Source organism: Podarcis bocagei, assembly GCF_964188305.1.
Source record: "Podarcis bocagei genome assembly, chromosome: 17".
Lineage (NCBI taxonomy): Eukaryota > Metazoa > Chordata > Lepidosauria > Squamata > Lacertidae > Podarcis > Podarcis bocagei.
This window is the reverse complement of record NC_138143.1, coordinates 40,738,627-40,881,897: the sequence shown is the minus strand read 5'-3', so window position 1 is coordinate 40,881,897 and position 143,271 is coordinate 40,738,627. Positions and strand designations below refer to the sequence as shown.

At 44.0% G+C, this 143,271-nt stretch overlaps 5 protein-coding genes and 1 long non-coding RNA gene across 12 annotated transcripts; 4 read left to right on the top strand and 2 right to left on the bottom strand.

Annotated features, from left to right (window-relative positions):
- The first annotated feature begins 40,936 nt into the window (after positions 1 to 40,936).
- Positions 40,937 to 62,774, top strand: HAO2 (hydroxyacid oxidase 2). 5 transcript variants are annotated; one of them, XM_081176754.1, is made up of 9 exons: positions 40,982 to 41,024; positions 41,489 to 41,580; positions 41,703 to 41,845; positions 44,873 to 45,024; positions 46,665 to 46,948; positions 50,981 to 51,196; positions 54,366 to 54,524; positions 60,291 to 60,360; positions 61,617 to 62,156. In XM_081176754.1, exons 3-9 carry the CDS (start codon positions 41,715 to 41,717, stop codon positions 61,811 to 61,813), a joined length of 1,209 nt encoding a protein of 402 aa, XP_081032880.1. In that variant the 5' UTR covers positions 40,982 to 41,024; positions 41,489 to 41,580; positions 41,703 to 41,714; the 3' UTR covers positions 61,814 to 62,156. The 5 variants fall into 5 exon arrangements, with proteins under 5 accessions (XP_081032882.1, XP_081032878.1, XP_081032880.1 ...); XM_081176755.1 differs by having other exon boundaries at positions 41,006 to 41,024; positions 41,439 to 41,580; positions 41,683 to 41,845; XM_081176753.1 differs by having other exon boundaries at positions 41,006 to 41,024; positions 41,439 to 41,580; positions 61,617 to 62,155.
- A 7,229-nt stretch (positions 62,775 to 70,003) lies between these two features.
- On the top strand, positions 70,004 to 79,449 carry HSD3B2 (hydroxy-delta-5-steroid dehydrogenase, 3 beta- and steroid delta-isomerase 2). Its single transcript, XM_081176791.1, has 3 exons — positions 70,004 to 70,407; positions 75,208 to 75,372; positions 78,302 to 79,449. The coding sequence occupies exons 1-3, from the start codon at positions 70,254 to 70,256 to the stop codon at positions 79,114 to 79,116; spliced, it is 1,134 nt and encodes a 377-aa protein (XP_081032917.1). The 5' UTR covers positions 70,004 to 70,253; the 3' UTR covers positions 79,117 to 79,449.
- A 127-nt stretch (positions 79,450 to 79,576) lies between these two features.
- On the bottom strand, positions 79,577 to 94,971 carry ZNF697 (zinc finger protein 697). Of its 2 annotated transcripts, XM_081176893.1 has the most exons (6): positions 94,952 to 94,971; positions 89,462 to 89,548; positions 87,226 to 87,291; positions 82,774 to 82,856; positions 82,323 to 82,410; positions 79,577 to 81,491 (listed from the first exon to the last, which is right to left on the bottom strand). In XM_081176893.1, the coding sequence occupies exons 5-6, from the start codon at positions 82,384 to 82,386 to the stop codon at positions 80,650 to 80,652; spliced, it is 906 nt and encodes a 301-aa protein (XP_081033019.1). In that variant the 5' UTR covers positions 82,387 to 82,410; positions 82,774 to 82,856; positions 87,226 to 87,291; positions 89,462 to 89,548; positions 94,952 to 94,971; the 3' UTR covers positions 79,577 to 80,649. The 2 variants fall into 2 exon arrangements, with proteins under 2 accessions (XP_081033019.1, XP_081033018.1); XM_081176892.1 differs by lacking the exon at positions 94,952 to 94,971 and having other exon boundaries at positions 89,462 to 90,776.
- Positions 94,972 to 104,247: 9,276 nt separating this feature from the next.
- Positions 104,248 to 140,955, bottom strand: MAN1A2 (mannosidase alpha class 1A member 2). The gene is made up of 13 exons (XM_081176493.1): positions 140,483 to 140,955; positions 131,971 to 132,226; positions 130,227 to 130,323; positions 122,903 to 123,021; positions 119,080 to 119,160; positions 117,978 to 118,072; positions 117,138 to 117,261; positions 116,670 to 116,763; positions 113,814 to 113,929; positions 111,606 to 111,825; positions 109,917 to 110,089; positions 107,766 to 107,881; positions 104,248 to 105,017 (listed from the first exon to the last, which is right to left on the bottom strand). Exons 1-13 carry the CDS (start codon positions 140,803 to 140,805, stop codon positions 104,885 to 104,887), a joined length of 1,947 nt encoding a protein of 648 aa, XP_081032619.1. The 5' UTR covers positions 140,806 to 140,955; the 3' UTR covers positions 104,248 to 104,884.
- Positions 125,621 to 128,772, top strand: LOC308576716 (signal peptide peptidase-like 2B). Of its 2 annotated transcripts, none has more exons than XM_081176560.1 (2): positions 125,621 to 125,729; positions 127,002 to 128,772. In XM_081176560.1, the coding sequence occupies exons 1-2, from the start codon at positions 125,715 to 125,717 to the stop codon at positions 128,613 to 128,615; spliced, it is 1,629 nt and encodes a 542-aa protein (XP_081032686.1). In that variant the 5' UTR covers positions 125,621 to 125,714; the 3' UTR covers positions 128,616 to 128,772. The 2 variants fall into 2 exon arrangements, with proteins under 2 accessions (XP_081032686.1, XP_081032687.1); XM_081176561.1 differs by lacking the exon at positions 125,621 to 125,729 and having other exon boundaries at positions 126,707 to 127,506; positions 128,095 to 128,772.
- LOC308577041 lies at positions 128,830 to 130,065 on the top strand. The gene is made up of 2 exons (XR_014003377.1): positions 128,830 to 128,952; positions 129,578 to 130,065. It is a non-coding gene; the product is annotated as an uncharacterized lncRNA (long non-coding RNA).
- Positions 140,956 to 143,271: the final 2,316 nt, after the last annotated feature.

The following is a 143,271-nucleotide window of genomic DNA, read 5'->3' as shown; positions in this document are numbered from 1 at the left end:
GAGGGGGTGGCTCCCATCATTCTTCCTCAGTACAGCCTCCTCTGCACAGTCCCTGACACTTAGGAGATGGAGCCCCTGCTTCTTAGGTTTTCATGAAGCTGCGTTTGACTGAGTCAGATCACTGGGTCTTCTAGTTCAGTATTATCTATAATGGTTGCCAGGGTCTCACCTCCCTATCTGGGTTCTGTTTCAGTCACAGTTGTTGTGCCTTTGACGGCCAGCAGCAAAATTTGTGTACTAATTCTTAAAAAGCTTATAGTATTACGAGAAAGGGAGGAAAACTTCCTTCTGACCACTTGTCCTCACCATGCAAAATATTATCCTTAAGCATTGTATGTGAATTGTTGTATAATAACAAAGAAAAATGTTTCTGTGCTGCTCTGGGTTTTCACCATTTAATCTGAAGCAGTGCCCTTGTTATTTAGGTAGGGTATCATATTTATTTCACCCTGCCTTTTGCAGGGAAACAAAAATAAAAAATAGGTAAGCAATAATACTGTTTAAACAAGCTATAAAAAAGCAGCAGCTACAGTATCAAGCCTGTAAAATATCAATGAAAAGGTGTATGAAATAAAAAAAAATCTGAACCAATGAAGTCGTGCCTTGATGGGATATTCACAATCAATTGCCCAAACACTGCGTAATATACCTTGAATGTCCTGGCAGCACAAATAATACAGAGAGGCATAATCCCTCATGTGTTTCAGTGTACCTCAAAATGCCACACATGCGCTGGAATGTCATGCAGAAATACATCTATACACAGAAACAAAAAAAAAGGGAAAGAAAGAAGGAAAGGCACCAGGCAACATGTGGTTAACACATGTTAGTGCTACGACGTGAAAATGAAGTTGTGTTCATTTGTACATTCATTTTTTAAAAGCCAGATGCAGTTTGGGAGCTGAATTATTTTTGCTTTGTGCTTAATGCTTGTAGGTGATACACATAGCTGGGTAATAGCTGGGTTTTGAGCGAAAGGAGATAAGTACAGTGGTACCTCGGGTTACGTACTTAATTCGTTCCGGAGGACCGTTCTTAACCTGAAAGTGTTCTTAACCTGAAGCACCACTTTAGCTAATGGGGCCTCCTGCTGCTGCCGCGCGATTTCTGTTCTCATCCTGAAGCAAAGTTCTTAACCCGAGGTAATATTTCTGGGTTAGCAGAGTCTGTAACCTGAAGCGTATGTAACCTGAAGCGTCTGTAACCCGAGGCACCACTGTAACTGTGTTTTACAACCTTTAGAAGGTATCTGAAGGCAGCCCTATATAGTTTTATTGTTTTTATATGTGTTGGAAGCCACCCAGAGTATGATGATGATGATGATGATGATGATGATGATGATGGAATAGGGCATCCCTCTTTTCATCAGAGAAATGTTGAAGGGTATGGAAATTTGGAGGGTATGGAGTTGAGAGACCCTGAGCCAAGGATATAAGTAACTATACAACCTTTAGAAGACATCTGAAGGCAGCCCTGTATGGGGAAGTTTTTTAATGTTTAATTATGTTTTATATGTGTTTGGAAGCTGCCCAGAGTGGCTGGGGCAACCCTGTCAGATGGACAGGATGTTGTTGTTGTTGTTAGAATAAGGTAAAGGTAAAGGGACCCCTGACCATTAGATCCAGTTGTGACCGACTCTGGGGTTGCGGCGCTCATCTCGCTTTACTGGCTGAGGGAGCCGGCGTACAGCTTCCGGGTCATGTGGCCAGTATGACTAAGCCTTCTGGTAAAACCAGAGCAGCACACAGAAACGCCGTTTACCTTCCCGCCGGAGCGGTACCTATTTATCTACTTGCACTTTGACGTGCCTTTGAACTGCTAGGTTGGCAGGAGTAGGGACCAAGTAAAGGGAGCTCATCCCGTCGCGGGGATTCGAACCGCCGACCTTCTGATCGGCAAGCCCTAGGCTCTGTGGTTTAACCCACAGCGCCACCCGCGTCCCAGTTGTTAGAATAGGACATCCCTATTTTCATCGGAGAAATGTTGGACGGTATGTGGCTGGTTTTTTGGGGGAAAGGGGGCCATTTCAGAAGGGAGAGGAGAAAAGAGGCAGGGAGGCAGGGGGAGACAATGAATAGGAAGGAGATTGGGAGAGAGGGAGGTACCAAAAAGCTGGAACAGACGTCTTAAGCAAAATCAGGAGAACAAGCAGTCAGGGCACCCACAGGGTCTTCAGGGGTCCTGGAAGTCTGACGGCGGGTGTAGCTGCAGAGCAGCTGCCTGGCCAAAGATGTCAGATGAAAGCAGGTCCCACACAGACCCTTCTGGCTGCATATCTCAACTTCCTGTCAAACTGCTGCAAACAATTGCTCAGTCCAGCTCCTAAAAGCACTTACTATGGTGTAAACCCCTTTAAACACAGAGGGGCTTACTTCTAAGGAATCATAGACACATATCCTCCAACATTTCTCCGATGAAAATAGGGATGTCCCGTTCCATCATGATAATTTTACTATTTATACCCCACACATCTTACTGGGTTGACCCAGCAAATCTGGGGCAGCTTCCATCATATACAATCACATAATAAAATGTTAAATGTTTTTTAAAAAACAAAAAACCCTTCCCTATTCAGGATTGCCTTCAGACGGCTCAGGGGGTCAGATAACTCCATACCCTCCAACATTTCTCCAGTGAAAATAGGAACGTCCTAAGGGAAAGCGGAGCATTCGGGGGTCAATTCAGAAACCAGGACAGTTTCTCTGAATCAGGGACATCCTTGGAAATCAGGGACACTTGGAGGGTTTGTAGACAAGACTGCGAACCGCACACATTTAAATATTTTCTTCTTCCAAGGTGGTTTAAGCAGCGACCAGTAAAACCCTAATACAATATGACTGCAGCGTATTAAAACAATAAAATACCCAACCATATTAAGTAGAATTAAAGTAACCGCTGTTAATATAATGGTAATAATCACTTTAACAATGTACCGTATTTTTCGCCCTATAGGACGCACTTTTTCCCCTCCAAAAATGAAGGGGAAATGTGGGTGCCTCCTATGGGGCGAACGCAGGCTTTCACTGAAGCCTGGAGAGCGAGAGGGGTTGGTGCGCACTGCGTCTCCCTGCTGTCCCCGGACCTGATCTGAAGGTGGGAGACGGGGAGAAGAGCGCTTCTCCCCACTGCCTGCCCCACAAGCGCCTGGGGGGGAAATAATTTTTTTCCCTTTATTTCCCCCCCAAAAAAACTTGATTCGTCCTATGGGCCGGTGCGTCCTATGGGGCGAAAAATACGGTACATATGCGTTTAGGCTTACAACATTTTATTTTACATTTTTCAGTAATTTCAGCATAAAAAAAGATAGGGGAGAAGTGCAGCAGCCTTTTCATCGTAACTGTAGAATTAGATATACAGCGAACATCTTTAACAGCCTTGTATGGTCCCACCTCTCTCTTTTTGAGCACTGAAGCCCACCTCTCATGCTATGCAATATGGGTCCAATAGCATCCCTTTCCGGTGCAAAATATGGCTGCAAAGGTGTTAACTGGGACCATGAATCATAAGCAGATCTTACAGGTCTCTTCTCACTTGTGAAGCCTTCTGGTTTGTTTTCAGGCCTCATTTCAGGTGCTTTTGAAACAATCCCTGAAGCACAGCCTTGAAGGAGGTACATCCTAGAGGCACGACTGCAACATCCACCTAGCAACGAGAATTCTCCCCAGCAACAGGGACTTTCTGGAGGGGATGCGGCGGACTGTGAAGTAGTCAGTGTGGCTGCGAGAATATGTGAAAGTCTCTCAGCCTGTCTTACTGGCCGGAAAGCCGAAGGGAGCAGAGATCTGTGTATAATTATGTTTCTTATTTATATGTAGACCAGTAGTGTTAGGGATGTGGGTGGTGCTGTGGTCTAAACCACTGAGCCTCTTGGGCTTGCCGATCAGAAGGTCGGCGGTTCAAATCTGGCAATGGGGTGAGCTCCCATCACTCTGTCCCTACTGCTGCCAACCTGGCGGTTTGAAAGCACGCCTGTGCAAGTAGATAAATAGGTACCGCTCCAGCGGGAAGGTAAATGGCGTTTCCATGCGCTGCTCCGGTTCACCAGAAGCAGCTTAGTCATGCTGGCCACATGACCCAGAAGCTGTCTGCAGACAAACGCTGGCTCCCTCGGCCTATAGAGCAAGATGCGTGCGCAACCCCAGAGTCATCCGCGACTGGACTTAACTGTCAGGGGTCCTTTACCTTTACCTTTTTTTTTTAGTGTTATACAACCTGTATCGCAAATAATAAAGAATAACTGGATGGGTGAGGTTGTTATGCCTGTCACGGGAATTCACCAAGAGAGGGCTGGACTGCTACTGCTGCTGCTGCTGCTGCTGTGAAGACGCAGGAAGACTTTTTGAGTAACTGCTGAAACGAAGAAAGGAACCCCAAGGGTTGGAGTTCACGCACCAACACGATTTACACCCCCAACAGGGCACTGGTCTGAGCAGAGACCCTCTCTGCTTACTTCTTGTCTTTTGTCTATTTACTGCCACCCAAATCTGTGCAGTTGTGGGGGTAAGAAAAATTTTGCTTGGGGGACTAGATGAGGGCCCATGACTGGGGGTTATTCACTCTCGCCTTAGATGGTACTTCTTAATTATCAGATACATTCCTGATGTTGCAAATTCCATTCCCTGGTATAAGGTGAGTTGTTGTTTTTTGCTTCTGAAAGCTTGATTAAGTAAATAGAGAAAACCTTCTGAAAGCTGATACAGCTCCTTTCTAGGCTGACATTTTAGTCTGTATTTTCGTTTGCCTGATTTAACTCACTTTGCCTACCAGTTCTGTCCTCCGAACACCTCTTTACTGACCTTAGTTTAGAGGGAAAGCAGGAGGGGCGCATTCAAGCAAAATGCCCCCTAAAGCACAAAAGGTGTGTTGTAGGGATTTTTAACTATTTGGCCACCACAAAGTTATGTTCAAAGAGAAAGCAACCTTAATTCTGCCCCCTGCACTTGTTTGCATTTGGTAACCTCATTAGATGAACACCTCCTGAGCCTTTCTTGTATGTATTTTGGATTCCACTGAATTTGGGGGAAATAAAAGCTTGATGCCCAGATTCCTCCTTTATTCTTCTCCGTTATTGCTACTATTTTGTTGTTGTTGTTTTAAATTTCATCTCACATTTCCAGCACGGGGGAGCAAAGCAATATAGCCTGCAGGGCTCTGCTTTGAATTTCACACATGCTGTAGGTGGCAGGAAATTTAATTCAGATTTAGGATCTGAAAAATATGCAGGCGGGAGCTGCTAAGCTATATTTTTCTAGTATCATGTTTGGAAAGGGAGCTTTCACAGCACAAGGCTCTTCAGAGCACAATCTTGAGATGGCCAATACCAGCCTGGGGAAGTGTGGCGGGAATAGGATGTCCCTTCAGGGAGACATCACTTTTCAATCATGTTCGCCCCTTTGAAGAGCAGAATAGTCTGCCACCTGATTACAGAACTGCAGACAAAGAAATCACACAAACTCATTGTCTATTGTATTATAAAGGCAAGAATAAATGTTCATGTTCATTAGAGATGGAAGGATTTCCCCACTTGAGTCCTCTCGGTTTCTCATTTTTCCAATCTCAGATTTGGTTCTCCACATTTCTGCTGCAATTTGTGGGTTTTCTTTTTTTAAAAAAACAAAACCTCATGAAAATTCTCCAGCATTTTACTGTGAAGTTCTCTCAATAAACACATTTTTAATGCAGTTTTGAGTAACCTACATATTTTTGAAGCAATTTCTCCTAAAACAATGCATTTTATATTTTATATCCAGTAATATATCCATTTTATGCACACTTTTACCTAATATTTGCATTTCTTTAAGCATTCTTTGGCTGAAGAACAGCATTGCAAAATTCAGATAAGGGTGAATTTCAAAGGATGGTTATGTTTTAGTTCTCAGATTGTTTGGGAGAGTGAAAAATGGATCAATTCAGCTTTAAAGGTAACCTGAATCAAGCTGTTTCCCCATCTCTAATGCTAACCTAAGGTTGTCCATGCAGTTAAGCCTTCAAATCCAAATAAATACCAGCATTGCTTGTGATCTCATTTTCCCACACTGAAAATAAAACAGGAGGTGTCACTGTACAAAAACGGTGTTCATGCTTACAATGCTGAAAGTTGTTCTGCTCCTCAAAATAATAATAATAATAATAATAATAATAATAATAAGAAGAAGAAGAAGAAGAAGAAGAAGAAGAAGAAGAAGAAGAAGAATGCATCCTTCAGTTCTTTTCACCTGGAATATCTCCCCACTTGAAATGGCTCCTTTAGATAAAGGTATTAACCACACACCCTGTGAACTTATATTACCTGTTTTGAAGAAATACTATGAAAGTCATCTTCAGAGTTATGCACACCCGCACAGAAAGTTGGACAGTCCATGATGCTGATTTTAAACATTCTTAAAGTATCACTTATTCTCTCCCCATTCACCTGCCAAACTCTGGTCCCTGACAAGGTTGAATTGGTTGCACTGTCACGAGTAACTGCAATGTAGTCTTTGCACTGTGATTTCTGCAGAGGGTGCGTGCTCAGGGCTGGTTTCAGAACATGTGGGAACAGCTCGCCCACATAGAAATATACTTTGCCCCTTCTGGGACCACCTCCATTATCTTCTGTTGCAGCCACTGGTCTCTGGCTGAATCCCATCTCTCTGAGACAGCAGTATTAACTTCCAGTTCACAACTCAGACCACTTCCCTGTGTAGGAGCTTTCAGCCCAGCCATTGTGTAAATTTTATTTATAAAATTTTATCCTGCACCTTCAGCACATAACATTTTCAGAGCATCTTGCAATTAAAAGATAAAAATCCAGCAACAGAGTATGACAGTAGGTAAAACACTGTAGATAAAATAGAGCGGATAATATGTTGTTGTTGTTTAGTCGTGTCTGACTCTTCGTGACCCCCTGGACCAGAGCACGCCAGGCACTCCTGTCTTCCACTGCCTCCCGCAGTTTGGTCAAACTCATGCTGGTAGCTTCGAGAACACTGTCCCACCATCTCGTCCTCCGTCGTCCCCTTCTCCTTGTGCCCTCCATCTTTCCCAACATCAGGGTCTTTTCTTTGGCGATCAGCCTTCTTTATGGTCCAGCTCTCACTGCCTTGCCGTGGCGAAGGGGCTTGAATAACTCAGAGAAGCTATGAACTATGCCGAGCAGGGAACCCAAAATGAACAGGTCATAGTGGAGAGTTTTGACCAAACGTGATCCACCTGGAGGAGGAACCGGCAAGCCGCTCCAGTATCCCTGCCAAGAAAACTCCATAGACAAAGACAACAGCGGATAATATACTGCCTTGTAAAAAGCTAAAGGTAAAGGACCCCTGGACAGTTAAGTCCAGTCAAAGAACGACGATGAGGTTGCGGCGATCATCTCACTTTCAGGCCAAGGGAGCCGGCGTTTGTCCACAGACAGGTCATGTGGCCAGCATGATTAAACCGCTTCTGCGATCTACCAGTAGATCACGATCTACCTGTTGGACATGCCTGGATTAGAGCATGATGCTGATGATGCCAAAGTTGAAGATTCAATCCCCGTATATTCCTGCCTTGCGGGGGGTTGGACTAGATGATCCTCAGGGTCCCTTCCGACTCCACAATTCTATGATTCTATGATAAGTGTCTCTGCTTAGAAAAATGATGCGGGTATTACTCATTCATATACAACATTCCAGTTGTATTTCTGAAAAGGACCTGACAGAAATGTTCGCGCTCTTCAAGTTATCAGTTTAGAAACACAGTGGTACTTTGGGTTACATACGCTTCAGGTTACATACACTTCAGGTTACAGACTCCACTAACCCAGAAATATTAACTTGGGTTAAGAACTTTGCTTCAGAATGAGAACAGAAATCTTGTGGTGGCAGCAGGAGGCCCCATTAGCTAAAGTGGTGCTTCAGGTTAAGAACAGTTTCAAGTTAAGAACGGACCTCCGGAACGAATTAAGTACTTAACCCGAGGTACCACTGTATATGGTGCAGAAAATACCCTGTAGCACACTGTTCAAGTTTCATGCTATCTGAAATCCCTGAGCATATTTCGTGAGAATTCAGTTGTTACATCAGTCATCATGTTATATGTGAGTTTAATATTTATCATTAAGGAATTACTTTATTTGTTTTAAAATAATTATGCCCTGTCCTATCAGCTTACCAAAAAATGAGATAATCCATATATGTTAGAAGAACATACAAAGCAGCATTGCAAAACAAGAAAGAGACAATTTCAACCACAAAATAATCAAGAGTCACTTGACATTTTTAAAAGCCTGGGGGGGGGGGACTTCGCTGGGAGAGCAGACCACTGCTGGAAAGACCCTCACTCCTGTTGTACCCAACTAACTTCAGCGTTAATATCATACTTTACTAAAATGAGTCCAGCGTTGGTACTCTAGAAGCAGGAATCCTGCATTTTAAAATAATACCTTTACACATACACTTATCCCTAACAAACCAGATCCAATATACTTTCTATTTTCTAGAACAAACAGAACTATGCATATTGTGGCCCCAGATAATAAGAATTTGGGGACAGGATAATCACTTAATTCGGGGAGATTTATACAAATGGCACTGGGTTGTTTTTGCTTCTCATTTGTGTACATTTTTATAAACTGCAGACAGCAATCTTGGAAAAGTTGCTTGTTCCTTATCGGTCAACTGGCATGTGCTCTGAATGATTTGAAAACTGCAGTGGACACAGACCACAAGCCCACTTTGTTGACATGCCAGCTGAAGTAAGTTCTGGATGCAGGTTTTTCATGGGGAAGAACAATTTTGTGTGTGTGACAACTCAACATCTGGAAATTCTCCTGTGCTAGCTCCACCGACTAAGAAATGCTTTGGAAAATGGTGGTGGGAGAGAGAGGGGCTGCGTCAGCCTCACTTTGGGTAGGAAAATGATCAGCATCATGTCTACACCACCTTTTTTGTGTTGTGACACAAGACCTACCCATAACATCACGTCACATTTCCTTCAAAATACTATAAGGCAAGTTTATTCTAGGACAAAGGGTCTACAGTGGGAGAATGATAAACAGTAGTACAGGTGCCCTTTATTCAACTGCGGCTGTTTGCCAGCTACTTGTACAATGGTACCTTGGTTCCCGAACGGCTTAGTTGACGAACAAATCGGCTCCCGAACACAGCAAACCTGAAGGAGGTCTCAGTGGCGTAGCGTGGGGGGTGCAGGGGGGGCCGGCCGCACCGGGCGCAACATCTGGGGGTTAGGGTTAGGGGGCGCAAATCACGGGTTAGGGGGCGCAAATCCACTGGTTAGGGGGTGCAAATTACTTGCCTTGCCCCGGGTGCTGACAACCCACGCTACGCCACTGGGAGGTCTTCCGGTTTGTGAACGTTTTTTGGAAGCCAAACATCTGTTTCGGCTGTCAGCATTGTTTCCAGGGCCAATCAGCCAATCAGAAGCCGTGCCTTGCTTTTCAAACATTTTGGACGTCGAACCGACTTCCAGAATGGATTGAGTTCGAGTATACCGTGGTACCTCGTGTAACAAACACCTCGGGTTACAAACACTTCAGGTTACAGACTGCTAACCCGGAAGTAGTACCTCGGGCTGAGAACTTTACCTCAGGATGAGAACAGAAATCGAGCGCTGGCAGCGGGATGGCAGAGGGAGACCCTATTAGCTAAAGTGGTACCTCAGGTTAAGAACAGTTTCAGGTGAAGAACAGACCTCCGGAACGAATTAAGTTTGTAACCAGAGGTACCACTGTATATGATATAACCCATCACTGTGAAATACTGTTTTGGGTATTTCAGCCCCACAGATCATTTTAAAACACCAAACTTGGCATGGATGTCTTTCTGTGTACAGTGGTACCTCAGGTTACATACGCTTCAGGTTACATACGCTTCAGGTTACATACAGACTCCACTAACCCAGAAATAGTACCCCAGGTTAAGAACTTTGCTTCAGGATGAGAACAGAAATCGCGCGGTGGCAGTGCAGCGGCAGCGGGAGGCCCCATGAGCTAAAGTGGTGCTTCAGGTTAAGAACAGTTTCAGGTTAAGTACGGACCTCCGGAATGAATTAAATACTTAACCTGAGGTAACACTGTATATGTATTCATATAAATAAAGCCCTCCATTTTTTAAAATCCTGACAAATCAGTTTAATCCAAATTTTAAAAACAGGCCATGATCTAGACAAAGTTCAGTAAGGTCCCATTCACTTCAGAAACCTCACAAACTGGAGAGAGTCTCTTTATGCTGACAATAAAGGGGATGAACTATCAAGGTTTAAATGCTGGCCTCTGGTACCCAACTCAATCCATGAAGTAAACCTACCAAATTGCCCACCTAGTGTTGTTAAGACCGCAAGGTCAGCCTCCAGATCAAAACTAATCAAGTGATGGACAGTGAAGGCAAGACACCATTGCCTGGGAAACCAAATAAATAGAAGCACAAAGCCATCCATCAGTGCCATCTGGAAGAGATTGGCCGGGATGTCTTTCTGTCAGGCTCTGCTACAGTATTTATTTGTGTAGCTGTGCTTTGGCTTTAGGGATTTCAGCAAAATATTTTTGTCAGCGATGATTTAGCGAGAACATCATCCAAGTTGATTGTCAAGCTACAATTAAATAGCCTGTTCCTATATACTCACAATTACAAGTGAAGCTCACTTTCCATTTTAGACATACCTGGGGGACAACACATGTGGGATGATCTCACTTCGGACTCTGTACACACACTTTTTCCAAAAAAAAGAGGGGTAAAAAACATGGATGATCATTAGCTGGTGATATGGACACATGTAAAGACCTTATGATGGATGATTATTATGAATGATGTATATGTGAAGTTTAGCAAAAGTTGTTGTTTCTGCTTAAGACAAATAATCATGCATGTGGTAGAAAAGGGGAGTTATTTCTGGGCAGAAAAGGGGAATGGGGAAAATAAGGAAAGAATTATCATATGAAAATCATCTGTGGGCACAAGCAAGAAGGCCAAAGAACAAACAAAGAGGGTTAAAAAGCATGTCATAATAAATGATGCATGCGATGATGTCATGGATACGAATTACACCAAGTGAGACAATCCTCGTAAGTTGAATGAGTGAGTTGTGCGAGGCACTTCATATGGGGAGGGAAAGCGAGGGATAGGAGATGTGTCAATATGGTGCACTGCAGCGATCCGGGATACATGTGGCAAAATCCTGTGAGCAGATGAGGAAAGGCAAGGAAGTGAATTTGCCCCATTGGATCACCAGAAAAAGGAAAAAGGAATATTATGAAATGGGCCACAATCACTAAAGTTGGGAAGAAATGGGGCAATATTTTCTTTTTTATATAATATTTTTTATTAATTTTAACATATAAATTATAATACATGCCACAAAACTTCACCACTTATACAATCTTTTTTTTGGGGGGGGACTTCCACCGTTTTAACCACTTCTTATGCATTTCTTAGATTCATATTGCCTTTAATTATCTTAACTAACCATCCTCCCCTTTATCCATTTTTGCAATAGTTCCAATAGTTCACCTCACAGAACTTCTTGCAAACCTACAAACGTAGTCTGATCATCACAATTACTTTTCAAATAGTCTGTAAATTTACACCAGTCTTCTGTGAATTTCTGGTCCCGCAGATTTCGAATCCTTCCTGATAGTTTATCTAGTTCTGCATAGTCAAAATAAAAAAAATTCCTTCCAGTAGCACCTTAAAGACCAACTTAGTTCTTGGTATGAGCTGTGTATCTGAAGAAGTGTGCTTGCACACGAAAGCTCATATCAAGAACTAACTTAGTTGGTCTTTAAGGTGCTACTGGAAGGATTTTTTTTTATTTTGACTATGGCAGACCAACATGGCTACCTATCTGTAACTAGTTCTGCATAGTCCATTACTTTCATCCTCCATTCTTCTTTCTTCAGTAATTCTTCTTGCTTCCATTTTTGTGCAAATAATATTCTTGCTGCCGAAATGGGCCAACATTTTCACCCAGCAGACACAACATCTCTCCCCAACCTGCACCACACAGTTCCGAACCCTCTCCGTTATACAGTGGTACCTCCGGTTACCAACTTAATTGGTTCCAGAGGCCCGTTCGTAACCGGAAACTGCTCGTAACATGAGGTACGCTTTCACTAATGGCGCTTCCCACTGCTGCCGCGCCGCTAGAGCACGACTTCCGCTCGTATCCTGGGGCAAAGTTCGCAACAAGGGGCATCTACTTCCAGGTTAGCGGAGCGCATAACCCAAAGCATTCGTAAGGGGGATTGTACGTAACACGAGGTACCGCTGTACATTTGTGCCTACTGTGGAAATTAGCCATTATAAGCCTCCTGAAAGGTACGCCCTAGTAGACCCCTAGGGGGAAAGACATGGCATCTTGGCCCTTTACTTGTCAGCCAATGACCTATTATTGACATTATTATTTTTATGATTTTTTAAATATATATATATATATATATATATATATATATATATATATATATATATATATATGCAGGTTTTGGTGTCTTCGGGTGTCTTCCCGTGTAAGAGTTGGGGTGTCTAGGCGACGTTTCGACGAGGTCTCACTCGTCATCTTCAGGCTGGTGCTTTCGGCTTCTTGTTACTAGAACAGAGCAGGGTCTCAGTGTTTGAGTTCCTATAAATACTGTTGAGGGGGTGTGGTGTATAGCCTCCAACGTTCTGGGCAGAGAGGAAGTTCCCAGGTTAATGTGCCTATTCTTCTATTGTTCATTATTTACTTGAGGGATATCTTGAGTGATTACTTGAGTGATATTCTGAGTACCACTTAGGAGGGTCATTAGGTGTGGATTAGTTGCTAAAGCTTTCGTGTCTTGACCTCTTGAGCTTGTGAAGAGTTTTTCTGAGAAGATGGCTGTACTGCACTTAGTTGTGCTCTGGCTTGGCTTCGTGTATAGGGGCGAGCTGTGGTTTTGTGCCCTGTGCCAGCCAGATCTGTGTAGGGATTGCAGGGGGGTGCAGCATCCGGAGGTGCCACTATGGATTGGCTACTGGATGGTGTCTGTAATTTATCTGTGGAGAGGGTCTGGGTTTGGGTCTGGTGTGGTTGATTGGAGATGGCGTTCTGTGTGCCTCTGGTTCTGGTGTCGGTTTTTGTGGGGAGGGCTAATTTCCAGATGTCTGGCAGGCGGGACGTGTCGTCACGCTTGTTCATGTTGTGAGGGTGTTTCTCTATCTCGATGGCTTCCATGATTATTCTCTTGTGGTGATGTTCCATGTTAAAGAGCAATTTGGAATCTGCAAAATTAATTTCGTGTCCTGTTTCTTTCATGTGTTGGTAAAGAGAGGAAGGCACATTAACCTGGGAACTTCCTCTCTGCCCAGAACGTTGGAGGCTATACACCACACCCCCTCAACAGTATTTATAGGAACTCAAACACTGAGACCCTGCTCTGTTCTAGTAACAAGAAGCCGAAAGCACCAGCCTGAAGATGACGAGTGAGACCTCGTCGAAACGTCGCCTAGACACCCCAACTCTTACACGGGAAGACACCCGAAGACACCAAAACCTGCATATATATATATATATATATATATGCTTTCGTAGATTTTCACGGGTACAGGAATGTAGGTTTTGGTGTCTTCGGGTGTCTTCCCGTGTAAGAGTTGGGGTGTCTAGGCGACGTTTCGACGAGGTCTCACTCGTCATCTTCAGGCTGGTGCTTTCGGCTTCTTGTTACTAGAACAGAGCAGGATCTCAGTGTTTGAGTTCCTATAAATACTGTTGAGGGGGTGTGGTGTATAGCCTCCAACGTTCTGGGCAGAGAGGAAGTTCCTAGGTTAATGTGCCTTTTCTTCTTTTGTTCATTAATTACTTGAGGGATATCTTGAGTGATTACTTGAGTGATATTCTGGGTACCACTTAGGAGGGTCATTAGGTGTGGATTAGTTGCTAAAGCTTTCGTGTCTTGACCTCTTGACCTTGTAAAGAGTTTTTCTGAGAAGATGGCTGTACTGCACTTAGTTACTGCACTTACTACACAGATCTGGCTGGCACAGGGCACAAAACCACAGCTCGCCCCTATACACGAAGCCAAGCCAGAGCACAACTAAGTGCAGTACAGCCATCTTCTCAGAAAAACTCTTTACAAGGTCAAGAGGTCAAGACACGAAAGCTTTAGCAACTAATCCACACCTAATGACCCTCCTAAGTGGTACCCAGAATATCACTCAAGTAATCACTCAAGATATCCCTCAAGTAATTAATGAACAAAAGAAGAAAAGGCACATTAACCTAGGAACTTCCTCTCTGCCCAGAACGTTGGAGGCTATACACCACACCCCCTCAACAGTATTTATAGGAACTCAAACACTGAGATCCTGCTCTGTTCTAGTAACAAGAAGCCGAAAGCACCAGCCTGAAGATGACGAGTGAGACCTCGTCGAAACGTCGCCTAGACACCCCAACTCTTACACGGGAAGACACCCGAAGACACCAAAACCTACATATATATATATATATATATATAGATTTTAATATAAGACTCTCAAGACGGCTTTTAGCAAGCAAATATATAATAAACTATCTATTTATAACCATAAAACACCAACCGTAGCAATGTTCTATTGCTGGCAGGGTGCTCTCTACTCCACCCTGATATTTTATGAGAGGGCGGTATATAAATGCTTGTATGTATAAATAGATAAAAGCGCAAGACCCAACAATGACACTAGCCACTAACAGAATCCAGACTCTTAAGAACAGTAAGCTCTATAAAATTATTATAAGCTCAGCAGCACCATATAAAACACCAAACCAATACAACCATACAGTGGTAAACAAACGGGTCTTCAGGCCTCATTGAAAGGCTTGATAGGCTGGTGTGAATTCCACAGGCATGGGGCCACCACCCAGAAAGCCCTGTCCCGTGTCCACGCTGCCAAGCTCATCGGCCTCACATAAGGCAACTTAGATAATCGGTTCCATAATATACACAAGTTAGTAATTTTAAGAAATTAATGATGTCATTATTTCTGCAAATTTCATTTCAATGTAAACATCAAAGCAAGAGTTGATAATTTATTTTTTTAATCATTTACACCTGGCTCATCCAGACTTGCCCTTGTGCTATGTTCTAGGCTCAGGTCTGCACTTTAAAGCTCCCTCTCTGAACCCTTTATTTTTTTTGCCCTGGCAGGTTCCCTGCTCTTTACCACTGGAAAACTCGAATTGCCATTTGTTCCAATTCAGCATTAGAGAGCAGGTTTTCCTGGGGAAAGTGGCAGGGTGAAACAAAAGTGGAGGTGGGGAGCATCTGACGCAAACCAGGAAAGCCAGGAGCTGTGCCCAGAAAGCGCAGGCCAAAAGGTAGGTGTGGTTGAGCCCCATTTGCTGCTTTTTCAAAGGAATACATGTTGTGCGCAAATGCCGATCATTTTCACTTGATTTGTTTTCATTGAAGACCTGGGATGAAAACATGAACAATGGCAGTTTCCATTTCCACTGCCAGTGGAAGAAGCAGCAGATCTCGCCCCATCCATCTGAGACACAAGAGTATGTAAACATTATATTTTGTGGTATTGTAAAGATTCAGCAGCTTTTATAACCAATACAAAACTTAGAATCAGGTCTTAATTTACCAAGAAAAGAGCATCATACCCTATGCTGTTCCTCTGGAGGGTCCATAGCTCAGTGCCAAAGTTTGTGCTTTTGTCTACAGAAGATCCAAGGTTTAATCGGCAGTATCTCTGGTTGAAATAATCAGGTAGCAGCAGGTGATGTGAAAGAATCACTCCCACCTGAGATAACAGAGAATGATGCCAGTCATATATAGCAGCCCCCTCTGGTGGAGTACAGAGAGCCATCACATGTGATCATAAGATATATTTGGAATATAGATAGGGTCTATCTACACAAGGGGGTGCGGGTGGGGCTGTGGATTAAACCACAGAGCCTAGGACTTGCCGATCAGAAGGTCGGCGGTTCGAATCCCCATGACGTGGTGAGCTCCCGTTGCTCGGTCCCTGCTCCTGCCAACCTAGCAGTTAAAAAGCACGTCAAAGTGCAAGTAGATAAATAGGTACTGCTCTGGTGGGAAGGTAAATGGCATTTCCGTGCGCTGCTCTGGTTCGCCAGAAGCAGCTTAGTCATGCTGGCCACATGACCCAGAAGCTGCACGCTGGCTCCCTCGGCCAATAAAGCGAGATGAGCGCCGCAACCCCAGAGTCAGTCACAACTGGACCTAATGGTCAGGGGTCCCTTTACCTTTACCTATCTACACAAGGGGTTGCCAATCTTTTTGGCCTATTGACACATTTGCAGACCAGAGGAACAGTCTTGGGTACCACACACACACTCTCTCACACACACATGGCAACAAACACACAACACAACCTATTTGATTGGGCTACAATGAAGCACTTCTCCCAAGCCTATTTTCAGTAGTGGGAGGAGTGTTAAATATAATAATTTAATTCACTGAAATTGTAAATGCTTGTATGCGTTTTTCATGTGATCGGCTAACGTTGGTCACAAGGGAGGCATCTAATGAAGAAGAGACTCCATTTTATGTGAAACGAGGTGACTGTCTTTCAGAATCCACTGTGAACACTGCTAAGTTGAATAGAGCGTTGGAGTGCTTCTTCTCTGCATGAAAGAAAGAGAGCAAAGCTGGAGGAAATGGTAAAAGTAGAAATCTCTCATAGAAGCTGCAAGGCATGGCCTAATTGAGATACAAAAGGCTGAGTGCTGAGCTCTGGAAAGAGATGAAAATACAGTTGCTTGGAAGTTAGAAGAAAAGACAGCAAGCCTATGCTTGGAGAAGCATGTGACTGTAAAAATTATGCTTTAATTCATCTATACGTTTCTACAAGTAAAGTTTTTGAATGTTAAAATCTGGATATTGATTTACCGTAATTTCCAACGAAGGGTGTCAGTCATACATATGATTTGAGCTTCTTAGCTGTGATTTCTCTACTATAACTTCACCAAGGAGACCCTGTGCATTTTATTTTAATCTACACTCCACTCTTTGGCCCAAAGGTTTTCAGATGTGGCAAGCACAATGCCGCAATGGTTGCCTCTATCTTATCTGTGGAACTTTGGCCATTGAAAGGTATGTAACTAAGGGTAGACTCTGGTCTGCTCTAAGAAAGTCAGAGTATTCTAAGTTGAAATGTGGGTGGGTGGAAACTTTTTAGAAAGCTTCTTCCATCTTCTGGCTATTTTGGGGAATATACAAACAGGGGTGAAAGTATTTCACATGAGATGAGTCATTGCCATTCCCAGTGCAGGAGAAAATGGAACATTTCCCAATTGCATCACAACAGTGTAGGGATAGGATCCCTCCCCATCCCAGTGAGGGCACTGACCACAGTTTTTAAAGCATGTAACTAAATTTGATGAACTGTTCAAGGTTGTGACTAGGGATAGAAGGATTTGTCAGTTTCAGTCCTCTCATTTTCTCATCCCCCTGTCTTCAATTTAGCTCTCCACATCTCTGCAGCAAACTGCGATTTTCTTTTAAATCTTCATGAAAATTCTTCAAAGTTTTAGTGCAGATTTCTCCCAATAAATATGCAGTTTTGAGTGACATACATTTTTGCAAGCAATTTCTTCATAAACAATGCACTTGTGCACGATATTTTTGCTAATATACTCATTGCCCCCAATATATGCTTTTTTGTAAACATTATTGGATTGGAGAACCATATCGCAAGTGTCGGGTACATACAGATGTTGAATTATGGCTGTGTTTCGCTTCTTGAATGGTTTTGAAAGTGTGAATTTGATAGAGTTTCATTTAAATGTGAACAGAATTGGATTTCTTTCCTAATCCTCATTTGCTCGCACATTGAATCTGATAGGTTGGGATTATGCTATGGGGAAGGAAGGAGAGTTGGACTCACCATTAAGTGTTCTAGTCAGTGAAAACTAGATAGCACTAACTCCTCACTTGAAAGAATCCCTATGTCCTACCAGTAGAGAAAGGGGACATCCCAGTGAAGGCCATGACTTTTAGCAGTAGTCTTGAACTTTCCAATATTGTCCAGGGAAAAAGCAGTGACTACATAACTTTATGACCACTGCTCCATAGCAATTGTTGTTATACTTTCCCATTCACCATACTGATGGGTTTATGAAGTATTTCTGTATCCTTCTGGCTGTGCTGAAGAAGAATTCCACAAAACAGTGGGTATATGCGGAATCACTGTTCACGTCTGTTTGCGAACTACTTCGGCAGCGCTGGATGCCACAAACAAAGCTTTGCAGCCTGTTTTTACCAGATAAGAATCTGATACATTGCTTCTTTCAGAGACTTGCATAATCTTCAAAGACTTTCAGAGACTTATGTTTATTCGGTTTTATGTTTTCAAGAAAATCCATTAAGAGTGCATATTTTGTGACTTTCAGAGATTCATAAGTTTTCTGTTTATGTGATTTCATATATTTCATATGATATATTTCATTGTATATTGATATCGTATCATTGTATTTGGTCATCGTGTTGCCTTGGATATTACTGACTACTGTTTGCAACACGGGGGTTAAATTGTTTGGGTATTTACTTACTTACTTACTTACTTACTTACTTACTTACTTACTTACAGGGGGAAAGCAGAGCAGATGGTGAGGGCATGTCCAAAAGCAATTTGTGTTGAAGAATCCTCCTTCTAAATGATGCTTTAGCCGAAGCAAACCTATCTTTCCTGTAGTGTTTCTCAAACGTGGTGGAATTTGCTCATATGGGTTTCCCTAAAGATGTCCGCAGTCATCTATGGGGGCTGAGGGTGGGACCAAGTAAGACAGGTGACTGTGATGCATTCCCTCACTTGTCTGTTGATGGTACACTTGGGGACTTTTCTTGCTTGGGTCCTTTCCTTGTAGGAGATGGGTAAGGATAGGGAGTTTAGTGTCCATCATATGCCTGTGGCAGATTCAGAAAGATGAGGCACTATTCAGAAAGGTGCCATTTGAAGAAGTATTGTAACATTTTCTTGTTGGAATTCCTTGTGAGCAGGTAGGCTCCAGCCTTCCTCAGCATGTCACAATTTCCTTCAAGGTCTCCGGACTTTGTGTACATTCCCCCAGGTATATGTTTCCTCTGCTCAGATGGGCCACATGGCTATTTGGGGTGGGCATTTTGGGTCCGCTGGACATACTTGTCTAAGACTGAAACTGTGTTCTCCTCTTCCCCGGTTACCACGCCTGGGCTGAGTTACAGATGATACCTTTCATGTTTTGAAGTAGTAGAGCATGTTTAACTTTGAGAAGAAAGAAAGCACTGCATATATTTCATTTTCCTCAAAACATTTTTTCTTACTGTATGTGTGTATATATATATATATATATATATCAAAATTTACCTCACTAACTTCGAGCAACTTTTAAAATTCTTTGAAATAGTCTGCTAAAGGAAAATGCCACGCACTTCAGGAGAGGAGAAGGGCTTATCAAATATTGCACATTCCAGTTTTCTGTGGTGAAATTTTATATGAGGAACATTCAGTCATTGGCGCCTCCACTTGCAGTTTGAACTGATACAACCGGCATATAAAGTTTTACTCCCTCGGTGAGAACTAGGTGCAGTAACCCACCACAAGGGAGCTTCGGTCATAGCCACCTTCTCCTTTGACCTCATCTTTCTAATTTTGTATGTACAACACTCAGCACAATGCCCTCAGGATGCTTCTAGGGCAGGGGTCGGGGGGAAAAATAGCCGCGGGCCGGTCCAGGGTCCCTCAGACCTTGTGGCGGGCCGGAGAAGCAGCACCAGGAAGGGAGCTGGAAGAAGAGGCGAGGGGGGCACGTAGTCCTCCTCCCCAGCCCCAGCTGCTGCGCTTACCTTCCCTGGGGCTGCCTTGTGGGTAGGCAGAGTGAGCTCATCCACTCCGCTCTCTGGCCCACGGGAGCACAAGGGTAGTGGCGGCAGCGAAGGGAAGATGAGCAGCACTAAAGGGCTGCCTCCGGAGAGGGGCTGCTTAAAATGGCGCTCAGCCCAGCCCCCTTCCTCCTCTAGGCAGGGCAGGGAAAAGCCAGGAGGGAGGGAGGGAGGAGGCGCCACCACGGTGTATGTGAGGAAGAGGGGGGGAATGGAATGGCGTAAGGAAAAAATGTTGCAGCCCGAACAAACAGAATCCCCACACCAATCCACGGACAGTCCGCGGGCCTGATCCTGAAGGCAATTGGGCCTGATCCGGCCCTCAGACCTTAGTTTGCCGACCCCTGTTCTACGGCCTCCATCTCCCGTAAAGCGCCTACCAGTGCATGCATGTGTGAGAAAAAAGAAAAGAAAATGACCTGTGTCATAATTTTCTTAAAAATAATAATAATAATCTGGCAACTGCCCCCAAGTCACTCTCCTACATCTCTCCCCTCCCACACACACACACATCAAGCAATTCAGTTTTGTAGAAGTGAGCAAGGTTTGGCTCTGCATTACATTTTTGGTAAGTCATAAGGCATGGTAGAGACACTGAGCTCGCATTGCATTCACAGACTTCTTCCTCAGCTTGCCATGGTGTTTGCATGTGGGCTGTCAGTGCAAATAACAATACGATTCTTGTGTCTCTGTTAGGAGCAGCTGTGGTTTGGAAAGGGAGCATTTAGTCACGGAAATTGCCGTCAGTGAGAAGAGGCACTGGGCGATCTGAAAATTCATACTGAATTGTCTGAATACTTTCCTAGACTTTTAAAATGAGCATCTGGCCTGTATTCAACACAAAACAATACAATGTCATTAAACAGCCACAAGGCTCTCTCTTTTTCATGCACTGCACATCATTAGATGTTGAGGAGGTTAAGGGGTGATATGATAGCCATGTTCAAATATATAAAAGGATGTCACATAGAGGAGGGAGAAAGGTTGTTTTCTGCTGCTCCAGAGAAGCGGACACGGAGCAATGGATCCAAACTACAAGAAAGAAGATTCCACCTAAACATTAGGAAGAACTTCCTGACAGTAAGAGCTGTTTGACAGTGGAATTTGCTGCCAAGGAGTGTGGTGGAGTCTCCTACTTTGGAGGTCTTTAAGCAGAGGCTTGACAACCATATGTCAGGAGTGCTCTGATGGTGTTTCCTGCTTGGCAGGGGGTTGGACTCGATGGCCCTTGTGGTCTCTTCCAACTCTATGATTCTATGATTCTATGATTACATATTATTTTATATTAGAATTATTAATATATGATTTATAGACACTCATTGGCCTTACACATGATAAGCAATCATGTGTAAGCTTCCCCAGACTTCTTTTTAAATAAACAGTGGCCACAGAAGGCTGAAGCCTTGAGCTTTGGACCAGTGGCGGTGAGGAACCGCTTTACCTATTTACCTCTGGCCATTTTTTGACTTGGAATCCCCCAGCTGCTCTGCTCCTCAAGGGGGTATTCATATCTCTTCAATGTGGAAAAGCAGATTGGAGTGGGACAACATTCTTGAATGGGGAAATACCTGAAGGAGAAGGTGCAGCTCTTCCTCACCCAGATCTCCTACCCAGTTTAGAGCCTCTTAGAAAAAAAGCTTCGGGGGGGGGGGGATTATGCAACAGCGTATTACATGTAACTTCTGTCTTAGCCTGCCTGCTAACCAGCAGAAGTAACTGCATTGTGTTATCATGGCAGTTCTGTTCTGCAGATTAAAGGTAAAGGTAAAGGGACCCCTGACCATTAGGTCCAGTCATGGCCGACTCTGGGGTTGCGGCGCTCATCTCGCTTTACTGGCCGAGGGAGCCAGCGTACAGCTTCTGGGTCATGTGGCCAGCATGACTAAGCCGCTTCTGGAGAACCAGAGCAGTGCACGGAAACGCCATTTACCTTCCCACCAGAGCGGTACATATTTATCTACTTGCAGTGATGTGCTTTCGAACTGCTAGGTTTGGCAGGAGCAGGGACCGAGCAACAGGAGCTCACCCCGTCGTGGGGATTCGAACCGCCAACCTTCTGATCAGCAACTCCTAGGCTCTGTGGTTTAACCCACAGCACCACCCACGTCCCGTTCTGCAGATTACCTTTGAGCATTTAGAAGAATGGGGAGAGGTAAGATGTTAACTGCAACATCATCATGTAGTTAGGAAAAAGTAAACCAATAACAACAACAACAACAACAACAACAACAACAACAACAACAATAATAATAAGCGTGAATAACAATCAGCCTCTGAGATTCTGAAAAGGATGTGAGCATGCGCACGCACATGTGCCCATGCGCATAAAATGCTGTATCTGGAAATGACTATGAATTAAAGCTTCATTTGAACTGGCCCGTCTATGGCTGTGGGCTCACCACAAGCGTGTTAAGGCAGCATTTACCCTCTCTGTAAAACATTTGCTGGTCCACAGGAAGAGTTTGTTGCATTAAGTAATTTATAGAGTGCTAAGAAGTTCCTTAAGCTATTATTAAAAACATACAAAATCTTCTCTGGTTAGGCTTCTAGTAACTCAGACTTCTAACTAAGCAGAACTGATAGAGCCGCCTTTTGATGTTTAATGAGTTCTGAGGCAGATGTGAGATGTGATAGACAGGGGAGCGGTGGTGATTTAGTGCTCATGAAAAGAAACCAGTCCCGCCTCCACCCCCTCCTGAAAAAGGAAAATGTAGCTAAAAAGGACACCCCCTTTTTCCTCCTCCTCCTCCTCCTTCTTCTTCTTTCTTTTGCAGCCCATGTGGTTTTGATTTCCTCATCTAGTGCCTCTCAGTGCTGGCTCGTTTCCATTCAAACACACACAGAACACTGAAAACTAATTAGCCCTGGATGCCGCCACAGGAAGTTAGGCTGCCAAGATCCTTTTCCCCCACAATTCCTCAACTTTCTCAGCTTCCCTCAGGCCAAGGGGCTTGCGCTGGGCCTCTCTGTGAAGGTTGCCAGGTCTAATTTTACAATTTCCCTTCACCTTATCAAGTATGCCCCGGGCCCAACCAGGGAGAAAGGATCAGAGCCAGCTTGCGTTGCGAGCTTTTCATCCCCACACCCAATCCCCTCCCTCTTTCTTTTCTTTTCTGCCTCAGTCGGAGGAATCTTGCTCATCTCCAGTTTCAGTGTTGACTTGTTAATCTGACCTTTGCTAATACTTTTTAGAAGAACCAAAGGGAACTCCACCGTCCTGTAAAACATGAAAGTCTTCCCCTCTCCCAGACTTCTCTTCAAGGTTAACCATTTTTCCCCAAGAGCCAAAGCACCACAGGTGTCAACCACTCTCAGGCATCTGATTTCAAAGTAGGGTCCGTTGCAATGCTAACCGGCAGGAACCCAGCCTTGATTACCAGGAGGAAAAAGTTGGGTATAATAGAATAGAATAGAAAGATGGCAGCAAAAGTACAGTGTAGCTGTTTGGAGGACTGTCTTCTCAGTGAGCAACGAATGGAATGAACCCGTGTCTGACTTTGCTGGCGCATTGCCAATACTGAACATAAAATATCTCAGGTAGCATCTAGACCAGGGCTTGTCTGGTCTACTTTGTCTTTTGTTGTTGTTGTTTAGTCGTTTAGTCGTGTCCGACTCTTCGTGGCCCCCTGGACCAGAGCACACCAGGCATTCCTGTCTTCCACTACTTCCCGCAGTTTGGTCAGACTCATGTTTGTAGCTTCAAGAACACTGTCCAACCTTCTCGTCCTCTATCTTCCCTTCTCCTTGTGCCCTCCATCTTTCACAACATCAGGGTCTTTTCCAGGGAGTCTTCTCTTCTCATGAGGCGGCCAAAGTCTTGGAGCCTCAGCTTCACGATCTGACCTTCCAGTGAGCACTCAGGGCTGATTTCCTTAAGAATGGATACGTTTGATCTTCTTGCAGCCCATTGGACTCTCAAGAGTCTCCTCCAGCATCATAATTCAAAAGCATCAATTCTTCGGCGATTGTTGGTGATTGTTGGCGATTGTTCTATTGATCCACCAACAATAGAACTGGGTGCAAAAGACATACAGTTCAAAATAAATAATGGGGCACCTCTGTGAACTTTCTGAGCCTAGGAACTGGTTTCAGAACTACAACTGACCTGAGTTCATAGGCCTGTCATGCAAAAGCCCGCTCCCAGCCAGCTTTCTTTATTTTAGCAGCCTAATTTCAACAGAAAAAGTCATTTGGTTGTTCAGCAATTGGGAGTCAGAAAGATCTGCTACAAATTACCCAGAGATCACCAGTACATCCTGATATAGATTCTGTTTTCTCTTAATCTAGAACAAGGACAACCAACTTTCATAATCTCAAAGCCTACTATATTATCCAGACACTACCTGGGGACAGGGGACAACCCAACCACTTCATGGACTATCTATTTGTCTGTCTGTCTGTCTACTTGTCACCCGTCTCACTGGGTTGCCGCAGCCACTCTGGGCTGCTCCCAACAGAATATTAAAAACACAATAAAACACCAAATATTAATAATAATAATATGTCTTCTAAAAGTCAGATAGTTGTTTATTTCTTTGACATCTTATGGGAGGGCGTTCCACAAGGCGGGCACCACTACCGAGAAGGCCCTCTGCCTGGTTCCCTGTAGCTTCACTTCTCACAGTGAGGGACCCACCAGAAGGCCCTTGGAGCTGGACCTCAGTGTCCGGGCAGAATGATGGGGGGTGGAGATGGTATAAAGTTGGCACCACCTAGAAGTAAGATATGGAGCATATGTGATCAGATGACGGGAGATAATTGGCTGAGGAAATAATATACTTTTTTCTGAAAGACCTCTTCAAGAGGCAGATTTGTAGCGGCCTGTTGCTTTTCCAAACTACTGGCGAGAAAACAGTACAAGCCACATGAAGTACACTTGTAGACTAATTTACATTTCATTGGCAGATCTTTACTAAAATTTTCTGGGGATACTACTGGTCCCCTAAAAGTGCTTCGGGTGCCAGGACTGTGCTACCTCTGATCTAAACAAGCAAACTTGTATTCTGTGACTGTTTCCTCATCTGGAGTTAGAATACAGAGAGCAACTCTATTTAGATAATGCCCCACCAGCTGCTGCACACCTATTAAAATGGCGTGCGCATGCACACACATTTGATGCAGCACCACATGTAGCAATGCTGTTTTGAATTTAAGAGCATCTGGAAAACCTGCTTGTGGAACTCCCAGATGTCAGCCACCCCCATTCTGGAGGTGGCAGTTCTAGCAGTGAACCAGAAGGCATCATCTCATAGGAAATTCATTTTAAACTTTCCCTGGCCTGGGCCCACACTTCAGTGTAACATGGTACCCACATTGAATTACGTATTTTTATTTTTAATTATTTTTAATGTATTCAATTAGCTCTCTCTCCTCCCCCTCTGATAAATATCAAAATGTATGTTCTTTCAGTTCTTTAAATGCACAACATGAAAACTCTTAGAAACTTACAAAAAACAATTAAGTTATTTTGAAAACAACAACCAAAGGAAGGGGGAAACTTCGTATAGTCATTCAAATGTTTTCTGAGTATACCAAATTTCTCCCTAAGATTAATTACATCCTACGACATGCAATCAATCCATATATTTAGTTCTTTTTATGTATTGAACTGTAGATTTCATTCATTCATTCATTCCACCTCATGTTGTTTTAGAAGCTTGTAACATACCAGTCAACTTAATGACTCTCAAATTCCAAGTCTTTGCAAATAATATTCTTGCAAAAGTCATTATAATAAATTTTAGCACTTGATATATTTCAATGTTTCTATTACCCAGTGTATAATTTAATAATACCTAGTAATGGATTCATGCATATTTCTACCTGGAACATTTCTTTACTGGAGGAAATAACCATTTGTCAGTAAATCTCTTGACGTCCTGCGTGACTGCCACATATGGACAAATCCAGCATTTGCCATTCACTATTTTATTAATCATTTTGCATTTCTAGGTGGTCCAGTGCCATTGAACTGCCATTTCAAAGCAGATCTTTTTTTACAGATACATATACATAGTAGTTCCTTCTCAATACTATGACTCCTACTCAAATTGGCTTGAAGTAGTCGTAGTCCCATCGCAAACATCTGTTGCAACAATTGCAGCACCGAGCCAGTTATCTGCAGCACATAGATTGCCAGGTATTCTAGTTCTGACGATGGGTCTGCATTTACGTCAGCTGAGTTTAAGAAATTTGTGGACGACCGAAACTTCACCCAAGCTGTCACCATTGCACCTCATCATCTCAAGCATATGATATGCTGCAGACAGCAAATGATGCCCCGAAGCCGATTATTGGAGCAGGCTTTCCAGCTTCCTCGTAACTCAACATTTCACTCCATGTTCAGTAACAGGAGCCAGTCCTGCTGAGCTACTAATGGGACAACATCCCAAGACTTGCCTTGACTGTCTTCATCCAGACATAGCTGAGAACTTACAAGGCAAACAAAAGCAGACTCTGGATGCTACTGTCAGCACCTATGCTTTGCTCTTTTGCACAAGAAAGAGAGGCTCATCCAAATAGCCTTTTGTGCTGCATTCCTAGACACAGGTCTGGGCTTTCATAGAATCAGAGTTGGAAGGGACCTCAAGGGTCATCTATTCCAACCCCCTGCAATTCAGGAATCTCAGCTGAAGCCTCCAGGACAGATGGTCCTCCAACCTCTGCTAAAGAACCTCCAAGGAAGGGCATCCGCAATCTCCCGAGGGAGACTGTTCCACTGTCGTACAGCTCTTACTGTAATAAAGTTCTTCCTGATGTTTAGTCAAAATCTCATTTCTTGCCTAAATGAATACCTTAAAAGCCAAGGTTCGAGGACAGAAATCAGGCTGAGTCTGGAATAACCTTGTGAAGTGAAAGGATAAGAAAGAGGGGTTTATATCTAGATGCTAGGATAGAGATGATAAGGAAAACAGGACGATACAATGAGAGGTAAAAGAGGTGCTGTGGAAGTCAATGTTTGTTTTTCTTTTTAGTGTTTATATTATTAACTTGTAAGATATGGATTTGTGGTTTTTCGGTATGCTGGTTTTTGTGTTTTGTGTTTTGTGTATTGTTATTTTTTGATATTTTTCGTGTTGTTGTTGTTGTGTGGAAAATACTAATAAAATTTATTATTTAAAAACCAAAACAAAAAAACAAAATCTCATTTCTTGTACCTTGAAGCCATTGGTTCAATTCCTACCCTCCAGAGCGAGAGAAAACACGCTTGCTCCATCTTCCATGTGATGGCCCTTGAGATATTTGAAGATGGTTATTATATCTCCTCTCAGTCTCCTCTTTTCCAGCTCCCTCAACCATTCCTCATAAGGCTTAGATTCCAGACCTTTGGTCACTTTGGCCTCTCTCCTCTGCACATGTTCCAGCTTCTCAATATCCTTAACAACACACTGCACCCAAGCACATGTGGGGGTTTTTTTGGGGGGGGGATCCTAGCGCTTTCGCCAGGAAAACCTGTATTTTACCACTGACTGCAATTGGGTTCTCCACGTTGCCATTTGCTCCAATTCAGTGGTAAAACAAGATTATTAGTTTTCTAGGAAAAGTGCCAGGACAAGAGAAAAACACTACTTGAACAAGAAACTTTAAAGCGCAGGCCTGTGTCTGCAAAACATGGTGAAAAATAAAATCTGGAGGAGTCTCAGCTTTAGTTAGGAACTGTGGATCAGGACCGCTTTTATGGAAGCCGCTGGGCCTACTTTATAAGATCCAGAGTGCAGATTGGCCAGCATGGCTTTGCCATGGTCAGTTGAGAAGACATTTCTCCCAGAGTGATTTGATAACAGCAGAAGCATCAGAAACGCCTCCCCTTGAATGGTCTGGAGCTTAACAGGGAGAAATGTAAAGTATTGCACTTGGGCAAAAAAAATGAGAGGCACAAATACAAGATGGGTGACACCTGGCTTGAGAGCAGTACATGTGAAAAGGATCTAGGAGTCTTGGTTGACCACAAACTTGACATGAGCCAACAGTGTGACGCGGCAGCTAAAAAAGCCAATGCAATTCTGGGCTGCATCAATAGGAGTATAGCATCTAGATCAAGGGAAGTAATAGTGCCACTGTATTCTGCTCTGGTCAGACCTCACCTGGAGTACTGTGTCCAGTTCTGGGCACCACAGTTCAAGAAGGACACTGACAAACTGGAACGTGTCCAGAGGAGGGCAACCAAAATGGTCAAAGGCCTGGAAACGATGCCTTATGAGGAACGGCTAAGGGAGCTGGGCATGTTTAGCCTGGAGAAGAGGAGGTTAAGGGGTGATATGATAGCCATGTTCAAATATATAAAAGGATGTCACATAGAGGAGGGAGAAAGGTTGTTTTCTGCTGCTCCAGAGAAGCGGACACGGAGCAATGGATCCAAACTACAAGAAAGAAGATTCCACCTAAACATTAGGAAGAACTTCCTGACAGTAAGAGCTGTTTGACAGTGGAATTTGCTGCCAAGGAGTGTGGTGGAGTCTCCTACTTTGGAGGTCTTTAAGCAGAGGCTTGACAACCATATGTCAGGAGTGCTCTGATGGTGTTTCCTGCTTGGCAGGGGGTTGGACTCGATGGCCCTTGTGGTCTCTTCCAACTCTAGGATTCTATGATTCTATGATTCTGTTCTTGATACACCTCCTACTGAGTTACCAGAGCAACTAAGGGTTGGTCCACACTTCTGCAGTTTTCTGCTCGACCTGCCTTTTCTAGGCATGGGTCCAAGAGGTTTCCCCCTTGCCCAGCTGCTTTCCAAAGGAAAGCCTGCTCTTTGGTGATAAATGGGAACAAAGGGCAATCTGGGGCCGACCTGCATTGTTGTTTGCTCTGGTTGAGCACTAAAGAGTGGTTTTCCCCAAGTGAAAGCTGTGGGACAAGAGCATACATGCCAGCTCTATACCCTGCAAAGTATGTGGGCACGGGGCTGAGGCCCCCCCATTCTTGAGGGGCCGGGCCCGGCTGGGCCTCCTCATAGTAGTGGAGGGCCTCGTTGGGCCTCTCACTCTCCTCATGACATATGTGACATCACATGTGTGTGTTGCACGTGTGATGTCACGCGTACATGACGAGCCTCCCCAGTGTCGCACGGAACTCGGACAAGGGGAAGTGTGGGTTATGCTCTAAGTGAAAGAAGCCATCGTTCTTCCTAGGTGCCCTCACCAGCAAGTGAAGTGGAGTCATACGCACAAGTAAACCATAGAGGCAGCCTCATGAAAAGGTACCCCTCTGTTAATACACAATGCTAGCTAAGAGAGTTTTTGGGACCTCTTGAGCTCCTGTAGTTTACCTACTTCAGTGACACAGTGGTGGAGTGTTATGTAGCACCAGTGAAAAGTTGTCTGCCTGCTCCTTGACTATTTCCTTGCTACACAAACACAACACATTTTTCACAGCACCTCATGAGGCTAGAAAACACTTCATCTCTAGTGGGCCATGTTGCTGCTGCTTACCAGGAGGTAGAGGAGGAGGGGCAAAGTTGGCACGATGCAAATGTGCCAATAGAGAAAATCTGGTGCTCCTATCGGTGTGCTAGCACTGTGTTGACCTCACTGATGCCTTGCCTGTAAGCAGCAGGAGCACAACTGACTGGAGGTCAGGTGAGCACTGCCACCCTACCATGCCATATGATCTTGAAATTTAACATGCATTATTAAAACCAGTGACCAGTTTTATCTATTCCTCTATCCAATAATCAATATCTCATTTTTTTTAAAAAAAAAAAAGCAACGAAAGATAACTGTTATGCACACATGGGTCCTGCTTCTTCCTGGAGCATCAATGCCTGAAAGGGAAGTTACTAAACTGGAGTCCTATTTTCCTCGAACATAAGCTCATCTTTGGTTCCTGGCTTATTCCCTGCCTCCCCCTTCCCTTTGCCACTTTCTTTCATGGGGATCAAGGGTTGGAAGATGACAAACCAATTGATTAATAGACACAAAATGTCTCCTGTAATTTATTTGCTTTCTGCACCTGACTAGAATCACTAGGTCTATTTGGAAAAGAAAATATATTGTCCTTCCTGACTCCAAGTGGCAGCAGAGAGAGCCGAGCATGTGATATCAAGCTGTGTATGGAAAGCAAACAAAACGCCGTTTCTGTATATTGTAAGCATCTCAGGTCGTAAAAGTGTCAGCACGCTATATTTCTTGCCAGAATCCTCTCCATTTTATTATTTGAGCCCTTTCCCATTGTGTTCAATATTCAAGGAGAGTCTCCAATGTGCTCTACATCTGTTTCCCAATCATGTTTTTGATTATCAGTGCCAGATTGTTCACGATCCTCTTGCTCAGATAATCTGATCACATTTGGGCCAGGCTGCAACAGTCAGAATATACTCTCTCCTGCTCAACTAACCAAACCCCTATCCATTATTTTCACATGCCCAACTCACGATATTCCTCACAGGAACTCTGGCAATGACTAGGTGTTTTTAATATTTATGCAAAATTACAATGCATGCACCAGCTACAGTACATGTAGCTACAGTACATGTTTACATGTCACCAATTCAGCTTCAAATTGGCCCAGTATGGAAGTTTGTGGAGGAAACACAGAGCAACATCGTGGTCATCAGGTGGTAAACAGATGGCTGGGTGCTATCGCTACATACTAGGCTGAATTTAGAACTTATACTACAAATCAGTCAGCCCTTTTGTGCTGAGTTTCATGACTCAAAATGGCTCCCAGAGGCTTGAGACTGCTTTGATACAGGAGTCCCGCTGTAACCTGTATTTCAATACACATCCTTCTCCGTTTTCCCTCCCCTGGAATTCATATGGAGAAGGGTGAAAAATCTTATCCCATCATAGGAGAGAGTTACAATGGATACCTCTCATGTTTCTCACTGTTCTGAATCCTAGAAGCCAGAACAGCAAGAGGGATTGATGCTTTCACTGCACAGCGATCCCTCTTGCTGTTCTGGCTTCTGAGATTCAGAATATTTTTTTCTTGTTTTCCTCCTCCAAAAACTAGGTGCGTCTTGTGGTCTAGTGCGTCTTATAGAGCCAAAAATACGGTATATTTCTAAGTGGCTGTGTTCCAAGTGTTAAGATCTCTGAAAGAAAAATAACAGTATATGTTTATTACAGGAGTCCAGCAAGTTTGAGGTTGGGGGGTGGGGGCAAATTTCTCCCAATCCATGCTAGTCTGTCTTAAATATGGACATTTCCCTTTAATTTCAAAGAGGTTTAACTTCAAAGAAGGGATGCATATCTTTAGAAAGTAGTTAAGGAAACATAGCCCCTTGGAAACATTTTTTTTTAAAAAAATAATCACACATAGATTAAAGCTTCACTCTATAGACAGTTACTTGGAAGTAAAGCTTCCCTGAATAAGCAAGAGTTACTTCCAAGTAGGTGGGACGTGGGTGGCACTGTGGGTTAAACCACAGAGCCTAGGACTTGCCGATCAGAAGGTGGGCGGTTCGAATCCCCGCGATGGGGTGAGCTCCCGTTGCTCGGTTCCTGCTCCTGCCAACCTAGCAGTTCGAAAGCACATCAAAGTGCAAGTAGATAAATAGGTACCGCTCCAGCAGGAAGGTAAACGGCGTTTCTGTGCGCTGCTCTGGTTCGCCAGAAGCAGCTAAGTCATGCTGGCCACATAACCTAGAAGCTGTACGCCGGCTCCCTCGGCCAATAAAGCGAGATGAGCGCCGCAACCCCAGAGTTGGCCACGACTGGACCTAATGGTCAGGGGTCCCTTTACCTTTACCTTACTTCCAAGTAAGCATACACAGGATCGGTTTGCTATATAATTTGCGAAACGTCTCCTCTTTTAAAGAACGGGAAGAAATTGGAAATAAAAGCCACAGCAATCAAACATATGGGTAGGTGTAGCCAGAAATATTTTGCCTAGGTAAAAGCTAAATGGCAAGTTTCAGACTACATCATGCATCAACTCTGGCAAACAGAGTCAAGTAGGAGAAAAAAGGAAAGCCGTTACAGGAAGGCACTTAGAAGAAAGAGATACGTACACACACCAAAGAAAAATGCTTTGATATTTAAAATATTTATGACTTTAAAAGGCATGAAAAATGATACCGGCTATTAACTAATAGACATTCTGCCTTTGTGATGCAGCTTAAAACTTTTAACTAGAAACACATCTTTGCTTGACATTGTCTCAAGCCAGATGTAAACATGATTAATTTCAAGGTGCAACAGAGGAGAGTTCCTACCTCCCGTCCTTGACTGTATGTTGTTAATTCATAGGAGACCACTTGCAAGCCGGACGGGATGCTATTTGCATTTTCTCCTGAGCCTCCTGTTGAGAAAGCTGGTCCATGACATAATTCCTTGAAATGCATAAGAAAGAATAAATGGATAGTACAGTGGTACTTCGGGTTAAGAACTTAATTTGTTCCGGAGGTCCGTTCCTCACCTGAAACCGTTCTTAACCTGAAGCACCACTTTAGCTAATGGGGCCTCCTGCTGCCGCTGCGCCGCTGGAGCACGATTTCTGTTCTCATCCTGAAGCAAAGTTCTTCACCCGAGGTACTATTTCTGGGTTAGCAGAGTCTGTAACCTGAAGCGCCTGTAACCCGAGGTACCACTGTACTGGAAAGGGCTTCTTCCAGCCCGATCCTTTTATTTACAACAAACAGACTACGCAGATACAGCCCTGGAATGTAAGATACAAAGCTAAGGGAGCTTCCATGTGGAACACCAAATGTGCTTTTCCCTCCAGAGGGAAAATGGCTTAATGCGTCCTTTCTCTGTTGGTGGATGGTTCTCTGGGCAAGCATGAAGCAATTTCTCTTTGATGAAGCCATTCTTGGTTTATTTATTTAAAATATTTTTATGTTACTATTTAGGCAGCCGTTTCATAAAATTATCAGGGTGGCATACAAAGGAAAATAAAAACTTAACACTACCATTGCAATCTTGCACAGAGTAGTCCTGCCTCCTGTCCAATCCTGCTAATTTCTGTGGGCTACCAACAATTGGAATGGATATTTTATTTTTTAAAAATTTATTTAGCTACTTAGCTATTTTTCTATCAAGATTTATAAACTGCTTAATCAACAAAAACCTCAACAGTTTACATAATAGGGGAATCACCCACTTTGTGTGCCTTTATGGGATGTATGCCAGTTACGTGTAAACCTGTTCATTCAGAGTTCCCTTTGCTTCTGTTTTTTAAACTGAGATCCAAAACATGAATGTAAATGGACACATTGGATTGAAACAAAATGTTGAACAATTTTCAGTCCAAGCCAAGCCCCCACCCCAAGTTATTAATAAAATGACAATAATAACATTACACTCCTTGCAAATAAATGAAAGTTAAAATTGAAAAATTGGACAGTTCTTTCATGGAAATTGGACAGGGGAAGGGACTAAAAGAAAATTTAAAATCAGTTCCACAGCTGTTACTCAACACTTTAGGCATCTCTCCTTTTTCTTTTTCTAATAAATGTATAACAATCAAGACTAACAAAGTATTCCAAAAATCCTTTCAACCCCAGTCCCACCAAACTATGAGATTATTTGGGTGGAATAGGTGTGGAAGTGCTTTCTCAGGATAACAAATATTTTCTGAATAGCCCTTTTGCATTAAAGGAATTACAATCAGTTGTAAAACATTTTAAAATTGTTATAATTTCTGGGAAAGACAGTTATACTAGGGGATTTTGCAAAATATTTGGCACGTTACTAAACCCTTTCCTCGGGGCCAGATTTAGATGAAGAGAGGCCCTCGGCTACTCCACTTGTGAGGCCCCTCCCCACCCCCCACCCTCATGACTAGAAGGAAATGGAAGAGGGTTATAAACAAAATTGAGTGAAGCCTGGGATGATGACGGGTATTTAAAATTCTACAATTCACAATTTCTCATCTAAAGGACATAAGATATTATTGCCTCGCCTTGCCAGAGTGGTGCATGCTCTGGTTATCTCCCGCTTGGACTACTGCAATGCGCTCTACGTGGGGCTACCTTTGAAGGTGACCTGGAAACTACAACTAATCCAGAATGCAGCAGCCAGACTGGTGACTGGGACTGGCCGCCGAGACCACATAACACCGGTCTTGAAAGACCTACATTGGCTCCCAGTACGTTTCTGATAACAATTCAAAGTGTTGGTGCTGACCTTTAAAGCCCTAAACGGCCTTGGTCCAGTATACCTGAAGGAGCGTCTCCACCCCCATCATTCAGACCGGACACTGAGGTCCAGCACCGAGGGCCTTCTGGCGGTTCCCTCACTGCGAGAAGACAAGTTACAGGGAACCAGGCAGAGGGCCTTCTCGGTAGTGGCGCCTGCCCTGTGGAACACCCTCCCACCAGATGTCAAAGAGAACAACAACTACCAGACTTTTAGAAGACATCTGAAGGCAGCCCTGTTTAGGGAAGCTTTTAATGTTTGATGTATCACAGTATTTTAATATTCTTTTGGAAGCCGCCCAGAGTGGCTGGGGAAACCCAGCCAGATGGGTGGGGTATAAATAATAAATTGTTGTTGTTGTTGTTGTTAAATACCATGGTGATTTTTTTAAAAAATGCATAAAACGAACACTGAAAAACTTTTGCAATAACTGAACTTGGTAAACCTTTTGTGGCCTGGGCAGGCCTGGAACTAGTTCCCATGTCTTATTCCTCTCTAAGGAATCAAGTTCAGCCTTCATGGCATTTTAACCATGGCTCAGCATCCTCTGAGGTTAAACTTTGGACTTTGGACCTCTTGGAAGCTTCTCTGAGCTACTAACAACAGCTGTACCTGCTATGACTGTTTTAGCAAACTCTTCAGCATACCTTTTGGGTGGTTTACCCTTTGTGGCCCTTTCAGATCTGCGTACTATACACAAGTCTTCCATGCTAGGCTTCTCCTCTTTAGGAGAATGGTGAGCAGGCTGGGTCGTCCTCTTATATACCTGCTGGGATTGACAAGGCATCTGACCCGCACCTGAATCTCATAGCTCTCCTGTAGCTGCCTCTGATTAGTTATCATTTAATTCTTGGGGGAAATAATTAGCATCACACGTTATGTGCATGGAAGCTGCAGAACCAATTAACCCACCCTGGAACTTTTCTTTATTAGTGCCACTTTGTTTTGTACGATTCCTTGCAAATGGAGGAAAACAACTTTTCTGCTTGTATATGTTGATAATATAATTTTGGTTACTGAGGACAAACAAGATTGTACAAAAACAAGATTGAGTGCAGGCCTGGCCAGGACATAGGCATCCTGACTGTGACAAAGGTGACCTGTGTGCTTGCTTGCTTGATTAACAGCTGTTGGGAACTTCAAGGTCCTTCCTCTCCCTTTTTATGGTCTTTATATTGGACCTGGAGACTCCAATAGAGAGCATTACATGTCAAGAAGGAGGGCAAGTGGGCACTCTATCAAATGACAGGGCAGGAGTTACATGGAACAGGGTCTTTTCACTGGTGGTGCCCATTGTATGCCTCTCTCTTCCCAGACCTGCTCTCTTTTGGCCTGTATTTTGGAGCTTTATAATTTAGGAAGACTTTGGAAGAACTGGTTGACAAGTCTTATCAGTTGCTGACGTATGAGCAGATTTTATTTGCTGCTATTCTGTGCTTCTGGTGCACCAGGGTTTACACCAGCGTAATAGAGTTGGCCAGGATGCCAGAAGGGATACAGTTTACGAGCTTTCTCCATTATCTGCACAGCAGGGGGTGTTCAGTCAACAGTGCAAAGGCTGAGCTGAAGCATTCCCTGCTGGTTACCTGCTTTCAGCAATAGGGGTCGCTGTTTGGTTAGCTGTCAGATTCTAGAGCTCCCTATTGGTGGCTCTTAGGTAATTCACAAAATACAGAGTCCATTCATAAAGCACAGTGTTCATTCATAAAGCAGTAACATAAATCTCCATTGCTACATATTGGGTGTATGTTTCAGTGGTTGACTGTACAGGTTTATGGCCAGGCTGTAGTGTAGTGCTTATGTGACTGTGAATAAAAGGTGGCTGGGCTCATTGTCTCGGGGTTTGGGGGGGAAGAGGTGACAAAACTGATTTCCAATAAGTGCCCCCCTTTATTTCCATAACAAGTCCTTGAGTCTGCACTCTGAATGGTGACACCAGGGACCTAGAAGGTGCAGGGCTTGTCAGTCCAACCCCTGCACACTCTCATCAGGGCTGACCTGAAGGCAATTGGAGCAACTGGGCCAAATTGGGCCCCACGGGCTGCTCCTAAGGGGGCGCCTGCACCAGGGAAATCTAGATGGATTTTATTTATATCTATAAGATTTTGCAGACTTTGGCTGTGAACTGGGGCTCTACAAAAAAATTAAAAATCAAGTTGCGCCCCACTGGCTAGCCCTGAGTCTCATAGTTGCTGGGCCTGAGTTGCCCTGCCCTTGCATGAAGTCTTTGGTTTACAATTTTGGGAGAGGGAAGACTGCAGCACTGGGGAGCGGGCAGGCTGGCGAGGCCACCTAGACTTAGAGGCCCCAGTTGCCCTGCCCTCGCATGAAGTCTTGGGTTTGCAATTTTGGGTGGGGGGAGACTGCCTGCTGGGGAGAGGAAGGGCTGGCAAGGCCCCCTAGATTTAGAGGCCCTAGGCTTCAGTCTACTTAGCCTATACATAAATCCAGCACTGCCTTTCCTGCTATGGCTGGGGGAAATGCAGGAAACCAGATGGACATCATCTGTGAATGCTCCAGAGCAGACTCCATATGCGGAGTAGTAAACGTAATGCATTTGGGAGTTAAAACCAGAACAACGATTGTGGTATTTTCACTTGATGCAACAAAAGCATTTGACAAACTTGAATGGTCTTTCCTTTCACCAGCTTTTGGGGAAAAAAATGTGAATGTAGAATACATTTCAAAGCATGTGGCATAGACTGGCTTAATGCAGGGGAGAGGCAGGAGGCAGCAGCTGGGGAACCCCCAAGGGAACCCCAGGGGAAGAAGATTCAGAGCCAGGGGGTTGGTGGTAGGATGAAGATGAATGGTCAGAGGGAGAACAGGGAGCAGACTGGGAGGAGGAAGTGTCAGAAGCAGAAGAGGCAACAGAGTCTAGTGAGCAGGAAGAGGCTGTGGCACACGGTAGTTCAGACTCAGAGGCAGGAGAAGACAGAGATTAGGTAGGCTGCTGAAGAATCTAGGGAGGATCCCCCAATTGCTGTGACCAGTTCCCCTTCTCCCTGGTCTCCCAGAACACACAGAGGAAGAAGAGGGCAGAGGGAAATTGTAGGCTGAATTAGTCTCTGAATGAAAATAATGCACCATGGAAGTATTCTGAGGTAAAAAAAACCTGCCAAATTACAGAAAAATAAGTTCAAGGAGACGGGTATGTGAAGCACATTCAAAGCTGATTTTGCAGGTGGCAGGAGAGAATTCATAGGGATTCACTTCTTCCCTGTGGGTTTGTGGGTAATGTTTTTATTATGAAAACGGCATACATCAAAGAGGTACTTGAGCTAAGCGCAGGTGCTGGGGAAGTATGGTGAATTAGGGGTGGGGTCTTCAGATTTCTTTTCTGCTTAGTTGGCACCAAAAGTCAGAAAATAAATGCAAAACTGATTTGACAGGAATGGATGCACAGAGGCTGAAGAACTAGAATGTCCAGCATTTTCCACTAGCAGAAGGAGCAAAGGGAACAGAGCAAACAAGAACAATGTGATTGGTGAGCCCTGATCAATTCATTCCCTCTGGTTAGAAGATAGACCTATCAATAACAACAGTGTCTCCCCTGTCTCCACCCTGGCATTTCCCTTGATGAGAAATATTTACAGACGCACTGTCTGCACACTTTTCTTAACATCTGAATCTCCCCAAATTACTTTGGAGGTCCCCACTCTGGACTGATCCTTCTGCGACTAAGACAAGTGACACCCCTAGTATTTAATTGTGTATAGGGACTGAGTATTAAAATAAGCGTTTTCTTTGTCCTTTTCTTCCCCAAATCTTTGATAAAATTAAAGCCAGAGTGTCCCAACTGGAAAGTGAGACACTTAAATGAGAGACAGTGGACTCTCCTTCCTTTTAAGCAGAGGTTGGGTGGCCATCTGTCTTGTGTGATTTATTTGAGATTTCTGCATTGCAGGAGGTTGGACTTGATGACTCTCAGGGTTCTTTCCACCTCTACAGTTCTACGATTCTATGACCAACACCCCTGTCTGTCTAGATTTGTCATTACTTTTTAAGACAGCATCTTAAAAAGTAGAGACATCACCTTGCCGACAAAGGTCCGTATAATAAAAGCTCTGGTTTTCCCAGTAGTGATGTATGGAAGTGAAAGCTGGACCATAAAGAAGGCTGATCGCCGAAGAATGGATGCTTTTGAGTTATGGTGCTGGAGGAGACTCTTGAGAGTCCCATGGACTGTAAGAAGATCCAACCTCTCCATTCTGAAGGAAATCAGCCCTGAGTGCTCACTGGAAGGACAGATCCTGAAGCTGAGGCTCCAAGACTTTGGCCACTTCATGAGAAGAGAAGACTCCCTGGAAAAGACCCTGATGTTGGGAAAGATGGAGGGCACAAGGAGAAGGGGACGACAGAGGACGAGATGGTGGGACAGTGTTCTCGAAGCTACCAGCATGAGTTTGACCAAACTGCGGGAGGCAGTGGAAGACAGGAGTGCCTGGCGTGTTCTGGTCCAGGGGGTCAAAAGAGGCGGACACGACTAGACGACTAAACAACAACAACAACAACAACAACAACAACAACAAATGACCTACTCCCCACTCCAGCCATTTTATTTTATTTTATTTTTTAAAAAAGATATTTATTGCGAATTTTGAACACAAAATCACCAAACATACAGAATACCACCACCACAATACAACAAACAAGAAAAAACAAAACAAATCAAGAAGATAAACATAGAACAAAAGAAAATTACAACAAAATCACAGTTCAAAAGTCATATTTCCATAAGCTTTGGACTTCCTCACATCTCCCTTTCCTACGTTCTCAATAATAAAATTACTAGCAGCAATTTATTACCTTATTTCAAATTCTTACTTTGTAATTCTCAGATAGTATGTCCCTAATTTTAGATATTTTTATCAAAGTACTGAAAAGCTTAGTTTAAACATAATATTACTTCAAATTTCATTTCTCTTAACCATCACTTATTCATATATATCATTTCACAAGGTTTACTGATGCCATGTTGTTTTCTATCGTGCATTTCTCAACATTCATACAGCTTGTAGTGTTTTTGTAAATAGTCTTTAAACTTTTTCCAGTCCTCTTCCACTGCCTCTTCTCCCAGATCTCGGATTCTGCCAGTCATTTCAGCCAACTCCATATAGTCTATCAGTTGCGTCTGCCATTCTTCCAATGTGGGTAAATCTTGGGTCTTCCAATGCTTTGCGATGAGTATTCTTGCTGCTGTTGTTGCATACATAAAGAAAATTCGATCCTTCTTTAACACCTTCTGGCCGACAATGCCCAAGAGGAAGGCCTCTGGTTTCTTGGGGAAGGTATACTTAAATACCTTTTTTAACTCATTGTAGATCATTTCCCAAAAGGCCTTAACCCTCGGGCAAGTCCACCAAAGGTGAAAGAATGTTCCTTCAGTCTCCTTACATTTCCAACATTTATTGTCATGCAAATGATATATTTTTGCAAGCTTGACTGGGGTCATGTACCACCTATATATCATTTTCATAATGTTTTCTTTCAAGGCATTACATGCCGTGAACCTCACACCGGTGGTCCATAACTTTTCCCAGTCAGCAAACATAATGTTGTACCCAATGTCCTGTGCCCATTTTATCATGGCTGATTTAACTGTTTCATCTTGAGTGTTCCATTTTAACAGCAAGTTATACATTTTTGAAAGTACCTTAGTCTTTGGTTCTAACAGTTCTGTTTCTAGTTTTGATTTTTCCACCTGGAAACCTATTTTTTTATCCGAGTTAAAGATCTCCCTAATCTGAGCATAGTGTAACCAGTCTCGCACTTTATCCTTTAGTTTCTCAAAACTCTGCAACCTCCAAGTATCTTCAACCTTTTCTAGTATTTCCCAATATTTCGGCCATTTGGCCTCCATATTGAGTCTTTTCCGAGCCTTAGCTTCCATTGGTGATAACCACCTTGGGGTCTTGTTTTCTAGTAAGTCTTTGTATTTTATCCAGACATTAAATATTGCTTTCCTGACAATCCCACTCCAGCCATTTTAAGAACTAAACTAGAGGTTCGTGATGATGATTTCCCTGGGTGTAAGCAGACTCTGAGGTTAAGGTCACCCTGTTAACTTCCCCATGTGCTTACCAGAATAAGGAACATGGTCATGCCAGTTTCATGAAAGGATTTATAGAGCTATACTGGCATCTAGTGGGGGCAGCATGCAAGACCCGGATTTTCCTAATAATTCCCTCTTTAATGACGCAGGAAATTAAACGAAGCTGCATGGCAGGCAAATGACACAGACCACAAGCCAGAGGAAGAATGAAAATGTAGTGGAGAAATGAAAACTTAGTTCAGATGCACCAGCAGTTGTATAAACCGTTAGATTTACATACACCAGACTAGCAATGGGGGAGAAATTTGATTCATTTCCCATTTATAGGCAAACCTACTTTACAAAACAATATGAGAACCGAAACACAACCATCCTTCGAAATCTGCCCTTCTCTGAATTTTGCAAGTCGAGTGATGTGTACAAAATTGTGTATGCTGGAATGAAATGCAGATATTCCTGAAAATAACATGCAAAAGTGCATTATCATAGGGGAATTATGCTCCTATTCTTATGCTGATGCTTGTGTTTAAATAAATTGGTGTGCTTTGCACTGCATTCCAGTGTTGGTGCAGTGGTTAGAGTGTCTGACTAGGCCCCGGGAGACCTGGGTTCATATCCCCACATGGCCATGAAGATCACTGGGTGACCTTGGGACTAATCACTTCCTCTCAGCCTAACCTACCTCACAGGGCTGTTGTTGGCATTAAATGATATGGGGGGAACCATATGAGCCACCTCAAGCTCCTTGGAGAATAAGGAAGGACATATCTGTGGTAAATAATTTTGTTACAGCCTGAATTATTTTGACAATTTACCATCTGGGAAGGATTCCAGAACTATGGAATGTGAGGCTGGTGTGTGGCGTGGCAGAACTGTTTTGTTATGAGAGCACATTCAGACCAGCACAAACAGTCCAAAGTTTACTAGAAAGTTAAGCTTTAATCTTTTGCGGTGATGTATCCAATTTGAAATGTCCCCATCTCCCCTCAGCCAAACACAAATCAAGGCGTGGCTGTGTTCACAAAAGGACAGAACAACATTCAGTTGGAAATCCGCACTGAAGCAATGGTCTAGCTGGCTGGTGTTGCTCACACTAAAGGCAAGTAATTTTTTACCTGAGGTTGTTTGTGGGCAGTGGGCGGTGGATAAAGGTTGTTACTGAAAAATCTGTGGCTGGATTCAGCACTTGCTTTCTCCCGATAATTATTTGATTTGCAGTGGAAGGAGACATTTTGGGTGTGAATTGATGTGCAATGTGACTCATTCACACATGCAAATTATTCCCTTACCGTTGCCACCATATGTGATTTGTTCCAAGGCTGTAATTTAAATTATTTCAGTGTTTTATTAGAGAAAGACCATTTGGTTCAGGTGGGTTTTAATTTTGGTATTCTAAGTGGACTCTGTTCTAATTATATTATATGACTTTTGGGAGACATGTGAAGGCAACTCTTCATAGAGAAGTTTTTTAATGTTTGATGTTTTGTTATGTTTTAATATTTTGCTGGAATAGATGATTTGTTATTCCATTCACTGCCCTGATATAAATAATGTTCTCTGAAGGTACGCTGCCTTCGGCTCCCTGTAACCTGGCAGCACCTCTGGGCAGAAAGCACATAGAATCCTGTCTCTTCCAGCTAATCTGCACAGATCAGGTGAGAAGAGGGGCGGGGACTGTGAGACTGCACATGTTTGTAAGAACATTTCCCCATCAAGCCAACTTCATGACTCTCATTTATAGCCTGTACTTGTCATAGTTGTCTTCTCTCCACTGCAGCTTTGATTTAAGATGGCCCTGGTCTGTTTGTCAGACTTTGAGGCATACGCTAAGCAGCATCTCCCCAAAGATGCCTGGGATTTTGTTGCCGCTGGCGCTGATGAATGTAGTACCCTGGAGGAAAACCTCAAGGCATTCAAAAGGTATGATAAAGGCTCACCTTTGGCGAGTGGAAGGTTAGCACTCGCGTTAAGATGGTCGCTCACGTGAGGCATCGTGGACTGGCCAGATTGCGCTGCGCTGAAATCTTACGGCAGACATTGGCGGTGGAAGCAGATCTGGATTTAGATTTGATGAGGCCCTAAGCTACTGACGCGGGTGGCGCTGTGGGTTAAACCACAGAGCCTAGGACTTGCCGATCAGAAGGTCGGCGGTTCAAATCCCCGCGATGGGGTGAGCTCCCATTGCTCGGTCCCTGCTCCTGCCAACCTTGCAGTTCGAAAGCACGTCAAAGTGCAAGTAGATAAATAGGTACCACTCCAGTGGGAAGGTAAACAGCGTTTCCGTGCGCTGCTCTGGTTCGCCAGAAGCGGCTTAGTCATGCTGGCCACATGACCAGGAAGCTGTATGCCGGCTCCCTCGGCCAATAAAGCAAGATGAGCGCCGCAACCCCAGAGTTGTTACAGATACCCCCCCCCCCACACACACACAATTGCTATCAAGACTGCAATGTGCAAGTCAGAGTCTCCATGAATTCTCCCTAAAAAAAAACACACACACACATATAGTGGAGTAATAAGCATTAATGGCTAATTCTTATTTTTTCTTATTTTTTCTAATGCTTATTGCCACACTGATACTTATCACACCATTTTCCAAGTGGAGCAGAACATGTAAGAATGGTTTGTTGCTGGTTTTTCAATAGAAAAATAAAATAAAATGTCCATTATTTAATCAGCCATGCGTTTTGTGCATTTGCTAATGTGGAAATCTTCATGAACGTATCCTGAATAATACATTTCCCCCCGTTTTTGTTATTTATTATACTTGTTACCCAAAGATCTCCACAAAGTTATCTAATTTATATTACTCTTAATAATAATTATAATGAGGATTTTATAATTGAATGCAAAACAGGGAGGGAAACAAAGTTACATTAACAAATTAACAGTAGAACTTAACATAAGACAATGCTAGAAATATTTGAGCACAGTGTCCTTAGAATAAAGCACTGATTATAAGACAGCTTATTATATATGTTTTATATTCACTTGGGGGATGTTGGAATATTCCAGAAACTTGGTAATTGGTCTTCAGCAGGTTGCTAGGCAACAGGAAAAGTCTGCCCAGCAACAGGAGACTATATTAAGGGCATATGATTAAGAAGGGTCAGAGTGTAGAGAGTGAAAAGAGTCAGTGTGCAAATGAGCATGACTCAGCATTAGGTCTCTGGCCAGATGGCTAGAAGAAGAAAGGGTTATGTTATTTTATTTGTATTAAAAGTAAAGGGACCCCTGACCATTAGGTCCAGTCGTAACCAACTCTGGGGTTGCGGCGCTCATCTCACTTTGTTGGCCGAGGGAGCCGGCGTACAGCTTCCAGGTCATGTGGCCAGCAGGACTAAGCCGCTTCTGGCGAACCAGAGCAGTGCATGGAAACGCCGTTTACCTTCCCGCTGGAGTGGTACCTATTTATCTACTTGCACTTTGACATGCTTTCGTACTGCTAGGTTGGCAGGAGCAGGGACCGAGCAATGGGAGCTCACCCTGTCACGGGGATTCGAACCGCCGACCTTCTGATCGGCAAGTCCTAGGCTCTGTGGTTTAACCCACAGTGCCACCCGTGTTGTATTAGACCCATGTAAATTATTGTAAATAATAAAGATACTCAATTAAAAAGGAAACTCTGTTGCAAGTTTTTCAAAAGAAGAAAAGCCAAGAGCAGCGGCTGCGCACGCACATCAACAGGGGAAGGGCATTATAGGATATTCTCCATCGAAAGGGATACCTCAGTTGTTTAGTTGTCAGGATGAATGGCTGAATTAGATTAGACTGACAGGGCTTCCGCCTGCAGAAGTAACACCTGCCAGCTCTGCTGTTTCTAGCTCTTTCTAGTGTGGGAATGTTCAGAGTGGCAGGAGAGGCTATAATGTTGATTAATAGCCTTCCTAACTTGCGCTAGCAAGTTCCTTTACTCAGCAGAGTGCATTCCCCTTTACACGGCAGGAAACTAGTTGCAAACTCATGTGAGTTTCTTAAGACAATACGGAATTCAATCTGGCTTGTCCAGACTGAAATGTGTTCTAATATTTTCCTGGTAAGACCCCTTGAATCCCTCCTAAAATAATAAAGACGCCACAGTCTTATTCATAAGCAATAAAAAGTAAGCTTACTCACGATCAGGCAGAGCACAGTGTGATCCCGAAGGCAGCCTTTAGGCTTAAATTTACAAACATGTACAAACAGGTTTACCCCATATGGGAGATAACCCGGGGGACTGCTGGCTGGCAGGTGAATCAGGATGTTCGCAGAACAAAAAAGAAGATTGAAGAAAGGAAGGTGGCAGCATGACTTGTCCTTTTACCAGGTCTGGAAAGGTCACACCCACCCACTGGTCACATGCAAGGAAGGATGCTCCAGGCCAGTGGCGTAGCGTGGGGGGTGCAAGGGGGGCCGGCCGCACCGGGCGCAACATCGGGGGGGGGCGCTCGCTGCCTGCGGAGTCGCCGAAGAGCCTCGGGCGCAGGCTGTAGCAGAGCCCCATGTCTCGCGGAACCGACGAGCTGTGCACGCGTCCGGGCTGAAGGCATCCGGCAGGCAGCGGCTCTCAGCGCTCGTCGTGGTCCCCGCGCGTCAGGGCCGCGGAGGACGCGCCAGGCAGCCCCTCCTCACAGCCCCACTTCCGCCGCTGCTGCTGCAGCTGCTGGGCCATGTTGTGTTTTCCTCGCCTCTCTGCCCCCCTCCTCCTCCAGGCAAGCGGTGTCGTTTGGGCGGCAGCGGCAGCGGCAACTCGCCTCAGATCGGCAGGTTAGGGGTTGGGGGGGGCGCAAATTACTTGCCTTGCCCCGGGTGCTGACAACTCACGCTACGTTGCTGCTCCAGGCCAGGAGGAACAGGAAGTTTCGACTGGCTGGACCAAACATTCCCTTGCATGTCCACTCTAGCAAAACAAGGAATGTTGTACTTGACTGTTCCCAGTGGATTGCATCCCACATCTAATTCTTCCTGCAGGATTCGCTTTCGCCCACGCGTTCTGCGTGACATGTCTGCAATGGATACAAGGACCTCCATCCTTGGCACTGAAATCAGCTTTCCTGTGGGAATTGCTCCCACCGGTTTCCATAAGTTGGCTTGGCCAGATGGAGAGCTGAGCACAGCGAGAGGTACGCCGGGGTCTCCTTCCTGCTGAGAAACAATGGTTGGGCACACAGGGCAGCTGAAAGTGGATTTAGCGCATCATCCCGTGCGTGCATGTTTTTCATGTCATCCACACAGCACGGTCCTTATCCAAGTGGCAGCTGTGCCACACACAGACTTGCCTCTGAATCCAACCCTGGTTTCCCCTTCCCCTCAAGCTAGATGCCTTGCCTTAGAATCAAGTGCCTTTCAAGTTTATCAGATCATATTAAGGCTTTTAAAACGCTCTGCAAAAAGGCAAGCCTGAAATAACACTTTGGAGAGGTCCGGAGAGGACCTCGCCAGAGCACAACAGGGAAATCGGTCAGGAATGTGTACAGCTCAGTCTTGTAGGGAAGACTGTAGCTCTCTTCAGCAATACAAAGATTGCACCCACAGCGCCAGATTTAGGGTGGGGCGGTTCCCCTGCACAGGTCACCAAGCCAAGGGGGCACAAAACTGAGAAGATCCATAACGGAGAAGATCGATTTGGGGGAGCCAAATTTTGGCCTTTCACAGGGCGCCATATTACAAAAGATGGAGAAGACAGAGTGAGTGCCGTTTAGCAGAGACTTGGCTGCTAATACTTCCGCATGTCTGAGAAGATTTAATTCGCTCTTATCTCTCTCTTTTTTAATATATAATTTTTATTAAATTTTCTGTTTTACAGTTTAAAATACTCATTTTACATCCTTAAGATATCAGTGACTTCCCTTCTTCTTTTTCCATGGTTCATTTTACATCTCATAAATCCCTGCATATTTTACAAAAACTATACCATTCAGTGTTCCGTTATTGCATCCATCAAAACTTGTTTACGCTGTTGAATTTACCTTAATGCTGCCAGCGTTTTCAGCTGGACACAATTATTTCCCATATATAATCAATAAACGTTTTCCAATCTTCTTTAAACATATGTTCTTCTTGTTCTATATGTTCAGTCTGCGAGTTGTGCATATTCTGTCAACTTAAGATGCCATTCTTCTTTAGTTGGCACCTCGGTCGTTTTCCATTTTGGGGCTAACAAAACACGGGCCACTTTAGTGGCATACATAAACAACATTTTTTGAAATTCCCTCTTTTCTCTGTCAACGGTAACATTCCACCATTCATAGAATCATAGAATCATAGAGTTGGAAGAGACCCCAAGGGCCATCGAGTCCAACCCCCTGCCAAGCAGGAAACACCATCAGAGCACTCCTGACATATGGTTGTCAAGCCTCTGCTTAAAGACCTCCAAAGTAGGAGACTCCACCACACTCCTTGGCAGCAAATTCCACTGTCAAACAGCTCTTACTGTCAGGAAGTTCTTCCTAATGTTTAGGTGGAATCTTCTTTCTTGTAGTTTGGATCCATTGCTCCGTGTCCGCTTCTCTGGAGCAGCAGAAAACAACCTTTCTCCCTCCTTCGTGCTCTGTAAGGAAATAAAATAAACAAATAACAGGAATTAGTGAACTGACCCACTAATCATAGCTTTAGCTGAGATTCCTGAATAGCAGGGGGTTGGATTAGAAAACCTTTGCGGTCCCTTCCAACTCAACAGTTCAATAATTCTATGAGCCAAAGCAGCCAAACCCAGCATACTAGGCTCAGATTTTCCTTCCCCCCTCCCCATATTTTTCCAAAGCGGCAGAAGCTATGAAGACCTGCTACATTGCCAGCTCCTATGCCTCTTGCTCTGTGGATGAGATTGCTGCTGCTGCGCCTGCTGCTCTCCGGTGGTTCCAGCTCTACATCCACCGGGACAGAACCATCTCGGAGCAACTGGTACGAAGGGCAGAGGCAGCTGGCTTCCGGGCCCTGGTGCTCACAGCTGACGTGCCCTACACGGGGAAGAGGCGCGACGACATCCGCAACAACTTCCGGTTCTTGTCTGACGTCAAGCTGAAGAACTTTGAAGGCGCCTTCGAGGTTTGTTTGTTTGTTTAAATATTTTTATTAGCAATTCAACAACATGTCAAAACATATCCTATTCATTATTTCCTCCCCTTTTTCCCACTCACCCCTCAAACCCTCCCTCCCCTCCCCCAAAGACTTCCCTCAGTTCCTCTCTCTGATTTCTCAACACATATTATTCTCTGCATGTTACAAAATTATACAAATCCTTACATTATCTGTCTGCCATGTTATCAATCAATAAATTTGTGTATGTTTATTCAAAATAATAATAATAATAATAATAATAATAATAATAATAATAATAATAATAATAATTTATATCCCGCCCTCCCCAGCCAAGGCCGCGCTCAGGGCGGCTAACAACAATAAAATAATACAACATTCTAAAATCATTTCATTAAAAAATGATTTCATTAAAACCTGCCAAGGAGTCAAATTCATTTTGTTGTCCTTTCAGTTAATTTGTGAAAAGTTCCCATTTTTGTTTAAAGCCACAGTTGTCCTTATCTCACAGTTTATATGTCAATTCAGCCAGTTCTGCATAGTCCATCAGTTTTTCTTGCCACTGTTCTTTTGTCGGGATTTCCTCATTCTTCCATCCTTGTGCTATCAAGACTCTTGCCGCTGTTGTTGCATACATAAATAAATTCTTTATTTTCCTTGGCAGGTCTTGTCCTACAATCCCTAACAGAAATGCTTCTGGTTTTTTTAACAAATGTCATTTTGAACATTTTCTTCAGTTCATTGTAGATCATTTCCCAAAATTCCCCTGCTTTCAAGGTCTGTAAAGCTTTAGCGGAATCCCATACAAAAGCCGTCTAGGGAATGGGCAGAGTAACTTGGGACATCCACACCATTGTGGAGAGACAGCCAGCAAGGTGTGGGCAGTGCCAGGCTGGACATTGGGACAAGGCAGCAAAGTGTGTTTGGGATGGCGCAAAACGGTGGTAAAAGGGGGGAAACAGAGGTTTGTTGGCCTCTGTGTGGCTTGAGAGATAATGGAGTGTGCCTCCCGGGATGAGGTCAAACTGCTGCAATAGCAGAACCAAAGTGACCTCCCCGGGGCACAAGTATGGAAGTCCTGGGCTGCCCAGATGATACGACTCCCCCTCTCGGCCTCACTGATTTGGTCCAAAGGAGAGCAGAGCAATATTTTTGGCACCAGCTGGGCTGCAGGAGTTGCAGTAAGGAGGCATACAAGGCACCATCCAACCGTCTTAGGGACTCCACTCCGGATATGTGTAGGGCTTGCTCCCGGGCCGTTTCTTCTCCTGAAGATACCCTGCAAGGCAGCAGAGGTTGAGCATCAGAGTTTTCCTTCTCCGAGATGGGCTACCTTTCTAAAGTTGACAAGCCCCATCTGCCCCTCACTTCCCTCTGCACCACATGCAGAAATTGCCTTTTGGACCATTGGATCCACTATTGGTCTCATCTGCTCAAGGCAAGGGTTATGCAACCCAAAACAAACAGAAGCTTTCTTGGCTCTGTGAGGCCTTGGAGTTGCTGCACTCTTGCTGGCGTCCACTGGACAAGGGACAGAAATACAATCAAATATTTTCTAACCTGGAGGAAGGGAGATCGTTGCTCCCCCCCCCCCGCTCAAATTTCTGTCACTCCCGGTGGGATGGATGCTCACGCCTCTGAGGCCTTCTCAGTCAATAATAATAATAATAATAATAATAATAATAATAATAATAATAATAATAATATATTATTTATACCCCGCCCATCTGGCTGGGCTTCCCCAGCCACTCTGGGCGGCTTCCAAAAAAAGATTAAAATACTATAATACATCAAATATTAAAAACTTCCCTAAACAGGGCTGCCTTCAGATGTCTTCTGAAAGTCTTTGACATCTGGTGGGAGGGCGTTCCACAGCTTTCAGGGGCTCTCAGCTTCCTGCCTGTCTTGGATAGCAGTCTCTCCTGCTCCTGTAAAGCAAACAGAGCAGGTTCCTTATAACATACTGTTGTAAACAAAAATTGCCCTTTTCCCTTATGGGGTATCCAAGAGCCCATATAGAGTCCTTACATAGGTTCCCTATTGGTAGGAGAAAATAACAGAGGCCAACCAGAGAACATTGAGAAGCAAAGCAGCTAGTAAGCTTGATCTTTATTGATCTGTTGCAAGAGGGTGCTCCCCTCACACGCAGGAGAGAGGAGGGACCCAGAAAAATGGCGTGCAAGGCCTTATAAAGACTTTTGAAATTCCCACCCTGTAGATCAAGACCACCCCCAGAAACATCATACATACATCACAGAAGGGGTGTAACCTAAGACCACCCCTCAGATACATCACACCTACATCACAGAAAAGGCGGTCTTAAAACAGAAATTTGAATGTTGTTTTTTTCCTGTCCTTGTTTATCTCCTGTCTGGGAGGTTACTTGATTGGATTGCCTGGGGAGCCTGGCCAGTCTTTTGTAATGATAAATACTTAGTTCCTGGGCCAGGTCACAGGCTCACACCCTATTCAAACACAGACATAACCTTAAGACAGGATTTGTGATGGAAAACACAACAGGCAGGCTTTTCCATTTTCCTTTGACCTTGCAGAGAAAACATTTGGTCAGTTTGGGACAGTTTGGGAATCAAAATGCTTCCAGGTCAGTCTTCCTGTACTGATCTATGTGTGTGCTTGGTTGGTACACTTATGAACATTTAACATATATCTAAGACCTCAGAATTCCTATCACAATATCCTCCCACATTTCGGGAGGGCAAAGCAGGACTCTGCCCATCCCCTGCAACATCCCATCCGCCCACCCCAATCTCTGCTCTTCTTGGCCCCCCCCCCTCCGTCCGTCCGTCCAATCTCCACCCCAAAATGAAGGCAGCAATGGAAGCTGCTGTAGATCAAGTCAGTTCATATCGCTCAGTACTGTTCACACTGACTGGCAGCTGCCCTTTGGGGCTTCAGATACGAGGGATTGAACCTGGCGCCTTCTGCATGCAAAAGAGATGTACAACGAGAAATTCAGCCAAAGGAAAGAATATGGAATACAGTCGTACCTTGGAAGTCGAACGCCTTGGGAGTCAAACGTTTCAGCTCCCGATCGCCGCAACCCCAGAAGTGAGTGTTCTGGTTTGCAAACGTTCTTTGGAACCCGAATGTCTGGCGTGGCTTCCGATTGGCTGCAGGAGCTTGGTGCAGCCAATCAGAAGCCGCGCTTTGGTTTCCAAACATTGTGGAAGTCGAAAGGACTTCCGGAAGAGATTCCATTCGACTTCCAAGGTATGACTGTATAGCCAAGCCTGACCTCACTACCAGAGGGGTAATAAGAAGCCATACAGCAAAAAGCTCCATATTTGTTCAATATATATATATACCATATTGGCCCGAATATGTCATACCTGAATATAAGCTACAGCTTTAAAACTGGAGGGGGGGGAGAAAAAATACCCAAATACAAGCTGCTCCCTTCCTCGCTGCTCCTGGCTTCATACTGGGGGGGGGGCGGACGCTGTATTGCCAGCGGCCTTTCCCCTTCCTCGCTCTCTCCCTTCTCAGCCTTAGAGGAGAGGGTGGGGAACAATGCGCAGGGCGGGCACCGCTTTGCTGCGTTCCTGGCTGTATACCGTAAGGTCACAAATATAAGCCACACTTTAACTTTTCATGGTCAGAATTTGGGGGAAGTATGGCTTATATTCGGGCCAATATGGTATACAGTGGAACCTCGGGTTGCGGATGTAATCCGTGATGGAGGCACGTCCGCAAAACACAGCGTTCATAACCTGCAGCGCCGCGTGTGCGCACAGTCGTGACACAATTTAGTGCTTCTGCGCATGTGCAAGCGGTGAAACCCGGAAGTAGCCCTTTCTGGTACTTCTGGGTTTCCCGCAGTCCGCAACCTGAAAACGCATAACCCAAAGCGTCTGTAACCCGAGGTAGCACTGTATATTTGTTTCGCAGCCTTTACGTAGTGCTTGATTGTAACAAAACCTCAAAATGTTTATGGCAAAGCCTAGCAGGACAGGGATCTGTTTAAGAGTTGCACCAACAGTGTGAGCAACAGTGACGCTCTCTTTTGCTCCTCTCCTTCAGGGTAAAGACTGTTCAGAGTATGGGGTGCCTGCTGGCAGTATAGACCCCTCTGTCACTTGGAATGATATCTCCTGGCTACGGAGAGTGACACGCCTGCCTCTCATCATCAAGGGAATTCTGACAAAGGAAGATGCAGAGCTGGCCATGAGCCATGGAGTTCAAGGGATTATTGTGTCCAATCATGGAGGAAGACAGCTGGACGGGGCACCTGCAAGTGTAAGGGACAGGTCATTATCTATCACACTTAACATGTGCAAAACTGTTCATGTCCACAGCTGTGGTTTACTTGGTCGTGTGCACCGATGCAAAGGAGCAGGATATCAATTGAATCAGTCAAAAGATAAATGAATAACCAAACAATTAAACTCCTGTGTTGCAAACAATTAGCAGCAATATCCAAGGCAACACGATGACCAAGTACAACAATGCAATATCGATATAAACTCTTTATATAGTCTATATGGAACATGGAACAATATGAGAAACCAAATAAACAGAAATCTTATAAATCTCTGAAAGTCACTAAAGTGCACTCTTAATGGATTCTCTTGAAAATATGGAACCAAATAAACATAAGTCTTGTAAGTCTCTGAAAGAAGCAGTGGGTCAGATTCTTATCTGATGAAACAGACGTAGTGAACATCATTTCAATAATTCATTTGCAGTTTATGAAGCATTTCTGTATCCTCCTGCTGTGCTGAAGAAGAATTCTGCGAAACAGTGGGGATGTCCGGAAACACTGTTCACTATGTCTGTTTGCGGACCACTTCGGCAGCGTTGGACGTCATAAAACAAAGCTTTAACGGCTTGTTTTCATCAGATAAGAATCTGACCCATTGCTACTTTCAGAGACTTGCATAGTCTACAAAGACTTTCAGAGACTTATAAGACTTGTGTTTATTTGGTTCTATGTTTTCAAGAGAATCCATCAAGAGTGACTTTCAGAAATTTAAAAGATAAATGAATGCAGAAACAGCTAGGAGGAGAAAATCAGGGCAGGGGAACAAGTTGAACAGAATCATTTGTGTCTGTGCAGTATGAAGGTGGAAAACAAGCTCCTTTATTGGGGCAGGTTCAAGGCCCACAGAGTGCACAGAAGAATTGTACAGTGGTACCTCGCAAGACGAACGCCTCGCAAGACGGAAAACCCGCTAGACGAAAGGGTTTTCCGTTTTGGAGGCGCTTCGCAAGACGAATTTCCCTATGGGCTTGCTTCGCAAGACGACAGCCCATAGGGAAATATCTGGGACAGCGGGGAAGCGCAGCGCGTCTTCCCCACTGTCCTCAGACCTCCTCCGAAGCCGGGCGGTGGGGCGGGAACGCCTCCTCCCGCCGCCGCCGGGCTTCGGAACGATGCTCCGAAGCCGGGCGGCGGGGAGGGAACACCTGCCCCCGCCGCCGGGCTTCGGAACGATGCTCCGAAGCCGGGCGGCGGGGAGGGAACACCTGCCCCCGCCGCCGGGCTTCGGAGCATCGTTCCGAAGCCGGGCGGCGGGGAGGGAACACCTTCTGAAGGCGGGCGGGGGGCGAAAGTCTTTGTTCCCCCCTGCCTGCCTTCCCGGGAGAGCGGAGAAACACAGCGCGTTTCTCCGCTGTCCCGGAGGGCTTTTGAAGGCAGGCGGGGGGGAGCAAAGACTTTCGCCCCCCGCCCGCCTTCAGAAGAGGTCCAGGACCTCTTCTGAAGGCTGGCGGGGGGCAAAAGTCTTTGTCCCCCCTGCCTGCCTTCCCAGGGGCTTTTAAATCACCCCTGACAGCGGAGAAGTCCTCCGCTGTCCCGGGGCGATTTTAAAATGCCGCCCGCCAGCATTTTAAGATCGCCCGGACAGCGGAGAAGTCCTCCGCTGTCCCGGGGTTTTTTAAAATGCTGGGGGTGGGAAGAAAAGCCCTTGTCCCCCCCCCCCCAGCCTTCAGAAGAGGTCCGGGGACAGACTGTCCCCGGACCTGGTCTGAAGGCGGTTTCCCTAGGAACACATTAATTGATTTTCAATGCATTCCTATGGGAAACCGTGCATCGCAAGACGAAAAAGTCGCAAGATGAAGAGACTTGCGGAACGAATTAATTTCGTCTTGCGAGGCACCACTGTATATGTAGGATAACCAGCCTTATATAACCAACATGCTTAAGTCTAATGAATGCATGAAGGGCTTAATGCCATAGAGTAAACTGTCCTGCCAGGCTTAGCCAAGTCACACCCCCTTATTTTGGGATTAGGGTAATCAAACCTATTGTTGTACCTCAGAAGTACCTGAGAAGCTTGGTGTGTGAGAAGGTCTGAGCTGGTTGCTCCAAGTTCAGCCCATGTAGCTCTAACAAGGCCTCTCTTGGGCATTTACACCAATTATTTAGGAACTTTTACCACTTTCTGACTAAGCCACAGTTTGCTGCCTGTGCAGCTTTTCTAGCTGATGTACATGAACCTGACCTTTGGAGAGTTCGTAAGTAAACAGTTTTTAAACTTACCAAGCATATGGTCTTTTTCTATGCTAGGAGAAGAGAGAGACTTTGAAAGGAACTTGGAAGGGCACATTTAAAGATCTGACGGCCTGTATTTTCACAGTTTGCTTTGCTGCATATTTTGTGATTTTAAATCTCTGTTGGGCTTCTCTCACCAAAGAATGCCTGCCCCAAACCAGAATCCTGGCAGCCAGGGAATTCTCCCTTTTATATACCTATTTTTTCCTTGCCATCAACAGCATATTCAATAGGGGAAGATATCTTCCAACCTCTGACCATTCTGCGTTCTGAGGTTTCTTGCCCAAAAGCTGCATAAAGGAGTGCATGTATTATATCCCCATGTTGAACACAGCAGAGAGAAGCAGCGTCTATCTTTCCAGGGCTAAGCAACCTTTGGATGTGATAGGCGTGGGAAGGTGTATGGCCACAGGAAAGGGAGTAGCAGAAACTGATGGTTGATCCACCCATCCAAAAACACTGACAAATAATAATAATCTGTGACACTGAGTGGAGCAGTTTGGAACCCTATTTTCTCTGACTTTTGGATTATCCTCATATCACACAAACTTGAATTTTGCAGGGGGAAGTATCGGTGTTGTTTGAGGGTAATGTAGGGTGGATTGCACAAATTAAATGACAACACAAACAGCTGTAAACACACAGTACACACTGGTGTGGACCAGCCCCCAAACAGAATACTCTTGGCTTTTAAATAGCCTGGCTGGACAGACTAGCAATAAAATAAATAGAAACAGAAGAGACTAGGTGTTGTTAATGTTTAGCAGTGTATTGGTATGATGGTGGCTGATAGGAGCTCCAAGAGAGTTCCATGTTCCAAGGATATCTGTGAAATAACAGAGGGCATGTCTTGGTTCTCGAACATTTATGCCTCAGTTCCCATCTATGTGTTTCGCATTTGCTTCTTTGCAGATTGATGCTCTAGTTGAAATTGTAGCCACAGTTGAAAACAAAATTGACGTTTATTTGGATGGCGGGATACGAACAGGAAGTGATGTATTGAAAGCGCTGGCGCTCGGAGCAAAATGCGTCTTCATTGGAAGGCCTGCTATATGGGGTCTGGCCTATAAGGTGAATAAATATACAGTTTGTATGCCTGAGCAACCGTTTAGGGCTTATAAGATATAGCAAGAAATTGCAAATGAACAGCGGTCCCTTTCAAACAAGTGACCGAAACGTTGCCCTTTACATTTGCACATGGTCCATCACATCTTGCCTTTGGTTTTATAATGTGTGCATGTTTTGGACTCCAGTGTGGTGCATCGTTCTGCCAGTGTAATCTTGATTTATCCAATAAGCTTCAGTCCAGGTACGTGCGCTATAACACCACTTTCTCAATCCACTTCGTAACTCTGATTGTTACTCTGAAGCCACATGTCACAATACAGTGATACCTCGGGTTAAGTACTTAATTCGTTCTGGAGGTCCGTACTTAACCTGAAACTGTTCTTAACCTGAAGCACCACTTTAGTTAATGGGGCCTCCTGCTGCTGCCGCGCCGCCGGAGCCCGATTTCTGTTCTTATCGTGAAGCACTATTTCTGGCTTAGTGGAGTGTGTAACCTGAAGCGTATGTAACCTGAAGCATATGTAACCCGAGGTACCACTGTAAAGCCCATAAGGCTGTGGCTACCATCTATGAGGGAGATCTGTTTGCAAAATAGCAGCTTCCAAATCAACTTGCAAAACAACGTAGGGCGCTTGTGTTGCAAAATGAAGGCTCTGTGTACAGGCTACACTCCAGTCTATGGCCCAGAGGGAACAGCCATCACCATCAGTATTGATAGAATTATTTTCCTCTATGTTTTTAATTGTTCTTTTCTTATCTGTAAGCTGCCTTGAATCCCTGTCAGGAAAAAAGATGGGGATATAGATAAATATATAAAAGCATAATCCTAGCTAATAATTTTACTAGGCTCATAGGATATTCCCCCCCCCCCAAGAGCTACTGCATTTATTCATTCCAGACGGTAATAGCCACCCGGAACATGGGTTATCCAGGGAGATGCAAACAAATCAAGCTATGGTTGATCTAGAACCCCCCCAAGCTGTTTGACAGAGCCCCCCCCCATCAACCGCCCTGGAGTCTGCTGCTCCCCTCCCCATGGTTCCATTTTGTTTTTCTTTAAAGAGGCAGCAACATGTTGTTGCTGTTGTTGTTTGGTCGTTTAGTCGTGTCCGCCTCTTCGTGACCCCCTGGACCAGAGCACGCCAGGCACTTCTGTCTTCCACTGCCTCCCGTAGTTTGGTCAAATTCATGCTGGTAGCTTCGAGAACACTGTCCAACCATCTCGTCCACTGTCATCCCCTTCTCCTTGTGCCCTCCATCTTTCCCAACATTAGGGTCTTTTCCAGGGAGTCTTCACTTCTCATGAGGTGGCCAAAGTATTGGAGCCTCAGCTTCAGGATCTGTCCTTCCAGTGAGCACTCAGGGCTAATTTCCTTAAGAATGGAGAGGTTTGATCTTCTTGCAGTCCATGGGACTCTCAAGAGTCTCCTCCAGCACCAGAATTCAAAAGCATCAATTCTTCGGCGATCAGCCTTCTTTATAGTCCAGCTCTCACTTCCATACATCACTACTGGGAAAACCATAGCTTTTACTATACGGACCTTTGTTGGCAAGGTGATGTCTCTACTTTTTAAGATGCTGTCTAGGTTTGTCATTGCTTTTCTCCCAAGAAGCAGGTGTCTTTTAATTTCGTGGCTGCTGTCACCATCTGCAGTGATCATGGAGCCCGAGAAAGTAAAATCTCTCACTGCCTCCATTTCTCCCTCTTCTATTTGCCAGGAGGTGATGGGACCAGTGGCCATGATCTTCGTGTTTTTGATGTTGGGCTTCAGACCATATTTTGCGCTCTCCTCTTTCACCCTCAATAAAAGGTTCTTTAATTCCTCCTCACTTTCTGCCATCAAGGTTGTGTCATCTGCATATCTGAGGTGGTTGACATGTTAGCCATCAGTAAAGACAAAGCACGAGGCAGCAGGCACGAGGCTTAAGGTAGATTCTCATTCCTTTTGCACTGATGCAAAAGGGCCTGCTAGGTTGCAGCCCTAGTCTCTTATGCGCCATAGCTCTTCTCTGTTGCTTTTTCTTTTTTTTTAACAGAGCAGTTAGCTTTCTTCCTCAGCAAAAGAAGTGGCAATATTGTTTTGCTGCACTGATTCCTTGATCTTCGGGAGTTGTGGAAAAAATGTAATGGAAAGCCAGCTGCAAGAGGGCGAGACAGACATACAAGCTGTTCTCAAAGCCAAGATAATGTGAATAGTTCCTTCAGCGAAGGATAAGAACCAGTGGGAGGAATTCAAGGTCGCCCTGTTATGAACATTCGGTCGGCGCCAGCACATCCTCTTGCCTGGTGGAACAACCGCCTCTCTCCCCGCACGCTGCCCTGGAAGTTTTCCTGAACCCCCCTCCTGGCAATTTGGGGGTGCAAGGGGAGAAGAGGAGGCCCCATTGTGCTTATGGAAGTCCTTGCATGAGCTTGCGCTAGCAGGACCAGTTAGTTGAGTCCGGCACACTGTACAGAAGAGCATTTGATCTTTTGCATATGTGGCCCATAGGCAGAATTTTGTCTTTACCCAGGACCTCCCGACTATCCGCAAACTAGAAATTCACTGTCCTCCCTTCTTTTGCCACGCTGGCTTGAATTTCTGCTGGTAAGGCTGCATACACACCAACACATTTGTAGTGCAAAGGCTTTTCTCAGTCCAGAACCATTAGGATTCGTCCTCAACATTCTGCTTCCAGTCTAGATCGAGTATAGATCCTGCCGTCCACAAGGCCAGGTGTGGTCATCTCGTTCCTTGTAACATTTTTCCGATGAAAATAGGGACATCCTATTCCATCATCGTCATCATTTTGTTATTTATACCCCACCCGTCTGACTGGCTTGCCCCAACCACTCCAGGCAGCTTCCAAAACATATAAAAACATAATTAAGAAAAAAATAAACATTAAAAAACTAACGTATATGGGGCTACCTTCAGATGTTTTCTAAAGGTTGTACAGTGGTGCCTCGCAAGACGAAATTAATTCGTTCCGCAAGTTTTTTCTTCTTGAGAGTTTTTCGTCTTGCGAAGCACGGTTTCCCATAGGAATGCATTGAAAATCAATTAATGCGTTCCTATGGAAACCGCTTGCCAGGCTGGCGGTGCGGAGAAGGGCTTTTCTCCCCACCGCAAGCCTTCAGGACAGGTACAGGAACAGAGGGGACAGAACAGCATTCTGAATGTTGGCGGTGGGAAGGAAAACCCTCCTCCCACCGCAAGTCTTCAGGACAGCCATCCGAAGGCTGGCGCGGGGAGAAGGGCTTTCCGCCCCACCGCCAGCCTTCGGAGGAGGTCCGAGGACAGTGGGGAAGATGCGCTGCGCTTCCCCGCTGTCCCGGAGATTTCCCTATGGGCTTTCGTCTTGCGAAGGAAGCCCATAGGGAAATTCGTTTTGCGAAGCGCCTCCAAAACGGAAAACCCTTTCGTCTAGCGGGTTTTCCGTCTTGCGAGGCGTTCGTCTTGCGGGGCACCACTGTACAGTTACTTATCTCCTTGGCTTGGGGGTTACATAACTCCATACCCTACAACATTTCTCTGATGGAAATAGGGACGTCCTAAGGAAAAGCAGGACATTCCAGGATCAAATCAGAAACTGGGACGGCTTCTGTAAATCCAGGACTCTCCCTGGGAAATGGGGACACTTGGAGCGTCTGCGCTTAATCCACATTTGAAAACCAACCCCTTGATTAGATTCTGCAAGCCTTTTCCTCCCTGCACATGACCCAGGAGAGCGAAGAATGAAGCTGTGCTGGTCCCGGGGGGAAGGTTACCGTTGGCGTAGTCAAAGTCCGGTCCTGGGTCACTAGCCTGGAAACAGTTCACAAGGAGCGGGGCGAGGTCCGAAGCAGGAAGCTGGGCGGGGACAGGAACACTGGAGGGTCAGGTCTGGGTCCGGGGAGGAACAGGTACTCAACAACGACGTTGCTCCCGCAACCTGGGACCGGGCTGACTGGCCTTTATCTTCTCTGAGGTCAGGGGCGGTCCCGGCCCCCAGGAGACCCGCCTCTCCTGGCCTTAAGGCGAGCACTCCTCCTGGGAGAAACCAGTTCCCTTCGCCTCTCTGCCCTGAGCCTCTGCAGTTCAGGAGAGGCTGAAGGGTTACTGGGCCCAGGGGGAGACTCACCTGTAGGCACTGAGTCCTCAACCACCTCTGGAGCCAGAGTGGATTCACCTGGTGCCTGCTCCTGAGGATCCGGCACAGGTGCAGGTGCCTCAGAATCAAGGCCCTGCCCCAATTCAGCCGGCCCTGGAGGCGGGGACTCCTGTGCAGGCTGGGATTCCTCCAGTTCAGCCTCTGAATCGGATTCCCAGGCCATCACAGAAGCGGTGGTTGTGATCTGGGTTCGCACCCACCCACAATGCCGTTGGGCAGGTATGGCTAGAGCCGCCATTGCTGGGAAAACCCGCATCAGTTTTAATTTGTCTTCAAATGGACACACTGGTGGGCAATGCAGAATCAATCTGCAATGATCTTTTATTTTCAGAACAAAACTAGTTTCTCAAGAAGCTCTTCTCAAGCTAAAATATGCAATAGCTCTAGACTGTGTGTGAACTATGTAGAAAAAGAAGTACGTACTCGGTCTCCATTCTAGAATAAAATGTGGTTTGTACACAAGTTGTTGTTGTTGTTGTTTAGTCGTTTAGTCGTGTCCGACTCTTCGTGACCCCATGGACCAGAGCACGCCAGGCACTTATGTCTTCCACTGCCTGCCGCAGTTTGGTCAAACTCATGCTGGTAGCTTCGAGAACACTGGCCAACCATCTCGTCCTCTGTCGTCCCCTTCTCCTTCTGCCCTCCATCTTTCCCAACATCAGGGTCTTTTCCAGGGAGTCTTCTCTTCTCATGAGGTGGCCAAAGTCTTGGCGCCTCAGCTTCAGGATCTGTCCTTCCAGTGAGCACTCAGGGCTGATTTCCTTAAGAATGGATAGGTTTAATTTTCTTGCAGTCCATGGGACCCTCAAGAGTCTCCTCCAGCACCATGATTCAAAAGCATCAATTCTTCGGCGATCAGCCTTCTTTATGGTCCAGCTCTCACTTCCATACATCACTACTGGGAAAACCATAGCTTTTACTATACGGAAGAGGTATTATACTGATATTGTGGCTCTTGCAGATCTCCTGATTGTGTCTGTTTTGGCCTTTAGCAATACAGTGGTACCTCGGGTTTCAGGCGCTTCAGGTTACAGACGCTTCAGGTTACAGACTCCGCTAATCCAGAAATAGTACCTTGGGTTAAGAACTTCGCTTCAGGATGAGAACAGAAATCACGTGGCAGTGGCAGTGGGAGGCCCCATTAGCTAAAGTGGTATCTCAGGTTAAGAACTGTTTCGGGTTAAGAATGGACCTTCAGAATGAATTAAGTTCTTAACCCAAGGTACCACTGTATGGATATGTACATACAAGGCTCACGACTTTGTAGAATTTTGTTCCCTCTATTTTGTCATATCAGTCAACATAATTGATATGTCTGAAGCCTAGATATCTGGAGCCATGCAACCGTTTGTTTCAGAGTACTGAAGGTGGCATAAAAGAAAAAGTGGAAACCTGCCTTCCACTCCACAGCCTTCCTGCTAACATTTTGTTGAAACAGTTTCTGTACGGGCCTTCATAGCGTTTCAAATGCCGTCAAAACCCGTTTGAACAGAGACAACAGTGAGACTAAAGTATAGCATACGTACAACCTAGTTGGAAAATAATTCTGAGATCCTTTTCAGCTCTCAAAAGCTGTTCTCCATATTCGGTGTATGCTGGATCCATGATTTACAATATCACTGTTTCTTGGAACAGGGCGAAGAAGGACTTCGGAAAGTTCTGGAGATTTTGAAAGAGGAATTTCGTTTGTCGATGGCTTTTGCTGGTAAATCCTCCCCCTTCTCTCACCCTTTTTCAAACACCCTCCCTTGCGGAGCGTTGCCTCAGCCTCCTCTCATCTCCCCTCTCCTTGGGCATCCTTTGCCCCTGGTCTCTGAGCTGCCCCCTCTGCCCCAAAGAGAGGTGCCTTTGAGGCAAGGAAGAAGGGCTACCCCTATGCTATCCATATAATCAGTTGTCAGTAATCAATATATTCATATATGCTTACACATAATCAAGGCTTACAGTATTTTATAATCCATTTTGAATCAAAGGGAAGCTGTGCCTTAGCTAACTGCAAACTGCTTGAAACAGCAAAATTAGGAGCCGACCTTTCCCCTACAAACATCCGTGTACCCTGGACAAGGGGAAGACGTGAATCAGAGATACTGGTGCAAAATCCCCTCAGATACAGGCTAAATTAATCTACAGAACAGGGAGAGCAAAACCACAAAATCTCCAAACTCCCTGTCCTGTCATAACTAGGGGAGAGGTTAGACTGAGCGTCACTGGAAGCATCGGAAAGCAGAACTTGAACCCTGTGCTTGACCAGTGCTTGACCAGGAGCTGGTAGCGTGACAAGAGCTTGCTGATTGGCTGATTCTCGCTGACAATATCGTGAATCCCTCATGGTTGTCTCATGATCTATGATTTGCTGTGATTTGCTCAGGTATAAAGACCTCTGGATTTCTGTCAATCGGGGTCCCAGTTCCTTTTGGAAGAGATTCCAAACTGGGTCCTTATTGCCTGGCAATAAACCTCACCTTCTTATTCTCCATTGCTGAGTCTGCCTGATCCTTATTTTGCACCTAGCGAGTACCCACTTACTTTCACGTGCTTCACCTTCTCACCCTGCCCCACAGGGGCCTGGGACTTGTCTGTCCATTCCCAACAGCAAGGGCTGGAGGACTGGCTGGCTGGGCTCCCTTACCCACTTGCTTGCTTACTCCGAGGTCACCTCAGCTCCTGGCAACCAGCACCCCCTGTCCAGCCCCAGAGGCGCCATTCACCTGGGGAGCTTATAGCCAGGGCTGCTGCAACAAACAGCTGTGCAAGCCTTTGGGAGGCAGAGACACAAGAGGGCATCAGAGGAGGGAGGGAAGGAAAGGGGGACAGAGGCCAGTTTGTCAGTTTGCATTTCTTAGTGCAGAAAGTATTGATCTGATGTGTAGAGATCTTTCCTGTCCATGATATTTGGGTTATTCCTTCTGAGAAGCTGAGTACAGCTGGCTTAAACTGGTTCTGTTATCTCTTTCTGTCAAGGTCATGCTGATTATAATAGTGAGGCCAGAAGGAGTCTGGGGTTCACTTTCTCTTTTTATCTCTTTTCCGTCTGGTGTGGTGTTCTGTATGTAGTGTCAAGGTTTAGACTTATTATAAGTTATTGTAAGTTTAAGTTAAGTCTGCTGCAACTGGATTTCTTACGGACTGTGCCAATCCTAAATGTACTGGATTTGTGACCATTATGCTCATTTGCCTTCAGTAAAGCTCTGCTGGATGAAATATTAATTGCCTCTGGTCTATTTTGGGGGGAATCCTGGAACGTGTTTGAGTTTTAACTCTGCTAACTATACATTGGAATCTACTCTGGATCAATAGTGAGCAGAATTTCAATGACACAGCTTTGCCCGTGGCACCCCTGACCATCATTCAAGGCAACCCACGGTGCCATGGCACACTGGTTGAAAACCACTGGCCTATGTCATCACTTCCCACCTTGAGAGGAAATACGGTCACCATGCCTTGGTTATCTCTTTCTCTCTATGCAAACTTCAGCTTGTAAGGAACTCTGAGCTGGTTGCGCCAGCACATACATGCGTCCATGTTGGCCAAACCTTTGCTCCCAGAGGTGCTGAAGTTGGGGGTTTCCTAGATCGGTAGGCTTTGGAGTAGAGGACTCTGTGGTTCTATTTGCCGACAGCACATTTTTATAACAGTTTGCCTGTTTTCATTACATGCAGGCTGTAGAAATGTCTCAGAGATTGGCTGCCACGTTGTTCAATATTCCAAGTTGTGAAGAACCCTCCTGCCCTGTTCATCAGTTCCAGGAAGTGACTGCAGCCCTGGACACGCAGGCTCAGAGCAACTGGAAAGAACAAATCAGCCGCATGTCAGAAATGCGCACCCCCTCACCCAATCAATCTCTGGCAACGTTACAGCCCCCTATATGTTTGTGGGAAGCAAAGGAGGAGGCAGTCCTTCAAATACCCTGGTCCCCAAAGTGACAACCAGAGGGAAAGAAGGGGCCAACGCAGTTGATGCAGCGATGGGGCTGTTTGGTCACATGACAAGGGATGGAAGGATCCGGCAATTTCCCTCCTCTCTGTTTCTCATTTTTCCAATCTTAAATTCAGTTTTGCACATTTCTGCAGCAATCTGCACTTAAGAAAGAAAGAAATAAAATCATCCATGACAATTCAACAGCATTTAATGTCAATTCCTCCTAATAAACACATTTTTGTTTGAAGTTTTGACCAATGTATGCATTTTGCAAGCAGTTTTACAATTATTTTCATTTGTAGGCACACTTTCCTTTCCACACTTACCTTTGAATAATCAGAATATATTAGCTAGCCAATTTACTTCCAATTTAGCCTGATTTCTATAGTACTTACTCTGTTCTTACCAGGTGCCTGGTTTTTACCTGGCATATTGTATTAAATCTATTCTCTTTGATATGGTTTTCATTTTCTTATTATACTTATTTTAAGGGTTTTATTTTGAGGTCTATATTTTGGAATGAAAGACCTGTGATGGTATTGCTGTTCTCGTTTGTGCGTATGTTGCAAAATCCAATAAAAAAATACTTCAGAAAAGAAAGCAAACAAGTTTTCTTCAGCTGTGAAATGCAGAGTGCTTTGTTCTCTTAGATCCTAGGTTTCACAAAGGTTTTTTTTTTGGGGGGGGAGGCTGCCAGAGAAATAAGCCAGCTAATTGAACTTGGGGCGGATCTATATTGATTGTTTAAACATTATTAAGTAAAATGTTTTTTAACATTTAAGGGCAGTTTCCCAGTGGCAGTGGCTCGCTGCTCTGCAGCGCCCTCTGGGGTCACATTTCAATAACACTTTTTTAACGTTATAAACCACAAGTGTAGATTCACCCTGGGTCTTTGCTAAGGCAGTTGGAAGCAAGCCCTGCTTTCCCCGGCAATTTGTGTATAGGCTGAACCAAAGGAGTACAAGGTGCGCTGACCTTGTTAAAAGTAATTGTGTGGTTCAGTTCAGGTCTGCACGTGCTGCAGAGGAAAGTGGGGGGCAGATGGGGCTTGTCAACCTGGGAAGGTAGCCCACCTAGGAGAAGGAACACGCTGATCCTATACCTCCACTGCCTTGCGGGATATCTTTGGGAGAAGATAAGACTATGGAATAAACCCTACACAAATTCAGAGTCGAGTCCCTAAAACGGTTAGATGGCACCTTGTACACCTCTGTGCTGGTCCCAGGGGGTTAGCGTGCGGCGTGGTCTGAGTCCAGTACTAGGTCGAGGGTAAGTAGGCTGTCTGTCAAGGGCAAAGCAGGGTCCAAGGCAAGGAGCCCGGCGTGGTCACGAACTCCAGGTCAGGGTGCTGACAGGAACAGGCTTCCAGCGATGTTGCTCCTGCAACCTGGGACTGGGCTGACTGGCCTTATCTCCTCTGGGGCCTAGGGCGGTCCCGGCCCACAGGTGATTCACCTCTCCTGGCCTTAAGGCAAGCAAGAACTTAGTTCCCTCCGCCTCTCTGCCCTGAGCCTCTGCAGCTCAGGAGAGGCTGGAGGGTTACTGGACCCAGAGGCAGCCTCACCTTCCCCTGACAGGACTGGGAGAGGAGCACCTGCAGGCAATGGGTCCTCAATCACCTCCGGAGCCAGAGTGGATTCAGCTGGTGTCTGCTCCTGAGGATCCGGCGCAGGTGAGGGCCCTTCAGATTCAAGCCCCTGCCCCAGCTCAGCCGGCCCTGGAGGTGGGGACTCCTGTGCAGGCTGGGATTCCTCCGGTTCAGCCTCTGAATCAGATTCCCAGGCCATCACAACCTCCTTCCAGCAACTCCTGCAGCCAAGCTGGTGTCAAACCATTGCTCTGCTTTCCTTTGGGCCACATCAGTGAGGCTGAGAGGGGGGGTCTTGTCATCTGGGCAGCCCAGGACCTCCAGACACACTGCCCAGACTTCTGCCCTGGGGGGGGGGTCGCTCTGACGCTGCTAACCCAGCGGTTTGACTTCACCTTGGAGGCGCACTCCATTGTCTCTCGAAACAGACGGATGCCCAAACAAGGGATATTTGTGGTCCTTTTTAGAGTCTCTAGCATGTTCCCTCATGACTTAAGGAAACCCTGCTGAACCAGGAAAGCAACTTCCGTCATTGTGACGCAGTATTGCTACGCTGCTGAGTGAACGGCCTTGAAAGCTGTCTTACTGGCTGATGTAGTGTTATTTCATGTCTTATCTACATGACCATGAGTCTCTCCACAAGATCAGTACATGCAGAAAGGACCCAAGGGAAGGACATGGAAGCTCAGGACAAACAAGAGTGATCTCAGAGAGAAGCTCAAGTACAAAATGAACTACTTCTCAAGAGCCAAATTTTGACTTCCTGCTGGCTCAACCACAGGTCACTGAAGCAGAACATCAGATGAGGCCATTCAACCCATTTTTTTCTGTAACATGCTATGAATGTACTAGTAAGGCCTGGCTATGGCAGTACACATGGGCATAGCCGGGGGGCAGCCCCCCCATCAAGTGAAACAATAGAAATACTTAACTAACTGACTAACCATGACAGTTCTGTGCCCCCTAACAAAAGTCCTGCCCCCCAACAAAACCCCTGGCTACGTCCATGGCAGCACATAACACGATCCTAAAACTGGAAAGGGGGGTTTCAGGTTCTTCTCCTGAGCCTTGCCATCTGTAGGAAAAATGTGATAGGACCATAAAAACAGGGCTAACAGAAAGCCAATAGCCAAAGCTGACAAATAATAAATCATACAGCCATTCCCTTCCTATGAATAATCTAACAATGCAGATCAATGAAACATAAGAAACAAGCAAGCTATCGGCTTATCTGCTCATCTGCTTCTGTAGCCGCAATTTTCGCTTGGTACAAAGTAGGCCATTGGCTAAAAGAGGGTGGGGCGCTTAAAGTCAACAGAAGTTCAAAATCTACCCACGTTTATAGCGTGGTTATAATGATTGATAAGAATGCTTCAGTCCGGCTTTCGCCCCGGTTATGGGACTGAGACGACTTTGGTTGCCCTAACCTATGATCTCTGTAGACAGCTGGATCGAGGCGGGTCGGGACTGCTGATTCTTTTAGATCTGTCAGCAGCCTTTGATATGGTCGATCACAAACTTTTGGACCACCGCCTTGCCGACGTGGGGATTCAGGGCACAGTCCGACAATGGCTGCGCTCCTTTATCTCAGGTCGGGGACAGAGGGTGGCGTTAGGGAGGGAGTTGTTGCTGCGGCACTCCTTGGTGTGTGGAGTCCCACAGGCCGCAATCCTTTCCCTGATGCTTTTCAATATCTTTATGCGCCCCCTTGCCCAGATTGTCCGGAGTTCTGGGCTGGGTTGTCATCAATATGCTGATGACACCAAGCCTTATCTGTTGATGGACAGCCGCCCTGACTCATATAAAGATGTGGCCGTCATGTCTATCGGGGCTCTCTCCTACTTAGAGACCATCTGGGAAAAGATCTGAGGGGGCAAATTTGTCCAACACCATCCATGCTGTATGGACCATACTGAAAGCAAGACCAAAACAGTGGGGGTTGATTATTATCTATGCTGAGCAACATGAGTCTTGATTATTTCCATGTGGCCAGCACATTTTCATAACCCTTCTACCAGGACCATAAAGAGCTGGACCATCAAGAAGGCTGATCGCCGAAGAATGGATGCTTTTGAATTCTGGTGTTGGAGGAGACTCTTGAGAGTCCCATGGACTGCAAGAAGATCAGACCTCTCCATTCGGAAGGAAATCAGCCCCGAGTGCTCACTGGAAGGACAAATCCTGAAGCTGAGGCTCCAATACTCTGGCCACCTCATGAGAAGAGAAGACTCCCTGGAAAAGACCCTGATGTTGGGAAAGACGGAGGGCACAAGGAGAAGGGACGACAGAGGACGAGATGGTTGGACAGTGTTCTCAAAGAGACCAGCATGAGTTTGACCAAGCTGCAGGAGGCAGTGGAAAACAGGAGTGCCTGGCGTGCTCTGGTCCATGGTATCACAAAGTCAGACACGACTAAACGACTAAATAACAACAACCCTTCTACCAAACACTAAAGCAAGCAGCTTAACAAAGCTTATGTGCTAGGAAGTCGTTCTGCGCATGCCCCATTGGCATGAACCATGCCCCTTGAGAGCATCACTGCGTTCTTGCACAGTGCACATCCACGTCAATGGGGCATCTTTGGGAGAATTTCCTGTATGCTCTGCGAATTAACTAGCTCCAAAGAGCGGAGAGGCCTTGTTAGCTTTCGTTTGATCTTGGGCAGTTCAGGGTCTATACAATTTATCTAATGTATTTATATCCCAATATCCTTCACCTCTGAAGCAGATGTAATTCTAAAACCACGTACGCACAGAGGCAGAGAGCATAGAAACAAAAAATAGCTGAAAACTGGGAAACTGCAGAAATGTCGACATGGAATTCTGGGTACACTACACTGTGAATCCAGGGGCTGGATTCACATTGTGTCAGTGTTAGGAATGAGCCAAACGGGTGCACACTTCATGAAAAATGTGCCCTCTGACACCCAATTCCATGTATTTTCAAGCGGGGGAGAAAATGTTCATTCCAAAAGGCAGTAAACAAAGAGGAGTTTTGGATGTCTTCCACAATTGTCAGATAAGCCACCAGCAGACAGTTCAAGGTTGATGCAGAGAAAGCATCACAAGGGGGGGGAGCATAGCCCATAAGCCCAACAACCGCAATCCCATTTCCAAGGGAGTAAACCCACTGAACAAAATGGCACTTAAAGGTAAAGGGACCCCTGACCGTTAGGTCCAGTCGCGGACGACTCTGGGGTTGTGGCGCTCATCTCACTTTATTGGCCGAGGGAGCCGGCGTACAGCTTCCGGGTCATGTGGCCAGCATGACTAAGCCGCTTCTGGTGAACCAGAGCAGCGCACAGAAACGCCGTTTACCTTCCTGCCGGAGCGGTTCCTATTTATCTACTTGCACTCTGACGTGCTTTCGAACTGCTAGGTTGGCAGGAGCAGGGACTGAGCAACGGGAGCTCACCCCGTTGCGGGGATTCAAACCACTGGCCTTCTGATCAGCAAGTCCTAGGCTCTGTGGTTTAACCCACAGCGCCACCCGCGACCCACTAAAATGGCACGTAAAGGTAAAGGTCCAGTCGTGACCAACTCTGGGGTTGCAGCACTCATCTCGCTTTATTGGCTGAGGGAGTAAATATCCATAAGAGTGAACTTTATTTTTCTGATCACATCCACACTGTACAACCAATGTATTGCCAGATTGCGCATATTGCAAAGGTGCCAAAATTTAGAGAGGGGTTTGTTTTGCAGAAAAACATATGGTGTTCGTAAATTGGATTTTTGAAATTACCCATATAATCCTACACATGCCCACCCCCTCAGAAGTAAGTCCTAATGTGGACGTGAGATCGCCAGGCTAAACAGAATATCGGGACTGAGGTTTTGTTGTTGGGGACTGAAACCGGGAAAAGGGTGGGGGGAGGTTGGGAATCCAAAGGGTATATAAATAAAGTTTGTTTTATTTTAATTTTAATTTTGTTTGCTATTGGTATGGAAAGGGGGAAAGACGTGGAAGGGAAATTCTAGGTCGACCTTAGGAAAATGATGGGAAAAATTGAATAAGTTGAAATTGTTTTATTTTTAAAAAATGGCCTAAATTAAATGAAAATAAAGTGAGCAAACATAAATCAAGGAAATGGAAGAAAAAAGAAAAGTTAATTAATAAAATGATAGAATAAATTAAATTAAGTTAAATGAGAGAAGTAGATCAAGGATTTGTTGAACCAACAATTTAAACTGGAATACAGGAAGGGGAGGTGTGAGGAGGTCTGAGAAACAGGGTAAAAGAGAATAAGTATATGAACAATCAGGTGTTTTTAATTGTTCTGTTTTTTATGTTTTTGATTTTTGTATTTTTCTTGTTTTTTCTTTGTCTATCTTTGTGCTTGTTGTTATATGTTTTGTTCTTTATGAAAATGCTAATAAATATTCATTTTAAAAAAAAACAGAAGTAAGTCCTAATGGGCCTGGCTCCCATGAATGAGGGCACAGGTCTGCAACTTTGATTATAACATAAACATAGCTCAGTTGGTCAGAGTATGGTGCTGATAACGCCAAGGTTGCAGGTTCAATCGCCTTATGGGACAGTTGCAGGGGGGTGGACTAGATGATTCTTAAGGTCCCTTCCAACTCTAAAAAAACCCTATGATTCTATAATTGTTACTTAATTTTGCATAGTAAGACTGTTTTCCTTGTTTTTGTATTCTATTTTGTATTGTATTGGGGCAAGGCAGGTGGGAGGAAGCCTTGCCTGATGGAGTCTCTCCCCTCACAGCTCTTCCTCCAGGACCGGCTCCCTTAGGAGGACTCCTAGGGCCGAAGGGTGGGGCAAGTCAATAATTAAATGTATTATTTAAAGTGTTTGTTACAAATGGAGCTACAAGCTAGCATTGCTTTGATTTTGCCAAAGCAGCAGACGAGAAAACAACTGAGGAGTAGTCTTTAAAATGAGAGGGCCGTTTATACTATCTGCTGAACTGAAATGGTAAAATGTTTACTGCATTATACCATTTTAAACAACAGCAGCTGTGTGTCAGGTGGAGGGTAGCAAACACACTCTGCTGTTTGTTTGTTTTTTGTTAAAGGAAATCCCATGCACTTGGAGGGGGGGGAAATGTCTGGGAGAAAGCTAGGATGAACTTTTCTCCAGGACATGCTAGTTAAACGAGTGCTTTCATTTGTCTATTTGAAAGAGCAAATATTCAGGCATTCCATCCTGGAAGCTGCCATGGAAAGGCTTTTACTGCCTGATTCTGCTGCAGGTTGCGTGAACTTTTTCCCAGTACGATTTTTCTGTTCAGCCAATTGATGAAGCCAGAGTTGTTATCTGTTCTCATCGGATGCCAGCCCTCTTCTGCGAGACTGGAAGTGCCGTATTTTTCGCTCTATAAGACGCACCAGACCACAAGACGCACCTAGTTTTTGGAGGAGGAAAACAAGAAAAAAACTATTCTGAATCTCAGAAGCCAGAACAGCAAGAGGGATCGCTGCGCAGTGAAAGCAGCAATCCCTCTTGCTGTTCGGGCTTCTGGGATAGCTGCGCAGCCTGCATTCGCTCCATAAGACGCACACACATTTCCCCTTTTTAGGAGGGAAAAGGTGAGTTTTATGGAGCAAAAAAATACGGTAACTCTTCTGCCATCCATTCAAGAACCCACCAGGTAATTCTTGAACGGGACAAATGCATGGGGGGAAAACCCCAGAAACAAGCGATACCAGTTGTGCGAGCTTTATCTATAAATAAATAAATAAATTTGAGGAGCCCCCCCCCCAAGTGGGTGGAGGAAGAGGGAAGAGAGCTGGGTGCAGCAAGAGGGAACGTCATGGGTGTGCTACCCAATCTGAGGGAGGCAAAGAGAAGGAGGGATGAGAATAAAAGGAGGTTGAGATGAGAAGGCAGTAACAGCAACAACCCTGAGCTGCCACCTCTGTCCTGAGGAATTCAGACAAGGGAGGAGACTGTAGGGATCATTAATCATTACTGTCTCTTTGAGCAGCTAACTTCTTAGAGTTTCTAGTCATAGTGGTACCTGAATCTGGCCATCCCTTCTGAGTTTGTTATTTTTTAAGCGCTGCTGTTCCCTTCTCCTCGTCTCTCAGAAGGAAGAGCTGTCCTAGGTCAACTGCTGCAGCTTCTCCACCATGTCTTTGGCAGGAACGAAATGTCTGGTGACCGGAGCTGGTGGATTCCTTGGTCAAAGGATCGTCTGCCAGTTGCTGGAGGAAGAGGAAGGACTGGCTGAGGTCCGCGCCACGGACAAAGCCCTCAGCCCTGAGACGCTCCAGCGTTTTGGAAGTAAGTTCCTCTCTGTTTGCTTTCTGAAGGGAGGGGAAGATCTGGAGTTTAGAGAAGACATGTGAGGATCCAAATTGTAGGGTTATCTCGTGGGGGTGGGGTCATTTCGGGACAGTGGCCTCACTTACTGAGGTGTTGCATGAGCTGAAACATTTCAGAACGCAGGTGGGAGCTCGCAGGATGCACATAGAAAGGTAGCGTGCTCAGGAAAGGAGTGTATCTTCCCACCTTAGATCAAATCTATGCTGCCAGGTGCCATAAGAAAACGGCAGAGATAGCACAGGATAGTACGCACCTCGGAAATGATCTCTTTCAGCTTCTGCCTTCTGGAAGAAGGTATAGGGTTATAAAGGCCAGGACTAAGCCGCCTGAGAAACAGTTTCTACGCAAATGCAATTCTGGTTCTAAACGCAGCATAAGGGGTCTCTATAGCATAGTGTATTTTAAAATGGGGTTTCAGAGTTTTTAGGGGTTTTTGAATGTTTTATGTAGTTTTAATGTAGTTTTATGTAGTTTTAATGTAGTTTTATGTAATTTTGTGGTAGTTTTATGTAGTTTTTATGTAGTTTTATGTAGTTTTTCAATTTCATTGTTCTGCATGGGACAATGACAATAAAGATATTGTATATCGTACTGGGATCCTTCGCCCTGACAGGCCACTTTTCTACCTGCAGAGAATATGTTTTGTGCAGCAGGATGTTTGCCCATCACCAAACAAGGTGCCTCAGGCCCCGTCATTAAACTGTGGTTCTTTAAAAGGCCTGATATTTCTTCACTGGTTTAGTTTTCTGTTTGGGGATGGTTAAATGTGTTTCATGTTAATATTTTGACGGTGTGGTTTTTTTTAATGTGAGGGCCGTTGTCTGTTTTATGTTGCTCTGTGATGGTAGAATGGGGTAGCAGTGGGGCAGCAGTTGTACTGTGGAACAGGAATACTTTGGCATAAGGTTGCAACTTTGCAAACCTGGGCGCTCCCTGCAGACTGCAGTTAGCCTCGTCAGAAACCGGCAAACATCTGAGTGGGCTGTACTTATCTGTGTCTGCGAGGAGATATAAAATCATGTCAGAGGGGTTCTGGCCAGGGGACCTTGTCATTATAGGTACTAAAAAAAAATTTCTTGCATCATTATATAAAGGGCAGCGCAAGATATAATGCATAAGGTCCTCTACTTCGGAACATCCCCTAATGCAAACACATTCGTTTTTTGGTATGCCTCTTTGTCTCCCATCTCTATTAGCAGAGTTTATTGTATTTAGTCGTAACTCTGTAAAAGCTTTCCGAAGTTGTGCAAAAGTCAATTCATTAAAATAAGATGTAGGTTCATTGGGAGTGGGCTGTATCTCCACAACTTCCATGTATTCAGATGAACAAATGAAAGAGGCTTCCACAACAGGAATTGAATGATGTCTCCCTTTTTACATGCTCAGCTGAATGTTCAGATGCTATGCGAGTTTTTCCTGCCTGTGTGCCTGTGCTGGGAGCAGGGCTGGTGGTCTCTAGATGGCAGGCATGTGTGGGCACCAATCCAGAGTGAAAAATTAAAACCAGGGGCATTAGGTGTAAGGGCAACAAACTTAAACCTCAGAAGTTAGGTTTAAATAAGGGACAACTGTTCCTTTGGTTACTGCCCTAGGAAAAGCAGGAAGGACCTCCTGTGGCTGCTGTTCGTATATTACTCTATAGAGAAACCTTCAGTTTAAAAACTAATTGACTGACTTTAGAGCCCTGGCAGACTGGTTTCCCATTGTCCCCTGAATATCCAGGATAGCAGCAGCAACATGCCTAGCAGTACAGTTCAGGAAATATTAAAAGGTTTTCTATAATTAACAAAAGCAACATTCAGTGTCTCTTTCAGATCCTCCATACAGGTCAATTACGGTCAGTTTGAGACCTTTTTGTTGTAGACAATTTTAGGTTCAGGGCGTTGACAATTTCTGTGTGTCTTTTCTCCTTTTCTGTGAAGTCGTACGTTTGTTAAAATCCAGGGATTGTGTACTCAAAGGGGTGGTAGATGGCTGATGGAGGGCTCCGGGTGGTGGACAGGGTAATCTCGGTCTCCCAGGGTGAAAGGCTGGGAGGAGAAAGGAAGGATTTCGGATAAGAGCTGGGGGGGGGGGCAGCTGCTACCTTCCGTGGGAGGTGGGGGCTGAGAATTGCCTTTAGGAGAGGACTCTGGCAACCATTTTGTGCGAGTCTGATTGATATGTGACTGCCAATATGTGTGCCACTTTTGGCCCCCAAAGGGGACAGAACAGGGTGGGGGTGTAATGGGCTTATGCATAACCGCTGACATGCACAATACTAGAACACAACCCCCATGTAAATAGGGAGTTGCCTGTATTTTTGGTAGTCCTTATCTTATTGTACAGTCGTACCTTGGATCCCGAATGCATTGGTACTTGGACATTCTGGCTCCTGAATACTGCAAACCCAGAAGTGTGTGTTCCGGTTTCCAAACATTTTTTGGAACCCGAACGTCTGACGGGAGCTTCCTGCAGCCAACCAGAAGCCGTGCTTTGGTTTCCGAATGTTTTGGAAGTTGAACAAACTTCCGGAACGGATTCCATTCAACTTCCAAGGTACAACTGTATCTGTATTGTGAAAAACTTTAATAAAAATCTTGTAACTGGTCAATATTGAGCTGTGGGAGGCAGCTTTCAGTGCCCCTATGGCTTCCAACTGAAAAGCTGAATGGCCACAGACTCCTTGGGATTACACAAAGGTCATGTTAGTCATGCAAGAAAAATGAGCTTTTAAGAAAAAGACCAATATTCAAAAAAGAGGCAGGCATCCTTCGGCCTTCTTCAGTGTGCAGTGGAGTGCTGAGACATCGTGGACTCTGCTCCCCCCCCCCTTTTTTTGGACACATTGACCACAAGGGCATCTCTTACTGACTATGGGCAATTAGACACCCCCCCCCCCATTTTGAAAATACATACAATTGAACTGAAGAGTGATGTGTCATAATCCAGCACAGATTTAGAAAAGGCTTAAGTCGGCTAGAATCATTTACTTCTTATTGGCTCTAACATACAGTTTGCATATACACTATACCTTTAAAACACATCTTTTCCCTCAGAAGAATTCTGGGCACAGAACTACCCAAACTTTATAGAAATTTATTTATGTATGTGACTACAGCGGCAATCATGTTTATTTGCTCAAAAATGGAAAGAAGAAGTCCTGACAAAAGAAGAATGGACACAAAAACTCATGGAATATGCAGAAATGGCAAAACTTACCGGAAAAATAAGAAATCAAGATAACAAACTTTTAAAAAATGAATGGAAATGGCTTGTTGAATATTTACAAACAAACTAAACAATAAGAACATTGGCAGGATTGTTGTAATAATCTGCCATTTTATAAGAGTATACATTTAAAGTAGATGACTAGATGGTTAATTCAGAATATGCAGAAAATATAAAACATTTTAGGAACCACAGAAAGAGGGGGAAGGAAGTCGAGTTTTAAAAATGTTAAAATGATTCTAAATTATTGAAATGTGTAAATAAAAGGGGTTTGTTTTTTTTAAAGGAATTCTGGGCACTGTAGTTTAGCTCTTGCAGAGTGACAATTCCCGGCAACTTTTAACAAACTACAGCACCCAGAATTCTTTGAGGGAAAGAATGTGCTTTCAAGGTATAGTATATACAGTGCCAGATTTGACATATAAACTAAACAAGCTATAGCTTAGGGCCCCACTCTCTTGGGGCCCCCCCAAAAAATTAAAGGGAAAAAAACCTGGATGTACATTTCCAAAATATAAAAAACAAATAAAATATAACCTACATACAGCAACAGTGTTTTGTGTTGTGTTGTAGGCTCCTATGATGTAAGTAATGGGCCCCGCCTGCTAGCCTGCTCCCTAAAAGATCACTGGTTTGCTCATATAAAGGGCCCCATTACCTTCAGTAGCTTAGCCACTGTGATCCACACGACGGTCACCTCCAGACTGGATTATTGTAACTCGCTCTACGTGGGGCTGCCCTTGAGACTGACCCAGAAACTCCAGCGGGTGCAGAATGCCGCAGCGAGACTCCTTACGGGGTCCTTGCCGTGGGATCACACTCACCCGGTGCTATACCAGCTGCACTGGCTCCCGGTGGAGTACAGGATCAGGTTTAAGGTGCTGGTTTTAACCTTTAAAGCCCTATACGGCCTAGGACCTTCGTACCTACGGGAGCGCCTCTCCTGGTATGTCCCACAGAGAAATTTACGGTCTGCAAATAAAAACACCCTAAAGATCCCAAGCCACAGGGAGGTTAGGCTGGCCTCAACCAGAGCCAGGGCTTTTTCGGCTGTGGCTCCGATCTGGTGGAACGCTCTGCCACAAGAGACTAAGGCCCTGAGGGGCTTGACATCTTTCCGCAGGGCATGCAAGACAGAGCTGTCCCACCAAGCCTTTGGCCAGAGCACAGCCTGATTCCCTCCTTTGGCAATCTTCACAGAACTCTAGCCCAATGGTTGCCATCAATTTGATTTTGAATTAATTTTATAATGAAATGGTTTTAGAATGTTGTATTATTTTATTGTTGTTAGCCGCCCTGAGCCTGGCTTCGGCTGGGGAGGGCGGGATATAAATAAAAATTTATTATTATTATTATTATTATTATTATTTATTAGGGCCTCATCAAACCTAAATCCAGCCCTGAGTATATACACAGCCAAAGTCTTGAGAAACATGTCGTTTTGGCTTCTCCTTGATATAGATTAAACGGTAGGGATTCTCCTGTTCTTTAGTGAACCCATGGAGGCAAACAGCTGATCACCCCTTTATCTGATGTCATAATTTGCAGAAGTGAAGACTACAACTCCCCTGACAATCATCCAAGGGGATATCCGGGATGCAGCGTTCCTCCGCACAGCTACCCAAGGTGTCTCTCTTGTCATCCACACGGCTTGCCTCATCGATGTCTTGGGATATATAGACAAACAGACACTCTGGGATGTCAACACGAAAGGTAAGACTGGGTTGTGCAGAGGGAAATCCGGGTGGGACACACTTGGAAAGGAACGTTGGCAAGACGATTGAAATGACCTCAGCAAGGTGATTTGTGCTGCTTATTCATCACCAAACCTTTTATTGGCATCACATACAAACATCCAAAACAAATCAATACAGAATTACCACTTCCCCAGTGGCACAAAACATTTGCTACAAGAAAGGAGGCAGAGAAGTCTATCGTCACATCTCTAGGTCTCCAGGGAGATCAGACGTTTGCAGTGTATTTCGACGACAAAAAAAAACCAAATAGAGATATTTAGCCAGTAACTTGGTGAGCTCTTGATCATTCCCCAGTAATAGAAAATGTATGACCTCCAACTCTGGTTTCCATTTGGGGATGCAAAGTTGATCCGTGAGGGAGCCTTCCCAGACCCGCTGAAAGAGGCGGTTATTAAACCGCTTCTTAAGAAACCATCTTTAGATGCGGCCACGATGGCCAACTATCGCTCAGTCTCAAATCTTCCATTCCTGGGCAAGGTGATTGAACGAGCGGTTGCTGAACAACTCCAGGCACACCTGGAAGAAGCGGACCATTTGGATCCCTTCAAGTCGGGATTCAGGCCTCACCATGGGACTGAAACTGCCTTGGTCGCGCTGGTTGATGATCTTCGGCGGGCTAGGGACAAAGGTGAGAGCTGTTTCCTAGTTCTGCTGGATCTCTCAGCGGCGTTCGATACCATCGACCATAGCATCCTTCTGGACCGTCTTGAGGGGCTGGGAGCTGGGGGCACTGTTATACAGTGGTTCCGCTCCTTCCTCCTGGGCCGTGTTCAGAAAGTGGTGGTGGGGGATGAGTGTTCAGACCCCTGGGCTCTCACTTGTGGGGTGCCTCAGGGTTCTGTCCTCTCCCCCATGCTTTTCAACATCTACATGCGGCCGCTGGGAGAGATCATCAGGAGGTTTGGGCTGGGTGTTCATCAGTATGCGGATGATACCCAGCTCTACCTCTCTTTCAAATCAGAACCAGTGAAGGCGGTGAAGGTCCTGTGTGAGTGTCTGGAGGCGGTTGGAGGATGGATGGCGGCTAACAGATTGAGGTTGAATCCTGACAAGACAGAAGTACTGTTTTGGGGGGATGGGAGGCAGGCAGGTGTGGAGGATTCCCTGGTCCTGAATGGGGTAACTGTGCCCCTGAAGGACCAGGTGCGCAGCCTGGGAGTCATTCTGGACTCACAGCTGTCCATGGAGGCACAGGTAAAATCTGTGTCCAGGGCAGCTGTTTACCAGCTCCATCTGGTACGTAGGCTGAGGTACCCTACCTGCCCGCAGACTGTCTCGCCAGAGTGGTGCTTGCTCTAGTTATCTCCCGCTTGGACTACTGCAATCCGCTCTATGTGGGGCTACCTTTGAAGGTGACCTGGAAACTACAACTAATCCAGAATGCGGCAGCTAGACTGGTGACTGGGAGTGGCCGCCGAGACCACATAACACCAGTCTTGAAAGACCTACATTGGCTCCCAGTACGTTTCCGAGCACAATTCAAAGTGTTGGTGCTGACCTTTAAAGCCCTAAACGGCCTCGGTCCAGTATATCTGAAGGAGTGTCTCCACCCCCATCGTTAAGCCCGGACACTGAGGTCCAGCACCAAGCGCCTTCTGGCGGTTCCCTCACTGTGAGAAGCCAGGCAGAGGGCCTTCTTGGTAGTGGCACCCTCCCTGTGGAACACCCTCCCACCAGATGTGGCTGGGGAAGCCAACCAGATGGGCGGAGTATAAATAAATTTTATTTTTATTATTATTATTATTATTATTATTATTATTATTATTATTATTATTTAGAAATTGCTGGTGGAGATCAGCATATAGTTCACAATGAAGAACCGTATGTTCTGCTTATTGAATATGTCTTTCCCTCACTGCTGACCAACCACAGCCTGTCCCCAGGGAGCTGAAATTCAGAGCAGGGAAGGTGGTTTCTGTTGCAGCAACAACAACCTCTGGGAGAGGGTGGCCTGGCATCACAAGGAATACACACAGGCCAAATATTCAGTGTCCACCTTTTGCCATGACTCCTCCTGTTTCCTAGACCCCCTTCAGCCACCTGCTGATGTACTACAACACAATATAGCCTCTGTTGTCTCCTTTCCATGGCACTGTCAGGAATACACAGCCACACCCCAGCCTGTCAGAGCTGTTCTTGGGAAGCTAGAGTGACACAGGGCAGAATGAGGTAGAGATGCAGAGGCAGAGTCCTGAGATGGTAGAATAGATTGTTCCACTTTACACTGCAGTTTCAGCTCCAGATGCTTAGTGCACAATGTTCTGCGTTTAAACGTTGATATGAAATGATCCCATAAGACCACCGTCTATGTAAGAGTCTCCTGTTACAAAATGAGGGACTAGTCTGAAGTCAGTGGGTTCTGGACAGGACTGCATGTTTGAATAACCACTTTTCTTTAAAAAGAAACCTCCCTGCATGTAGAAGACCAGTGCATCAGGGAGAATGGTTTAGTACAGGCCGTTCCCTGGTGTGTTTTAGTACACGTTGAGGGATTTTTATGCACACTGATGTACGTTATGCAGAATGAGTGGTAGGACAGCACTGAACTGAAAAGGGGCTGAAATTAAGCCTCAGGTCAAAATTTCCAGAAATGCTGTGTAGTAAGTTGACCCACTTTAACGGATAAGCTGGGGAGGAGCTACAGGGCCTTTCGACTTCCTAGCAGGTGCCCCTCTCACAGGGAACACCTGCCACCTTGCTTCATGCAAGCAGTTCTTTACAAAGATAGCCTGGCACAATGCAATGTGAGCTGGTGGGTCTGGGTCATCGCTAAAAATGGCAGAAGGCACATGTGTGAGAGAGGGCAGGGAAATGTTCTTTTCATTTTCCCACCTCTGGTAGCAAAACTTGAGCCAGCCTTGCTAACGTGTTTCTTTTTGGCAAAGGTACACAGCTGCTCCTGGATGCCTGCTTCCACAACAACGTCCAGTATTTTGTCTTCACCAGCAGCATTGAAGTGATGGGTCCAAACAGAAGAGGGGACCCCATTGTTGATGGCGATGAAGACACAGTGTACCATGATACCAGAAAATTTCCTTACGCTGAATCAAAGAGAGTAGCGGAGAAATTTGTGCAGCAGCTGGATGGCCAGCCGCTGAAGGATGGTAGCAGTCTTGTGACGTGCGCTTTGAGGTCCCCGTACATCTTTGGAGAAGGAAGTCCTTTCCTTCTGGGCCATCTCGATGAAAGCATCCAAAACAATAATGTCTTTGTAAGGCTATCTAGGAAGGAAGCTCTCGTAAATCCCATCTACGTAGGGAACATTGCTTCGGCTCACATTCAAGTGGCGAAAGCCATGAGGGATCCAGAAAAGGTCAAGCGGATCCGAGGGAAATTCTATTACATCACAGATGACACTCCCCACATGAGCTATTCGGACTTAAATTACGAGCTGAGCAAGGAGCTGGGGTTTGGGATTGAACCCAAACTACCAATGCCCTTGACAATGTTCTATTACTATAGTCTGCTGCTGGAGATTGTGAGTTTCTTACTCCGGCCTTTTGCCAGATACATTCCCCGCATCAATACTCACCTTGTGACTTTGGTCAATACCCCCTTTAGCTTTTCTTCCAGAAAAGCTCGACGGGATTTTGGCTATGCACCTCGCTACAAATGGGAAGAAGCCAAGGAGCTGACAAGCCAGTGGATTGCCAAAGTAGCTCCACTAAGAAGGGCCTACCTGAAAAACAAGACCCTCTAAGGTTGACCTCCGTGGCAGGATGAAGGCAGGAAGTAAGGAGGGTGGGGGTCAGCCGGGAGGCAGCAGAGCAGCAAAAGTGTGGAACCCACTTTCTGTAACGCCTGAATGAAGTACAAGAACCCTTTCGTTCACTGTGGACATAATGATCAAGCAGATCCCTGCAGAATTCTTCACCAGCTCTCATGGGCCACCATCTGCTCCTGTCACCATTCAAAACTGCAAGGACAGCAGTGATTTGTCACAAACTGGTTACCTGCAAGCACCTAGCAGAGAAATGTTAATAATAGCAATGCATATATATAAAATCAGCAGGACATGCATGATCTGTGCAACGAGTGTTGTGTGTGGGGTTTTTTTAATTGAGTTTAATTGAGGGCCATTTTATAGAATCCGCATGATCAAGTGGCAATGGTTTTTGTGATAAGGGTGATGAGGTGTGCTGCTAAAAACGGGTGGGTGAGGAAAAATACATTCTTAAAGAATATGGTGCAAAGAAGGGTTTGGCCTGGTTCTCATCTCAGTTTCCCATTTTTCTCTAGTATGGTCCATAAAATAGTTACCACCTGATCCTGCTGATTCTATACTCTGGCCCCCAAGTCATGTCAGCTAAAAACTCCTCCTACCCTACGGTGCCTCTTCACCCTGTACAGAGTGCCAGATTTTCACTGTCCATTAAGTGCATCTGAACACTTTACAGATACCCAAATGCCATTTCAACCAGAAATCCAAGCACAGGTTAAAAATGGAAGAATAGGTAACTCTTTTTTATATTTTTAAAAAAACCCAAGGTTTTATTTCAGAGAAAAGTAAACACTGTTAACATGTTCAAAAGCTCTTCCATTTCCTCTCCCCACCCCCACCCCAGGTTCAGCTGAACCCCTAGAGCAGCATGCGTATACATATAATTTTTACAAAGAAAACATCAATGCAATCAGGGGAGATATTGCGTGAAAGACGAAGGGGAATTTTCCCACCTGCAGATGAAAAAGGGAGAGGTTTCCAAAGTCACCATTTGGAATCAACTACACAACACAGCATGCTTTCTGCTCGCTAAATGAGGACAAAGTGTTCCTCCTCTCACTTACTGCACATCAGCTGAGGTCCTGGAGACTGTATCCCTACAGGTCCAAAGTTCCCATTCTTTGTTGAACTCTGCTTTGTTGAACTCATCAATCCATCAACTATACTCACCCAGTTCCCCAAATTACCTGACTTGCTACATCCAGGCTCCCTCCCTGTTGCTTGGGGAAGCGCCACCCTACTGGCTGTTGCCCCAGTGCCACACAAGTCCTTCCACATAAATTTGGCCAGGATTTCCAGACACACATGCCACCCATAGTTTAAACACTGACTTGGCAAGCAATGGTTTACGCACAGCAAACATGTTTCCTACTTAAAGTACAGCTCTGGCCTCTGTACACTACAGTTAAAAACGCTACGTTTCTTCAGGTTCCTTCTTTATTTCATTTCCCCATGAAACTTAGAACATTCATTAGCTTTTATAGGCGAAGCAGTCGTCCTCCCCCTGCTTCCCTATCCTATGTGAAGTCTGTGGTGTTGTACAAGGTGTGTCTTGTATCGGAAGCCTTTGCCGCACTCAGCACACTTGTAGGGTTTCTCTCCCATGTGGGTTTTCCGGTGCCTTGCGAGATGTGAACTCTGTATAAAGCCTTTCCCACACTCAACACATATATAGGGCTTTTCGCCTGTGTGCGTTCTCTGGTGCTGAGTCAGGGTTGAGAAATCGCTGAAGCTTTTCCCGCATTCGCTGCATTCAAAGGGTTTCTCTCCCGTGTGGGTTCTTTGGTGGTTCACAAGGTGCGAGTTCCGACTGAAGCATTTCCCACACTCGGGACAAAGGAAAGGCTTCTCTCCGGTATGGATTCTCCTATGTGTAAAAAGGTGAGAGCTCACCGTGAAGTTCTCCCCACATTCACTGCATATGTAGGGCTTCTCCCCCGTGTGAATTCTCTGGTGTTTAATAAGGTCAGAGCGCCAGCTGAAGCTCTTGCTACATTCAGTGCACTTATGAGGCTTCTCTCCCACTGGAGAGATCTCAGGTTGGACATTAAGGCTTGAATTATATTCGACGCTCTCCCCACCCTCGGTGTAACGGAAAGGTTCTACTCCCAAGGGAATCCCAGGTGGAGACACGATGTCCTGGAGGAGTCCTAGGCTACCACCTCGATCTGCAGATTCATTATGCTGCTGATCAGGACAATTGTCTTGCATCTGTTCATCTTCAATGGCTCCTCCATGACTTTGAGGAGCATTTTCTTCATTTTGTCTCAGTAGAAGCTCATCTTGCTGCACCTTCTCTGCATCATCTCCGGGAGGAATCTCTTCCTCGTACTCACTTGGGATCTCATAGTTTCCTAGAAAGCAGAAGCATCAGATAGGAGGATTTAGACCAATAATATGAATAGTAGCCTGAAAAGTAGGCATGACATGGCCCCTGAGGACTTTAAGAATCCTACAGGCTAGAGCGGAATAACTAGAAGACACTTCATGGCATGACTTTGGGGAGATGGGTGTGAGGCAGGCACAGGCAAGTTAACAGCCAAGGAGAGAGGCAATTCATGCTGGCAATGACCCCATGAAGGTGAGAAGTGGGAAAGGGGGGGGACTAATCCTTCCCCACCAAATAAACATGGATTTGAAACTGGAGTTGCCCAGTCCACTCCCTGCCCAATCTTTCTCAGGGGAAGGGCCTGGCAAGAAGCGCATGCTGCTCAGTGCTGCCACTCGCCCACCCCAGTGTTGCCTCATAAGGAAAGCATAACTACACATCGGCCACCTGAGACAAAGGTGCAGAAGAGAGAGTGAGGACATCTATACAGGCATAACTCGGGTTACAAGCGCTTTGGGTTGCGCGATTTCGGGTTGCGCACTGGGCTGAATAGGTTACTTCTGGGTTTCGGCGCTTGCGCAGAAGCGCTAAATCACACTTTGTGCATGCGCAGAAGACCAGATCGCAACCCGCACGTGCGCAGATGCAGCGCTGCGGGTTGCGGATGCTGCGGGTTGTGAACGTGCTTCCCGCACAGATCATGTTCCCAACCCAAGTGTCCGTTGTACTGCCATTAGTGACGAAGATTAGTAAAGACCAGCTAGAAAGTGTGTTTCCAGCCACACCGTGCATAAAGCGAGACCAGGATGAGATATTTGATAGAAACCACTTTCTTTTTTGGACTGTTCTATCTCACCTATAAATTCTCTTTCTGTAGAATTGGAGAGCACAGATGCACAGAATTCTTCTACTGGTTCCATCCACAGATGTCACGCTGGGGAATCCTGCTCACGGCAAGACATATAGAAAGATAGGCAGACAATACTGCAAATGTCTGTAAAATCTCTTCCAAGTGCAATACATTAATCAACATAACAAACCACACACACACCTTCACTAGCACAGTAACAGAAACTTTACTGGGACTTTATCCACCTCCCAGGTCAGAATCCACCTTCAACATTGCCATCTGAGCTCACTGCAAACCCATTCCCAACATGTACCTGTCTGAAATTATTGTTAGCAGTATTTATATGGCACCATCCCTATACACGCTTCCTCAGATGAAGAGCGGTTCACCTCGTATCTTCAGAGAGAGAAAATAATCTGTTTATCCAATTTACACATGAAAACAATTAAACTTTCACCTGGTGCCTTCATGCAAAAACTGGAAAATTAATCAAGACCCTGAGTGCGCCGCTTTCGAATCTCCTCCACTTTGCCCCAAAGTCTGTTTAAAACAAAATACAGGAACAAGGGGGAAAATGTAAAATGTTATTATGCATCTTTACATTTCATAGCAGCAGAAGCTTGGGAGTAGATTGCAAGAATCTCCTCAGAAATACTTTTCCTGCCACTCCCCTCCCCCCCATCAATGTTCTACTTGAAGAGCATGGAAATGCATGAGGATTTGTATACACAGCTAGGTCAAACAATACATGATATAACTGGCTCTACTATAACTATGTTCAGGCATCACACCAAAGCCATTGTTTGCTGTGATGTCTGAATGGACACATCAAGGTTTGCAATCCAGGAGCAAACCAGTATCAGTAACCACAGTTTGAAAGGAAGTTACAAGCCACAGCTGGTGCTAGCTGTGGCCCGGTTTGCACATCCCAAAAAGCCAGAGTATGGCTTACTGTGCGCAGGTGGCACTGTGGGTTAAGCCACAGAACCTAGGACTTGCCGATCAGAAGGTCGGCAGTTCGAATTCCCACGATGGGGTGAGCTCCCGTTGCTCGGTCCCAGCTCCCGCTGACCTAGCAGTTCGAAAGCACGTCAAAGTGCAAGTAGATAAATAGGTACCACTCCGGTGGGAAGGTAAATGGCGTTTCCGTGCGCTGCTCTGGTTCACCAGAAGCGGCTTAGTCATGCTGGCCACATGACCCGGAAGCTGTACGTCGGCTCCCTCGGCCAATAAAGCGAGATGAGCAGCGCAACCCCAGCGTCGGTCACGACTGGACCTAATGGTCAGGGGTCCCTTTACCTTTTTGTGGCTTACTGTGACCACATAAATGCACTGGCTTCTTAAGAGCAGCTCCCTTTTACTTTGGCTCAGTTACAGATTGTGATGAGGAAGAGAGACTTGAACTACAATCAGCCTCATATGAAGCAAAACCTTTGCTTAACTGCTAAGCAGTTAAGCAGTGCTGAGCTGAAAAGGCTGTGAAGAAGCAATGTTGCAGCAGTCTCCTTTCTAGAAGGTTAAGTAATATATTGTGCATTTCCTGGAGGCGGTTGGAGGATGGATGGCAGCTAATGGATTGAGGTTGAATCCTGACAAGACAGAAGTACTGTTTTGGGGGGACAAGGGGCGGGCTGGTGTGGAGGACTCCCTGGTCCTGAATGGGGTAACTGTGCCCCTGAAGGACCAGGTGCGCAGCCTAGGAGTCATTTTGGACTCACAGCTGTCCATGGAGGCGCAGGTCAATTCTGTGTCCAGGGCAGCTGTTTACCAGCTCCACCTGGTACGTAGGCTGAGACCCTATCTGCCTGCGGACTGTCTCGCCAGAGTGGTGCATGCTCTGGTTATCTCCCGCTTGGACTACTGCAATGCGCTCTACGTGGGGCTACCTTTGAAGGTGACCCGGAAACTACAACTAATCCAGAACGCAGCAGCCAGACTGGTGACTGGGAGCGGCCGCTGAGACCACATAACACCGGTCTTGAAAGACCTACATTGGCTCCCAGTATGTTTCTGAGCACAATTCAAAGTGTTGGTGCTGACCTTTAAAGCCCTACATGGCCTTGGTCCAGTATACCTGAAGGAGCGTCTCCTCCCCCATCATTCTGCCCGGACACTGAGGTCCAGCACCGATGGCCTTCTGGCGGTTCCCTCACTGCGAGAAGCAAAGCTACAGGGAACCAGGCAGAGGGCCTTTTCGGTGGTGGCGCCTGCCCTGTGGAACGCCCTCCCATCAGATGTCAAAGCGATAAATAACTACCTGACATTTAGAAGACATCTTAAGGCAGCCCTGTTCAGGGAAGTTTTTAATCTGTGATATTTTATTGTATTTTGGTTTCTATGGAAGCCGCCCAGAGTGGCTAGGGAAACCCAGCCAGATGGGCGGGGTACAAATAATTTATTATTATTATTATTATTATTATTATTATTATTATTATTATTATTATTATTCCACTAAACCATGGGTTTCACTTTGTGTGGTGTGCATATATGTCCAGCAATGTTGAAATTGAAAAACTAATTACAGGCATTGCTCAATCTATAAGGGCACCTGTACCCCCACCCCAAATTGGTTTTTTTCCTTTTAAACTATGACTGTTGAGCAGATGGAAACAAGAGAAGGCTTGCAGCTCCTAATCATGGTTATTTCATGTACCTGTAAACCCAAACCATGATTTGGGTTTGAAATAACGGTTTATGCAAACCCTTGTTTAGTGTACAGCGGTACCTCGGGTTGAGAACTTAATTCGTTCCGGAGGTCCGTTCTTAACCTGAAACTGTTCTTAACCTGAAGCACCACTTTAGCTAATGGGGCCTCCTGCTGCCACTGCGCTGTCGCTGTGCGATTTCTGTTCTCATCCTGAAGCAAAGTTCTTAACCCGAGGTACTATTCCTGGGTTAGTGGAGTCTATAACCTGAAGCGTCTGTAACCTGAAGCGTATGTAACCCAAGGTACCACCGTAATGGCTCTATGGAGCTGCTTATCTGCAATATGGCATTGGAAATAAATAAATAAATAGATAGATAGATGATAGATAGATAGATAGATAGATAGATAGATAGATAGTATACTATTAATGCCTACCTTTTTAATGATGAAAAATTTAATGGGATATTTTTATAGCAAATTTAACAACAAAAAAATAAACAAATGGGGGGAAACAAGGCAAAAGAGAAAAAGAAAACATCAGCTCACATTAGTAATCCAGTAACCATCAATATAGCAACCTCAGTTTGAACATATGCGATGAGTAGTATTCAATTAGCACACCCCTTTAATGCAAATATTTCTGCTTGGGCAATGGCCCCTGTCCCATGTGCACCCCATGCCCTCCCCAGATTTGCTCTGGAAGGTCGGGAGACCCCCTAGAACAGACTAGGGGGAGCCTGGGAGAAGAGAGGAAAACCCTTTTGTACAAGCAGATATCCTTGTGCGGACAGGATGGTTACTTTAGTGCTGCCTTGGCTACAACCATAAGTCAATATACACCGTCCAAATGTCCTGACAGATATCCAGACAAAATTGATGTTTATAAGAAATATGTTCAAATGTAGCAAGGTCCTTGAATCATTGTGTAATAGATAACTGGTGCTTGTCCTTCCGGGCTCTTGGAAAGCATAAGGCCTTGCAAAATCCACTTTTTCAGTCCTGCCATTACCACAGGAATATATTTTTAAAGTCATGGGCCCTGTAAACATCAAGGATTCGTTCGATACAAAATTAATGCAGACAGTAACCAAAAAGAAAATAACACAAGACATGCGAACATTTTATGCCTCAAAATTATAAATTAACAGCAGTCTCTCAAAGAAGGTTTACAAATGAGTTTTTTTGCCTCCTCCTTACTTCTGTTTTTACCTTTCTCATAGCTTTCCAACATTGTTTTCACAAGATGGAAATGGGTTTTTAATGTTAAATATTATTTATTATTATTATTGTTGTTGTTGTTGTTGTTGTTGTTGTTGTTGTTGTTGTTGTTGTTGTTGAATTTATATACCGCCCTATACCTGAAGGTCTCAGGGCAGTTCACAGAAAATATATTATATTATGCATATTATTGTATGCCTTTTACCCTCAGCTATACATTTCTGGAGATACTTTGGGTGGAATTCAATATAGCATTTGTAGCAATGGATTTAGACACTAGGAGACGATATACTGTATTGTTTAGGTATTACCCATCCTTTGCAGCTTAAACTTGAAAGCAAAGACAAGGTTTGTTTAACCTTCTACAATAATTACCAAGAATGCTTTTAGGCAGACTGGACTTTTCTGGTATTACCCCTTTTCTATCCTTTAAAAACAATATTCTCCCAAATGTTGTTTTATAATCAATGCTATTTACATGCAGAGGTCAAAACTTTGGCCTATTCTTGTCCACACTGGGCTCATTTTGCCACATCCTAGGCACCTAGGGACGCGGGTGGCGCTGTGGGTTAAACCACAGAGCCTAGGACTTGCCGATCAGAAGGTCGGCGGTTCGAATCCCCGCAACGGGGTGAGTTCCCATTGCTTGGTCCCTGTTCCTGCCAACCTAGCAGTTCGAAAGCACGTCAAAGTGCAAGTAGATAAATAGGTACCACTCCAGGGGGAAGGTAAACGGCGTTTCTGTGCGCTGCTCTGGTTCGCCAGAAGCGGCTTAGTCATGCTGGCCACATGACCCGGGAGTTGGACGCCGGCTTCCTCGGCCAATAAAGCGAGATGAGCGCCACAACCCCAGAGTCAGCCACGACTGGACCTAACGGTCAGGGGTCCCTTTACCTTTACCTAGGCACCTAGAACCCTAGGAAACCACAAAGCCCTTTTCAAAGTGCCAGACTTCAAGAGAGCTTTGGGTAATGCATAGGGGAAGACCATACATTCTTTATCTGATGATAACAGGCGTACAAGGTTGGAATGGACACATCTTACCAAGCAGTGCCAAAGAATTTCAAATCTGGCAGCGTCCTCATTTATCACACCGTCAACTTTTGCCATCTGGAAATGAATCAGCAATGTTTTAGTCTTTTCCTGGATGACTCAGAAAAACATAGGAAATGAGCCGAGAACAAGATGGTTCTAGGCAGCTAACAGAATCCCCCCCACTTCACACATATGTGCTATTAAAATATAGATATCCTTCGGAAAAGGGAGGGCAGAAATGGAACCGTGCTTCCGCCAGGCCTAAATTTGGGGCTCCTCCTGCTCTCATTCCACTGAGCTGGAGAAATTATTTCTTTGGCCTAAAGTCCATTGCTAACCATTTGCAATCTTTGTCACCTTTCTGAATTGTTTGTTCGCTTTATGTAACAGAAATCGTTTCATGTCCTCTGCAAAGCTGGCCACTTCACTGCTCTGCCCGAATTCTAGTTCATTTTATGAACAAGTTAAAAAGCAACAGTCTAAAGACAGTTCTATGGGGACACGATGCCTTACTTCTCTCCTTTGTAAAAGCTCATATTTAATCTGGAAAGATGCAGGAACTGGAGGTCAAGGAAGAGAAGACCATGGAGTTCTAACCACTCATGATTTATTGCATTGGATTAAAAAGAATTGAAATTGTGGCGATTAGCAGAATCAGGACTGGACTGCTGGTTTCCCCTATTGAATAATATATTCAATATCACTTCTCAGCTCACGACCATCTCTTGCTTATGATAAGGTCTGAGTGCTCAAGTCTCCCAGTTTCATTGTCATACATCATTCAGTATGTGGTTCCAAGCTGGGCTGATCATTGCCAAACCTCAGCTATTGAATGCTAATGATGTGGAAGGAAGAAACACTATACCTTTGACGGCTGCATTTGCTGATCTGATACTAATGCTTAAATCCACACTCAGACGACAGCTTCACTGTGCAACTGTGCACAGTGTGGTGTAGTGGTTAGAGTGTCAGAGTAGGACCTGACAGACCATTGTTCAACTCCCCACTTGGCCATGAAGCTTAATGACCCTAGGCTGGTCAAAGAGCCAGTGTGGTGTAGTGGTTAAGAGCGGTAGTCTCGCAATCTGGGGAACCGGGTTCGCGTCTCCGCTCCTCCACATGCAGCTGCTGGGTGACCTTGGGCCAGTCACACTTCTCTGAAGTCTCTCAGCCCCACTCACCCCACAGAGTGTTTGTTGTGGGGGAGGAAGGGAAAGGAGAATGTTAGCCGCTTTGAGACTCCTGAAGGGGAGTGAAAGGCGGGATATCAAATCCAAACTCTTCTTCTTCTTCGTCTCAGCTAACCTGCCTCACAGGATTGCTGTTAGGGCTACTGGGTGGTTGCTCAATAGCAATCAGGCAAGATGCCTCACTGGTCTGTTCTAGAGCTTTATTATTGGTGCTAAAAACCTTTACAATGCAGAGCGCCTCTATTCCACGTCTTGCTCATTCACTGGCAGAATCTGAGAGTGGGCGGTCCTTAAATCTTCCCCAGCAGAGTAGTCTCTTGACCCCCAGCCTACGCCTCCCCTCTCTGCGCGAAAGCCTACTGCGCAAGGAAGGCGTGGGTAACGGGGAACCTCTCTCCTCCCCGCTTTGTTCAGGCAAGGTGTCCTGGCACCGCCTTGCCTCCTCCGAGCCCTGCATCTCCTCCCCACTAGAGGCGTGGCTTCCTTCCTCTGCTGAGGACGTGCTGCTTCCCAAGATCTTTCCACCTAAACATTAGGAAGAACTTCCTGACAGTAAGAGCTGTTCGACAGTGGAATTTGCTGCCAAGGAGTGTGGTGGAGTCTCCTTCTTTGGAGGTCCTTAAGCAGAGGCTTGACAACCATATGTCAGGAGTGCTCTGATGGTGTTTCCTGCTTGGCAGGGGGTTGGACTCGATGGCCCTTGTGGTCTCTTCCAACTCTATGATTCTATGATTCTATGATTCTATGATTCTATCTTTGGGGGCTCTCTGTAATCCATCCGTCTTTCCTCCCTTGCCCCTGAGCCGATGGCAGTTCCCTGACAGTTGCTGTGGGGATTAAATAAGGAGGAGAAAGAATCACACATGCCACCTTGAGCTCCTTAGAGATAGACGTGGGACATAAAAGCCACAAAGAAGTAAGTATTTTTCTCTTCACCCAGCTCCCCTCAATTTGTGAAGGTTGTGGGACACCGGTATATACTGACTTGTGTCTCCTGACACAGCGGCAGGATAAGCAGGTAATTTAATTTTAATCAAGTCTACGGGTTGACTTACTTTGCTGTTGCAAACCACGTAGGTTTTCAGTCAGGATGTCTTGCCGACGTGCGTCTTCTGCATTCCAGGATCATTAAACAGGCCCCCCTGCACATCAAGAGATTAACAATGACAACGGTAACTTACTAGTGGCATCCATCAAAAATCCACAGCAGGGTGGAAGGGACATAAGAGAGGAAAGAAGGAAGCACCTCCCTTTTTTCCCTCCCACCCCCTATCCATGCTACCCACAGTTGCATTTTCTCCTACTCTCAGCATGCCTGGTACTGAGAGGAAGTGCCTTTGAGTGGTTTGATTAGGAAACAGCCCACCAAAAAGCACTTCCTCCTAGTTTCCAGTAGGAGAAAGCAGTTGCGGCAAGGAGAAGCTGTCTGGGGTTTGGCTTGAAACTGTTGTGCTCTTTGCCCTTCACTCAAATCCCACTCCCATCCAGGTCATGTCTTGAGAACAAATACAAAAAATAAAATTACCATATTATGATTATGATTATTTAACTCCACTGAAGTCTGGTCCTGAGGGGTTTTGCATTTAAATGGAGGAAAGTGAGAGCCTCTATTGCCAAGGGCATTCCTGGCAGCTTGAAGGATATTGGGACTTAGGTGGAGTTTTTCTCCAGTTGTCTCCCAAGACAGACAGGTGGCCATCTTTTTCCATTGTGGGAAGTCAGTTGTAGACCCAGCCCTCTCGGCAGTCTCCTCTCTGCCCACCATCAGAGTAGAAAGCACTACACCCTATACAGTGGTACCTTAGGTTACATACGCTTCAGGTTACATACGCTTCAGGTTACATACGCTTCAGGTTACAGACTCCACTAACCCAGAAATATTACCTCGGGTTAAGAACTTTGCTTCAGGATGAGAACAGAAATCGTGCTCCGGCAGCACGGCAGCAGCGGGAGCCCCATTAGCTAAAGCGGTGCTTCAGGTTAAGAACAGTTTCAGGTTAAAAACGGACCTCTGGAACAAATTAAGTATTTAACCCGAGGTACCACTCTATCTATTGGTTTGAAGCAGCTCCGTGTGGGTAGCAGAACATGAAGACAGATCACCAACAGTCAAAGATTATGGCTGCATTTGCCCAAGAGTGTCAACAATTCCTTACTTAGATCCCATTTCCTGCTAAACCCGTGTAAACTCAATCCATTGAACAAAGGGTATGTTAATACAGATATTCTCCACAAGGTGGCTGCAAAAATTAGTTTGCAGTGAGAAAAGATTGTATGGATCTACCTGCTGAAGTTCATACACAAAGTAATCCATTACTTTAACTGGAAGACCTAGGTTAACATCACCATTTCCCCATGCAATAGCAATTGCCATGGGCCTATTAGTCCTTTCTCCAGTCTGATCTAACTCACAGGGTTCTGGTGGGGATAAAATGGATGAAGGATAACAATGTATATTGCCTCGAGCTCTTTGGATGAAACCTGCATTTGTCCAAATATGAAGAAAACGGTGGATTTCTTATGTATTAAATACTGTGGACATCAATTCACTAATTCCAACTTTTATTCATTCTGTCAAATAAAAAGCTGTATTCCTCTGGCCACAAAGCAGTTTTATAATTATCCGGTGTATTTCTCATCATAAATGAATTCACTGGTATACTAGCACGTTTTTTTAAAAATCCCTGTTCACAGCAGGATCCTGTTCATGTCTACTCAGAAGTAAGTTCTACTGAATTCAATGGGACTTACTCCCAGGTAGGTAGGTGCAGAATTGTACAAGTTTTTGTATCACAATTGCTTTCTTTCAAAAGTGTGAGAGGGACAGAGAACAAGAACTGCAATCAGTTGCCTGGACAGTTTGCTAATTGAATCTGCTAGTAGAAATAATGCAAATTCGATTATTAAATTTTCAGTCCCTTCAACACACCTCCCTTCTGCCCCGCAAAACACAATGCACTTTGTTACAACAGATATGGGTACTGTGTGTGTGTGTGCAGCCTTAATCACGATAGCAGGTTTTTATCCCATTACAGGTGCTAATTAAGACTGCAACTGTAATCTCATTTACTTCAGCCTAAGCCTCATTGAATTCAAAATAGTTTATTTCTGAGCAGACATGGTTAGGAATGGATTATGCTGCAATCTACCAATGCCAGGATATTTCATTTTTGAATGGTTGCTGTACTTATTTTACATACATTTAGGTTTTAATGTAATTGTCACAGTCTGGTGTCCCCACCTCCCTTTCCCTCAGAACTCACTTTTTACATTTTTTCTTCTGTGTCTGCCAAGTAAGGATAGCATTTATTGTATCTGATAAAAGGGACACTCATCCATGATAAACGTTCTTGTTTAGAAGCCTACCCAGATCCTTAGAAAACTGAGGTAATTTTAATCTGTTTCAGTCAAACCGCTGGAGAGTTACAGCACATACTGTGGCTGTAGAGACCAATACAGGAGAGACATGTTTTGTTGCAGGTGGGGCAGATGAAGGTGTCTGGTTTCGCTGGCGCATATGCCTCACTCATTTCTTCTCTTTGTGCTCCCCCCCAGTGGTCATTTCCAGTGGTTGGAAAGTAAGGTTTTAAAGTCTCTTTGGAAACCACCTTGCGGTTGGTTGGTTGGTTGGTTTTCACAATAAGCAGTATATAAATCTTACGAAATAAATAAATGCATAAATAAATGTATGTGTTATTAGTAAAGGTACCATGAGACTCTTTGCTGTATGTACAAACCCACAACTGTGCAATTTCAGCATTAAGCAAATCATCATCATCCCTCTTCCTTGTAGATCAGAGCTCACCACACTTTCATTTTGGTGACACACTTTTTAGACATGCGGCATTCTGCGACGCAGTAATTCAGTTTCACTAGGAAAGTGGAGGTTAAACTAACCCCTTTCCACACCTGGGAGAAGTGCGGGGAGCATTCGTGCAACACACCTACACACTGCAGCCGACACACTAATGTGTTGCAACACACAGTTTGGAAAGCTCTGCTGTAGAGGAAGGGCCCACAACGCAATAGCCTCAAGTGTGGTGTAGAACAGGAGTGACCAGATATTGTTACTTGTGGGACAAATATTGAATAATTATAGGCAGTTCAGGGCAGAGGTGCCAACTTGAGCAGAAGATGGTGTGTGTGTGTGTGTGTGTGATGATGCACGCATGGTGTATGTGTGATACAGGGATGTCAGGAGGAACCAGGGGATGGAGCTGAACGCAGCGGCAGCGCAGCTTCAATACTGGTGGCTCCTCTCCTGCCACTGCCATTGCCCTCCTCTTTCCCCTCCACGGCTGAAGAAGGAGAAACCACCAGCCCCTAATCGGCCTCCTCCTGATTGTTATGCCACCTTGAGCACCTTTGGAGGAAAATTGGGACATAAATGCAATAAATGAATATAGTTTGAATGGCCCAGTCTTGAGACACAGGAAGTGCAGCCTAAAACCTTATGAAATAGCTGCTGGTGGTGGTAGTGCATTATCCTGTTGGATCAGGCTGAGAGAACAGCAGACAATCCAAGTGTCCCTATTTTCCAGGGGCAGTCCTGGATTTACAAGCGCCGTCCCAGTGTCTGATTTGATCCTGGAATGTAACGCTTTTCCTTAGGTAAAGGTAAAGGAGACCCCTGACCATTAGGTCCAGTCGTGGACAACTCTGGGGTTGCGGTGCTCATCTCGCTCTATAGGCCGAGGGAGCCGGCGTACAGCTTCTGGGTCATGTGGCCAGCATGACTAAGCCACTTCTGACAAACCAGAGCAGCGCACAGAAACGGCGTTTACCTTCCCGCCGGAGCAGTACCTATTTATCTACTTGCACTTAATGTGCTTTTGAACTGCTAGGTTGGCAGGAGCAGGGACCAAGCAACGGGAGCTAACGCCGCTGCGGGGATTTGAACCGCCGACCTTCTGATCGGCAAGTCCTAGGCTCTGTGGTTTAACCCGCGTCCCGTTGTTGCTGAATAGGACATCCCTATTTTCATTGGACAGCATCTTAAAAAGCAGAGACATCACCTTGCCAACAAAGGTCTGTATAGTTAAAGCTATGGTTTTCCCAGTAGTGATGTATGGAAGTGAGAGCTGGACCATAAAGAAGGCTGATCGCCAAAGAATTGATGCTTTTGAATTCTGGTGCTGGAGGAGACTCTGGAGAGTCCCATGGACTGCAAGAAGATCCAGCCTCTCCATTCTGAAGGAAATCAGCCCTGAGTGCTCACTGGAAGGACAGATCCTGAAGCTGAGGCTCCAGTACTTTGGCCACCTCATGAGAAGAGAAGACTCCCTGGAAAAGACCCTGATGTTGGGAAAGATGGAGGGCACAAGGAGAAGGGGACGACGGAGGATGAGATGGTTGGACAGTGTTCTCGAAGCTACCAGCATGAGTCTGACCAAACTGTGGGAGGCCGTGGACGTGCTCTGGTCCAGGGGGTCACAAAGAGTCGGACCCAACTAAACAACAACAACAACAGGACCCCAGGGTGGTTAAGTCCCATCAAAGGCGACTCTAGGGTTGCGGCGCTCATCTCGGTTTATTAGGTGAGGGAGCCGGTGTACAGCTTCTGGGTCATGTGGCCAGCATGACTAAGCCGCTTCTGGCGAACCAGAGCAGCACCCGGAAACGTCGTTTACCTTCCCGCCGGAGCGGTACCTATTTATCTACTTGCACTTTGATGTGCTTTCGAACTGCTAGGTGGGCAGGAGCAGGGACCGAGCAATGGGAGCTCACCCCGTCGTGGGGATTCGAACCATCGACCTTCTGATCGGCAAGCCCTAGGCTCTGTGATTTAACCCACAGCGCCACCCGCGTCCCTTTATTATTATGGAATAGGGCATCCCTATTTTCACTGGAGAAATGCTGGAGGGTCTGCAACAGGGAACCAGGGTGGAGCTTGGTGGAAAACGGGTGCAGAGGAGTAAATGAGCAGCAAAAGATGACGTTGAAATGAACTGAAGGGGTTCTAGCAACAAGGTAAAATGTAAGATGGGATTGATAATAGATAAGCTAAATTGGATATGAATTTGCTGAACCAATTTTTAAACGGGATACAAAAAAGGGAGGCGTGAGGAAGTCAGGAAAATAAGTTAACTAAAGATGAGAAATAAAAAAAAAGAGGGAGTTTTCTTTTCTTTTATATGTGTTTTTTCTTTTTCCTTTTTGTGTTTAATGTTTGTATCTTTGTATTTTTCTGAACTTTTTTATTGATAAAACCTAATAAAAGATTATTAAAAAAAAGTAAATGAGCAGCAAAAGCTGAAGCCCCCCCCCCCCAGCACCCCTTCCCCTCTCCTGGGCACCCCCGGGGGCTAAAAGGAGGAGGCCTCCAAGTGAAACGCCCCCCCGCCAACCCCCCCCCCGGGTTTTCCGGGCAGGGGAAGAAGCCCCCATCTGCATGGAAATGCTAGGGGGGCTGGAAGGAGCCCCGGCGGGAGGGCCTCCTCCGGGCAGCGGAGAAATAGCCCTCTCTCTGCCGGCTCCACCCCGGGCGGCCCGTCCCCTCGGCCGGACTCCTCGAGCGGAGAGCCGGGCACCGCGCGCCTCCCTACCTCTCCTCCTCCTGGGCTCCCGGGCCAGACAAAGGCCGGGCGCGCCCGCTGCGCTCCTCGCCTCGCCTCCTCGGGCCGGGCCTCGTCGCCCCCCGCTCCGCCTCCGGCAACCCGAGGAGACTCCCCTCCGCCGCCCCCGACTCCCGGCGGCCGCATCTCGACCGCGTATCCTCCTCGGTTTCTTTATTAATTTCGGCGCGAAGGCGGCGCCCTGGAAGAAGAAGCAGCAGAAGCGGCTGGCGGTTGCATTTTGCAAGCTACACCACGGAATTTATCTGCTTTATTTCACTCCCGACCCCCCCAACTCTGGGTCGCAATTTCAGAATGCAAATTTCTTTCTTTCTTTTTTAAATAGATATTTATTAAGAATTTTCCATTTTAATACATTAAAAAACAAAAAAAGGAAACATATACAATTTACAATCCTTATTTTTCTATAACATCTTTCCCTGACTTCCCCACACCTCCCCTTCTTATATTCCAATTCAAATTGTTAATTCAACAAGTTCTTAGCCCCAGTTTTTAACCTTTTTATATTTAGTTCAATTTTAAAAACCAATTTTACAACATCAAAATTTATACATCAGTGCTCATTCTCAAATCTTAAATCCTTTTTCTAAAGTCGACCCAAATTCCCTTCCACGAATTCCCCACTTTTCATACTAATAACAAAACAGAATAAAAAGAAAATAAAATTTCTTCGCGCCGCACCGGATGTTTTTTTATCGCTAACTAGGGTTGTCGGCAATATCACCCGATGCTCCTTTTGAAAAGACATCTGTTCATATTCTGCAAGTGAACTGGCACTGCAGCTCTGCACGTTCAAATGTTTCTGGGATTGTCCTTGAATCTTCTTCCCGCCACGTTTGGCATCCCCTCCTGCCACGCCCTGGTTTATTCTGCTTTTCTTTCGTAAAATGTATGCATCTCAAGATAGTTAAAAACACCACCACCACCCAAAGCAGCTTGCGAAGAGGTAAAGCAGTAAAACAGAGGGAAAATCCTCAACCCAACTTTTAAGGCATAATGGAAGTTGAAAATACTAAAGTGGGATGGAATTGCTTCAGCTTTCTAAACATCTGAGTAGGCTTGTCTAAAACAGGGATGGTTTTCATCAGGCACCGAAAAGAGTACAGCGGAAGTTGCTCTTTGCGGCAACAGCACACAAAATATTTGTATTGTTTTATTTTATGAAATTTATACACAGCTTGGTAGTTTAAAAGCAAACATAAAAAGCGGTTTATGAAAAGTTAAAGCAGTAAAACCAAGGGAAAATCCACAACAACCCTACTCAGGGTGGCGCTGTGGGTTAAACCACAGAACCTAGGACTTGCCGATCAGAAGGTCGGCGGTTCGAACCCCTGTGATGGGGCGAGCTCCTATTGCTCGGTCCCAGCTTCTGCCCACCTAGCAGTTTGAAAGCACGTCAAAGTGCAAGTAGATAAATAGGTACCGCTCCTGTGGGAAGGTAAACGGCGTTTCCGTGCGCTGCTCTGGTTCGCCAGAAGCGGCTGAGTCATGCTGGCCACATGACCTGGAAGCTGTATGCCGGCTCCCTCGGCCAGTAAAGCGAGATGAGCGCTGCAACCCCAGAGTCGGTCACAACTGGACCTAATGGTCAGGGGTCCCTTTACCCAGTGGCGTAGCGTGGGGGTGCAGGGGGGCCGGCCGCACCGGGCGCAACATCTGGGGGTTAGGGTTAGGGGGTGCAAATCCACGGGTTAGGGGCGCAAATCCACGGGTTAGGGGGCACAAATTACTTGTCTTGCTGACAACCCACACTACGCCACTGCCTTTACCTTTACTCAGTCAGTAAAGCATAAGAGTCATGGGTTGGGTAAAAGATTCTTGCATTGCAGGGGGGTTGTATTAGATATCCCTTGTGGTCCCTTCCAACTCTACAAATCTATGATCCTATTAACAAAAGCTGAAAATACTAGAGCGGATTAGAATTGCCTCAGCTTTCTAAGCATCTGGGTAGACATGTCCAACACAGGGATAGCTTTTAGCAGGTGCCAAAAAGAGTACGGTGAAGGTGTCTGCCTGATCTCAATAGGCAAAGTGGTAGCACTGCCACACTAAAATGATCAGGTTCTTGCAAATGTCGAATGGGTGTTATTTATATGGCACCAGTGCTAGTCTGGTTATAGTGGAATCTACATCCCAGAGTGAGATGCGGTTTATTTGACAGGGACCAGAAAAGATGGCAAAACACAAAAACTTGTCGAAAGGAGGGAAGTGGAACTGCACTGTGAGTGACCATAGTGGTTTCCCTCCCAAAGCGTTCTCTTGGTGGTAATGAAAGCTTGTCTTGAACTGGCTAATTTGGGCTGCTGCTTGTTTGTAGCTTCCTTTGAAATGTATCCTTTTTTTAAAGATTTTTTTTTACTCCCTTTTTTCCTCCATACATAATTTCTTCAGCACTGCTTGAGGCATCGCCACCATCTCTTTTTTTGTGCCAACCATAAAGAGTTAGTGTATTTTTATGTCCGTAGGTTTTGCCATGTTTATGGAGTTTTAATACTGTATTTTACTATGTTGTGCTTCTGAGCCAACTAGTGAGCCGTGTTACTGGGTGACCCATGTAGGTGTCATGATGATGATTAAAAATCTATTAACTGGCTGTGTCTAAAGTGTCACCTTATGGGGAAATCAAGGATTTTACAAATCCATGTTATTCTTATTTTTAATGGATGCTTTCCAAAAGGCACGATTTGTCTCCAAAGGCTGCTTATGCTTCAGCAAGCATTGTTATTCTAGCTAGGGTAATTCTATCTTAATAATGCCTTTCCGCCAGTTTTCCTGAAACAGACATTAGGCTAACTGATCTGTAAGTTCCTCGATACTCCCTGGACCCCTTTTAAAAATTGGTGTTACATTGGCCAGTTTCCAGTCCTGCAGCACGATAAGTTTATATATTTCGCATTTCTTTGTTAGAAGATCAGCAGTTTCACATTCGAGGTAAAAATTCTTGAGTGGGTGTCACTTGGACCTGGTTAATTTGTTGATTTTAAATTTCCAGACTCCCTTCCTGAGAAAGTTAGTTCAGGCACAGGGATCTGCCCATTTCCCCACAGTGAAAACAGATGCAAATAATTCATTCAGCTTCTTTGCAATCTCATCTTCCGCCTTTAGCACATCTTTAAGTCCCTTGCTGTCCATCTACCTCCTTAGCAGGAGCCAAGTCTCATTAGTACAATTGCAGCTCTCCTTTCTCTGCAACAATGAAAGGCAATCCAGGCGGATACAACTGATTCAAGGGAACTTTTTTTTACTAAGAAAGCACCCCATAGATAACACCCACATGAGTTTCACACATCTTGAGAAGCTTATAAAGGTAAAGGTACCCCTGCCCGTACGGGCCAGTCATGTCCGACTCTAGGGTTGTGCGCTCATCTCGCTTAAGAGGCCGGGAGCCGGCGCCGGACGAGGACACTTCCAGGTCACGTGGCCAGTGTGACGAAGCTGCAGTTGGCGAGCCAGTACCAGCGCCGCACACAGAAACGCCGTTTACCTTCCCGCTAGAAAGCGGTACCTATTTATCTACTTGCACTTGACGTGCTTTCAAACTGCTAGGTGGGCAGGAGCTGGGACCGAGCGACGGGAGCTCACCCCGCCGCGGGGATTCGAACCGCCGACCATGCGATCGGCAAGTCCTAGGCACTGAGGTTTTACCCACAGCGCCACCCGCGTCCCTGAGAAGCTTATAACACAATGCAAAATAAGAGTAACTTAATTAGGTGAATGAAGCCAGTCCCACCTGCTGTCTACAGTTCTTTTACTCCCAAAGATACGCTCACAGCACTTTCTTTTAAAGACATTCTTTATTTTTTATATACAATATTCTTTTTAAACTTTTAAAAATTACATATGCAGGATGCCAGCTCAGAGACAGCCAGAAGCTCCCCAGTTCACAAGGCTGACTCTTGCCCTTTTTAAGATTTCAGAAGAAAAATATAAACTTTAGGAAAGTGAAATAAGAGGCAGGATGACAGCCAACATCCACTATGAATAAGTGTTTCATGGTAGATGGGCTAAATCAAGCAGAGGTGCCCCTAGGCCTGTGGTTATCAACAATTGCACCACTACAGATTGACATCACAATAATGAATGAGCCAAGCCCCCTTTGTGTGTATTAATGGCAGCCCAAAAGCCAAAAATGGTCACCAACCTGATACATGAAGCCCAGGGATAAGGAATTAGTAGCTCTCCTGATGTTGTCTGACTAAACTCTCACGCTGAGCCAGCATAGTTAAGGGGCAGGGAAGATGGATGTTGCAGTCTTAACATCTGGCAGGTCACAGGTTCCCAATTCCTACACTAACTGAATTGTTCTTTGTTATCTCCTCCTTTTAACGGTGTAAAAAGTAACTGAACTATACAAGCAATCCAAAAGTGTATGCATATAGAGATTATATAAATAGCTCAAATGCAGTGCTTTAAAAAAAAAAATCCCTGCTGATTGGCTCCGGTTCTCTTACAAGGATTCTGCCCTAGATATTTATGGCTTTTAAACATATAGGAAAGTTGCCTTCGGAGGTGGGGGGATGAATTATTTCAACTAGCCAAGTATTTTCAAGGAAGAAAAATATAAGAAGTATATATGTAAATGTATAAACATCTAGAGTGGACAATCAAAGAGATTTTTTTTGTTGTTTAAAAGAACCCAGGATCTTTAAGAGAATATATTCATTTTAGGGGGGGAAACAGCTGAAGTCAATTGGAGGATTTTTCCTTGATGGAGAGTACTGTTCCTATTCATTCAGAAAATGAAGCTTTAGTACTCCACATTAAAATACATAATTTAAAATATTTGAGTCTAAATCACACATGTTCTTGGTATAGTGGGGGAAAATACTATACAGCAGACATAGGTTTGTCTACTCATAGGCACAGGCAGAATCATAGGCATGTCTACTCAGAAGTAAGCCCCTTTGAGTTCAATGGAATAGAGTCCTCACTGCAATCGGAGTGAGACTTACTCATGAGTAAACATGTATAGAATTGGATATTTGCATGTTCAGCATTTTTATGTCTACAACAGCAAGTGATGACTTGCACATGTGACCACAGAGAGCTTTTGCATTCCACATAAAAATTATGGAGTGAGGTCACACATCAGTTGCCAGGCATGTACATAAATAACCTAGTACAGAGAAAATGGGTGCTGTCCATTATTAAAATTTTGTTTGGAGGAGAGAAGTGAGCATGTTGCAAAAATACTGGATAAACCAGAATTGTGTGTTGTTAGAATGTAGGACTTGTAAATAACTAAATCTAACATGTCTGAAGCAAAGTAGAACAGGAGCAACAAAATGTTTTTAAAAACCTACTAATTCTAATGTATTTGTTTTTAGTTGTTACTTGTATCCTTTTTCTTCTTTAAAACAAGAACTCAATGCATTCATGTACCATTGTTGCAGCTAGATTTTAATGGGTTCAACACATCGTTTAAACAATTGCTGTGATTATGAGCCTTTCATTATGGCCTGCCAATCTGTGATGTCTTTCACATTTTTAACATTAACAAGTGACACTTCACATGTTGCAGCGTATGAATTCATCCCTCGGATTATCTTAATTCCTGAAAAAGGAAATCTAGAGTCCACTGAAGCCAGACTTGAAGAGCCACACTTCAGGGCTGTCAAGAAGGTACACAAACTATAATAGAGTTGTTGTCTCTGTACCGCATAAAGGCTTGAGAAGGGAGAGGAGGGGTGGCATTAGAACTCCCAAAACCAAATACTGTGATAAACTCAATAATGAAGCAAATATATTCAATTTGTTGCATGGCCAAACAAGAGGGAAATGGCATTGCATCTGATTAGCGAAATTTTCTGAAGTGGCTTAGAATTTAAAATTTGACATATTTCATGGCAGTGAGTTCACCCCATGTAGCAGACTTACCAAAGCCACAATGCAAGCAGCATTTTATAACTCAAGGCACAGTGATAGATAGGAAAGCAAACCAGCAGGCATGAATTCAGACTTTCTATTTCTGGCTCTATATAATTCTGTCCCTGACCTCTTCCTCTAGAATAGGGATAAGTATTTTATTTTTAGGGTAGGGTGTTGTATATTCTGAAGAATATAAAAGAACTTGTATACACACAATGCTCCCCCCCCCTTCAGTCCTCCTGATGCAAAAGCAGTGTGCAGAAGTAAAGCTCAAATTACTAGCGATTATAACAAGTGGAAAATCTAATTTTAAACCACTCTTTTACAATGGAACAGAAGTACTTGCCTTAAGTCATTAAAGACTAATTAGGTAATTAGTTTCAATGATGCTTGGGAAGCAATTATAGTAATTTCATTCAGCTTTTGGTTTTCAGCGAATAGCCGCACAAGTCACAATTAACTTGAGTGACTATGAATTATTGGAGTACTTATTTATGCTGAACTTCCAATTTCTATTTTTGGTGATTACGTGTATTGTAGCATTGGATTAACCTGTGTCATGAAAAGAGCTCTCCATGGGTGATCCTCAGACCCAACCCTCTATCTTGGGAGGGGGAAAAAATATTTCCATTTTTTCAGAGGGCAAGCATTTTTCCTCTTCCTGTCCCCCCAATATGTAGTTAGAACATAACCCACATTATTAGGGCTCAGCGGATACAGCTTGATGCTTAGGGGCAGGGTTTGGGTAAGAGGCCTGTAATAGGTCCTCCCACCACTCTGAGTAGACTACTCTCTTCCATACCACTACTGGTGATTAGCTTGACCTGTCCCTCTAGGGCAGGCATCCCCAACCTTCGGCCCTCCAGATGTTTTGGACTACAATCCCCACCATCCCTGACCACTGGTCCTGTTAGCTAGGGATCATGGGAGTTGTAGGCCAAAACATCTGGAGGGCCGAAGGTTGGGGATGCCTGCTCTAGGCTCATCCTACAGCACTTGCCCAGAGAGAGAGGCAGGTTGAGGCTGCTGGCGTGCTCCTTTTTCCTGTCACTGCTCACTTGCTTGGAGACAGCAAGTGGACAGAGGCAGCAGATCTAGGGGGCTCTGTGGGTTGCTAATGTCCACTATTTAACGGGTTGGCTCTGCCCTATATTCCACGTGAGCTGGTTTAACTTGTCACAATGTTCAGTTTGTGTCTTCTTCTCTGAAGTCCCATGCAAAATGTGTGGGGGGGGGATATATATACACTTAAAACAGGAAGCCTCTGAGTACATGCATGGGTCAGGAATTTGTTTGCAGCAGTAGAACAGAGCCCACAGGCCTTTCACATTAAAAAATCTACTCTTAATTTTCCCCAAGCTTACCTAGCTTCAACAGCCTAATTTAGAAAAGTGAAATGAGAAAGCTACTTGTTGCTGCTTTTGTTTTTTTTTCAAAAAACAGAGGCCAGAAACTGTTGCAGATTACAAATATCTCAGAGATCTATCCAGTAGATCCAGATGCTCAGGCCCATTTTAATCAATATACTCATGCACACTGGAAACCAGTAAGGGGGTGGGGTAGAGAAGCAAACTCAAAACTGGAAGAAACTGCATGCAGAGTGGTCTGAAAAACTTTTAAAATAAGCATGGAGGGATGATAAGACTGCCAGTACACTGGTGCTATTCAACAAACAAAATATGCTAATCCACCCAAGTCTTCCCAACAATGACACTGTATTGTTTGTGCAGTTCTGCTCTAAAATGAAGATTACTATCTGCTGCACATCAACGTTTTAGGGAAGACAAATGTAGCAGTAATGTAGTACCAGCATGAGTAATGCACCGTTTCCATGCACAGAAAATGGCTGAAAACTATTCAGCCTAATACAAAGCCCAATTCCACTCTACTTAGGCTGAAAACCATTCTAGCCCCCTCAATTTTTACTTTTCAACAAAACAATCACTTTGGATATCCATGCATCATACAGAGTTTTGCCACTGATTTCGAAGAGAACATTGTCAATGTTCCAAGACTTAGGCTCAATAAAAACAGTATAAGCAGCATATGGAGAGCAATTTCCAACATTATGCTAGACACAACTTCTACAGAGCTTTGCATCAAAATATTCCAAATTCTATTGCCAGGCTACAGTTCAAAAACAGCACATGATTTTGATTTGCATATGTTGTCTTTTTCACGCAGAATTTAGAATTTTGAGTTTATTGGGGGCCTGGGAAAGAAAAAGTGAGCATAAAGAAAACATTAGGATGCAGAAATGTAAAAAACAGAGTTGTGGGGGTGGCAACATGGGAGTGGAGACCATGGGGCTGTCCAGTAGTTGTGCTAAGCAAGGAATAACTCAACCTCCCGAGGTCTATAGAATTCCACCTTTCTCTACTGTAAATACACCATGAAGTTTTAGATTTATCTCTGCAATTATGTGGGCTAGAGCCATGCACATATATTGGGTTTCACATTAGAATGCAGCATGATCCTGGCCAGAGGCCCAGCTGTACTGTACCAGTGCAAAGTGGGTAGAGTGATCTCCATCCTAGGGATTACAAGATGTTAAATATTTAACTTATCTTCCACCACAAGTGGATCTTAGGTTTGTTACCAGTTACCTAGTTAAAATGGTGTGCTGAGTTACAGATCGGCTGTCCTTGAGGCACAGTAAGGTCCCAGTGGGATAACTTGGTCAACGTTTTTGGAATTCAGCAGTCTTTAAAAGGGATGCATACCAACAAAAATAAATGCTTGTAATCTGCATTCACCAGGAAATCAGATTCCAATGTACATGAAAAATATTCATACAAAATATTTAAATATCCAACTAACCCCCGCCCCCCCCAAATACTTAATGATTCTCTCTTAACTGAACTGGGGTGGGGGACCTGACGGCAAAGGAGCCATTTCTAACCCAAATTGTTATCAATTGCATTTAGTAATGAGAAGGAAGCATTGCAAAGTAAAACTCACACAAACATTTCTGTTGATCTGCTGTCCACTATCATGTACCCACCAGTAAGTGTTATGTTTCCAGTGACTTAGAAATCAAGTGGTGGGATTTCTATTGTGTAAGTGAAGGCTGACAAACTCATCCTCACACTCCCGCCGTACCAAAAGATCCAAAACCCAAGCACCATTATACCCAGGTAAAAGTCTCACTCGGAGGACGTGTAAAAGCATCTCTTACAGAACAGTTCTTCCATTTCTGAATAATATACAAATAAAAAAAGTGAGAGTTTCATGAAACTCCCGGCTTCATAGACAAATGTTGAGTTATTGCAACTTAATTGAAGGGAATCTTGACCAAGTGGCAGGTGCATTGGGCGGTTTTGTCATAGTGTAAGAAGCGACGCTGCAGTGAATGGAGCTTTCCAAATCCTAAAAGGAAAACCGAGAGAAGTTGCTGATCCGTTTCATATCTCATTTACTGATGAACAATACTACAAGAACAAATGGTTGATCAATATTATTAATAACAATAATAAAAATAGGCAAGGGTCTGAGAGGCACTGGGAATGGCTGCCAGTCTGGACAGACTGATGAAAAGTAGAAAATTCTAAACAGGAGTAGAGGAATTTCAGCTCTAGGTGCTATTAGTGCACTTTTGTTGCCTGTCATTGTTTCAGTCATGCCATCATCGAAAGAAAAACCAAATGACATAATATCAGGAATCCACATCATCTGGGCAGGAGATCGCTCACTACGAAGGTCAGTAGTAGCCGTTCCACTTCACTCCTGTCACAGGGCAGGAAACATGTTCCGATAGGCTTTGAATTGTTAAAAACACCATGCTCCACCTTCTCAGTTGCAAATATACAAGGTCTTTTCGCTGACACACACTGCACTTGATAGTTTTGGTCATGTATAAAATGGAATTTTTAAATTTATGTACATGCTTAAGAGTGCAGTTTTGATCCTCTCTTCATTCAAAGTTATTCATTAATTAAACAATGCCAGTCTTCTCTCAAGCCTTAAGTCTGAAGTGGTCCATGTAAACAAAACACAGCTAAAACGAAGTATTTTGTCCTTGTCCTGGAATAGTTTCTATCGATATGCATGATTTCCTGAAAGTGTTGTGTTGGCTAGATGTAAAACAGGCAAGGGGTGAGCTTCTGTGTTAAAAACCCAGTGATCCAAAGGTAGGAGATCATCATTGGAGAACAGCAGATACAAATACCTGTCAAGGTAAAGAGAGAAAACAAGTTGGAATGAGCAACAGAAGGTTTGTCACCATGTCTGGTCTAACCTAGATAACCGCAGAAAAATTATGGACTTTACGGTTTAAAGTATCACCCATTAAAGAAGTTGTAGCAGATCACTTAATCAACTGAAATTCTATAAATTATATAATTTGCATACGATCTGCAACAACTGTTCTGAAAGAGAAAACATTATTGCTTTAAATGAAGCAGGAATGTAATCAGAGTAGGTGCTATCATAAAAGAAACAGTCCCCCATATCTCATATAGGACGGAATGATTCTCACCATCCGCCTTTTTTAATTACTTGCTTTAAAAAAATTATGATGGTTATTTTAACTCTTGTGCTCAATTAACTGTGCATTTTATAATGGATCAAAATGTTTTTAATGGATTCATTATCTAGTTCTTGTTCAAATACTTTTAAAAATAATAATCTCAACCTTATGATTTAGATTTTATCCACCAAAATTAATAACACTGCCATGATTGCCAGAAGTGTTCTCTTTGAAATAACTGGATTTTCACTGCATTTTCAAGACTGAAGTGTTATGAACTTAACATGAACAAATTCCATTTGGCTGTAGTGAAATGCCAGCCTGGTGCTCATTAGCCTTAGTGAAAAGGGTGACGTTGGCCTGTAAGTCTTCAATGCACACCCATAAACTGAGTCCTTTTATTTTCAGACCTCTAAGAGACATTATCTGATAATATATATGCTTCCACCCAGAAAGTATTTATTTAGAAGACTCAACGAACAAATCGTTGAAAGCCAAAATGATCTGAGTATTCAAGCAAGGGACACATTAGCTGTAGGCTAAAATATTACTCAGAACTCTTCACTCAGAATAATGGCTTTCAAGTCATGATTATGTCCTAATCTCTAAAGTTAACAACACTGGGGTAAACACATTATTCAGTAATGCAGTTCTGCAGGTTTGTTTGTTTAAATCCAATTAATGTCCCAAGGAACTCTATAATCTTTAAATTTACAGTGCAATCCTAGCCATGTCTACTCAGAAGTACGTTGCTGTGAAATCAATGGGGCTTTCTCCAGGGTAAGTGGGCTAGGCAGGGCTGAAACTAGGCGGACAAAGACCCATTTTGTCACACACACACCCCTCAATACATTTGTTCATAAAAGGCAGAAAAAGTACAGTGGTACCTCTGGTTACGTACTTAATTCGTTCCGGAGGTCCGTTCTTAACCTGAAACTGTTCTTAACCTGAAGCACCACTTTAGCTAATGGGGCCTCCTGCTGCTGCTGCTGTGCCACCGCTGCACAATTTCTGTTCTCATCCTGAAGCAAAGTTCTTAACCCGAGGTACTATTTCTGGGTTAGTGGAGTCTGTAACCTAAAGCGAATGTAACCTGAAGCATATGTAACCCGAAGTACCACTGCAGTTTGAAACAGGCTGGAGGAGAGATAGTCTCTCCAAATAGTAAAACTGACACTGTGTGTATCTGGCTTTCATTCAACCTACCAGGATATGGAAAAACATAATGGTGTCTTGGTGAGTAATTAACTGCAGTACAATACACAAGAACCTCATTTATTGCCAATGGAAATCGTCCCCACAACCTTTTTTTAAAAAAATATGTCTGCCACTCTATTTCATAACTACTCCCCCTCTGCATATGGGGAAAAAATCCATAAGCCCTTGACACTTATTTATGTAAGATACACAACAATCTCAAAAATACTGCCTTGACTAAACACCATTTCCCCTTGGGTAACCATTGGCAGGGTATATAGCATTTGTAATTTTTTTGGCATTGCAGTAAAAAAGAAAACAAATGCCATGCTAAATCATGATGTAGCAACATGATGTGAATACAAAGTTTGGAAGCTTTTACTTCAGTGCTTGATTAATCATGGTTTGTTATTCTGACCCAACCAAGCATGAATCAGCTGTGGTTAACGTTAATTATGGTTTGTCTGAGCCAAGCCAACCTTTGGTGTGATGTTTAAATCCAGTCAGTAGAAAACAAAAACAAACTCCTGGTAAAACACACCTATAGCCTGACACTATAAAATATCCACCAGTAAACAGGATGTAAACGTGTGTTCCAGAAGACAACCTCTTAAAATAGGGACTCAGAAACTATATAATATACACTATTGTTGTTGTTTAGTCATTTAGTCGTGTCTGCCTCTTCGTGACCCCCTGGACCAGAGCACGCCAGGCACTCCTGTCTTCCACTGCCTCCCGCAGTTTGGTCAGACTCATGTTTGTAGCTTCAAGAACACTGTATATATACACTATATACACTATCTAATAGTGTAAATGACTATAATAATAGTGTAAATGAATGAATAAATATACACTATATAATAGTGTAAATGATAATTAGTAACAAGGTCAATGTTGCAAACCTTCAGGATCACAGAAACAGCAAATTTGTCTTGTCACTAATACTTATTACGTATTTTGATACCCTTTCTATTACATGTTAGGTACACTGTGGTGGTCTTTGTGCTTACATCTTATGTGTACCTCTGCCATTCATCCCATCAACAGCTCATTTGTTGACTCCAATTTGTTACATTGACTTAAAACATCTATATTACCATTCGTCAAAACAGTTTCCAGTGTGGTTTACAAAAAAATTGCAATTTACCTAAGAAAACAATAATGAAATAGGCAACAATTCTATAAGCACTGAGTAGCCTCTTAGGACCACCACAATTCCAAGAAAATTATCAAGAAGAAAAATCTGCTTACTTTAGTGTTTCAGCAAGGAAGAAGCTTTGCTGCACATCATCATATGTAGGAGCTGAAGAGTAGACATCCTTGACCCCAGAAAATCCACCACTCACTCGGCAGTACTTGTCAATGGCCTATGTGGGGCGTGGGGGAAACAGAATGAATGTTCTACTAGACACTTTTTCACTGCTGCATCTAGTTAACACATTCCGCTGCGAAACAGTGGAATCCTACCTAACCATATAGTGATGAAGACAGCAAGGAACAAACAAGACCTAACACTGGGTATTCACAGGTAAGACAAAAAAGATAACAGTTTGGTAGCTGAGGGAGTTGTATGCGAGAAAACAATATGTGAAATATTATAGTCAAAATGTCCGTTAATCTGTTCTTGCATTTAATCTGTTCTTGCAGGACATTAAAAATATGTGTCAGAGCTGCTTGAAGATCCTAGCTCACAGAGGATCACGCTAGCCAGCGATCATTAGGTAAAAGTCTTTATTGAATTACAGTTTCCATTCTCACGCTGCTGCGCGCAAACTCTACGTCTAGTAGCTAGATCGGCGAAGCTCCGTCTGAGTCTCCGCCCCGTGAGCACCAACTTAATATCCTAGCCTTGCTCCACCTTTTCCGCCTGACTGTCCTCCTCTGGGTCCCTCTACCCCCCGGGGCCTCCTCCTTCCGGGATTCTTCTGACGCTGACCCGGACCCTCCTGCCTCCTTGCGCCGGGCTTTAGGACCTGGTTCCCTTTCGGGGCTGCTTACTGCGCCGCCTTCCTCTTAACCGTTTCTTCGCTCCCCGATGGAGGTGTGGCCACTCCTGACTCATGCCCTCCCTCCTGTGGTGAGCTGCCAGCGCTTCCCCCCTGGCTCCCTTCCTCTTCCCTGCTTCCTGGCGGTGACGCTGGTCCCGATTTCCAGCTGCTCTCCCCTGAGTCCCTTCTGGCTCTATCTTCCTGGGGTGCCCCCCTTGCCCTGGCCACTGGTGCTCCTTTCTGTGAATCCTCTGATTCACTGGAAAGACTAGGAGATCTCGGGTCGTCGTCATCACTCATCTTTTCTTCTGCCTCCTCCCCTTCGCTCTCTGTTTCCTCCCTTGCCCGTGCCTCTGCTCCTAAACCCCTGACAATATGGAATTCCCAAACTCTTGTTATTTTTTTTTTTTTTTTTGTAGAGGACTGTTTTTAAAATCAGCAACAACATAATAAGGTAAGCAGATATGTTCACTGCAAGTTATGAGACGACTCTTGCTCCTCTTAATTATTTCGCTAGTACTTCATTTATGCTACTACATTTGATTGCCCCAGAATACTACTCAAAGCTTTGTTGCATAAAGCATGCAACGTGAAGATGGTTCATGCAAGGTGCTTCTGTTCGATTTCATATGATTGTCTCTTCCCACTGCAACCCACACTGTTCAGGAGAGCCCACCCCAATTTTCTAGGGGCTTTGGGGGGGGGCTACAGAGGGAGACAAAAGAGAAGAAACAAATGCTGGTCTCATGTGCTGCCTTCTGTCTTCACTGTTTAGCATTTACAAAAAAGCCGGCCAATAAAACAGCCATATGGTTGCTGACACTCTCAAATAACTCTAATGAGTTCATGAGACAGGACTTGCCCTTACGGAAGCCACGCTGGTTCTGCTTCAACAAAGGTTGTTCTTCTATATGCTTGGATATACAGTGGTGCCCCGCAAGACGAATGCCTCGCAAGACGGAAAACTCGCTAGACAAAAGAGTTTTCCGTTTTGGAGGTGCTACGCAAAACGAATTTCCTATGGGCTTGCTTCGCAAGACGACAATGTCTTGCGAGTTCCTGCTGGTTTTTTTTCCTCCCCCCCTTTTTCTAAGCCGCTTATCAGCTGATCCGATCAGCAAATAAGCCGCTAAAAGCCGCTAATAGCGCTAATCCGCTAATCCTTCAATGGGCTTGCTTCGCAAGACGAAAAAACCGCTAGACAAAGAGAATCACAGAACGGATTCTTTTCGTCTTGCGAGGCACCACTGTATGTTTCTCTATACTGCTATTTGTCATTTCTCCTATATGTGCATTTATGTCTCCGCTTGTGAAACAGACAGCTATGCAGCAACACAATATTCCTCACACTTCATCAGTGAGAGGCTGCCAGTAAACATTTTGACTCCCGCACAGAAAAGCTTTCTGTTGTTACCTGTGCTGCCTCCCAGCCCCACTGCCTGTATTTCGGATCATGTGTGAATCGCCACATATACCAATACGTCTCTATCACCTCTGGTCTTAAAATGTAGTATTTTTCATTTTGCCGTACTGCTACAGCCTCCACGCCACCATCAAATTTGAAAGCTTCAGGGCCCAGTTTTAATGCTGCAGAGGAAAGAGGCGGAGGGGGAGAAACATTTAATGGTTTAATTATTTGTGGAAACTGGCAAAAATGACAGAGAAAATTAGGAGACAGCCCAACCAAAAGTTCCAAAAGGAATGGGGAATTTGTAGAGATTACTTTAAAAAAAGTGCCCCCAAGTCAAAACCTAGATTTGCTTTGATTAATTTTCACCAACCATAATATGGATTATAAGTATAGTATGTGGAAAACAGCAGAAATGATGAAATGATAAAAGTAGCAGTTTAACAAATAGATAAAACAGACCCGCTTTGAGGAAGATGGAAATCTGTCAGAGAAGAAAAGGAATTGGGAATAAAGAATATGGTGACATATGTCCATGTGTAAGAACTTATGGATTTATGGTTGTATGTATGTTTCCTGGGGGTTTTTGGTGTTTGTTGTTGTTGTCATTTTATTATTTTGATTACTTTATTGTATGTTTAGCAAGTAAGAAAACTAATAAAAAGCATGAAAAATAATAACTTTTAATGGAAATTCTATATCAAATATGCTAATAACATACATTACTCTATGTTTGTTTTTAACGCTCACAGGTACTTTGTGCTTATTAGCACTTGGAACAGTTCTTAGAAATTTGTCCAGGCCTTTTGTAGTGTGAGAACACCCTAAAACCCACTGAAAGAATAATGAATGTGCACACAGTTGTAGAATTAATACTGAATACATTGAACAACTATATGATTCCTTTACTAAGAATACAGAATTCACTACTCAAGAAGCTTGTTTTAAACCTGCTGTAAAAAGGAGATTTGAGGTTACTGCAAAATTATGAAACTGACATCTATACCTCTTAAACTGAATCATGAAATCTACTAAGTAGATCAAGTTATTAAAGGCTGCTTCTCATAGACATATCTATGGCAAAAACATATTTTATTTCTGAGGATAAATGGCAGAGTGTTATGTACTGTAATTATGAGCAGGTCATAACAAGTGTTGGACTCCAGGAGATGCAGGCTTCATTTTTTCCCTAGGCATGGTAAATGCAAAATAGTTTTGGATAATCTAGATTTTGCTACTAGCTTCTATAAAAATACAGTTAAAATGAACTCAGATATAGATAATTTCTCAACTTACAAAGATGCATAGCATATAGTTTTATGTTCCTCATCCAGTTAAATTGTTTGAAGCTAACAGTAAGCATACTCCTACTGGTTTGCACTGTTACGGGATTTTATTGTGTAATTTAATAACCTCCTTTTCTAGCTTTCACACAATTCATGACTACTAAGAACGGATGGTGCTTTTATGCAGCTTTCTCTCTTGGCAAAACAAAGTTAAATGCACACATCATTAAATGCACATTCACTATTCAAACTCAAAGGGCATGAGCTAAAAAAATAATAATCTCTTACACAGTATATTTTCTCCCCATTTTCATGTACTTTCAAAATTGCTCCAAATTCAGCCACATTACCATTAGTAAGTATTAAGGGAAAAAGCCACCCAGAACTTAAGACAGGAAAGGATACCTACTTGTCCTGTCATATGATTCATGACACGTATGTGCAATTTCTGCTCCAAGCTGTAGGTAGTGTCCAGCCTTATCATCTCGGGAACCATCTGCTCCAAGAGCAAACAATCCTCCAGCAAAGCATGTGAGATGGCCCATTTTTCTCTCAAGGTGCCCATTCTTCCACTCTCCAATAAAAGTTAGGCCTCCATTGGACTTTCTGATAAGATGCTTCTCTATGGCCTATAAGAAGAAACAGAAAAGCTTTAGTTACTTCAAATATTCAAAATATTCACTATCACAAGTGCATCCTTTACGCTTTGCATTAATGAATGTGTGTTTGTTTGTTTGTTTGTTTGTTTGTGTGTGTGTGTGTGTGTGTCCAAGCAAGTCTTTTCTCTCCTGCAAAACACCCAAAGAACCACATAGTTGGGTACCAATGAATAGCAATGATAAACTTATAGGATGGGAATCCTCGACAGGACAGGAGTTCAGTAGCTACTTACCTTTTTGTTCAGGGAGGGAGAGAGAGTAGAAAGAAGTTACCTAGTTCCTGCTCTGTCATGCATGATGGGAGTTAAGCATTTATCCTGCATCATATTTCCCACAGAACTAGAGGTGGGGGTGAGGAGAAGAGCAGAGGCATAGCTTAGCGAGTCACACTTTCATTCTCTTCCCCTCTTCTCCAGAGACAGCGCTATTACACTGGGGGTGTGGGTTTGTTTTTCAGAGGGGGGGTGTAAATAAAAGGTAAAGGACCCCTGACAGTTAAGTCCAGTTGCGAACGACTCTGGGGTTGCAGCGCTCATCTCGCTTTACTGGCCGAGGGAGCTGACATTTGTTCGCAGACAGTTTTTCCGGGTCATGTGGCCAGCATGACTAAGCCACTTCTGGCGAAACCAGAGCAGCACACGGAAACACCATCACAAATACTGACATGAGCCCTTTGCACATCACATGGGATTTGGAGTAGCATACAAGCTGCTGTAAGACAAACTCCAGCTTAGAATAATAGAATCGCAGAACTGTAGTTAGAGGGGAATCTCAACTAGATCATACATGACAGATGACGGTTCAACCTCTCCTTAAAAACTTTCCTGGCTTCTTACTTCAAGGGAAATTCAACAAATCAGGATTATTGGACATTTACTGGGAAGAGTGCAAATCCATACGCCGAGAGAGAGAGAACTTTCCATTGCTTTTTACAAGACCACTGATTTACGTACACAAAAAGCAACACAGACCAGTGGGTGGTATTCTCTCTTTTAAAAGCAAGCATATTCATGAAACCTACTTAGAATTAAAGGTAGGATACCAGAATCAGGAACTTCACTAAGAAAAGGTAACCTATTTGAGCAAGGGGTTGGTTGAAAATCTTGGCTCAAGAACAGTTCTCTGCTCACAAAATTTATAAAACTCTTAAGCTGGGAGGGCATTTCCATGTGGATGTTGAAGTTCTGGAAGCAGGTCTGTGTTTTACTTACAATGTAAATGTGGGGGCAGATTCTGCCAGTAGTGGGGTTGTTGTTTTTAATTAGTCATAGTAGAAGGAAGCAGTGCTCAGTGAAGGCTGGTGTTTCCTTATGTCAACTTTTAATGCTAATATTGGCAAATGACACTTTTCAGAGGTTTCCAGTTCAACAGCTATTCTGACACTGCAGTGATGGTAGGAATCTAAAGAACTGCAATATTTTGCTCACATGCAACATGTGGAGGACAAGTCCGGGAAGTCTGATCCAGAACGTCAACCAGTATTTGTTCAGTTACAATACTGCTGAAACAATTCAGGGTGAGGAATCACAATCCAGTTCTTAAGTTTTCACAGCATTTACACAGTTGTGTAAATATGGTGCTTACTGCAGGTCTGCACAACTTCTGGTCTACCAAATGTAGAATTCTGGCTACAGCCAAGTGCTTAATAAACCTGCTTTTGTTGCCTGCCTGAGTCTGCAAAAACAGGTTCGAGTGGTGCGGTGGGTTAGGGTTATCAAAAGCCTGTTAGTCCACAATATGCAGCTAGCAAACTGTCAAAATGGGGAGCGCCACAGTTTTATAACTCCAGCTTCAAAACTGAATCAAGATGGTATATCTGTACATATTGTATATCTTGCTGCCCTAAAAAGAGTTAGAAACAAAATAATCATTTGCATTTTAAGGGGAGAAACATTTTTAAAATTGACATTCTCATTGTGTATGTGGGGAAGTGGGGGAAATCAATGCACTATAATCACCTCAATAGCATCATCATACATTTTCCTTGCCTCCATGTCCATCTTATCTGACATCAGCCATGCTTTCAGCAAGTACTCGTAGAAACTGTCTCCCAATCCACCCATGGAAGTGTGATCTGCAACAAAGAAGGAGAAAGAGGGTAAAATTTGGTGTGCGCAGGACTACCTAGATTTGCCAGGGCAAACTCCATAGAGTTATATCCAATATTACTCATACTCAAAGTAGATTCAGTGAAATGAATGAACATGACTGATTTTGTAAAACCTGGTTGGAAATATCCCTTAAGTCTGGAAAAGCAACTGTTTTAAAAATCATCTCCATCAATCTGTGGTTTAAGAATTTGGTATACTAAAAATAACTTATTTTGCATCACAATTCATCTTACACCACTGACATGGAAAATGAATTCCTTTTCCCATCACTGATTAGCTTTGCAACGTTTTGAATTTTTGACACAAGAACTTAAATGCCTAATCCCAGACCCATGATCGAACACACGACTACATATTGGGAAACTTGAGAAGCATTTCACATAACGTGCCGATCACGGAACAGCAAAGTGGGCTTTTCATTTCATTCCATATTAAAATTATATTAGTTGACTGTTCCCATTCAATTTACGCAGTAAGGTTGAGTGGGGACAGGCAGGGAAGCTGCCGTAGACCTTGGATTCCAGTCAGAAAACACAGTATTGGACAAGTGGATCAATAATCTGACTCAGGGTATATGCAAACTGGCTCTTAGCTTATCTACTTGGCCACAATATCTGCACTGAAAGCTCTCCAGGACTGTGATCATGTTACTGCTTAATGTTCTCTCTTGAGTAAGTTAAGATAACTAATCTTTTCCGATCTCTTCAGAGGTTTGTGTGCTGGGGACAGCAGCATAAAGCTGGTCTCTTTTCAAGCCAACTTTTGCCATCAAGGAAATCTTTTAAAACCTTAAGACTTTTTAAAGTGAACTAAGCCATCAGACTGACAGATTTGAAGAAAGTAACTACCCCCACATGCAGAACGTGTACCCAGTGCTTTTTTCTGGAAAAAAACGGTGAGAGAACTCATCACCACAAAGTTAGTTAATTTATTGCGGACCCAGTCCCAGTGCCACCACAACCCCACTCCCCTGGGGCAGTGGCTAAATGTAATATGTGATTAATAAACTCAAGCCGACAATGATCTGTGTTAGAAATGGCCACAACATTATTGATTACAAATATAGGTGGATTTTTGGCTCAGGCATTGGGTGTTTATCTGTTCCAGCTCCCCCAGACAAAAAAAATAAGTATTTAATTTAAAAAGAGTAAAGGAACTCAGTTACCCTGAGTTTCTGCTAAAAAAACAAAACCCTGCATGTACCTCATGGCAAAAGAAAAGTTGCTTACCAGTGACTGGTTTTTTCAGGTGGTTATCTATGCAGCCACACATATGGGTTCTATCCTTGCACTGACCTATGTTCAGAATTTTCTAGCGTTCAACAGACATTCTGGCAGGAAACCCACTCCCATCCTCAGAGCACATGCTCCAGGAGCCTGGCTCGCACTTTCCTGCTCAGTTGCTTTCGGACCACTGCAGCATCTATATAAGGAAGTGCAGAACAAGAGCAGGAGAACAGCAGCATCCAGAGTGCAGGTGGAGGTAGGCTATGTGACTGCACAGATGACCAAAGAACTGTAGTCACAGGTAAGCAACCTGCAATCTTCAGCTGCAGGTATGAAATCGAGAAATACACTTCACACGTATAAACAAATGAACTCAAGTCCACAAAAGCATATGCCATGATACCATGTGTAAAAGGCGTCACAAGACACTTTGTTGTAATCCAGCTGCCCCTCTGGAAAAAAGTAAGTAAACCAGTTTTTCCTCTTTGTGATTTCTAGGCAGTCTCACAAGTGGTTAAACTGCAGGCTGACTTACCCAGAGGCATGGCAGGTGCATAAAATATCACAGTGCTCAGCACAGCTTGTCAGAAAAGGCTGAGGTTATTTTTTTTTTTTTTTACGGGGGGTCCTCCCATCTTGGCAATTGTTTAGACCATGGGTAGGCAAACTAAGGCCCAGGGGGCTGGATCCGGCCCAATCACCTTCTAAATCTGACGATCCGGGAATCAGCGTGTTTTTACATGAGTAGAATGTGTCCTTTTATTTAAAATGCATCTCTGGGTTATGTATGGGGCATAGGAATTCGTTCTTCTTCATCCCCCCCCCAAAAACATATAGTTCGGCCCCCCCCACAAGGTCTGAGGGACAGTGGACCGGCTCCCTGCTGAAAAAGTTTGCTGACCCCTGCATGTGGACTCACTTGTAAGGACATTGTTTGCAGCACCACATCAGATGTTCAAGCCACTGTATGGTATCAAGCCAAAGTTAAAGAAAATTTCAGAGGATGCAGCAAGGCTGTAGACTCCTTGCCTTCTACTTCCATGGGTGTTTTAGAAATTCCTTTGGAAAACTAAGAACTACTAAAATTTAGTTAATGGACTTGCTGCTGGGATATGATACTTTGAAGCAGCTGTGAACTACATAAACTAATAAACGAAGCTTGCATTGTGCAGCATAGATAAATAATCCTGGAAGTTACTGAAGTCAAACTCCCCAAATCAAAGCTTGATGCAATTGTGCAATGAAGGAGGCAGGACTATTATTACTATTAGCCAGGACATGATACAAGAAACCAGAACATGAAAGAGGAGGATGGAGGATGCGAGTATGAAGCTTGTTCCCAAAGGCTAAACCATGGTCTGGGCTGTGATGTCTGAAACGGGTCTCAGAATGTGCCTATGTGTGAATGTGCGCTTATATGTGTGCATGGATAGATAGATATAATTGAATTTGACATAAATGTGGAGGAAGTACTCACGCTGCCCCCAGCGCCCAGTCCTTGGATTCAAGTAGTTTGGATAAAGCCCATTAGGGCGGTCCATTTTTTGAAGTAGCTTACGAATATGCATGACCTAAATGAAAAAAAAAATCATAATCACAGTTTAGTCTCAATACAGAATGTAAATCAAATCCTCTTCCATCAATTAAACAAGTTTAAATTGGTGCCCTAACAAATTTTGAAGAACTAGGCAGACTTTTAAATACCATTTCATTATAAATTGTCAATCAATTAATGGTCCTTGGTGGTTTATGCTTTTAATATATGCATTATTTCCATATTATTATGATTATTAAAATTAGTACCTGCAGGTCTCAGGGCAGTTCACAACATAAAATCACAATATAAAAACACAGAATACATAATAAAAACAAGGACATTATTTATAGTCACTGTCAATAAGTATCGAGAAACTTCTTATTCCACCAGAAAGAACACAAAACTAACCTTATCATAGTAGACAGGGTTGCCAGTCAAGTAGCTCAGGTGTACAAATTCCATGTGAAGGGTGCCAAACTCAGATAGGATACTGCTGCCAGCAGACGCCCAGCCCCAGTTGCGACCTACACCACTGGCAAAAGAAAGATTAAAGGGTAAATGTATACAAATATTTGGTACTGCTATTGTTCTACAGTGGTGCCCCGCAAGACGAATGCCTTGCAAGATGAAAAACCCGCTAGACAAAAGGGTTTTCCGTTTTTCGATGCGCTTCGCAAGACGAATTTCCCTATGGGCTTGCTTCGCAAGACGAAAACGTCTTGCGAGTCTTGCGATTTTTTTCGCTTTCCCCCCTTTTTCTAAGCCGCTAATAGCCTTTTAGCCGCTAAGCCTTTAATAGCCGCTAAACCACTAAACCGCTAATAGCGCTAATCCGCTAATAGGGTTGCTTCGCAAGACGAAAAAACCGCTAGACGAAGAGACTCGCGGAACGGATTATTTTCGTCTTGCGAGGCACCACTGTATATAGGAAGAGATTTAGCAATTTATCTATTTCTGTTAAAGCAAAGACCAATCAGCAACAGAGTACTGGGGAAGATAAGCACAAGCCAAAGGAAAAAAGTGTCCTTGAAACAATTCAAGAACCAACAGTGAAAGGATCACCCCCAAACTTGACTACTACTCAACATGATACTACAGCTAACACCAGACTCCAAAGACACCACATACAGGTATTTAATTGTGCAGAAAAATCCCTTAGCAGGCATTGAGACATCCTACTATCAGTGGCCAAACATAGGTTTTTGCTATTCCTGATTTCCAGTCTTCCTCTTGCCTCAAATCTCGTACCTTTTCAAATTCACCATTGCCCAAGGAATCCCTGTGGGTGTATTGAAGGCAGGAATAAGTTTTCCTGCAAGCTGGACCGCTTTTAACTTAAAAACCTGTAACACAAGAAAGAAAGTTGAGCACTTCTCCATTTTTTTCTGTGTAATCTTATACATATCATCTTAGAAGTAAGTCCTTATGCAAGTAAGAATAGAAAATTGCAGGTTGGGTTATTTTAACTCTTTTCTATCCCATTCTAATTCTGATATTGGCTCCAAATGGCTTATAACAAACAATTAAAACCACCACAACAAAACATATTCAATAGTTAGTAAAAACATGAATACAAATGATAACAAATTATATACAAAAATTAAATATTGGGAAAGGCTAGGGCAATTTTTAAAAAAAAGTTTTAGCTGACACCTAAAAGACAGCATTGCAGGTTCCCTAACAAGTTCTCCATAATCTGGGTGCCACCACAGAAAAGGCCCTGCTCCATGTAACGCATCTGGGATCTCTGAGGTTGGGAGCATCCAGAGCACCTCTCAAGATAAGATCTTAATGAGATATGGGCAAGTTCATATGGGAGCAAGTGATCCTCCAGATACAGAATGGTACCCAATACAGATCTTTCATGATCTGCTTCACAGGCTGCAGTTAAAACCTTGCTGCAAACCATAAACTAAGACCTCAAATTTTGACAATTGATTTCGGACAGGGTGACAAGTGCTCATTACTGTATAATTATTGGCAAATTTTGTGCCAAATTCTGCAACCTGAATATACAACTTAAAACTACCTCACACATATTTTGCTGGGGAGAAATGAGTTTCCATAGTACTAAAGCACCCCACCCATCTCTTTTGGCTCCAGATATTTCATTTTAATGCCTCTTTTTAATAAAATGAAAACAGATTCTGTGGCCAAGGCCCAGCATTTTGAATTTTCTGCATTTGTACTGAATTTTGAAATTCCTATCACTCCTGATTACAGCTATGAGTTTGTGGTTACTTACCTATTAGTGAGGCCTCTGAAGCAGCAAGAAAACAAGCCTTTGTTCCCTTTTAAGAAAACTAAGTAAAAGTTGCACATATTTCCACGATTATATTATAACACTTACCTCCTGACCTGAAAGGTAATAGGCCGCAAGCAAGCCACCAATGAAGCGGATGTTGACTTCAAAGACAGATACCTCTGAATTCTTGAGACAGAAAAAGGGATATAAGCTAGATATTAGTATAGAGTATGTAGATTTATCACAAATTATTACAGTGAATTTATTTTTTAATTAAATATGTATCCCATTCTTCTTTCTGAAGGTTCCTAGGGTGGCACCTCTTGCTTTAAATAATGAATTCCTGTTAAAGGAAAACGTTATGAAAATGATGTATAGATGGTACTTAACCCCTGTAAAACTAGCAAAGATCTACCATAAGAGTGACAATTTATGTTGGAAATGTAAAGAAAAATAAGGTACCGGTACCTTTTACCATATGTGGTGGATGTGTCTCAAGGTGAAATACTTCTGGGAAAAGATTTATAGTGAATTGAATTTTTTTTTGAAATATACATTTATTAAGAAACCAGAAGCCTTTCTACTTGGAATAATAGGTTTGGAACTGCCCAAGAAAGATGTCAGATTGTTTTTGTATGCCACAACTGCAGCTAGAATTTTGCTAGCCCAAAATTGGAAATTACAAGAAGTACTAACAGTGGAGGAATGGCAGATGAAGATGATGGACTTTTTGGAGTTAGCTGACCTGACCAAAAGAGTCCGCGACCAGAAGGAGGAGGAGTACCAAGAGGAATGGAAGAAATTTAAGGCTTATTTAGTTAAATATGTTAAGATAACTTAAATAGAACTACTTGTGAGTAATAGATTGGCCTAGGATTTCAATATGTGAAGTTGTATAACATTATGGATAGAAGTCAATATGAAAAGAAAGAAAGATGTTAATTGAACAAGTAAATTTTATATGAAAATAGTATTGGAAAACTGCTACAATGAGTTACATGGAAACTCAGCTAGGGGGATTTGAAGAAGTCACCCAACAATGATAACAAAAGTGGGATTATAACAGTTAGGATATATGTTTGTTTGTTTTCTCTATATTGTAATGTTTTTCTTGTTTGTTATTACATTTGTTATAAATTTGGAAAATCACAATTTTTTAAAAAAATAAATAATGAATTCCTGGAAATGTTTCTTTGGAGATATAAACCCATTTAACAGAACAGGTTTTGGAGTTAGTGTTACCTCCTATGCGAATTAGCAGTATATTTTTCTGGCTAAGAAGCCCTTTCACATCAAGAATGTGTGCAAATGTGTTGTTTCACACATACATTAAACGTCCATACTTTATTATGAATTGATTTTAACTTTCTGTACAATTCGGCTCCCACCCCCTCTTGTAAGAATAGAAAGGTGGCAAAAGAGATGTGTGCAAGTTGCAGGCAACAGTGGTGTACTGTTAAGAGGAAGATAACAGGAGTCATGAACTGCTGCCATTGTGTTTTTTTTTTATTTTGGTGAAAAATGACCTTCTTACATAAGAGATAAAACTCTTATAGTCATATCTGTACAATTTGTTGGATTCATAACATAAAGCTCCATTCAGGAAAACTTTCAAGAGCTCCAACTATCTATTATAGGGAGAGACAACAAATTGCATTTTAGAAATATTTCACAACCTGAAAGCAATGGCTAACTGAAATCTTCCATTAGCATACAAGGGATATAATCTTCTTCATAAGATATAAAATCTGACTTTCTGTGGAAAGTTTAACCGCCAAGATGCAAGAGAGCTGATGTGAGCAAAATCCTTTCTCACTTTGTTTTCCATGCCCCAAGTATTCAAAATCACAGTCTCTTAATCAAGAGATCAAAAAAAGAAAGGAACTAACTAGTTGGTCATTCAGTTTCTGACTGATGAGTTCTCATAGAAACACAGAACTGCAGAGTTGGAAAGGACCCTGAGGGTCATCATTCTAGTCCAACCTGTTGCCATGAAGGAATCTATACATGACAGGTGGCCATCCAACATTTGCTTAAAAACCTCCAAGTAAAGGGAGTCCACCACCTCTCGTGGGAATCTGTTGCACTATTGAACAGCTTTTATTGTCAGAAAGTTATTTCTGATCTTTAGTCACTCTCCTTTCTTGTAACTTGAATCCATTGGTTCAGGCTCTAGTCTCTGGTGCATGAGAAAACAAGCTTGCTCCATCTTCCATGTTGACAACACTCTTTACCAGGCCAAACATACCCAAATTCCTCAACTGTTCCTTATAAGGCTTGGTTTTCAGTCTTTTCATCACATTGGTCACCCTCCCTCTGCACACATTCCAGCTTGCAATATCCTCCTTAAATTGTGGTGCCCAGAACTGGACACTGTACTCCAGTCTTATATTTGTGCAGCTGGTTCTTCCTGCCTAAGTCTATAGCTACACCTTTGTCCTGCTGAAATTCGTTTTGTTAGTGTGGGCAATGTTTCCCAATCTGTTAAGATCATCTTGAATCCCAACTCAGTCTTGACCAGCATTGACTATTCCCTCTCATTTTGGTGTCATCTGCAAATATGATGAAAATTCCCTTGATCCATAAAGGTGTTGAACAACATTGGATGCAGGACAGAACTCTGTGCCACCTCACTTGTCACTTTTTTCTATGATAGTGAGGAATTGTTAGTGAGCACTCTATGGGTTTGGTCAGTCAACCACCTACAAATTCACCTAACAGTCACCTTGTCCAGTCCACATTTTACCAGAATGTTGTGGGGGACTTTGTCAAAAGTCTTACTGAAATCAAGATACACTACCTTTCCATAATTCCCCTGATCTACCAATCTTGTGCCTGTATCAAAAAACAAAAGGTGATTCATCTGGTATGACTTGTTTCTGAGAAACCCATGCTGTATCTTAGTCATCACAACATCCTTTTCTAGGTGCTCACAAAACGACTGTTTAATTATCTGTTCCAGGACCTTTACAGGTATTGATGTCAAGCTCATCAGTAGTTACCCAGGTCTTCTCTTTTCCCCCTTTTAGAAGATAGGGACAAAATTTGCCCACCTCCAGTCCACAGGCACCTCATCTGTTCTCCAATAATTCTCTATAATTTTTGAGAGGCTCTGAGGTTACATCCACAAAAGCTACTCATGTCTCTTTTGGGGGCTGAACATCAAACCAGCATCCTGCTGTGTTCTCTCTTTCATAGAAATGTGATTGCCAGTGTTGTAGGTCCCAAATTTCCTTTGAAGACACTGAATTTCTCTTCCTAAAAGAAAGGAAGGCAGCTAGGCTGGGAGAAAGCCCCTCCTCTGGGACCAGGAAAACACATTCTCTGTTATTAAAAGAGAGGAAGAATGGCCTTTCCCCTCATGCTCCTGGCGCTGTGTGGAACTGAAAAAGCTATTCTGCTATTAGTCAAAAGAACTAGAAGCATCAAAGCAAGAGAATTCAGTTTTGTTTTGTTAGGAAAAGCTTGGGACCAAGAAACCTAACTTGGAAGAAGAAAAACTTCTGTCTCCCGCAGGCTTCAGTGAAGAAAGTATGGCACCAAGGATGTAGAAAGACAAGAAAAGCATGAGGTGGGCTTCTACCATGTGAAGAACAGAAATCCACCATTACATCCAGAATTTCCTTTTCCCCCTTGAGGGAAGGAGGACAGCAAATTAAAGCAACATGTCTTAGATAAGCCTGGAGACCAAGTCCTGTGAGGAAAGGTTGAAAGGTCCTTCCATTTTGTTTTAAAATTTCCACACAGTGTTTGTGAGTCATCAAAAGACACTAATCAGCTCTTTTTCAGGCTTCCTTTTAGAAAGAAGAAGAGTATTTGAAGTTTGATCAAGCTAATAAGTTTCCTGCCCTTCCGACTCTACAATTATATGATTCTATGTTTCTCCAGATAGGAAGAAATCGGACAACATACAAAAAGTTCAACTTACCACACTGAAATCAAGGTGATTGTCAATCCACTCCTGCCCTTCTTTGAATTCATCGTGAAGGCCCATAATGTAGAGGGTATCCAATGCATCTACTATAGTGGCACCCAGCTGTGAATTTCCTACAGAAAACCCAGAATTCCCATTATAACTAAATGTTTTACTTATGATCTTCCCCTTCAGTGTAGCCAGTATTTATTTGTAAGCTGGAACTATCCTTTATAAATAAATCAATTTCTCCAAGTATGAATCAAACAAATTGTTAGGGGTTCTAGTTACAATCAAGCAGTATATAAATATTTGCTGAATGCATGAATAAAGATTTAAAAAAACATGTGGGACATGTGGGAAAAACAACTTCAACAAAAAGAAGAAGAGTGAATTGTCACGCCTTTAAGAACATTACTCCTTCAATGTTATTTCTGTGCCACATTTGCATCTGCCTCTCCTTTGCTAAAAGGTGGGAAATGTGTCAAGGAGCAGGTTGAAGAATGGAAGAGTACCTCTTTCAATTTCCATTTTCTTGAAACATCCTTGAACAAATATGTTACCCCAGTCTAATCCTACCTCCAGGTCAGCCTTCCCCAACCTAGTGCACCCCAGATTTTTTTGGACTACCACTCACGTCAGTCCCAATTGGTATGGACAATGGTCAGAGATTATGGGAGTTGTACTGCTTAACATTTGGAGGAAACTGGGTTGGAGAACAGTGCTGAAGGCACTATGAGCTGCTGTTAGGGGCCTGAGAAGGTCAATTCCCTCTCCATCCATCCACCCACTTTCCTTTTTTTTTCCCTTAAAAAAATAAATGACACCCAAACATTCCATGTAACAACTGTTCTCAACCATAGACTTCACTGACAGATTTCCTCTGAAAACTCACAGATCCTTGTTGCAATACTTTTGGCTTTTCAATTTGCAAACAGATATACTTCTGCATAGTATACATGTTGAAACCGCTACGTTATTTTTAGGTGGCTTTGTTTCATTTCCAAACTGTTTTTTATGTATTTTTTGTTGTAAACCACTTTGATATTTTTTAATGAAATAATATGAATCTCTGTTCCTTTGAGTCGCCAAAGAAATTCCTGTGCTCAGACTGATACAAGAAGAATCACTTGGCAGGTAGAAGGGGAAATCCCCTGGGAAAGTTCTCCTGCCTGTAAGGACAGGCAGCTAGCTATTCATGGGTAACAACAAGCTCACAGAACCAAGGCACCCACACTTTCTCTCTCATTCACCTCCCAGAAACCTCTCTATCCCCACTTTCTGCTCTTTCTGGCACCCATCATTGCATAGCAAGTCTTCTTCATGGATGCATCTGTTTCTCTTGAAGCCGGTAGGAATATTTAGCTTTTTCTGATTGGTCAAGCAGAGCTGGTTCTATTTTTCTGACTGACTGAAGTGCTACCTGATACTAAGCAAATCTGCAAGGGGAAATTCAGCAAGTGGCAGATGAGTAGAAAGTGACAATCCCTTCTACAACCCCAAGCCAAAACTTCACGGTAACCCTAGCAGTATATAATATCCAGTCTTATCACTCAACCAGCCAGCACTAAAAAGTTTCAGTGCTAAAGTTCACTCATAACCTTGCCTTAGCAGCAGCAGCCTCCATAAATTCAGCGCCAAAATTCAGCCCTTCCCTTTGCACTCCATGGCTGCTGCTCCAAGTCAAATAAGTTGTGATCATGCTAGCAAAAGGTTTAGCTTTCAAGGTGCCACAGGCAAAAAACGAACAAACAAAAACTGGTCATTCTTCGTTCAACTGTTAGTAAAATTTCTTAAGGCAGAAAATTAAAATGGGCATATTATTGGACAAACCCATATTTTCTTTCATTTAAATGTTTGTAGTAAAAAAAAAGCAATATAAATGTTGTTTGAGCTTATTTACCATGTACATAAGGGTGGTAGGTGTCCAAAAAAACTGGAAAAGGGGGGGAAATGTAAAAAGCTGGGGGTGGGAATCACAAGTAAACAATAGCTTCCAGGTTTTCATCGACCTGCATATAGAGTGAAAGTGCAGTGCTGCACATCTCTATTCAGAAGTAAGCACCACTGAGCTGAGTGAACTTAACAGTAACTGTGTTGACAAATGCATATAATACTGTTTCAATGCATATAATACTGTTTCAATAGCATGGTAGGACTACACAGCTGTGTAGTCGAAATTAATGCTTAGCTGCCTTCCCCAGCCATAATGTGTAGCCCCTGCTGATGTAGTGATTACAGCTTGGTGATTTAACTTTGTCATTACAACATGGATACAAATGTAATTTAACAGCCCGCCCCCCTTGGGTTACTGGGGTGTGGTGGGGCCATTCCAGGTAGAAAAAACTGACTGACAAAAACCATGGAAGTAGAAATAGGACAAAGAGGAAAAAATATTTAACAAAATACGAAGGCAGTCAATGAAAGGCTAATGTACAGATTACAGAATTGCAGCCCTCCGTAGCGTAAGGCTATGTATCATTTCATGGGCAGTATTCTGATCCATTCCTTTTCCCATTTCAGAAGTAAGAGACTCTTGAGTTAAAATTCTGGAGACTGCATGGCATGTGGGACTGACTATTTCCAATCTAATCTTAGAGGGGAAGGCTTCATAGGAGAATGGAGTCTTGAGTGGTTGCCAGGGGACAATTCTTAATCACCACAGGCAACTGAGTAGTGAATTCTTGACAGTGGTGGGGGGGGGGCAATGCTAGGGAGGCAGTATACAATCAAAGGAGGCTCTTTAGGTGCTATGCAGGTAGCACCAAGGCGTACTGTTAACAAGAAGAAAAACAATGGCTGACCCCCATCTCCAGAACCTCAAAAGATGCTCGTTAAACAGGTCTGTTCCTTAAGTGAAATACACAGGCACCTTGGTAGGCAGAAAACAGTAAAGCTAGGCAGTATTTATATTAGCAGAGACTAAATTTAATTTTAGATTGTGTACTATGTAGAAGATTGTGACCAGATGTTCTGTTTACCATCTAGTCTGATGAAGAGTTCTGGTGAACCCAAAAGCTTGCACACTATTTTATGTTATTCTATTTAGCCTAATAAAACTACTGCCCTAGTACAGATTTAAGAATTTTTATTATGGGCCAACATGGCTACCTCTACTTTTTGTCTGAATTAGAAAATATAGCCATTCAGCTGTGAGATCCTAAATTTGAGCTAGAGGATCTTACATCCTTGAAGTGGGGAAGATTCTTTCCACCAGTAGAGCATGGGACTCTTAATCTCATGTTTGTGAGTTTGAGCCTCACCTTGGGCAAAGGATTCCCACATTGCAGGGAGTTGGACTAGATGACCCTTAGGATCCCTTCCAACTCTACAATTCTATGATTCTACCCAACTGGGCTTCTACAGCATTGACTTTTTACCTAGCACACAACCTAAAATTAATGTCCACCTTTGCTAACATAGAGTCCCTAGTTTCTCTTGATTCCTATTGTGTAGCTATGCAGCCTGTAATGACTATCTCCTATACTTCAAATTTTTAGAGGACAGTCATCTTTATGAACTAAAATGTTCACATCACACCTTCTTCTGACAGTCGCCAGACTAAGCTATTAAATCATAAAAACAGTAATAAAATTTGATTTCCAGTTTGTAATTCTAGATCCGTATCTATGGTTGAAGAGAAAATTAGGCTCAATTTGTGACAAACAGCCTTACTGATAAACTTGTTGTGCAAAAGCAAGAAACAAAAACTTATTAGAGAAGACGCAATGCAGCAGACAGGGGTGGGGTTTGTCTCCATGGATAGGAAGCTGGGCTTATTATGTAACAAACAAGGTTGGGGTTATATCCATGATGTGGGGGTAAGGCTGTCAGGAACAGCTTACCATGTAGCAAGCAGAGCTTGGGTCCCAGGGGCCTAAGCTTTGAATTAAAGGGGGGAAAGGGACAAAATCTCTTTTACAAGAAGAGAAAGCAGCAGCAGCGTGTGGTTACAGTTCCTAGTAAAGATTAAGGGAAACTGCCAAGAAGGATGTTTCTGTTTCTAGCCAGCTTGTTCCTGCTCCTTATTCCACCTGTGCTTGCTCAGAACCCTGGGGTCATCCGTATCAGCCCAGAGAAAGGAGGAGATTACTGCTTCCTCTTCCCTTCACAGTGGATGAAATCACATCAAGAGGGTAACAAAAATCGCTGGCTTCACCCTGCGCTCGGAACTCAGAACATCAGTTACTCATCCATGTGTTGCCCACCTTCATTCTTTGGGGAGGAAGACAATGATGGTGGTGGATTCAGCACAAGAATTGCATCTGTAAGGGAGGGCAACTGCAATCTCTTTGAGAGTGCCCGACTCCATCAAATTAACCAAACCCAGGGGCTGTTGACTCTTGGTGGAGATGCTCCCTATCTCGTGAAAAACCGGAGATCCAGATATAGCTGGGGTCACTGTGAGGAGGTCACAATCTCAGGAATTCTTCTCCAAGATGTGGACATTCTCTATTTATTGTTTAAGAACTTGATCAGGGACTTGCTACACAAAACTGGGGTCATTTATCTGATGTCAATGTTCATAGTCACCATAGGAAGCTACTGGGCAGGCAGAACAGAGAGAAGAAAGCAACAATATATTGAAAGCCGATTCCAAACAGAAGACGATGATTTTGGTGAGATAACAATTGACACCAATGCCTACTTCACATGTACTTGTACAGTAATGGCCACCTTCATGCTACTTGCTCTTTACTATTTCTATGATCACCTGGTACATGCAATGATTGGCATTTTCTGTCTATATGCATCTTTCAGTCTGCATGGTTGCTTAGCTCCATTTGTAAGCAAGCTTCCATTTGGAAAACGTGTAATCCATCTCCCATTTTTTCACAAAGGTCTAGAGATCAGAACATTGCTTCTAACTGTCCTGTGTATAGCCATCAGTGCACTTTGGGTCATCTTCAGAAATGAGAATGAGTGGGGCTGGGTTTTGCAAGATGTTCTAGGAATCTCTATTGGCATTTACATTCTGAGAACAGTTCACATGCCCACCTTAAAGAACTGTAGCTTGTTTCTGTTCGCTCATTTGTTTTATGACGTACTCTGTCTGTTCGTCACTCCTTTCCTAACCAAAGCTGGAAAAAGCATCACGGATGTGACAGCTTATGGGACACCAGACTCTGAAGAGATCCCCTTTCTGTTGAAAGTACCAATATTACCCTCAACATCCATTTTTGATGACAGTTCTTTTACTGCTATAGGCCTTGGAGATATTATACTTCCTGGTTTCCTGGTAGCCTACTGCCACAGATTTGATGCTCAAGTCAACTCCTCAGGGGTCTATTTTCTAGCTTCTACTCTAGCTTATAGCTATGGTCTTATGGTGACCTTTGTTGTAGCAACATTCTTACAGACAAGTCAGTCAACTCTCCTATACCTGGTGCCCTGTATACTCACTACTACTATGGCTGTTGCTGCTTCTCGCAAAGAGTTCATCCTTTTTTGGACAGGTGTTGTCTCTGCAGAAGACCTGTCTCAACCTTCTTCACAAAAAGACATCAAGCACCCAGATACATTACAACATTCAGAGGGAAATCTCTGTCAACAAGAAGGAAAACAAATCTCCAACATCACATTCCTCAAGGAAGATATGACTAGTTCCAGCATATCCACAGAAGAGTTATCTGACCTGGACACACTGAGAGATGAGATGACTAACTGCATTCTAAGTCAGAGAGAAGATGATGCTCCACATGAGGGCTACGAAAACAAAGAGGCTTGAGAAGCACAGAGACCACATTCTGTGAGGAAAGGGGAGAGGAAAACACCCCACATACATATGCCACTGGAACATTTTGAGAGACAAACAGGGCACTTCAGGTTGAAGAAATACAGGTCCATTAAACCACATTTGGAAATAAAGCTACTCTGTCACTCTTGCTGTGAAATTCAATAAATTAAAATGCACTGTTCTCCTCTATCCATCTTGACCCTGTCATGCCCTAACGTGACCAAGAAACAGAACCCAAGATGTGCAACTATCTTGTCATTGCCCCCATAGCATTCTCCCAACTTACAGAGGAAGAGGATGGAGGGTGAAAGCCCAAGGAAAAACACAGGTATATGGAGACTTTTGTAAGCGAGTACAGTGGTACCTCGGGTTACAGACGCTTCAGGTTACAGACTCCGCTAACCCAGAAATAGTACCCCGGGTTAAGAACTTTGCTTCAGGATGGGAACAGAAATCGTGCGGTGGCAGTGCAGGGGCAGCGGGAGGCCCCATTAGCTAAAGTAGTGCTTCAGGTTAAGAACAGTTTCAGGTTAAGAACGGACCTCCAGTATGAATTAAGTTCTTAACCCGAGGTACCACTGTAGAATATGCCAAACTGTAGGCTGTACTTGTTGCTTATATGGCACAGAGCTTGAGGTAGGACCCTTTATTATTTCTGGTTTTTTGATGAATAAGGTAAGTAAACATCTTAACTTTTCTCTTAAACTGAAGGATTTTTGGTCCTAGTATGTCCCTGTTTTTGAAAAAGAACCTCACTGAGTGACTTAAGTCCTCTCCTCTGGCAGGCATAGTGGGAACAGAGGTAGAATTTTTAACTGCATTGCGACTGCAGAAATCTTAGCATATGCATTTAAGGCATTTAAAGAACTTTATATATATATTCTACATGTCAACCCTGCACAATAGGCTTTTTATTATCATCCCCAGAGTATCCCTGTTTTTATTATCTTCAGAGTTTGTCCAATAGTTTAAGAAGCCTATGTAGTCTACCATTGCTATCAAGCTGCAAATCCAGGCAACATGGAAGAGATCTCAAAAGTTGTGCAGAACAGGTCTCTAGATGAAGTAAGCAAGGGCAAAGACTGAAGATCAAGTGAAGTCATCATGCCAGCTCTTCCCTCTCTCTCATACACACGAATGCCCCAGCAGGACTTCATACATAAATATGTATAGTGGCATAGCACACGCACACACAGCAGCTTGCCACACAAAAATCTGAGTGCATTTCATCAAATGTAACCATGAAACAGATTTGTTTGCAGAATGTTAATTCAAAGAGCCAACTATCAGAACTACAAAAGTCTGTGTTATACAAAAAAAATACCTGTTGTACAATTTTTGTGTTTGCAATGACTAGCAGAAAATTTAGAACATTCATCATCATAAGAAGTCAGACATGCACTGATGCATTTGCACAATAAAATTCAAGAATAAAACAGGATTGCATTTAATTGTAATTGCTATTCTTGAGTGGTTATCTACAGGATTAAGTGGGTTAACAGTTCTCTTTCGTTAAATTTTTCAAATTCCAATGACACAACAGGATAAGCAAGGTATTTTATGTTGAATTTTCAAAATGAGTTTTTTAGAACGACAACTTACCAAATATGTTGGTGGAATGTCCTTTCCTAGCAATGGGTTTCAGTTCATTATGTCCCCATCCATATTGCCGGTAATTATCCCAGGCATGCTTCATCATCTAAGGAATGGAAAACAAATAAAAATTAACACAAATTATCCATTCAACTAAAATATTTGTTTCAAAAACAGATTCTCTCTATAGATATAAACAAAGGTAAGCAACAGAGTACAACTGTAATTTCAACTGAAATATATCTGAAAATGTTTCAAATTCAAGTCTTGCAAAATATTCTGTGCTGTCAAAGTAAGCAACTGCTTCTGTAAAGGGATGGAAGACTAGCAGTGATTAATGTAAGAGGAAGCTAATCCAAAAAATCAAGGTTTAAAAATGTAAAGGACCCCTGGACAATTAAGTCCAGACAAATTTGACTATGGGGTGTATTGCTCATCTCCGCTTTCAGACTGAGGGAGCTGGCGTTTGTCCGAAGACAGCTTTTCCGGGTCATGTGACCAACATGACTAAACTGCTTTTGGTGCAGTGGAGCACTCATAGAAGCCAGAGTGCACAGAAATGCAGTTTACCTTCCCGCTGCAGCGGAACCTATTTACCTACTTGTGCTGGTATGCTTTCAAACTGCTAGGTTGGCAGGAGATGAGACAAAGCAATGGGAGCTCACCCCACCATGCAGATTTGAACTGCCAATCTATTGCAACCCTGCATCCCCTGCCAATAAACCAGACAGGTTAAGTAGAAGAAGCTAATCAACTTGCAAAGGCCAACACATTCATGAGAATCACTGCTGAAATGCATTTCCAAATATGGTTCCAACTTCTTTCTTTTATTACCTTTTTTCAAAACACATATTCCTAATTTGCCTCTCATTATTTCTCAGAGTAGCATAGCATTTTCTCTCTGACTCTGACTCAAATTTGAACAAAGCAACATACTCACAAAATGAAATTGTATGCCTGGTATCCCTAATCACCAGCCAGCCAGCCACCTGCCTCTCAATGCTTCCTGCTGCCTCTGTGAGTCAAAGCAGCAGTGTCTCCATTGATCTGCATAAGGCAGAACACTGTATTCCTGAAGGCTTCCCCTCTCTGCCATTTTCGCAAGTCAATGGAGGAACTGCTCCATTGACTCAAATGGGGAGAAACAGTTGAGTGGTGTCTATCTGTCTTGATTCTGTGTTTTCACATAGGCAGACACACATGGGACACCGCCAATGTTTTGTGATTAGCCATACCCCCACAGAGGAAATTTAAGGTAGAAATTTCATTAGCATAGCTTAACACATTTTAATGCGACATTCAAAAAATATTGTCAGTAATAGTCACTCTACCCCAGAAAGGGAGCTCCAGGGCAAGAGATTAGAGGAAAATGTCAGATTACAATAAAAGAAAAAGACACAAAAGATCTACACATAATAATTGTCTTACGTGCTTATTATGCCTCCAAAAAGCAACCGCCACCTCATCATGACACTTAAGATTTCCTCATGAGGTCCTGTTCCAGATTCTATCTCATGAGTTTCTTATTAGCCTCCTCCAGAGGCAGAAAATGTTCTATAGGGGTCAGAGTGATGAACTTCCTCCCAAAGCAGCCCAGAAAATAAGCCCAGATTATGAAGCAGAATATATTAAGCCAATTCCCACATGAAATTAACTTCTATGACTATCACAAACAGTATGGTTTCTATTCACAGAAATAATACAAGCATCACGAACTACAGCTTGGTAATGATAAGATGACGCAAGCCATTACCTCTTTAATTTTGTCCCTTTTTTCTCGGATGTCTGGATCCACTGGATCTCCACTGCTTATCCCTACAAGATTTGGTATCGGGACCGGTGGCAAGGGCTTGCTGCTTTTGTTTTTCAAACCCTTTACTATTTTGTTCTTCTCAGTTTGAATTTCAGCCTGGATCTCATCCCGTGACTTCTGCAGTTTCTCTTTTGCTTCCTCCAAAGCTTTTTCGTGATCTGCACGAATTTTATTTCTCAAGCGTTCCTCTTCTTCTCTAAATAAGCAAATAATAGTCATTAAGCTCTGTTTTTAGAGCTTAGGGCCAACCGTTAGAGCCAATCTGTTATACAACCATCATCTATTTCTTATTTCAACTGTAACCGAAGACGTTCTGCCAAATATATACAAATGATACATCTATTAGTATTAGAAGACCACTATATGTTGTAAGAAATGGTTGACATTAGAGCATTTCAGAAATTCTAATGATTAAATGGGACTTTTCACATATGCAAGAATTACATTTCATTTGCCATCACTTGCAGCCGAATGAACAGATTTCATTAAAAAACACTGTTACTGATGTGAGGCTACATGAAAGTGCTATCTATAGTAGGCTTTATCTGTTAAAGTGCATTCACACACCATGCATGTATCAACCAGCCCCAAAGAAAACTGAAGCTCTGATAAGGTTTAGAGCATGGGTCGCTAACATGGTTCCCGTAGGCACACACATGCTTGCAGTCTACAGGGTCCTCTCCCCCACTGAAGTTAAGCATACTATTTTTGTCAACAAAATAGGTGGCGTTGTGTGCTTGAGTGTGCTGTGTGTGTTGCTATGCCCCCAACTGTTTCTCTGGTTTGCAAATGTGCTCCCAGCCAACCCCTAATTTGAATAGAGCAAATGAGGAGGCCCTAAATGGCAAGGCAACTAGCGCAGCAATCAACATTATCCCAAGAACGTTGCGTATGAAGTCCTTCGATTTACTTTTGTTGCAAACCAAATTATTAAAGGTATGGTTTTGAAAAGAGGTTTCCAACCTTGTTGAAAGGATTCTGTAGCAAAACTCTCAGGCCCCAATTAAGACTTGGCCAAATATATATGCCTACCATTGACAGAAACACAATGTGGGTAAGCATATCTGCATCTGGATGCAAATCTACTTCATGCCCTCAACTCTACATTCAAAGAAGGAAATCCATGTGCATCTAATTTAGAAAGCTGCACCAATAATGAACAAATATCACCAGCAATTTACAGTTTTCACCTTATTACGGCAGGAAGTAATTACACAACAAGTTTTGGCACAAATAGGGTAATGCAACAGCAATCAAAAAGATAAGGAAGACCCACATCTGTGATCAGAAACTGGCACAGGCATTTCAGAGAACTGCACAATTCTATGCATGTCTACTCAGAAGTAAGCCCCACTATGTTCAATGGGACTTACTGCTAAGTAACCATGTTTAGGATTGCAGCCCAAGAGTCCCCTGATAAACCTGATTTAAAAAGGATTTAAAACTCATCAGAAGCTTGGCATGATGGATCTCTGCTTCCTGCTTATCCCAAAAGCTTTAGAACTACTCAATCCTATTGAAAAGGTCACAAAACATGTGCTGTGAAAATGAAAATATCACTCTTGACATATTAACATTATATTACTAGTTATTTTAAGTGCGAAAAAAGTCAAAATCATTTAAGATTCCGTCACTTCTCTTCATTTCAACAATGATAAATAAGTCTTCTCAACAGTAGATTAGCAGTTAACACCCCATTTGCAACGAATAGCAATAGGCATTAAACTCTGAAGGAATAGCAACACCTGTGACATTAAACTCCATGCCCTTGAGACTTGGATAACACTATGCCTAACCAGCACTGCAAACCAGAAACCTACTGTGAGTTTAACCCACTTTTTGAGAATCACAACAATACTGTAACTCAACACAGTAGGCTGAAAGGGTGTGTGTGTGTAATCCTTTGGGGCTTGAAGGCCGCATTTAGGATTTGACAAGCCTTCCAGGGGTCACATGCTAGCCAGGGTCCAATTCACATGCAGATACACACAGCACAGCAGGGGGGGCACACAGGAACCTGCACTTATGTGTATATGCATACAAATACACATGCGCGCACAGTAGAGGGGCAGGCTCAGGAACAGACAGACATGCTCAGTCAGTAGCATTTCTACTCTGTAGGGCAGCGCTGCAGTAGAAGAATCTCCCTCTACCCCAGCATGGGGGTGGGCAGGGAAACAACTGTGTTGCTGTCTACCCTTGCAAGAGTGTAGGAGGGTCTCCTCCAGTTCCAGGAAAGGAGAAACAAAGCCTCTTTTTGGGAAAGGGTCATTTTTCCTCCTAGTGCAGCACCATTGTTAGAAGGTCTAAGAAAGCAGGTGGGAAATAGTTTCTTCCCAGTTCCTAAGTCTAAGGCAGGCACATCCAACAGGTAGATTGTGATCTACTGGTAGATCGTGGGGTGTTCCTGGTAGATCTCTGGCCCCTCAGTGATCTAATCCCCCCGCCCAAAAAAAGCTCTACAACTTTGGCTTCCCCAAGAAAGCTCAAGGACTTTGCCTTTCCTAAAAAAAGCTCAGCAACTTTTGCTTCCTAGCAAAAAAGTGGGCCATCAGATTAAGTTCCACTATCGGACTGGGGATTCAGGATCCTCAATTGTGTTTTATATAATCAACTTTTAATTATGTTCTATGTATATTGCAATGCTCATTCAGTTCCATTCAGAGGTTCTCAACCTGTGGGCCCCCAGATGTTGTTGGACTACAACTCCCATCATCCCTGCGCTCTGGCCTTGCTGGCTAGGGGTGATGGGAGTTGTAGTTCAACAACATCTGGGGACCCACAGGTTGAGAAAGGCTGATCAGTTCCATTCATTCAGATATTCAGTTCCATTCATTCATTTGCTCCCTAAAAAAAGCTCAACCACCTTGGCTCCCCACAAAAAGCACAACAACTTTGATCCATCCAACGACAATGGGTAGATCACTGCCAGTTTTTTTACACCGTGAGTAGATCACAGTCTATTGGGAGTTGGACGTCCCTGGTCTAAGACATTCCAACAATGGCACTGAAGAATAATTGGTTCAAACTATTGTTACTGCCAAACTACTCCCATTTTTAATGCGACAAGGTTACGTCTGCATTCCTACAGCAAAAGGGGTCCCTGGTTGTTCAACCTGAATGGTTGTGCAGTACCTGGAAAGACAGTGGCTAGAAAGGGAGTTGAGGGAAGAATTCTGAACTGGTTTCCCTCTGTCCATTGACTGGTTTCAAGTCATGCTACAACTCCAATCCTTGACAACTATATTTTTATAAACTTCCAGCGGTACCACTTTAATTCATATTAACATACAATCTTCTATTGTTTCAACTGTGTCATGGAATTTTCTGCTAGACTGATCTGAAGCATTACAATAGGACATTAATAAAGAGGAACTTTAGAAGTTTTGAATGTTGAATACTTTAATCCTGCTTTCATTCAGAGGGCAAAGCAAAAAAAAAAAAAAAAAATCCCAAGTGGAAATATGAACTCCTCTTTAAATAAGAGTGCAGGTCAATACTCTTCCTTGACCATTTATGAATGCTAGCTCATGAGAAGAGTCTAGTAGTGGGGTGCTTACTCCACAATAAATTGCAGAAGTTGTGAACACCCCAGTTCAGCCACAATATAGTATCTCACATTTATTAAGCTAAAATAAATGCAAACCTTGCACCCAGAAACCCTGCCCTTGCTGAACCCTTTCACGCTCCTTCTCCGTGCACAACCAAAGACTGCCTAAGTAAATCAATTAACCAGTTTCCCAACATGCCTGAAACTGGGAAACACCAACTTCCAATTATTTCAGTTCCTGGTTTGTTCCAAAGGTGATAAAAGGCTTTGACAAATCCGCTCATCAGGGTAGTTATAGCTAAATGCTTCCTGTTTTGGAGAACGTATGAGGTAGTTGCAAGATAATGCAGGCAACTCATTGTGGGTGTCAGCAGTCGTGCATAAGCCCATTCTGCCCCCGCCCCCTTCCGGGGCTGAAAGCAGAGTATGTGTCAGTGGTTGTGTGTCAATAAGACATGTGCAAAATGATTGCTGCATGTAACTAGGTTCAGGGAAGCATTTTGGTTTTACTATTGTGCATTTTTCCTATGTTAATTAATCAGAGCAAGTAGGGATTCCATTTTAAAAACAATGCTGGGGGGCTGGAAGATGGAGCTTGATTTTTTCTTTCAGACAGTAACATTTTTGCACTCAGAGTTTTTACTTGAATGAACTGCAAGGGGATAAATACTAAAAATAAAACAGAGTAAGAGTAAGGACAAGAAGCAAACAGAAACTGGATACTACTCTTTTCTTCCTAGATAGGGTTGCTACTTCAGACTAGCCATTTAGATATTTGTAAAATTATTTTTCTTGCTCAGAACTAAGGATTGCATTTGAACTGGCTGAAGATAAGCCTTGGTTTTAAAAAATGGTTAACTTTTTTTTACAGATTGAACCTATGCAAAACATAGGTTTAGAATCAAGCACCATGGAGTTCAGTGGGACATAGACTACAATTATACATAACTTACCAGAGTATTAGAGTGGGGTAAAAATAGTACAAATAAATTATCTTAACAAACTCAGAGTACAGAGTTTGTCAAACTTTGGATTTTCTGAACTGGCATTAAGAGAAAAGTGGTATCTTCTTGTGATAGCATCATTATCTATTTTTATGCAGTTGAAAGAGGAAAGAAATTGACCCTAAATCAGGGATGGCTAACCTAGGGCTCTCCAGATGCTGTTATCGACTACAACTCCCATCATTCCTCACCACTGGCCATGTTGTCTGGGACTGATGGGACTTGGAGCCTAAAGCTTATTTAATTCTGGTTTAAAACTAACCAAGCCCACTGTAGCTTTTCAATATCCTATGGGCAGAGAATGTGAGTGATCCAGCTTGGAAAAAACTGAGGAGGTGTTAGCCTATGAAAACTCATGCCGCAAACATCTTTAATCTTTAAGATTAAAGATCATTTTTGTTATAAAATTTCTTAGAAAATTAAAATAAGCATCTTATTGGCAAAATGCCACGTTGCCGCTACATTTTATAGTCCTATTAGAAACAGTTATATAAATATTGTTTTGTACAAGTTCAAATAGTATATATATATTTGTGATGGGAGGAGATAAGTCTTAAATTTTTGAAAGGGAGAGAAAAACCTGTCAATAGGTTCAAACAAACAAAATGTTTTCAACCTACACAGAGTGTTATGTAATGTCATCAGTTAGTATATTTGTTGACAGTAGTATATGCTTCATAGATGGCTAATGAAAACAAAAACTTGGCTACCAAGCCCTGTTTGATAACCCCAATTTCCAAGTTCAGGAGCAGGAATGAACCCAGGAATTATTCGGTTGTGGTGCATGAAGAAGGGAAGAATGAAAGAACAGCATGAGACACAAGTCAATATGTGTCAAGTTCAAATCAACCGTGTGTTTTCTTTAAAAAATGCAGCCAAGGAAAGAGCAAAGTGTAAAACCCAACATACAAAATTCTATGGCTATAACCTCAATGGTTTTCTGAAAAGAGCAAATATCATTTCCCAACATTTTATTCTACACAGAAAACTGTACCACATCACAGGCTCCATCTGTCTGTTCTGGCCTTTGGAGACTAGGAATTGATTGTGAGTTCAGCTGGTGGGGGGGGGGGGTTAGTGTTAAGTTATAATGTTGATGAATTTGGTTTTTATTTTTTGCTGTAAGCTGCAGCAAGGTAAAAGTGGGGTAAAATTATTTAAAATAACTGAAGATCCTGCCAGTAGTTTTTCTAATTATGTTTGCTACTACCTTAATGTTATTGTTCAGTAGTAAAATGATTTCATTCTATACCTTTGCTTCTTGTATTCCATACTGACTTCATCTAGACTTACTTCTGAATAGACATCATTAGGCTTGCCCCATAAAGCCATAAAATAAGGTTCAAAAATAGTAATTTTATTACTGAACTCCTAGTGTAATTCATTTTTTTCCTCCCAGCGCAGACTCTTTGTACTGTACTTTGTTCTTCTGGTGCTGCCCCTCTTTTATCCTGTTCCATACAAAATGGGTACTGAAAAGGCACTCCTTTAATTAATCTTTTCTGTTCCATTTGCTAAGAGCATTGTATAAAATGACACACCAACTCTACTCATAGCTGGGTACGAGTGCATATGGAGGATATTCTAAAGGTTTATATAATGCCAGGGTTTGTGGCACAGGTTCCTGCTGTGAGGACTTATATATACTCTTTTCTCCCAAGTTGTTACATAGCTCTTCAGGTTATCAGACACAATAAAGATGTAACCATGTTTTTCAGTCTGTGGCAGTTCCTGCTGTGCCTACATCTAATAAGGGTAGGCGGTAGATCAGTCACCAGCCCCACCTAAAACATGGGTGAGGAACCCAGGGTCCATAGGAGGCCCTCCAGACCGTCTATCTGGCCCCCCCCCCGAACATTCCCTAGGCCACACCCCTCACTGACCTGTCTTTGTACCCTCTGAGTGTTTTTGCCTAGCTGGAATGTGTCCTTGTATTCTGATACAGTGGTACCTTGGGTTAAGTACTTAATTCGTTCCGGAGGTCCATTCTTAACCTGAAGCACCACTTTAGCTAATGGGGCCTCCTGCTGCCACCGCACCGGCCGGAGCACGGTTTTTGTTCTCATCCTGAAGCAAAGTCCTTAACCCGAGGTACTATTTCTGGGTTAGCGGAGTCTGTAACCTGAAGCGTATGTAACCTGAAGCGTATGTAACGCGAGGTAGCACTGCAATGCCTTTTGGTTCCCTAGTGGAGGACAGAGAAGGGTATACAAGTGCATGCAGAAAATAGCCCACTTTTGCCTCTGGTCTTACCCATCACTGGCATGTGGTCCCCTGAAGGTTGCCAAGAAGTGAATGCAGCTGAAAGAGGTTCCCAGCCTCTGATCTAAAGTATTCACTCATTCCACTCCTAACAGCTCCAAAGACTTGCCCCAGAAGGAATGGCCATTTAACTTCCCACTGCCCCACCTCAAAATGGTAGGAGACCGATACACAACTGGCTTTCATTACTCTAAGAGGACCACATTAGTCTAAAGCCAGGCACAACTGGCTTTCATTAGTCCAGGGTTGCTTTCCATGGGGACAGCCACTCCTAACAGGGACGGGGAGGGAAAAAGTAAACAAGAGTGAGTGTGAAGCAGCAGTTAAGAGTACTGACGGACCTGGGTTCGAATCCCCCGCTTGGTCATGAAGCTCTCACTGGGTGACCCTGGGCCAGGCACTACCTCTCAGCCTAACACTCCTCACAGGGTCGTTGCAGGGATTAAATGGGTAGTGGGAGGAGAAATATGCATACCACCTTGAACTCCTTGAAGGAAAGGCAGGATTTAAATACAGTAAGTAAGGTGCACTGGCGAATCAGGTCTTGACAACTCCTCTTTCTGGACACCTGTGATGTGAACGTAACCTGACAGCACACAGTGATTCTTCACCAAGGCAGCACACCACATTAAGCCAGGCCTGAAACCTATTCCTGTATACAACACTCCCCCTCTTGTTGTCAGCATCTGTCTGTTTCGAGACACAATGGAGTGCACCTTCAAGGCTGAAGTCAAATTGCTGCATTAGCACTGACATGTCCTCCCCAGGCAGTGTGTATGGAGGTCCTGAGCTGTCCAGAGGACAAGACCTCCCTCTCAGCCTCACTGATGTGGTCCAAAGGAAAGCAGAGCAATACGCTTGGCACCAGCTTGGCTGCAGGAGTTGCTGGAAGAAGGCATACAGAGTGCCACCCAACAGTCTTAGGGTTGCGACTCCAGATTTGTGAAGGGCTTACTCCATAGCCTTTTCTTCTCCCAAGAAGTATCCCACAAGGCAACAGACGTTTAGGATCAGTGTTTTCCTTCTCCTTGATGGGATACCTTCCCAGGTGGACAAGCCCCATCTGCCCTCATTCCTCTCTATATAGCCCACCATGAAGAAACCACCTTGACCACTGGACCCACTATTGGTATTGTCTGCGCAATCTACCAGAGCTTGGCTTTGCATGCAGGGGAAGCCCCTAAACCACTGAGTTTGAAACCCGTGGACTACCCAACCCCATCCCACCAATAAGAATACAGTGGTACCTTGGGTTAAGTACTTAATTTGTTCCGGAGGTCCGTACTTAACCTGAAACTGTTCTTAACCTGAAGCACCACTTTAGCTAATGGGGCCGTGCCGCTGGAGCACGATTTCTGTTCTCATCCTGAAGCAAAGTCCTTAACCCGAGGTAATATTTCTGGGTTAGTGGAGTGTGTAACCTGAAGCATATGTAACCCAAGGTACCACTGTGTTGGTATTGTCTGTGCAATCCACCAGAGCTTGGCTTTGCATGCAGGGGAAGCCCCTAAATGACTGAGTTTGAGACCCGTGGGCTACCCAACCCCATTCCACCAATAATAATAATAATAATAATAATAATAATAATAATAATAATAATGGCAGCAGCAGCAGCAGCATTGGCCTGAGGGCCTACCTGTGCCTGTGCTGGTCGCGGCCCTGCCCGTGGACCAGGTACCCTCCCGCGGCGTTCTTGCCCCCCTGGCCGGCCTCCACGTGGGGGATGAGCACGTCCTCCAGGCCCAGGTCGAAGCGCTTGTGCTTGGAGGAGTCCGGCAGGAAGAAGAAGGCGCCGAAGCAGAGCGTGATGAAGGCACTGAGGATCAGCAGGAGGATGAACTTCTCCGAGAGCCTCAAGGTGGCCCGGTGGTGCGGGAACGACGACGACGACGACGACGGGCCCAGGTTGCGAGGCGGGATGCGGCGCCCCGAGAGCGGCAGCAGCGCCGGGGTCGTCATCGCGAAGGCGGCGGGGGCGGCGGGGGCGAAGCGAGACGAGGCGGCGGCGGGTGAGGGCGGTTAAATCTCCGGTCGGCGGAGCAGCTAGCAGGCCTCCTCCTCCTCCCTCAGGAGGGCCGGCGCGCCGCTCCGCGCAGGGAAGCCGTCCCGGCAGCGGCTCCCTCCCCGCAGGGAGGCCCCCGCGCCCCGGCGGCCTGAGGCGGAGCGGCGGCGCTCATCCCGAGGCGGCTCCCGGTGGCGGCGGCGGCGGGGTCCGGAGCGCCGAGCCCGAGGGGGATTCACCACATGCCGGGCCTCCTCGGCGCCGCCCGCCTTCCCCTCAGAACCGGCCTCCCTTCCCTCAGCCGCTCGGCGGAGCCTCGGAGGGGCCGGGCCGTGTGGCGCCACTCGCTCCCCGGCCGCCGCCTCCTCGCCTTCCTTCCCACAAACGTCTCTCAAGGAACCGACTCCGGAATCCTGAGGCAGAGAGAGAGAGAGAGAGAGAAGCAGGCCCCCCTCGCGCGCATGCGCGGGTCTCCGCGAGCGGAAGAGGACGCCCTCCGCTTCCCTCTCGTTTCCTGTTTCCTAGAGCTGGTTAAGGGTAGAGAAGGGCTGGCAGCGGCAACGGAAGTTATTCCGGGTCTCTTTCTCAGCTCATCTCAGCTACCTGCCAATCTCCCATTCCCACCACCCTTCTGAGTAATACCCCTCCCCACCTTCTCACTATATAGAAGGATCTGGCAACTTCTGTTTCAGTGTATCTGAAGAAGTGTGCATGCACACGAAAGCTCATACCAAGAACTAACTTAGTTGGTCTTTAAGGTGCTACTGGAAGGAATTTTTTTATTTTGACTATGGCAGACCAACACGGCTACCTATCTGTAACCGGGTCTCTTTTATTTATTTTTCTTTCTTTCTTTTCCCAGATTTTTTTTATTGGTTTTCACAACATTATAAACAAACAAAAACAAACCATAGCCTTATTGAAAATTACACTTGTTGTTAAGTGACTCCCTCACTTCCCCTTGGTTGAATTTCTTTGTATGTCCTTTTAACGGTTTTCCAAATCACAGTTCTTATGAAATTTAACTTAAACATTAACATCCTTAGATCTTCACATCATGAAATTAAACATATTAATTCATCACTTAACGTAAATAAAATCCTAAGCCAATTAAGTATCTGCAAACTGTTTTCAGTTACTTTATTTTAACTTAACATATTTAACTAAGTAATCATTAAATTTAATCCAATCCTCCTTCTGGTCCGGTTAAGTCGGCTAGCTCCGAAAAAAATCCATCATCTTCGGTGATGGACTACATGGAACTGGCAGAAATGACTGGCAGAATCCGAGATCAGGGAGAAGAGTCGGTGGAAGAAGACTGGAAGAAATTTAAAGACTATTTGCAGAAATACTGTAAAATTAATGAATGTTAAAGGGATGTTGGATTGAAAATAAGCGGTATTGGTAAAAAGATTAATAAGAATATGTAAATACGGATTGACAATGGTTGGAAATATATAGTTATAAATAGGCTAAGATATTAAGTAAAGATAAATGACAGAGGGTAAGGATTTGCTGAATTAAATATTTGAACTGGAATACAAAAAAGGGGTGTGTGAGGAGGTCAGGAAACAAGTAACTGAAATATAAGACATGAAAATATTGATTTCCCCCCCCTAACTTTCTTTTTACTTTTTATGTATTTTGTCTTTGTATTTTTGTATCTCTTTTTCTTTTATTATAGTTATTCTGTTCTATTTTTTATCCTTAATTCTGTAACTTTTTATTGTTTGTAAAATTCTAATAAATATCTTTTTAAAAAAAATTTCCATCATCTTCATCTGCCATTCTTCTATCATTGGTAATTCTTGGGTTTTCCACTTTTTAGCTAACAAATACAAGCAGCAGTTGTGGCATACAAAAATAATTTAATATCTTTCTTGGGCATCTTTTATTTATTTTTCAAAGCGCTCTAGAAAAAAGGGCCGCCTCCCATAGACTCTTAAGAACTGGAAGGGACCATCTGAGCTGGGTCATCTACTCCAACCCCCTGAAATGCAGGAATCTTTCACCCGACCTGAGGCTTGAACCCACCACCCTGAGATTAAGTCTCTGATGCTGTACCAACTAAACTATCAGTGATTGGGATTTATACACCTTGCACCCTTGGCAAAAAGGTGTTTAGGTGCAAGGAGAGGACATGGGTGGGTGGGTGGGTGGGTGGGCAGGCTGCCAACTACTCCGGGCCTTAGATTGCCTACCCCTGATCTAAAGGGTTAATCATAGAGTCCTAGAATCATAGAGTTGGAAGAGACCACAAGGGCCATCGAGTCCAACCCCCTGCCAAGCAGGAAACACCATCAGAGCACTCCTGACATATGGTTGTCAAGCCTCTGCTTAAAGACCTCCAAAGTAGGAGACTCCACCACACTCCTTGGCAGCAAATTCCACTGTCGAACAGCTCTTACTGTCAGGAAGTTCTT

Bases quoted from the DNA above. Each gene is read 5' to 3' on its own strand.
- HAO2 (XM_081176754.1), top strand. From the start codon at position 41,715: ATGGCCCTGGTCTGTTTGTCAGACTTTGAGGCATACGCTAAGCAGCAT. The intron at 46,949-50,980 runs GTTTGTTTGTTT...CCTCTCCTTCAG, and splicing joins ACTTTGAAGGCGCCTTCGAG to GGTAAAGACTGTTCAGAGTA. The intron at 60,361-61,616 runs GTAAATCCTCCC...CTTTCTGTCAAG, and splicing joins TTTGTCGATGGCTTTTGCTG to GTCATGCTGATTATAATAGT.
- HSD3B2 (XM_081176791.1), top strand. From the start codon at position 70,254: ATGTCTTTGGCAGGAACGAAATGTCTGGTGACCGGAGCTGGTGGATTC. The intron at 70,408-75,207 runs GTAAGTTCCTCT...CATAATTTGCAG, and splicing joins GACGCTCCAGCGTTTTGGAA to AAGTGAAGACTACAACTCCC. The intron at 75,373-78,301 runs GTAAGACTGGGT...TTTTTGGCAAAG, and splicing joins CTGGGATGTCAACACGAAAG to GTACACAGCTGCTCCTGGAT.
- ZNF697 (XM_081176893.1), bottom strand. From the start codon at position 82,386: ATGGAACCAGTAGAAGAATTCTGTGCATCTGTGCTCTCCAATTCTACA. The intron at 81,492-82,322 runs GTGAGATAGAAC...TCTGCTTTCTAG, and splicing joins TACAGAAAGAGAATTTATAG to GAAACTATGAGATCCCAAGT.
- MAN1A2 (XM_081176493.1), bottom strand. From the start codon at position 140,805: ATGACGACCCCGGCGCTGCTGCCGCTCTCGGGGCGCCGCATCCCGCCT. The intron at 110,090-111,605 runs GTAGGTATCCTT...TTTCCTCTGCAG, and splicing joins TGAATCATATGACAGGACAA to CATTAAAACTGGGCCCTGAA. The intron at 107,882-109,916 runs GTAACAACAGAA...CGCCCCACATAG, and splicing joins GGGGCTGGGAGGCAGCACAG to GCCATTGACAAGTACTGCCG.